Source organism: Manacus vitellinus, unplaced genomic scaffold, assembly GCF_001715985.3.
Source record: "Manacus vitellinus isolate BGI_N305 unplaced genomic scaffold, ASM171598v3 scaffold_11_pilon, whole genome shotgun sequence".
In the NCBI taxonomy this organism is placed as follows: Eukaryota; Metazoa; Chordata; class Aves; order Passeriformes; family Pipridae; genus Manacus; species Manacus vitellinus.
Window position 1 is genome coordinate 2,323,332 of NW_021938895.1, and position 144,179 is coordinate 2,467,510.

Consider the following 144,179-nt stretch of genomic DNA (forward strand, 5'->3'; position numbering starts at 1 on the left):
CCACAGGGACAGATGTTTGCTCTGACATGCATGGTAGCATTTTTTATTGCAAAAAAACCAGTAATGGAGGTTTGTTAATAGGATTCAGATTAGGATTTCATTATGGAAAGGCTGATAGCACTATTGGATTTTTCATTTTCATGTGCTTGCAATAATTTTTGTAGCCTACCACCTAATAAATGTTTACACCACTTTTACTGTAGGACAAACATGCCATGAAAGGTTTGTACAGCAGCACAGGTATGGTCAACACAGAATCCTTCACCATTATTTAAGCAGGGAAGAAGACTGGGAAGTAACCCTGTTAAATTTGCATTTTACAAAACAGCAGGACCCAACCACTGCACATTTGTTCTTCTTCCACATTCAGCTTGTGTTGTTCACACTTGTTACAAGTCTCTGCCCATGATGGGGGGGGGGCAGTTGAAACCAACCCAAACCATTCTATGATTGATTGAAAAGTAAGGCTGCACAACCCTTCATCCTACCACAGGCTTGGCAGTGCTGGGTTGATGGTTGGACCCTTACTGTAGAAGTCCTTACCAACCTAAACAATTTTATGAATCTGATTTTTCTGCCTTTTTTTAATTATTATTTTTCTTGAGACTGCATTTCTTGTAGCAGCATTATTGCAGCTCTTTACCAAGAAAGTCTGGAAGATTTTTTTTGGTAAAAGAAACTGTATTCCCACCATTGGTAACTGATAGCTGGTTTTTCCATATACAGCAGCAAGGGGGGAAATGAGATCTATTATAAAAGAACTTTCACTTAAAATTCCTAAGTTCTGTCATACTTCCAGTTATTCTTAATAAAGGCATAGACTATGCAGAGTCCAATATTTGGGATGCGAGAATTAAGGCCATTCTCCCCCAGTCACTCCCTCCCCTTCAGGTTTGTTTCCCAGAAGTGTTTTTAAATGAAACCAGCACTCCATGCTTGGTAGGACTACAGCAAAGATGTATTTCAACTCCAGCAGTTCCAAACATGAAGAAATAAAGAAAACATTTGACATCTGTACGCTTCACAGGTCAGTAATGAAGCACAACATCATGCATCAGTCTTGGTTTCCAAGCTTAAGTTACAAGCAGTACACAGTGTACTCAAATCCAGTTTCCAATAAACTTGTTTGCACATCATAGAAAGTATCATATACACAAAAACCAAATCCCATGTCCTCCCTACCCAGAAAGATAGTCTGACAAAATGTCACATCAGAGAAAAAATTGCTGTGCTTTCATCATCTGTGCTTTCAATTCCATTAAGCTCACACCCAACTTAAAACAGTGTTTGACACCAGCTGGGCAAATATACTAACAAGGAACTACCCAAAAGGTACCTATATATACTCCAAAGAACAAAGGAAGTGTTTAGCCCTAAACTGAAATACCCAAATGCTACAAGATTCCCTTCTGTTTTTTTTTTTACAAAGTTTTATTTTACCCTCCTCAAAGAAGGGCCTCACAGTGCAATACAGAACAATGACACACACAATTCTCACATCCATGTCCCCAAATTATTTTCAGTATTATTGTTCCCAAAGCCTTTGTTGCAGGAAACTTACTGCTTTTCCCTTGTTGCATATTTGGGCAGGTAAATCTAAGTCCAGGATGACTGAACAACACTGACCAACTCTGGCCCCTCCTTAAAATCAAGATTTACTTTGGCTGATAGAACTACACCTGCCACAATTAAAGTGGGGGGTTAATGAACAACTCTGAGATTACAACTCAGTTATTTTCACATATGCCATGATTACTGCTATGAAATTGCTGCAGTAAGAGGAATTTCTATTAAAGCAGCATGTTCCAAAGTGCATAATTGCAGTAAATACAAGAGAGGGTTATGGCATCTCCAACTGCCACTGTTATTGCCTTATCCAAGCCTGTAGATCTTTCCTTAAACACACACTAAGACATAGCTAATGGCCAGCTCTACTAAGAATCAGCTTTACAGACCTTTTCCTTCAGTGTTTTCTTAAGAAAATGGCAATTTTCTTTTTTTCTTTAAGAAAAAAAGACAGTTCACAGCATAGCAACAGCACTGAGTCAGATAAGTTCACAAGATTTCACATATATCTCCCAAACTGAGAGCTGTCTCCAAACAGATCTGCATGTTTCCTGCCTTCCTAAAGCTACCATTACAGCTAAAGTTTCAGCATATCCCTTAAATTGGATTATTTCACTGCCTTCCCTCTCAAGCATTTGCTGAACCCAGGTGTGGCCTCTGGAAACGTCCACATCTGTCTGCAAGACAGGTTGGGCTTGGTGCTAAGCAAATGTCCCTGCCATTACAGAGGAACCCAACAGATCATCATTAAGTCTGGAATTTAGTCCAGCAAAACGAGTTTTGTACTCCAAACCCTCCCCTTGCAGTACTGACTGTCAGTCACACTGTTTCCTCGGCAGAGCACAACCAAAGCCGAGGTGTTCCCATCCTTGCCCTCTGCTGGGGGCTGTGGACACAGCTATAAATTGCACTTAAAAATACTCAGTTTGCTATTTCTGCATGAATTTTAAAAGTTTCTTTCTCCTTCAGGCATTGTACTCAGCATCAAAGTGATGAGAAATACTATCTCACAGAGGGAGAAGGGGAAAACTCTGACAATGAGACAACTTTTCTCACTTCAGACCATGTTTTTCACACAAACCTTAGTCAGCAGCTTCTCACCTACCATTTAAGTGAGCTCACAGAAAAACCCCACAACTACACTAGCAAGATTTATTGCCACACACAAAAGGATCAGAATAATATGTAGCTTTGTTGACTCAGAATTAATATTTTTCCCTGACAGAGGCTTTCCTCCAGAAGAACAAACTCCAGTCTTACACCTTTTTTTCTAATATTAAAGTGTGCTTGTTCAGTTTTAAGAGCATATATGGCTTAAGATTTATATGGCTGCTCCATAAATTGCAACTCGAATCCTGCTTATCCAATTCTAAGGTCCACCAGGCACAGCAGATAAAGCACAAGACACAAGTCAAACTCGCAGTAACAAAGAGTCTCTGATAACAGATTAAATGAACACCCAGGAACAGAACTCTGAAACCAGCCTGAATATCCATGTTCCTTAACTGATTCATCTCCCTTAGTCTGAAAGAACCTTCTTATCACAGAAATATAGAAGACTCCATTTGGATATACAGGTGTGGTGCTTTTAAGTGTCTTTATCCTGCCAGCTGCATGGAACTTCTAGAAAATTTAGTCCAGTGTACAGGAAACAGAAAACATGAAGACCTAAGTTTACTTAAAATCGTACTTAAAATGGTAAAGACCTGTATTTACCAAAATAATATTTTTTTAGAATTAAGAATCAAGCAGTTTAATACTGATTGCTAAAGGCAACACCACTTAGATTCATATTCTGGGGTTACAATTAACAGAGTAGTTTGAAGAAATATGCCTAATTCTAAATGTAGAGACTTAGCACTCGTGACCTAGCTGAACAATTATGTTGTTTTCCACAGGATTTAACCCACTAAACTGTCTGTAATGGTGACTAAGAGCTTCCTTGGTCAGGGAAGTTAAAAAAAAACAACAAAGAAGTTTAGTCCCATTCAGTGACTTGTTAGAATTGAAGAGACTCAAAAAACCTCTCAAGGAACAAAAAAAAAAAAAAAAAAAAAAAAAAAAAAAAAAGAGGGTGGGAAATGAAATCACCATTTAATAGTCTGTGAAATGCACCTCAGTTGATGTTATTTATCTAAAAATAGCTATAATAAGGTATTTGAGGTCTGTTGTTACTACATGTCTACATATATAAACAGCTTTCCAGGTTTACCTACAATATCTTTGACGCCTGGAAGATGAAGTGGCTGCAGGGTGAAACAGGAACATGCTCTTTCTCTGCATCCCTGGTCTGTACGTGCCCCAGAGTACCAATGGATCAACATCCACCTCCTTTTACTTCAGATATTTATGCTGATCCATCTCTTATTACTTATTTTCTCTGTATAAGCTTATTTCAAGCTTCAGACAGGAAACAATCCCAAGTGTTAATGATCTTGCAGCAGTGGCTGGGCAACTTCAGTGTGTAGGATGTGCATGGAATTTCCTTGGGCAAGGACAAAATGCTTAACAAAAACTGCAGTAAAAACCAGAACAAGCAAGCTGCCCAAGAAGACTCCTATGACTGTGGAACAGGTGTCTGCTCCAAAGGCTCCAGGAACTTCAGCAAGGATGTCTTTCACGGAGTTGAAGGAGCCGTTGTTTGGCAGAGGGTCAATACGAAGCAGATGACACAGCAAGGGGTACAAGTCTGTAGCATTCATGGCTTCTTTGGTGACATTCTTTCTGAAAGCAGGCCCAACTGCCACAAAAATGGGATGCATTTCTGGTATGATGTTGTCATACCCGTGGTTACCAACTTGAAATAAAAGATAGAGAAAGGTCAGTATTCTGAAGCTGCAAAACAAGCAACCCTTTCCTAGAATTAGCAGAATGCAGAAAAGGCACAGCCATCAGTTATTCTTGCAAAGGTTTAGAAGAATTCTTTTGATCCATTTGTCTCCTAGCAAATATGAAGTCTCAGAACTACAAAGAGAAAATGGCTTTAAAAAAACCAACAATGGAGAGTGCTATTTGAAAAAAAAATAAAAAGAGCTAGGAAAAAAAGGTAAGCTCACATGGCAGTAACCACTGTCAATGACACGCTACCTATAGCCAACTTTCCTTGATTTTTCTCAAGGAAAAACTCCAACTTTGCAACTGGCCCAGATCTCTTAGAGAAAAAAAAAAAATATGTAGAGATAGATTGTCCATTTGACTCCAAGTTTGACACTTTGTCCAATTTTGTGCACTATCAACTCAACAACAAGGAAGAGACCTCACTACTGGGTCTCCAGTGCCCCTTCCCAACAGGGGTACTAAAAACCCTGAACATGCAGAACACACAGGCATGAGAAGCTGCTCTCAGCACCTACTGACAAACTTGTTACGTCTTGCAGGTGATGCTCTTCAGAGTCATAACCTGCAGCAAAGTTTAGAAGGTTTTCAATTAAGAAACAAACACAGACCACATGACACCTGTATTTTTCCTCCTATGTAACCAAAAAGTTACAGTTTACTGTCTCCATTCTATCTATAATAAATCTCAAAACCCTGAAGTAAGGAACTTAAAAGTCTTGGGGTTATTATTCCTCCATATCACCTAGAATGCATTTTATCCTCTAAGACAAGCAAAAAACACTGGTATGCAGAAACAAAGACTCTTTGTAGCAATAGAGCGAGGTTACTGTAAGTGTAGCACGCACAAAAGCTGAGGACTTTCAGAAAACGTTTTTGTATTTCCAACCCAACCTTCTCCAGTAAATAAGTAGTACGTGATAAAACAACCCTATTCACCCTCTACTCAACAAATTCAGTTACAACTTTCTTTTTTAATCTCTCAGGAAGTGCTTGTCAGTTTGCTACATCCTGAAAGACCTCAAGTATGAGGCCACTAAAACATGTGACTGATCTTATCTCAGAAAGTCTAATGTTTAAAGAAACACTAAGTGCAGATTCTCCTCCCCTAATAGTAGGGTGCTTCCCATCCCACCAGGGGAAAAAACCAGAAATTCTACACAATTCAGTTTTCCCTCCCAGTCTTAAAGAAAAATAAAAAATGAACATAGGTTGAGACTGGGAGAGAAAGTACCACGTAAGGTTCCTGACTAGAAAGACACAGCAAACCACCATAAAGGCAAGATACTTACCCAGAAAAACATCAGACTTATTATGTACAATTTCCCATCCGTTATCAGCCACTGCTAAAATGGGCTGAATTTTACTGTTGTGTTTGTAATGAAATCTATCTGGAATCTGCTCCTTTTTATATACAGTCATGTTGGGATGAGCGTTGGCCAAAGCTTCATATACTTCATCCAGTTTGCCTTCAAATAAACATAAGAGACAAAAGACAAAAATTAAACATACCAATATGTTTACTGAACTAATCAGTAGTTTAAATATAGCTGAAAGAAGAGGACAAAATGCACTTCCTCAGTCAAGTGAATTTAGTATAATTCATGAAGTTAATTATAGCTGTAGGAGACAATGTGTGCACATATGTTACTGTGAGAAATCCAGAGGATCATTCACGGTAAGATCCCACCTGACACCAGACTTCACAGCCTGTTCCCAAGCAATAAGTGCCCTGCTAATTTTAGAAAAATCCCTCATTTCATAGTTGTCAGAATGTCAGCTTCTCACAGGAATGAGCTAGAAGGCATTCAGTTAAATTCCATGGAAAAGGAATCAACCCCTCCTAGCTCCATGCAAAGCCTGAAAGCAAGAAGATAGCTCCTAAACCTGTTCATGAGGTAATAAGGGCATTCAGGCCATATTCTGTCTGTCCCCCAGTTGGCTGTGATGACAAGTGACACTTTTTATTATTTTTTTTAATTTCAAAGCAGTCTCATTGTTAGCTGCTTTCCTTTAAAAGGGGAAAGAGAGAAGCCACTTTGTTTCTTGGCACTGCTGAATCATCTCGAGCAGGGAACACATGACAAGCACACCAAGGGACAGGCTGGAATGGCAGATGAAGGTGGAACTTTTGGTCTAGAACTGTCAGCCAACTGTATTCAACAACAGCCAACAGCACGAGCTACTCCTCTGTATTCCCAGTGCCTGCTTCTTTCCTTTCCTTAGTCACAGTGAGTGCAAACCCTCAAGCCCTGTACTACCACTGAATAAATAAGCTTTTCCCACCCCCAATTCTTTATTTGCTTATTTCCAGTTTCTGAGCTTGTCTTTCCAGTAAAAGTCACTTAAGAGCCACAACCAGTTGGACAGGCTGGAACATCAGTGCACAGACAGGAGGAACCAGAACACAGAGACAGAAGCACAAAAACAAGTTCAGGAATTGGCACTTGAGCAAATTTCTTCAATCCTTCCCCTCCATTTGAGGAAAGATTCCTGCTGAGGGCTATGCAGTGCATACAGCAGACTTATGTGAAATACCAAATCCCTCAGCTGAGCACTTTGTGCACTCAGCTGCCCCACTGGATTGGGCACAGTGTGTCTGCAGGCCCATCTCAGTGACCATTTACAGCCTACGTGGAGTTTGGAATGTACCTCAGGGAAAAAAGGTTGGGAGGAGGTGCCCAATGTCTCTAAAGAAAACGTGTTCATTTTCCCCCTGAGTTCCTAGAATCCAGTATAGAAATTGTGAAGGAAAACTGGAAATCCATTAATGTATAATGTTTCTTATCTCAAACTGGCATAAAAACTTGAGAAACACAATAGAGGTCAAGATGAGACAGCAAAAATGCAGATATGATAGAGAGAGTTACAGCAACAAGGGACTCCAATCTAGCATTTCTAGGACTATACTAGTAATAATGTTAATATTGTTATGCCACTTTTCTATATGGGATGGCAGGGAGAAGAAGCCCCAAATACAGCAAACTATGATTTTACACTAAATTAATTATTTTAATTATTTATCTCAAATGCAAGGAAAAAAGCCAGCATCAGCAGCTGTGCTACAGGTACCTTCTTTGTGAACGTATTATTACTTCCCCACACACTGTAATACACCAGCATGGTTAAATAATGGCTTTAATCCATCTCTCGGGGAAGAAATATGCAGCCCGTTAAACTAAAAGAAATTGCTGCATTTTTAAGCATTCAAAGTTTTCCCCAATGCCTCACTAAGTTTTACCATTCCCTTGGCTTAAGCAAGACAAATGGAACAACAAACAGGTGAAGAATCAGTGTTTTGTACTTAAGTGTATGTTAGTTCATAGCTTAACTGACAGTGAAACTCATTGTTTTATAGTAAAAATCATAGCTGCTAACACAGAAGGAAGGAATTTTAGCTGTGCTCAAAACTCAATTCTTGTTTACTGGTAATGTAATAAATACCTGAATCTCTGGCCAAAACCAAATCCAAGCTATTTCTGAAATCCACTGAAATGGCTTTTTTACTATTCTGTCCTCTAATTGCTGCCTAGATACTGTTTCTTCTCAGCATTCAGCAGACAGGAGAATCAAGTTACACGTCTTCAAGTTCTCATTTACTGCATCAAGGACGTTTCAGCACCAAAGTTTACGTTTACAGCTTTTTTACTTGCTAATGAGAACGTCCTACTCAACCATGTTGTCCCTATGAGGATGGAGCTCCCAAACTTGGCTTTTTTATCACCACTGAGGGAAACAGCACCCAGCTACAAGCACCCGAGTGTGCTCATGCAGCAATGATCTCAGTTTGGACATACAGCAATTTAGTCTGAAGTATTCCTCAAACTAAAAATGACAAGAGACATTTGTTTGCACATAAAAGTCTGCAACATACCCTCCCTACTGAGACATTTAAATACAGAACACTATCCATTAGTGATGCAAATTTTATAGAATTCTTAAAAAATTCCTTTTCAGAAGGCCACCTTAAAACTCAACTTCCAAATCAGCATTTTTTTGTGTGGACAGGGTTGCTATTTTCCAGGTTAACACATTTGCACCAAATAGTTATAACACTTGATCATCAAAATAAAGAGCAGCACCTCTGCATTAGTGACACTAAACATCAGCTGACACTTCAGCAACCCTTCAATGACTGCAACCAGACTTCAGATTTTGATTCCAACAATATTCTTGCTCATCATCAAAATAAAAACAGTATGAATATAAGTGGATGGCTGTTCAGCATAACAGGGGAAAATAACTAGTGAAAAAACAATAGCTGGCAGCTAATCAGATAGCCAACACAAGCTTTCTTTTTATCAAAGCTCCCCATCTGGTCTCAGTTTAACTCTGTTTGAGTTAGAAATATAATTCTTCCACTATGGCTTCAGCACCTTGATGAAAGGCAAGATATGTAACATTCAGGTGTTATCTATCTAGAACACCATTCAGCCTTGATAATGCCATTATATTATCCTACTTCTCACAAAAACTGAAGGATCTTTGGCAACATTACTCAACAAAAGATAGATTTGCTCCCTTTTCATTTCAGAAAATTAATCCAGGCTTTTGACTGAGCTAGCAAAAAGAATAAAGAAGTGATCCTGCAAGTACTCCTTGTTCAAGGCTGATGTCCTGCTGGCATCAGTGCTGCTACCGCCACTTCAGTTAGGGAATGATGTCTATCAAGTTTGGATACTTAAGTATCTCTTCAGACAATTTTACTGCTGTAGCTCCTACCTTCTTTTGGTAAAATGGCTACTGCGGGAGAATGGTCAATGACTTTATAGAGGTCTCTGTCCACATACTGATCAAGCTCAATGACCCTCTCTGAGGACAACTCTGACATCCCGTGATCACTGGTGATGATGACATTTATCACACCCCACAGCTTCGCCGCCTTCAGCCTGGAGATGAGATATCCCAGTTTGTTGTCGATATCACTAATTACCGGTCCCATAAGTGGGTTGTCTGGGCCCAGAAAATGTCCCATTTCATCAGGCTGTTCCCAGTACAGGAGACCAAAGTTTATGGGTTCTTCTGATGTAAACCACTCAATAAGCTTGGCAACTCTGTCTTCAAAGGGAACGGTTTCATTGTAGGGCATATAATGTGTGGGCAACACTCCGTGTATTTTCACGTCTGTTCCAGGCCACATGGCTGCGCCGGATTTGTGTCCTTTCCTCTGGTTCGTTATCCATATCGGGCTGGCCTCTTCCCAGAACTTGGGGTTATAGGTATTCATTTTGGTCAGAGAGAAGGTTTCATTCAGAACAGGATCGTACATCTCATTAGCGACGATGCCGTGGCTCTCTGCGTAGAGACCAGTCACCAGGGTGTAATGGTTGGGGTACGTTTTTGTTATGAACACATTGGTGACCTGCTTGACATGAACCCCGTTCTCCATGGCATAATGGAAATTGGGAGTTGAGACTTTATAGATGTAATCCCATCGAAATCCATCAAAAGATACCAGCAGCACTCTGGGCTGGAGAGACAGCACACTTTGAAGAAACAGTAATAAAATTCCCAGGACTTTCCAATAACAGCTCATGGCTATTCTGGAAGATATCTTCTGAGGCAACATGGCATCTGCTGAGCAGAGACAGAAGGTTTGTTTGTATTAACATGTTTTGTTAAAGTCATAACTTAGTTTTAAGAATGAGTAGCTAAAATATTCCTTATGTACTTATATCTTATGTATTTTACAAGAGCATGGACTGGCAGGACAAGGGGGAATGGCTTTAAACTGACAGAGGGCAGGGTTAGATCAGATATTAGGAAGAAATTCTTTACTGTGAGAGTGATGATATTCTGGCACAGGTTGCCCAGAGGAGCTGAAGATGCCCCATCCCTGGAATTGTTCTCAGCCAGGCTGGACAGGGCTTGGAGCAACCTGGTCTAATGGACCCTGGTCTAATGGCAACCTGCCCATGGCAGGGTGTTGGAACTAGAGGGCCTTTAAGGCCCCTTCCAACCTAAACCATTCTGTGATTTTAATTCTGTTCATACGACTCAAGGGTATTGACTCCTACCTATGACTGGAATTCCTTAATTAACAGCATGACATAATAGGACACATAATTTCATATTGTATTGGGTTGTGCTCCCCTGCCCCAGTTTCCTTCTGCCCTTCCCAAACACCTTCTTGTTCAAAACTCAGTTATCTTGTCAAAGCAAGATTGCTGTAAGAATCCTCACATGGGACTTCCCTGTCTGTAACTGACCTAAAATTTCATGCTTATATTCCCCACTTCTTGCTCAACAGCATCATTTAACCACAAGACCAGATATTCCTCAATACAATCTTGCACCGATACTCCACACAGTTCCCTTTAGGTTCCCATTATTCAGCAATCCTCTGAGACAAGGCACTACCAAAATTCAGCTGGAAAACAGTGATTTTGCAATGAATAAAATCATCTTTATATTCAGAGTACATAACTATCCTAGTTAATATAAAAAGTTATACTGTAACAAGCATCTGAATACCACTGCAGTGACGGAATAGGATCTGTCATTTTGGTAGAATACAAGATATATTCCATGGGAAGTTTTACCACTCCAATTCCCCAGTTCCTCTGATTCTCCTCAATCTCTCTCTCATATATACATTTACGCTTGAAAACAGCACAAGCACTGCTGACTGCCCAGAGAGGTTGTGGTTTCCCCCATCCCTGGAATTGTTCTCAGCCAGGCTGGACAGGACTTGGAGCAACCTGGTCTAGTGGAAGGTGTCCATTCCCATGGCAAGAGGTTGAAACTAGATGAGCTTTACGGTCCCTTCCAAACCAAAGCATTCTGTGATTCTAGGATTTTAAGAACTGCAGGCAGTCAAATGTTACACCAAGCTTGTGTGCCTCCCAAAATTAAAATCCAGGCCTTGAGTTCTGTTAAGAATACACTGACACTTCAGAGACGTAATTCCCCTTTCAGCAAACAGCACAGACCCAAAGGCTACAGAACCTCCCAGTTTCTCCCGACAGAGGATTTCTTCCAGCTGAACATGAAAGAAGGAAGGGAGAACATGCTTCTGTGTCCATCTGAACCCCATCTGCCAAATTAAATGTAGCTCTTCAATTTCCCTTGGGGAAATACGGATTTAAGTCCTCTCAAGCAAAACCAAGTCTTTACTTCTGAACTTTACACAATTAATGATCTCAATGTGACCTATGATTCTATTATTCTAATTCCTCAATTGCACGCTTTTAATAGATAATAAATGATGGGTGGTTTGTTGTTATTTTTTTTTCCCCTAAGGCCTTCCTATACCTGTCTTCCCTGGATACAATCTAAACCCATCTACTGACGCGGGTCTCTCCAGAACTCCGCAGCACAAAGCCCTGGGGACCCGAGGGGCTCTGGGGGGACAAAGCCACCGGTCTGCCCATGTCAGGAGCTGCCACAGGGACGGACAGACGGACAGACACCGCGGGCCGCGCTCGCGGCCGCCGGAGCTCAGCACTCGCGAATGCCGAGCCCAGGCCGCCGCCCCCCTCGCAGCCCCCCAGAACCTTCGTGTCAGAGCCGGGCTGGAGGACGCCCAGGAACCCCCACCCACCACCAGCACCCCCTCTCCGGGGCCGTTCCCCCATTACCTGCGGCCCGCGGAGCAGCGGGTCAGGCTCCGGCACCGCCCCGGGCGCAGCGGCGCGGCGGCGGCGGCGCCGGGAGTGGCCGCCGGGGCCGTCACTCAGCGCGCGCGGGGCGGTGCCGGGCGTGAGGCGGGTCCGGCCGTGAGGGGGTCACGGAGCCACAGAGTTAATTATCTTGAGAAGGGCTGTGAGATCATCGAGTGCAGCCTGTGACCGAACGCCACCATGTCAGCTAGGCTACGGCACTAACTGTTTCCTTAAACACCGTCCCTGCACCACCTCCTTTGGCAGCCCGTTCCGATGTCCAATCACCCTTTCTGTGAAGAAATTTTTCCTGATCCCCCCCCCGGCACAGTTTGAAGCTGTGTCCTCTTGTTCTGTCGCTTGTTTCCTGGGAGACCGACCCTCACCTGGTTACGCCTTCCTGTCAGGGAGCTGTAGACAGTGACAAGGTGTGTGTGTGTGTCCCCCCCCCCCCCCCGAGCCTCCTCTTCTCCAGGCTGAGCTCCCCCAGCTGCTCCTGACACGGACGTGCACTCCAGACCCTTCCCCAGCTCCGCTGCCCTTCTCTGGACACGCTCCAGCATCTCAATGTCCTTCCTGAAGTGCGGGGCCCAGAACCCGACACAGGATTTGAGGTGCCTCAGCAGTGCCGAGTAACGAGGTAGAATCCCTGCCCTGGCCCTGCTGCCACACTATTGCTGACACAGGCCAGGTGCCACTGGCCTCCTTGGCCACCTGGGCACACGCTGCCTCATGGTCGGCCACTGCCGACCAGCACCCCCAGGGTGTGAGGTGACCTCAGGACAGTGTTTGCCCACCATGATGAGGTGGGAGAGGAGCTCGCTGAAACAGCCCTTCTGCAGGTGTAAAGAGAGGCAGGTTGTACTGGTGTTGCTTCATATTGTAAATTAAATAGAAATTATATAGGAACAGGGCCCAGGCAGGGCTGGCTGGGTTATGAGCATTTTTTCCCTGCCAGATACTTTTTCCCTCATTCTGGTGTTCAGACCCACAGCCATGCCCTGGAATGAAGAGCAAAATGAGTTTATCCCTCTTCATCTCACGATAAATTGAACTGCTGAATGGGATAAAAATCCAAACTGGGTTTCCCATTCCCACCTTTCCTAGTTGAGGATCTGTGCCATGTATGGGTCCACAGCCTATGCCCTGTATGAACACAAACCCCACCCCACTTCACAGCAGTGTACAAAACCAGTATCCTCTTAATGATGCATGGGTACATGCACCTTATTAATCACTTTATAGCTGGCATGCCTATCTGGTAGATATGTATGTATGTGTGTGTATATATACATACAGGTATATGTGATACCTTCCTCCCCCTCACCCTGCTCTTTTAGTTGTTTTTTTAATGTCTTTTTTTTCCTCCTTCATTAGGGTTCTGTTACAGGTGTGAGCCTGAGACTAGAACAAGACTAGAGGTGTACGTTGCTGCTGTGGTTAGTAGGCTGTTGTACAGTTGGAAACTGAGCTGGACCACATGTGTAGCACAAAGTTCATGATCCGATTCCCTGTTGTGACCTGTACCAAAAGCTTTGGAGAAAGCTGTAAAAATAAAAGTAATTAAAGAACTCCACCTGTGTGTATTGAAATCTCAAGTTGGGTGTCCCTCAACAGCAATGTGCTGTACCACAGTGTTACTCTCACTAGCTAGGAAAAATTGTGCTCTCATTTACTGTTGTTTCGGATTTGATTTTGGCTTCTCAGTCAGATCTGGACGTGTGGGGAGCTGCCTCTGCAGTGGCTGGGATCAGTCACTAGAGGGTACAGGTGTACCTGGATTTAAGGAACTGCTCTAAATAGCTGGAAATGATAATATTTTTCTTGGATGCCAGAAATGGCTCAGCTGCTTAACACCATTATAAAATGAAAACAAAGCACAGACAAGGAGTTTGCTAATTCCACCAAAATGTTTAATACCATAGTAGATTTTCATTGAAGTACAGAGCTAATGTGAATATTTGTACAAAATATGTGGTTAAAAATAGTATTGATTTATAATATATACAGATATGTCACATCCGTGTCAGAAGTGCAGACACTCGAATGAAACCATGAGTAATGCTTTTAAATCTACAACAACATACACGAAATATTTCTGCAGCTACCCACATTAGGACAACTTGCCAAACTGACACTTAAGGATCCGTCAGTCGTTACAGATGGCATTTCTTTCAGAAGTTTCTGAACAAGAACTCTGCTCTAAAATGGATTCAAAACATTTACCTTCATTAACCCAACAGTGAAGAGAACACATCTGTGTGACACTAATGTAGACACAACTTCCTCGTACTAGATAAACGATCAGTTACAATAATTTGGCTGATTTTCTGGTGAGAATAATAGAGAAGTTTAATCCTTCTTCCTGGATACTCTTACTGATGTGAGGAAACCCCTGAACCAAATGGGCCCTTAATACAGCTCTCAGTTACGTGGATCTGAATCTTGAAGTCTGTCTTAAGGTTCTGAATAGCTTTATTTTTTGTTTGAGACTGCTCACACTTCCCAGCTTTCCCAGCCTGACTCCAGTAAGAATCTCACTAACAAACAACCCCCATCTAGGCTTTTGCTGCACCAGGACATACTCCTGTATTAAGATGACTCTTGCTGCAGCCTCAGAACCTCTGTGTAGTGACCGAACAAACTGACAGAAGGGGAGAGAGAACTCAGGCTGGTTTGGTTTTTAAAGTTTTCTGAGCATCTCTGCAGTGGAGGCATTCGAGGTTCCTGCCCATCCTACGGGAGTGCTGCTGCTGTTCTGCCTCTAACAGTGCCAGCTTCCCTCCCCTCCAAGCCAAAGCAAATATACTCCACAGTTCAAACAGACCTGTGGGAAAGAGCTTTTACAACATTTCCTCCCTGGTCACTTTACCCCTGAATGTTGCAGTTTACATGTACTTAAAAAAAGAGCACAGCTCATATTAGAAAAACATCTCCTTTTAAGAGGAGGCTGGAATATTGAAAGCTGCTGTGCTCCCCTAGAAGATGGGCTAAACCAGGAAAAGCCATGTTTGGATTTTTTGTGGGTTTGTTTTTTTGTTTTTTTTTGTTTGTTTTGTTTTGTTTTGGGTTTTTTTGTTTTTGTTTTTGTTTTTTGTTTTTTTGTTTTTGTTTTTTTTTTGTTGGTTTTTTTTTTGTTGCTAGCGTAACAAATTATTCAAGAGCTTTGAGTGAGGGCAAGTATAAATGAGGGTCTAGCTGGGACTTCAGTCCATGCCTGGTTTTGATTTTTGGTAAAACAGAACTAAATGTCATTTCTTAGGCAGAGAGGAAGCAAGGAAATGCAAAGGTCTTAAATTCATACTGGTATGTGAGAGAAAGCCTGAAGCAGCTAAAATTTTAGTGGTAAAATGTTTGCCACTAAAGGAGGACCAATAATAAATTCAGTAAAGGTTCTTTAGAGCATCTGAAAGCACTGTAACCATAATCAGCCTGCGATCCTTTGGGACACACAGCTCTCTGCCATTCACAGCTGAAGCTCTGAAGCTCATTTCCCAGTGCTGCATCCAGTGCCAAGTACCATGGAAGAGCCACAACCAGCATGTCAGTAACAGAGCATTTCAGTTGGGTTGGATGGAGAATCTCACTGTAGTAGGGAAAGCTCGTTTGGTGCTCCAAGTGAAGAATAAACCAGGCCTCCTACATTTCACCTCTAAAGTACTCCAGAAGTTCACTATTACTACTTTTTCTAATAAAACACAGTGGTTAAGGCCTGTGTTTTCCAAAGGAATCAAAGAGCTCATAGTTTACATCTCCAGTAAGATTTCTTGAGCAGATCTAATTTTTGTAATCATGAACAATCATCTTTTGAGAAACTAAGTCTTTTATGCCAGGCACACAAAAAAAAATTTTTTTCCAAGTCTAATATAAGAATTTCACAGGACAGTTATCAGCAAACTCATCTCCCAGTTATCAGCAAACTGATCTCCCAGTTTGCAGTCCTTTGCAAGATCCAGTACAAACTGATGCAAGAGACAACAAACAATTAATTTGAATTTTTATAACAACAAATGTTATTAGAACTCTCCCCAGCCTGGCTGGCAGCTGAATGCCATGTTCCTTGTCCAAGCACTCATGCCCACTGCATCACCCATGATTATAAAAGCATGGTGAGAACGACATCAGGTCAGGGACGTGCTTTTGTTCACCAGGGACTGTGCTACAGTTTTTCTTGTGTACATTGAGCCAAATCCACAGCAAACCAGAGCAAGTTCACATGACTCTGAAACTGCAGCAGCTTAAAATGGAACATGGCATATCCTGCCAACTCCTTTTTCTCTAATTTCTACTGAAATGGAGTTTGGCCTATGTCATACATTTAAGCATTTTCAGTTCTACCAGAGGTATACACCACACTACTCAGTTTACTGATATAGTTTAACTCTTTAAATGTTGCTTTTCCAAACGCCAATGCAAGCAGAACACAAAAATACTGTTTGCCATATTTATTATTTTAAACTAAGCTCTGAATTATACAAGTGTAAAAGTGATTAATTAGGCAGTAGCTTTTTAATAGTCCTATAAAATATGACTAAATAGAATATTTCAAAAGTATGTACAATGCAATGGAAACGCTCATGGCATCTGTGGCAGTGCTCAGACAAACCACTGGAATCACATCTTGTGAGGTGGTTCGGTCCATTCCTCAGTACAAACGACAGTCTGTCTTTTTGCAAAAAGCTTTTTCGGTGTTGCTGAATGGGAGGGAGGGGGGCAAAGACCAAAATATAACTAACCCACCCCTCTCACCCAATTTAGGATCAAATAAATGCTACACAGTTTATCCATGGGGAGAATTTTTATACTATAAAGCACTTTACAGTAACTATGTCTGGTGTCTTGTTATAGTAGAGGAAGGGATGATCTTGCCGTGTTTTCTTGCCAAAACCGAAGTGTACTGGAGTGTGTCTGCGTATGTTAGGAATGGGGGTTTGTACTACCTTGTCTTAATTTCAAAAATCAAGGCCACAGAAATTCTTTGTTGTTCTCTTTCAAAAGAGGAGATTCCAAAATACCCCTTTTCCATGCACTGGAAATGTTTTCATGCTTTAACCTGTACTGAGGAAGTAATTAAAATTTCAATTTCGTATCTGCAGAGGTCAGAAAGGACAAGCAGGCAGCAGAAACAGCAACTGTACTCCCCTGATTTCCTTCTTTTAATTTCCAAGGAGCAGCAGGAGCGCGGTCCACCCAAAGGAGGCCTCAGGGCATTGCCGCCAGCTGCTCCCACTGGCTCCTGCTTTGGGAAGGAAATTAAAAGGATGTCAGCTGTGTCACTGTGCCTCAGGAGCTGTAATGTAACATTCTTCCAGGGTTAAGACATAGGAGAATTTACTGACACCTGTGAGAAGTGCAAGTCAGAGCAACTGAGCTCAGAGATGCTACAGAAAAGCAGATTCCCACTGGGAAAGTAGGGGCTTTGCCTCTGATTTACTGAATTAAATAGGACAGTTCCCCTTCCAGATGGTCAGCATTTTTTGAAAGAAGCCTTCCTTCCATGCCAGGCAAAACTAGCCTTTAGCAAAATACCAGTTTCTCTCAAGAGTCCCAAATGCTGTGACTTTGATGATAAGGACATTAATTCATAACACCTGAAACATTTTCCTTCTGATGACCATTATTTTATCATATACAGGTGATATATAACCTTTGACCATAGTTACAACAGCTGCTTTGAATTTTCCGGTTTGCAGTTGTGTTTCTATTTCTGTGCTTTAAGCAATGAGCCGTGTGCCAGTGCCTCCTGGGTAGCACTACACAGCCTTACACAGGCCAGAGTAGTCAGCAAACAGGGCCTCATTCTAAATCTGTCTGAAAATGCACTTTGAGGAAAGAACATTTAAGGTCCAGTGATTTAATTTGCAGTATAGTTTTATATCATTTGAGGCCAAAGTCCTTGTGTTCAGAACCAGGTCTCTTCAAAGTTTGAGAGCATGGATACAAGGACAAGATTCAGCCTCCAACAGTCTTGCCTATAAAAAAACCCAGAGTATCACTTTGATTGGTGATGATCTCTGATCACTTACGTGTTTAAATCTTACTGTCCCTGTTTGTACTGGCCTAAACCCCAAGTACCTCAGCATTCTGTATGTTCTCAAAAAAGCCAGTGGTGTTACTCCTGAAATACCTTGTGCGGCCTATGATGATGTTTTCAACAAGAACATCAGGGTACAGTCTCAGGGCTGTGAGTGACAATTTGTTTACTTGAACGATTCTAAACACATCACTGAAAAAATAATTGAAGTGAAACCTCTAAGGAGTTACTTTAAGAAAACTTTACACAGTCATCATGAGGATATTAAAGCCCCATTTTCTGTTCAGTCTCTGCTGTAGTTAATGTGCTTCTGTGAATGTAACACACACACACCACGATGTCCATAATGCAGTAACAAGTATCACATTATAGATATATGCTAAGTAAAGCACTGCATCTCATCAGGAATATCAGGGGGCTGTGGTGGTCAGAGAATGAACTATATGAGAATGACAAGTTCTCATTCTCAGAACATCCTCACCATGCACATTGGGAATGCCATCTCCTGTCCTCACTGACAGAGCAACACTCTTGTTGTCCTGGAAGTGCCACCGAGGCCAAGACAACAGCAAAGGGAACTTGACCCTGCTGAAGCTTTGTAGCCTTGCTGCTAATTAAGGGCGCGATGGAACCCTCCCTCAGAAACCAGATCATTAGGTTTTATGACAAAAAAATCTTGATTACAGAACCTAAGCTGACTTTTCAGATCCTAGAGTGAACTTCCAAGATATATTTACTTATTTTGACCTGCAAAGGATTTTAAACTGTGGAATCTCGCTGTGCCATTTCAGAGTCACCTTGGGGAGTACAGCTGCAGCTAATTAGCTTAAAAATCCCACTGTACTTTAGACATCTGCAGTATTAATTTCAGTGGAACTACTCATGTGCATAAATTAAGCGCATGCTTAAATATATGCAAAATCTGAGCTCAAATGTCTAGAAAATATGTTCTCAAAATGACAAGTACGCATTAAAAAAATAAATCATCATGGAAGATCTGCCAGACAGGGAATCCAGGATCTGTCTGCTGTCAGCCATGATGCAAACACAGAACAGTTTTTGTAACCCAGTATATATTGCAAGTGAAAGAAACATGCAGGACAGAGTGAAAAAAGGGGATTCAGTTGCATGCAGTCTAATTTCAAGTGTGTAATTATGGTCCTGTTTTCTTTGGCCTAAAAAAAGAGAAGAAAAAAAAAACCAACAAAAGAACTCCAACTAACCTCTCCTCACCTCCACAAACCCAAACTGCGTACAGCTCAAAAAGGGCTTTGAAGCACAGGAAGTGGGAAGGGAAAAGGGCTGAATATTAGAGATGTACACGTAATTACTGACAGCTATTCACCACACCACTAGGAAAGCATTCAGCCTGTATCATTACTGGAACTTACAGCTATGACAGAGAGCAAGGAATCCCATCTTAAATGAGCAGTCAGTCAGCTTCTCTTCCTCAGACTCAGAGAGAAGTACCACTCATACCTTGATGGAAGATAAACCCACAATCCCTGTTGATATTCTGGCTCCCTCCTCCTCAGAGAGAAGGACTGACAGACACCAGACCCTCCAGGAAGCTGCTGCCTCTCCCCTGAGCCCAGAGAGCTCTGTCTCACATCCCTGCCACAATGACAGACCAGTGTTCTCTACAGCTGCTGGTGGAAGAGGGTGGCTTTCTGCTGTTTCTAAAAATATTGCAAAGATAGTGTTCCTTACAGAAAATCCCGGGGGATGAAAAGGCCACCAAGCTGCTCATCATGGCTAGGCTTTGCGAACGAAGATTTGGGACCAAGCTGCTAGTAGATTAAAAACAACACACATACCCCCATTTAAAAAAAAATAAAAGAAAAAGGGAAAAAAACTCTCTGCTGGGAAGTGAGGAGGGCAGAGGAGCAGGCTGTTTGATGAAAGGCAGTAGCAAGTATCCTGGGAGTTTGAATATCAAGCCTGATATCAGCCTAATTTCCACCTTGAACGATCTCTCTGGTAGTGGTGTTTCAGCATGCAAATTATAGCTGTGAAAAGATCCTCAGACTGAAACCCTCCCTTGTTTCTTCAGCCTTGTTTTGCCCTTTCCAGCTAGATCTATTAGTTGGTGTGATATGGTTACATGTACAAAGATCTTTTTCCTAGCCCTTTTGTTACATAGGCTTGATTACTGTGAAGGGGTTTCAATGACCTTAATGTCCCGGTACTCAGAAGGCAATGGCTGCCTTTGAACAGAAAAAAGCAAACAAAAACCAAGAGCTGTGCTGGAGGAGAGAAGTGCTGCTTCGGCTGCCGGAGAGGCTCAGTTAGATACAGGCGGCGGCAGACCAGGGCGTCGAGTTTGAATGATTTTTGGCTTTGGAGAATTCTTTGGGTCCTCGTCTTCTTCCATGTCGCTGTCGCAGACGTGCACTACCACACTGGGAGTGGACTCTGTTCCCGCGTGCAGCTCGTATTTCTCTCCTGGAAGCAGAGAAAAACAAAATATCAAAAGCTGGCAGTCTGGGTAGCAACACAGGCCATGGCACTCCTGGACTGCAGAACAGTCCTGCACCTGGATAGGGTAGATGAGAGTGTGCTGCTCCTAAATACAGGTGAGGGCCAGCAAGGCTGGGCTCTGTCAGCTGTCACTACAGCTCCTGAGGATCCTGCCCCGGGGGTAGTGTGCATTGGTCTGTAAGGCACGATAAAATACAGGCACCCTGGTTGTCTATAATGGTGCTTTGCACCAATATTGGTGCCGACAGCAGTGAAATAAACCCACAAAGTAGGAAGAAGAGAAAGAACACAGAAGTTCATGGTTAAGAAGAGGAACTGGAACTCAACATATCAACCCTTTGGTGTGAAGTCATCACACCTTTTGGGTTGGGGCTGTTCTTTATTGTTGTTGTTGTTTTCCTTCAGTTTAGGGTGGCTAAAGTCCACTGGATTCTGCAACTTGTTGCCCTCAGACAGACTTCAACACTTGATCTAATTTCTCCAGAAATAAAAAAAATACGCATCTCTGCTCCAGATGGATTTTGAGTTTCAAAGCTCTTTAGCTGGGGCTGTAACAAATTCTGTCTCTGCAGATGAGATTAGAGCACAGTTTGTCAATGCTCACTAGCAGGCTAAATGCTTAAACAATACATTACATTTTGTAACTATCTACATTCCTTATTTAAGTCTCCACTCAGTACTCCTGCAAGGAAGATGAACATGGTTTGGGTGATTTCCTGCCAGAGTCCACAAGCAAACAAAGGATCAGTCCTGCATTCAGCCTGCTGGCACTACGTGTGTTTTGGATTGTACAAGGGATACAAGTAGGTATTGGTTATTAAATTGCAAGGAATTAATTTAAGACTTTAAAGAAAAAAAAACATTTCCTGCAAAATGTTCAGAGGTGAGGAAGGTGAGGTGCCAGTACACCCAGCTGACTTCTGTTTGTGGGACAGCGACTCCTAAATGCTGTGGCACAAGCAGAACCCATCAGTGCCAGGTGTTGTACGATGGAAGCAAACGGCAGTTCCTGCCTCAAAGCACTTATAGGTTGGTTGTGGTACGAATTTGGATATTTATTTGTTAGCTACTTTGTGGCAGAGTCATTCATGTGAGGAAGGGGTTGCAGGTTTGGTTCTGAACTAGTACACACAGTTCTGCTACTGTGCTCATGTGCTGTTTGTGCTGGCAAATTCCTGGTCCAAATAAGCCTGGGTGGCTTGAGACTAGAGGACATGATGTATTTTTGCCTAAAAAATAGGAGGCAACTAGTGAATAATAGCTATAAGTCAGGCATCTTGCTGTGAGAAATATTTTACTGCTGTGATACCATTAATGTTGACATTTAACTGCTCTATTTTTGGCAACCTTTCCTCTGAATCCAAATTGAGCAAAGCATTACAGGTCTTGCTGATAGGCTAAAATATAAAAAAGAGAAATAGCTCGGTTGTGCTGCATTGAGAAATTATATGGTTTTTCTTTGCCCATTTTCCCTGCAGGCTTCAGCTAATTTCTCAGCTCTGGGCTGACGTCAATGCTGCCATCCAGCACCGAGGGCTGCATTGGTCACTGTCAGCGACAGGCAGCTCTGCAGTGCCACAAACACGCAGCACCGGGCTTGTCCTCCTACACCAGCACCGCCGAGTAAATCAGATTCACTGCCCTCTTAAAAGGTAATAATCCCGGTTCAAATGCCACATTCTTTTACTGCTCAAATCCTTCCCAGAAGGACTCTTTCTGCTGAAAAAGAACAGTGGAAATAGGTACAGACACGAGAAAAAAATATTCAGATGCCTCTGGCATGCGTAACTGCAGCAGCAATTAATGTCACTTTGCAAACCAAAATGTGATGCACTTGTAAATTAGGTTTTTAAGGCATACAGTTATTTTTGAACATAAATGAGCTGCAGACTCTCTTCTGTACTCAGGATTATTCATGCCTGCAGAACTGTGGCTCAAATGGCACAAAACCTTTTCATGGATGAGCTAGGAACAGGGCAACAGTAACTCTGGGACTTTTGTACAGCTGTATCTTGTTCCAGAATGTAACTATTTTTTGCAAAAATACACTGAAGTGGTAAGTACGAAATAAAAATCCGATAGATACAGCCAGATTAGCCCTTCCCTTCTGCTTTTTCTACAGTTTTTTTTCTTTCCTCTTAAACAACACCTCCAGCATAATAAAAAAAAAGAGTAAAAATTTGCAGCAGTTCAACTACTGAAGCAATGGTTGAGTCACTGCCATTGAGTCATGTTTACAAGATCTACGTTGTCCCAAGCTATGAGTAGCAAGTCGAGTCAGCATAGTTAAAAGTCACCAACTTCTGTAGCTAATACCAGTCCAGCCTTTGTCCAGTGATCTCATCCAGCTGTCTCTGATGTGGCCTCCTTTGTGTTCTCAGGTCCTCCACTGCCCCATGCTCCTACTAGTCCCACTCACCCGAGGAACTCTAAGAGGCTAAGCCAAAGGATTCCTGGGGACAGGGGTCTTTCTCCTTCAGCAATCTTTGGCCTATCTCTATCCTTTAAAAATTAGTTTAAATATTCACATAAGATGAGATAGCAATGGTAACTCACATAAATTTACTCAGAAAAATACCACAAAATTTATCAATTTATCCTGCCTTCAGGATGTAAAGTAGGGAAGAATTAAGCTGTGGCATCTCTACCACACAGATTTGTCACAAAATGTTTCTGACAAACCTCTGAAAAAAGCATTGATGTTCCTCTATTCATTTGCTTCACATAAGAAAAACAATAAGAATTTGAAGTTTCCCCACTCAACAAAAAGCACAGCTACTTTTATGTCACTGGGTGAACCTTTGGTGACCACATGAACCATGAGCAAACCCACAGCCTCAGGTGACACAAGGAAGATGACCACAGGAACAGCACAAAAATGACTTATGGCATTTCAGAATTAAAAATAATGGCATGGGATTTTCTATCCCTTTGTGAATCAATACTGTGACCTTTCATTGATGGTGCAGCTCCTGTCTAATGAGGCTCTTTTGTCCAGCAAGGACAATGCTCATATACCTAATGAATAATGAACAAATGGTAATAATACTGTGTAGCTACCTCATCCCTGATTCAGACTCATGAGCAAAGGTTAATGGGTTCAGAGCTGCCCATTCCACATTAAATGTGGCATTAGCATCATAAAAATACCTTCCACTTATAGTCCCTTCATCCAAGTATGTTACAAATACTTGGGTGCAAATGACATGCAGTCCTTTGTCCAGGTGCATGTTTATGATGGAAGAGCTACAGCCCATCCCACTAAATACCTCTACAACATGGATGTGTCACGTGCAAAATAGAGGAGCTGCTCCCTGGAAGCCCATAACTGATGTTGCTACAGGAGCAGGGCACCCTCCTCTCCTGACCAGAGGAAAAGTTTTCTCCACCCACCAGCTCCCCTGTACCCTGCCCCTGATAAGGGGAGGGAAGGGCAGAAGCAGCCACGGAACAGCAGGGAGAGGAAGGGCAGACCTCCTATCTGTTACCTTTTTTTTTCCCTCCATCCCCTTTTAATCATCTCTGGGAATCATATAAAGTATTAGGATTTCCTTTGAATTAGTGAGAACAAACATGAGACTTTGAAAACACCTGGGGACAGAAAATTTGCTGCACGAGACATGGTTTGAAATCCCTGTGTGTGGCATTTCCTGGGCAGAGTCCTGCTCTCTCCTGTTTTCCCCTTCCCTGAAGAAAGGTGAGCCAAACACAGGGTGGAGCAGGGGCAAAAGCTATGCATGCTCCTCAAGAAGCCCAACTAGAGCATGGCAGGAACAGCTACTTCTGAATTGCTCAGAGACAAAAGTGAAACCCAGACCCAACAGCCAAGTGGCACAGACAGCTGTCAGGTCTCCTTTGTGGCCCAAGAGCCACTACTGTGGACCCAAGATCCACCATCTGTGACACTTCAGAATGGTGCTTTTGTAATGTGAAAAATGTATTTTACATGACCTGGAGTGCAGCTTGAGGTGCAAAGCCTGCTGGAATGCTGATGAGGGGCTGGGAAATGTGGAGAGAACCCAAACTGGTACAGACTTGTCTATATGGACTACTAGAGATAGTGCCCAGCCTGCACAGGTTTTCCAACGGTGCCTGAAGCTGTGGAGGTGAGTGGCAACTGAGAGAGTGCAAAATCACACCGGGGAGTGTATGGAACAGATAAAGTGCTCAGCACCCTGACCTGTATTGTGTGTTGTTATATAGTGCAGAGCTCATCAGTGGAGCAGTGATCTGTGAATCAAAGTCATGGGACAAGGGGAATTTGCGTGGGCAGCAGGCAGAAATTGAGGTTGGCAAGGGGAGCCCAGGGTGGCACCTGGAGAAAGGCATTTTGCAGTGCACAGTTAGAAACTAAGGTAGTACAGGGCAATCTGTTGTGAAGAAATTGGGGTGACATGTTTGAAAGAGGCAATGGGGAAAGGAGGACAGATATGGGCAGGTTGAGGAGTGGATAGGGAGAGGGTAAGACTGCTTTCCAGAAAAGAAAGGGCATATTCTCATGCCAAGAGGATGGTTTGTAGATCACTGTAGTAATAATTGGCAGAGCAAACAGCTGCCTTTCCTTTGAGAGGAACAGCTCTGATGTAGATACAGTTTGGACCTGGAGATTCCCCCTTCCTCCTCCTACAAGCATTTCTCATATGAAATTATTTCTGGTCTTCCTCAGTGGGATGAAACTAAGACCTTATAAAGTGTTATGGAAAAGACATGAGGACCTAGACTACACAACAGCTTGGTAGGTTGCAAGCATTCCTGTACGAAAAGGTTAGGTCCAAGTTGGGCCAGGCAAGGATACAACCTGGACCTACCAGGCAAACAGCCAGCCAACCACCCCAGCTCAGCACAATTCCTCTGAGTCTATACTAGCATTTCAAATCTGGAAGTTCTCTTGACAGTGGGAACATTTTCCATCAAACTGATTAATGACCACACACTTCTTTATTTGCAATATATTGAAAAATTTATAGGCTGGTGGTCAGCACCAAGCACAGTCACAGTTCCTGGCTTTGACTGATCTACAGCATTCCGTTCATGCCTCATTTAAAGCCTAATTTCTGCATCTGCAGAAAGTGAGAATATACATCAATCAACCAGGATCTTAATTAAATATGCCATGATCTTCCCTAAGAGTAAATGCACCCTCACTGATCTCAATTTAAAGTGAAAGGACCAAAAACCAGCTTCCTTTTGAGTACAGCAGGATGAAACCTGTTCCGTTAGATCCCTGAGATGCCAGTCGGTCACTGCTGCAGCAAAAACACCTATCCAAAAACTGAGCTTGGAAAAGGAGGGCACACAGCAAATCTTTTAACTCACCTACATATTCATTATACTCTGGAGCAAATCTCCCAATGTTTTGCAGCCAGGGAGAGTTTTGGTCTCTAATTTTGTGGCTATGATGATTATGGCAGCGTACTGTGACAGGAGGTGACCTGTATTCATGGAATGGGAAAGAAGCGTGTCCAAGTGGTGCATCTTGCATTCCCAGCGAAGTAGGTCAGTAAAATTCACCTTGTGCCGAGGACATACAAAGACACTATTCACTGTTTACAAGCTCACATGAGTTTTCCTGGTCCTTAGATATTTATTTTACCAAATTTAACATAGCAAAGATTCCCTGCAAGTTAAAGACCTGGAAGTCAGGCTCTAACATTCACAGTTCTGTCAACAACTGTGCCAGTGTTTTTCAATAGCCGATAAGCCATAGTTACATTTCTTAATTGTGTTTTTGAATGGAAAAAAAAATCTGCCTTTGCTGCAGCTACCAGTGCTATTTGATTCCCACCAGTATGTCTTACTGCTGCGATACCAAGAAATGAGTGTCAGTGGGATTTGTTTTTCAATGAAATTCTAAACATAGTAAATGTACAAACTGAGAACAGCAACACTATTTTAAACCCGCCGCTGCAGTTAACTAAAATTGATCCCTCTAACGAGCGCTAAAAATAGAAAGAAGAGAGCACACAGCGACTTTTCATATTGCTCCCTTCAGGCTCCTTAAATCCTGGTGAATTTGACCTTCACGCAAAGCTGTCCCAGTGTGTGGGACAATGAGTGATATTTCACATTCCACTGCTCCAGAATAGGAATTGATTTATTACCCAGCTAGCTCAGGAATTCGTTTACATGTTTCCATTTATAACATTGCAGCATCAAAAGGAAGAAAAAAAAGGTTTTTGTTTTTCTTTTATTCAGCAGTTTAGAAGCAAAGTATCAATTCTGGAAATAATAATATGCTGTATAGTACGAAGCATTACACTTCACTGCCTTTTTCTGTGGGCTTTCCTGCTGAAGGGGAATAAACCACAGGAATCTCTGATGCTCTCCTGATATTTATTTTCCCACTGTGAAGGATCCCATGTGAAAAAGATAGGAGATAATCCAGAAAACCTTGTGAATCATGAAACATCTTCCTGCACCCCATGCACTCCAGCTCTGGGTTACTCTGGTGCAGTTGCACAAGAGCCCCAGTGATAAGATGTCTTCAAGTGGAAGTTGCTCTCAGAGTGAGCAAGCAGCATCTCCTGTACTGCTGGGGAGAAAACAATTCTCTCATCCCACAAGAATTTCAAAAATAAACTGCTAAATTTTCATAAGCTCACCCTTCCAATTGTTATTAGATTGAATCTGAAGTGTTTTATTTTGGTATGAACATAATTTAATAAGCTTTTTTTTCCTTGTGGTTTATGAATGTAAATTAGATTAATTTCTAAACAATACTGCTTAGACCTGAAACTGGAACCTTTTCCATTTTGAAATTTTTAAAAGAGGATGCTTTAACAGCTTCGAAAGAAAACCATTTGTAAAGATGACTTAATTAAATCAAAAGTAACCCTCTCCTCTGAAAACTTTTTGTTTTATCAGATTAGCATTTTCTAAGGGAAAGCACTGCTTGAAAATCCCAGCTATCTTCAATTACTGGCATCAGCTGAAGATGGGAAGACAGAAGAAAGGCTGTCTGCCTTACCCATTGGACATCTGTTCTATGTTAACAGAGGCTACAACTTATCCCATTCTACCTGCCTGCAGTTTTCAGCAGAAAATGAGCATTCCTAACAAAGCAATCCTGCTGGGACTGAGGAAGGGTAGTTCTCTCTTGACAAACTTGTTAACGTGAGACATTCTCCACTCCAGTGGAGGTGCTGTAATGCCTAAACATTTGATGAGGTATCTGCATCTTGGAATGCAGTACCAAGCAGATGTCATTTAAGAACTCCTCAAGTTCACGGCAAAACATTTGTCCAGCCTCTGCCTAAACCATCAATTGTCTCATCTAAGCACAAACCCCAGCACAATAAATTCTGTAAGCAAGCTTTGATCTGCTGTTCAACCCAACAGTACTCATGAGCTGCAGGTAACATTCAATTCTGTGCATACATATGGCAAAACTCATTCTGAAGAAAAGAACCAGTTGACATCCATCAACTTAAATCCAAAGCATTAAAGTGACTTATAGACTTTATGCCAACTCCCTCTACAGCTATTATCTATGTTGATATTTCTTGTCTTCTTTTTCTGATGCATTTTCACCCAAGGGCCACAAGCTTACCTGGTCCAAGCTTGGAAACTGCATAAAGGAGGTCGTAGTTGATGACAGGTGTTGCATCATCTATTGGTTGCCACCCTACAGGTGGGGAGGCTGGAGGCGAGATGAGAAACTGTTTTGCAGGCTGTGGTGGTGCCAAATGAAGCTTGTCTCCATCTGTCTCAGAGGTCTGAATCTTTAAAGCACAACAAAAGACATTGTTTTACACAGGGTAGAATCACGGAATGGTTTGGGTTGGAACGGACCTTTAAAGATCATCTCGTCCAACCCTCCTGCAATGAGCAGGCACATCTACAACTAGATCAGTTTGCTCAGAGCCCTGTCCAACCTGACCTTGACTGTTTCCAGGGATGGGACATCCACAACTTCTCTGAGTAATCTGTGCCAGTGTTTCACCACTCTTATTGTAAAAGACCTTCTCCTTACATCTAGTCTAAATCTGCCCTCTTTCAATTCAAAACTACTCCCCCTTATCCTATTGCAATAAAAGGTTTGTCTCCTATTTTCTCACAGGCCACCTTCAAGTACTGAAAGGCCACAATAAGGTCTCCCTGGAGCCTTCTCTTCTCCTGGCTGAATGACCACAGCTCTTTTAGCCTGTCTCCATAGCAGAGGTACTCCAGCTCTGTGATCACCCTGGTGTACCTCCTCCAGACCTGCTCCAACAAGCCCTGGTCCTTCCTGTGCTGAGGACCCCAGATGCAGCACTCCAGTGGGTCTCACGAGGGCAGAGTAGAGGATCACCTCCCTCTTCCTGATGGTCACTGTTCCCTTTATACAGCCCAGGACACAGTTGGCTCTCTGGGCTGCCAGTGAACATTGCCAGGTCATGTCCAGCTTTTCATCCTCACAGGATGGCTGAATGGAATGATTACTCAAACCATACACTTCTAATCCCAAATGCCACCCAGGCAGGGTTTCAACGTCAGTCTCAGCAGAGAAGGCCTGGAGATGAATTTCATCTCAGCCTTACAGATGGTGCCTCTGCAGTAAATGCACAGCGGAGGGCTGTTACGTCAGCAAAGCTACACTCTTTGTGCCTATTGTATACCTTCTCTCAGGATAAGTACAAAGCTTTGGTATCCACAGCTGCTAGTTTAGAGATTTTTGAGGCTGAAAAGATGCTGTCGTGATCTCCTGGTCTAAATGCCTAAATAAAAAAAGATATTACACAAGAAACCAGTAACTCCTGCATCAAGGCCTTATAAGTAACTTCAGAAAAGTTTCCAAATATTTCATTTCTTTAGTTGAAGTGATAAAGGAATCTATCATGTTCCTTAGTAATTTGCAACTGAATGTTCTCATCTTATTTCCATCTTAAATTATCTAGTTTAATTCCTGATCTTTTCTTTTATGTTAAAGAAGCCTCAGCATAAGTGAATTATACTACAGCCATACCTGAGCAAGGTTACAACCACCTCGAGCCCAGAACAATAAACTGCATTTCCATGACAGCAAATGCATCAGGGTGCTGACAATCCTGCCATACTGGAATGGGTTTGCAAAGAGCCAGTCTGGGTCTCTCAACTCCACATTCCCCAGAACTTCTAAGTCTGGAAGTTGTTCTTCAGCCTGGCTCAGGCCATACACTGCCCCAGACACTGTGCTGCTTCCACATCTTCATCCCTGGACACGACTAATAAGCTCTCTTAAGGCTGAGTGTACTGGAGAGCACAGTGCAGATGCCAGAATGGCTCTGCAGGAAATCTGCTTAGATAGGGAGACTAATCACTATTGTGCACATTTTTCTTTTACTTGTTATCCCAAGTTTCCAATTAACCTCTTGATTGTGCAGGGAGAGTGAAATGGTTCTCAGATCTGCTTAACTGCAAGTTTTGAAACCTCTCAGAAAAAAACCCCCAGAGCCAGATCTAGGAGATTAAGGCATATAAAATGGGATTGAGGCGGATTCTCAACACGTAAATCCAACTGTAAGATCTTCTGAACTCATCTCCTGCTGAGGCTCAAAACAGCTCCTATTTTGACCAAGTACTTTGGATGAAAAGCATCACAATTTAACAGCCTCTTGGGTTTGCCTGATACCTTCAAATGAGTCAGCCCTTAATCTCAGACCTCTGAAGGGCCAATCTGGCAGCCCAAAGCATGCTTACATTGCTCAAGCATGTTTACATTGCTCACAGACACTAGTGGGTATCTCACATGCCACAGTGGCCACAGCAATTCATTAAAATGCATTCACAAGAGGTGGTGGTTGGGCTCTCAACCTCTCTCACCTTTCTATATGCTGGCTGGGGCCTGTTACCCACCCAGGCTGTGGAAGGTCTCTGTTCTTTCTCCCTTGTCCAAGGAGAACTGAACCCCCACCTGACACTTCCAGTAGATGGATATAATCACCTATGTCCCCAAGCTGAGTGTGTTGTTCTTCCCCTACCTGCTTCCTTTTACTTGAACTTAATGAATTCTTTCTAGAGAATTCAATATTTTTAATTCATGTATTCAGTAAGGAAAAAAAACCCAAAAGGCAGGAGAAAGCCTGACTGTGGCTCAGGGTTGCAGTCAAATAAGTAATCCAGCTTTTTTTTTTTTAATTATTACTCATTTGGATTCTTTACATTAGCACTTTTTTTACGGTTGGTTTAGAGAGTTACCCACAGACAACACCCACTGTTGTAAATCACCTCTAAGCTATGTAATTCTGTGCATTGAATAAGCAACTTTAGTCCTAAGTGGCCCTTTAAATTTACTGCAGACCCTCAGGGCAGGTACAGTTCAGTCAACATAAGGAGGTTTGAGTAATCTTTCCCAAAAGAGATTGGGCATGGGAGAAACCTTTATTACTTTTATTTGGTGATACTGCATAATATTTCTATAAAAGCTCTTCATTGACAGAAGTAGATTCCAGATTTCATTACCTGTGCAAAATACAACTTTAACTTCTTCCCTCTGAACTGTGTTTCATGCAGCTCTATTCTGGCACGAGCAGCTGATTTGGGACTGCTAAAATTTATCCGCACACGCCTGAAGCTTTTGAACAGCTGGAATGTCACACAGTCATCATAGGCACGGAACAAGCCTTCGAATTTCTCCTGCAAATTAAAAAGAAACAATGCTGAGGATTAATTTTGTGCTCTGTCACATCAGTCTGTGTCAAAGCAGAATCTGAAACTTGACAACCATTTAACCAGGAGGTTTCAGACTGTGGCCTTTGGGGGCAGGTGTCCATAGAGTGATAAAGGCTCTGTGAAAACAAATTGAGGAAAGCACTGGTCTGGTAGTGCTGGACTCTGCAAAAAGTTTGGGGGAAGAAGACTGCAAATTGAGAACCCAGCAGCTATAGAACTTCTCACAGAAGTTGAGCAAAACTGCCACAGTGACACATGAAATGAAGCTGAAAAGGGCACATGACTGAAAACACCAGATAACTATGGGCTCATCTCTACAGAAGCAACCATTGTGCTGAATTACAATGGAGTCAGCAGAAAGGCTGGAACTGAGGGTTACATCCACATCAGCACTGCAGTGTCATTTGGTATTGCATGATATGTTTGTTCTGGATGTTTTGTCATTTAAATACTTAGTGCAGAAACACAGTCATTCCTTGACAGTTCCTGTAGCATCTGGAAAACAAATTGGGTAACTGAAAACAGTGACCTGTCCCAAAGGCAAATTTCAGGCTGTAGAAACACTTTCAAAAGAACATGACAAAAATATGGATATTTCAACATTGTAAAAGAAAGGTCTGAAGTGTACCACATCCATGGACCAGGAGATGAACAGAAATTCAAGGTACGTTGGCAGCCTTGGAGGCTCAGACCCTCTGTGATTTCTCTGTAAGCTGTGAGCATGCAGAGGACTAGTTCCACACCATCAAATAAAAGCAAAATCCTTAAATCAATTCTGGCACTTGCACAGGTCTTTTCATTCACACAAGTACAGATTCATAAAATATTAAGGCCGAAAGGGGGGGTAGTTATCATTTAGTCCAGCCTTTGCATTTACCCAAATTTCAGACTGTCATCCACTGAGTTGCACATCAATTCCAAGCATTTGAATTACTGCAACCAAGATTTGAAGTCTTAGAAGATGGACAATCAGCCAGAGCAAAGCCCTTTCTCTTGAGTGCTTTATCCTGAAAAATCCAGTGTTTGAGATGATTTACAACACCATTTCACTCACTGAGGGCTATTATGTCAGAGGTTTGTATAATTACAACAACCTGATGTGGTTGCCCCATCCCAGGACATGTTCAAGGCCAGGCTGGATGGGGCTTGGAGCAACCTGGTCTAGTGGAAGATGTCCTTGCTCATGGCAGCAGGGTTGAAACTAAATGATCTCTAATGTCCCTTCCAATGCATACCATTCTATGATTCTATGTTTTCTTTGCTATCTCTGCAAGTCAGTATGGTTTTAAAATATGACTTCTTTTCTTCTCATCCAGGAAAACAATTTCTTATCCTTAGAGTGAATAACTGGTAAAGACTGCAGAAGATAAAAAAGAAAATGCAATTTATGTAATCTCATCAATACTTCAGTTCTCATCTGTTGAGCTTACAAGCAAAACAAAAAATTCAGAACTCAGAAAAAATGTATCCTGAAGCACAGTGCAGCTGCATCAGGGAGCACTAATGGCACTGGGGGAGTAACTACTGTCAGCCTGAGATATCTGTTAAAGAGTTAACTGAGAAAACAGACCAGGGCCATGGCAAAGATTGTGACACACCAATGCGCATGTACCAGATCTCCTTTCATTCGCTGCCAACTCTGTGGTCTTCTTCCCCATAACTGATATTCCATTTCTGGCACCCTTTCAAAGGAACCTCCCTGTGGTCTATTAAGCTTTCATGCTTTTCATTTCATTCTGCCTGACCTCGCTCACCTCTTCCTCTCACCGCAGGAGACACTTTGGAGGAATAAAAAAAGAAAAAGGAAAGAAAAAAGAGAGGCGAGAGCTCCGTGGTTTGGCTGAGGGTGACTAAAGGCACACAGCTATCCCCAAAGCAGTGTGATGCTGTTAGGTTTGTACAAACGGGTCTAGTCATACCACCTAATGTACAAATTGTCAACATTTCCCACGTGAGTTACGCCTTTTGTCTGCTTTGCTGACATTTTTGAAAAATTCCATTTTCCTGAGCAGAAGTCTTCATCCAGTGGCATTTGTATAAAGGTCAGCCAAAAGCAGGAGCCATTTCACTCCTGTCCTGCTTGGAAATTTGATGCTACAGCTTTCACAATGACCAGGCTAAATGGGCTGGGGGAAGGGAGAGAAGGGACAGGAGCCCAGCATCCATGTAAAGTAGGACTCACACAGCATTCAGAAACATAGTCCAAATTAAAGTGACTAATTAAAACTCATGTCTCTATGACACCTATGTTACCTATTTCAGACTTCTTCAGTACATTTTGAAAAAGCATCTTGAAGTAAACAAGCTTTAATACATAGGTAGACATGGTTTAGTAGGGGACTTGGCAGTGCTGGGTTAATAGTTGGACTTGATGATCTTAAAGGCTCCTCCAACCTACACAGTTCTATGATTCTATGAGAGATATCAAGGTATTTATATTTATATATCTAGTCCCCTGTAGTAAGCTCTCATTTTCCCTACAAGTCAAAAATGAAATAATTCATTATATTAAAAAAAAAAAAGTTTCACCAACCATGGAAGAAACCATGCATGGACTTGTCTGAACACTTGGAAGTATCTGTTATGAGTGACTATTTATTAGGAAAGAGATCCTACCTGTATGGATGCAGCAGTATTTGCCTGCATCAGCCAGTGCTGTGTACCCACCCTCTTTATAACACAACCCAGACCCCAGGTCTTGGTTGGAGTCATAATGCAAAAGAAGGTAGGACACAATTTCAAACGTGGGTCCAAGAACAGGGAGCACAAGGAATTTTCTGGGCACGTTCCTAGGCAATCCTGAAACTCTTTCTCATTAGGCACTGAAAGGGATAGATGAAGTATCTCTAAAAAAAGCTGATTAAGTGCTGGATGCCACTGCTACACTGGGAGAACTGTAAAGCACTATGGACTTTATTCTGCTTACTTTTCTATTTGATACTGGCACAGCTTTAGAGATCCAGCTTTGATTAACACTCCTAAAAATGCCGTGGGGAGGAAGAAAGTCAAGCCTCTATTTGATATTAATACAGGGCAGTCTATCCACAGTGGGGACAATTCTACTGCACCAACTGAAACTGCAACTCCTATTAAAAAAAGCCATACATCTGGATTTTTCTACGTTTTCAGCTGATAATAATAATGACCTCAGCAGAGGTCATTAATCATCAACTGAATTTAATGGCCCTCAGCTGCATCTCGAGCCATCCCAACTCCTCCCAGCTTCACATTAATTCCCAGGAAACGCCTTATGCCTTAATTGCTATTGCCTGTGACTTCTAATAAGTGCTGAATGTACTTATCTGGATAAAAGTCTTTCAGAGTTGTTCCAATCTATAAGAAAATTTATCATATACATTTTAAAGACCTAAGCAAATTCTCTCCCTTTCAAGTTTTGTGGATAAATTATTCAAGACTCATAATCCTCTCAATTCAGGACTTTTAAAGTGCTTTTAGGATTCAGTACTTTTAAAATGCTTTTAGAAAATAAGTCTTTAAACTTTCAGAGCACTTTGAAAACTTATGGAAAAAAAAAAGGACGTCCAAAGTTAAGCAGCAGTGATGTCACTCTTGAAAAGTCAAAATGCAAAAAGTCATGAGTTAATCATTTATTTCTGGGATTTTGGAGTGTCTTCATCCATCCCAAGTATGTCTCCATGAGGCTCAATTAATGCTCTGGAAAATGTGAGGAGCCTTCATTTGATCAAGTTCTCACTTCTCCCTCGTGAGCTCCACACCCCCTCTTCATCTCATTCCTGTGCCTAACACTGGGCACCTTTCCCCAGTTCTTTCTTTACTGTCACCTTCTGTTAGCTCCCATCATCCTGACTCACCACCTCTAGCAGTGTCTGAAATTTCTGTTTTTTTTTCTAAATTAACAAAATTATCACAAAATAGGACCATACTAATTAAGGCTGCTGATTACCCAAGCTTGATGGTTATCATTTACGACAGCCAACGCCGAGGACAAACGCAAGGAAGAAATGAGGGCTGGAGTGACAGACATGAGCTAAAAGCCTCTGAGGACAAGGGCAAATCTATGCTCTCCTGGACTAAAAACTATTTCTGCCACTAAATGAGAGCTCACCTTGACCAACACCGTGTGAGTTACATGATAACAGTGATCAGTGAATTGCAGCCATAAGGAGGCAAACAAGATACTGGATATATCTGGAAAAGTATTTCCAGTAAAGCAAGGAAAGTATTAACAGCATTATATAGAGCACTATTGCACCTCATTAAAAATGCAGGGTTTGTTGGCTATATCCCAAACAAATTAAGGCAAATGGGAATAGATTCAGATAAAGGTTACAAGGAGCTAGGGGAAGGGGGGGGCTCATCCTGGAGAAAAGGAGGCTCAGGGGGGACCTTATTTCTGTCTACAACTCCCTGAGAAGAGGGTGTAGCCAGGTGGAGGTCAGTCTCTTCTCCCAGATAACAAACAATATCATAAGAGGAAATGGCCTCAAGTTGTGCCAGGAGAGGTTTTATTAGGAAGAATTTATTAATGGAACAGGTTTTCAAGCATTGCAACAGCCTTCCCAGGGAAGTGATGGAATCACCATCCCTAAAAGTGTTCAGAAAACATGTGGATGTGGCACTTGGGGACATGGTTTTGTGATGAACGTGGCAGTGCTGGATTAATGGGTGAACTCTTTTAGAAGTCTTAGTCTTAGAAGTCTTTTCCAACTAACCATTCCATGATTCTATGAATGAACAACTCACTGAATAAGAAATGAAAATGCTTGCCTTATTTAGCAAAACAAAGCAAAGTTTACCAGAACTGTTCCGAGTCAGGACAAAGGACACTGTGTAGAGTAGAAACTAGAAAACTGTTGGCATAAAACACGTGGAAACAGTTGGCATAAATAGGTTCAGGCTAGAAGTTAAAGAAATTTTTAAACATCAGAGTAATGATCCAGAAACAACCTTCCATTGCAGCAGCGGCAGCAAATGATTTTTTTTTAAGATGGAATTTAGTTAGTTCATGCGAGGGACTGTGACAAAGTATCGACAAAACGAGCATTGTAAAACATGACTGCCAGAATTAGCAAGTGAATTGGGTTCTGACCCAGCAAGTTCCTGTGATTTATTTCCAAACATTTCTTTCATGAATAGCTCCACTGGTATTGTGTTCATTCAGGACAAAAGCCAAGGCCTAATTCAAATCAATGGAAGCCTTCCCACAGACATCAGCGAGTTTTGGATTAGAGCCCTAGAATTCAGAACCCAAATTACATTTTATTATTCAGTGTGTTTGCACTCATTATCACCCTTGTTACACATTTGATTTAGGAGATGGCTGTGATTTAAAACTTTAGTCTAATGTTTTTCCTAGAGTTTTGCAAGCAAACAAAGCAAGCACTTTTCCTATTTTGATTTTTCCTGTTCATTTATTAAAAGATACTCCAAGGAACTAACTACAATAGGGAAAGAGACATAATTTACAATTACAAAATATGTTTTTCCTGAAATTAGTTCTGCACTGGATATAAATATTCCTGTAAGACATAAACTCACCTCTCAGAGTTGAATATATTTGTTTCCACATAGCCACACTGGTTGCAACACTGCAGAGTTCTTGTGCAGCACAAGAAGAAAGATGGAATTTGATAGAACACATGGAGGCCAAGCACTGAAGAGTCTCATAACAAAAACAATCTACTAACAGATTCATTCCCTGTTTATAGCAAAGAGGATGGGCACACTGGTTACTTCTAGGGGTATAAAGGAGTCACTAAAGCGACGTACATTTTAAAAAAGAAAACCAAAAAAAAAAGCCTAGAAAATATCAGCTGGAAGCTACTTCACAATTGGGATATGTAAATGTCATATTGAAGGTACTGTAATGACCTAGCCTGGATATTGTGTATGGCTCTGCTCATCCTTGATTAAGGAAGAGCAACAAATGACTGCAAGGATGATCAGAGAAGTTGTGAACCTGTCACAGGAGGTGAAGGTAGATGATCCCCATCCCTGGAAGTGTTCAAGGACAGGGTGGACAGGGACCTGAGCAAACTGGTCTAGTGGAAGTTGTCTCTGCCCATGGCAGGGGATCAGAACAAGATGATCTTTAAGGTCCCATCCAACTCAAACCATTTTATGATTCTATCATCTTGCCTTGGGAAACAGAAACTAAGGTATGATGCGTTTCCTGATACATCCAAGTACAAGGAAATCAGTAAACTATGTCAGGGAAAAGGGATTATCTGAATTAAAGTAACAAACAGCATTGCCATGAAACTAAGACTGACAGCTAAAAGATTTAGGCTTAAGCTGAGGAGGTTATTTAGCACTAGACCCATAACATTTCAAAATGCCATTGGCCCAGAAGTAGAAAAAAGGCTAATTACATTTATGAAAAGGATAGGAAGGAAGGAAAGATTAGAGAAGGGCAGTATGCATTTCTGTGGTGAATGGAGAAAAGAGACAAGAGGAAAAGAAAAAGGGACTCTGATTTGTCTAATCAGAACTTTAAAGACCTGGGTTCATGTCAAGCGCTTGTAACAACTGTTTCATGAGCCACACAAAACAAGAAGCAGCTTGATGCAACTCGTAAGTGAAAATGCCTTAATGGCAGGAACTCCCAGAAGTCACCAGTGTAAACAACAGCTTCATCAATTATCAAATTCTCTCCTTCCAAAAAAGGTGAAACTTATTGGGAAATTCTGGAAGAGTATATGAAAAATCACTATTGATTCTCAGTTAAAATTCCAGGAGTGCTGTAAATAGAGAAAATATTTTAAAATGATGATGATGATGAGTAGTAAAGAGTTTCTATTGTCCTATTGCCTTTAAGAAATGGCAGAAGAATAAAATACAAATTTACCATTCAGAGATCCTCTTAAGGCACAGGTCTCCAGGTCATAGCTTTTTATTTTACCTTTCATTGGAGGTAGCTGTAGCTGTAGCTGAGAGTGTGGGATCTTTCTACTTCCCTACTTACAAGTGGGACAAGGTATTATTTGAATAAAATATTCAGACTGAATACTAGTGTCTGAATGTTGGTTTGCAGGAAGGGAATCCCTCATACAATCCCATAGCTGTAAACTAACAGAAAAATATGTCCTTCCACCTGTCATTTGCCAGGGTACATTTCAGGATGGCAACATTTCTAGATGTGACACATTTTGAAAGGGGGGAAAACCAGGGTATTTTGCCAAGTAATCAGAATTACAAAGTATTCTCCAGTGACCACTGTACTGTCTAAAAGTGTGTTCCTCACATTGGAACTCAGTGAAAAGCTCCGCTTATCTCATCCTTAAGGTAAAGGAGAGCATTAAGACAGGATTAAAAATAACTTGGGTTTATTTTACATTAAACATGGCAATAATTAGCATCTTCCAAAATTGAACAATTGTCTCAGGATATGAACAAACCAACCCAGGTTTGCTACCCTGGTCTGTTCAGTTTGTTGCTCTGTGCTTGGCTTTCTCTTGTTTTCAAGGGATGAAGGTCAGGTAAATTGTGAGCCAAAGATGAAACAAAACAGTAAAGCCAAAATAAATTTTACAATTGGACTTTGAGAGGGGCGGGTTAAAATTTATTAGAACTCTCTCTTTTTGGTTAAATTAAGGCCAATTTGCTTGCACTATTGCAATCATGATAAAGGGGATCCTAGTACCTTTATGCTTTACTACGTAAGGGATGCGCAGTTTGTATTCCAGATGTGACGCTAAATGACTTTGTTGCTCTGCACTTTGCAGGGAACAAACCCTAAAGAGACCCACACTGGGCACAAAACATGTCAGCACACAGTCCTGCTCCATGGTTCACACATCCTGCCACGTTACCCTCACACGCTGGGGCTGTTTGGAGGCATCTGCGTAGAACTTTTAGACCCTGAAGGAAGCGTCAAGGGTTTTGCCTTCACGTTGTGCCAAAATCATTCTGACAGTAGAAATATTTGATGTAACGCTTACTGCTTACAGATTCAGTGTCTTGTTCCAGAGACAGACTTTGAGAAAGTATAACAGATGTTACATAGTGTTGTGAAGACATTTGTAATTTGTTATCCCTCAAAAAGTTGTGATGACAAAAGTAGGTCAGAAGCTGGAAGTTCTCTAGTCCCACCTCACACTGGCACTAAAGCAACAAGAGCCATCCCTCACTAGCAGCCCTCCTGCATTACATGCCCACCAAGGCATGACAGCATTGCAATGGCACAGCAAACTTCCTGGTGAACAAAACAACAGATTTTTCCCTCTTGAAAAATCAGCTGAACCAAATACATTTATGTTCAGCTTCCAAGTCACCAGCACAACAAAAGGTACAGAGATAATATCTGCCCCAAAGCTTAATGGAAATGGCATTCACATTTCGGAAGAGGCTGACAAATGTCAGGGGCACAGAATTTTGCTGTGTTGCCTTTTCTGTTTTTAACCAGCTCACATCCCTATTTACCTCAATGTGACGCACATTCCTCCTGCTTAGCTCCGCTGATCTGGAAACCAAAGGCTCCTTCAAGATGAAATAAATTGTTCCTGTGGCAATGCCAAGGGGGTGATTTAATATAGTTTGGAGACTTCTCAATTCAATTTCACACCCAACGATTGAGCTAAAAGAAAAACCCACACTTTACATTCCTTCTTTATAGGAGCACTGTTATTTTACTGTATCACCAGGCTTAGCTTTTCTGAGCACACTATATCTGAAGTACTCCACTTCCAGATGCTGTATGAGCTCCCTGAAACACTGGAAGTGCTCTTTCAAACAGGCTGGCCAAGTGCACATCCATTAGTTTTGCCCCCAGTGCTAGGGAGTGTTCTGTAGAGACATCATTCTTTGTTCCCTGAGATGTGATTCCTGGCTACCATTTTGTGCAACATCACTCAACAGTTTCCTTTTTTTTTTTCTCTTTTTGCAAAAAAAGTATTTGGTAGTGAAAAAAAGAAAAAGAAGGAATAGGTCTGGGGGGGATTTAATGCAATTTGTTTTCCAAGTAGCAGCCTTACATTTTGGCTTGAGAATGACAAAAGTAAGACACGAAGACAATATTCAGACTGCCCTGAAAAAAACAAAAAAGGCTATTTTTGTTTGCTTTAAGATTTCAAACAATAACTGAGTAGATAATGTATGTAGTGATCTCCAAGGAGCTCATCTCTTTTGGATTTACAAATGTACACAGTACAATACTCGCTATCAATTTTGCCTTGTTGCTGCAAACATTTAAGCCCAACAATTAATTGGTAGCAAAAGGATCAAATTCCTGTGTATATGTTTCTAAGTTCTTATTATCTTAATGTAGCAAACAAAATAAGGAAATAAAACAACCTTAGTTAAGTTTTTACTAAAAGCTGCTACATTTATATGAGTAAGGGTGTTCCAGGAGCAGATCTCTACAGCAAAACAGTTGGTGCTGAGGACTTTCTGATCAGGTGCCATAGACTGAATGCCCATTAGCTTTTGGAGCATATCAGGCACGCTATTAGAGTGCATCTTCTATATTCATTTCATCTGAAAGGCATCCAGTTCATGAACTGCTCTGCCATGTGAGCAAAAAGTACAGTTAATGAAGAGCAACAGGAAAGTTTCCTCATGGAATCCCCAGCTCAAAATGCTAATGGAGATGCAAGCTGGTATCTCTCATAAAAACAGTTAGCTGGTACTCATGGAAAAGGAAAAAAAGCAAATCACTGCAACCAAACTGAAGTGCTAGGGACAGTAATAAATAAGGGATTGGTGGTCAAACTTGTGCAGGAAACTAGGATTGAAGTTATTCACTAGGAGAGGCTACGTGAAAATTATTCATATTCAAAGAATCATAGAACAGCTTGGGTTGGAAGGGATCTTAAAGACCATCTCGTTCCAACTCCCTGTCATGGACAAGGACACCTTCCACCGTCCCAGGTTGCTCCAAGCCCCTTCCAACCTGGCCTTGAACACTTCCAGGGATGGGGGAGCTACAAGTTCCCTGGGCAACTTGTGCCAGGGCCTCACCATTCTCAGATCAAAGAATTTCTTCCTCATATTAACTGTATAAACTTTGGGGCCATAAGGAAAGCTACATAAATATCCACCTTCTTATAACACTGCTCTTCACTATTTTACCAAGCTGTTGAAGTGTCAGGGGACACCTCTGTTGTTGTCAGTGACGCAGTATCAGGACGTCAGTGTGCAAAATGCTAAATGCAAGAATGAAATATCACAAAGGGAACACTAAGAGCTGAGAAACTGTGTTTTATTTATACTGTTGGAGATGCGATGTTGTAAAACAACCATAAAATACATACTATTCATTCCATGACTCTGTCAACCCAGTTAAACTAGAAAAATAAACAAGAACAAGCCATGGGACAGTTTAAACAAATAAAATGCTTGCCTTGCCCATTCCTGATTTACTATTTTGCCTACAGTGATCAACATTTATAGCATTTCAGCTGTTTCTCATCAGTCATGGGGAATGCTTTTCCCTTTCCCTCTCCCCGACACCGCAAACTGCACGAACATGACTAAAAATACAGACTTGTATGGATTTCGAAAGGACACTGTCAATTTTGAAAGTAACTATGAAAAAAAAAAAGGAAGTAGGAGAGTGGAATAGAATCTAATCTCATGCCTCTCCATAAATGTTATTTAACCATGGCAAAACGGTGAAAGGGAACCTACTGACGCACCCACAGACATCCTCTCATCATCCTCTCTTGCCTTCCTCCCTGCCACTGCAGCCCACAGTCAGTGGGCACAACCAGCAGTGTCGTGACCATGCTCTGGTTGTACTGTTTGACTGTTTCTTACTCTTGCCAGTCTGTCTCGACCATCTGTCATTTGCTGTCTTACACTTCATTTGCAAATTACTCAAGCAGGTCTGTTGTCTGTACATCTGAACAGCTCCTAGGAGTTACAGCCTGAGACTGGAGGAAGCCTCTTTGTACAATGAAGATACACCAAGGGCAGGAAAACACTGTCTCCAGTTGAGTCTGTGGCAAACTGTAAATAGCATTTCGGGCTTAATGGTTTACACAAAGGTATCAGAAATAAACATGTAAGGAGGAGGTAAAAAGAGAAGTAGGGAAAAAATCATCATTGGGCTGGAAAAGAGCAAAAACTGAAAGAAACCTTCTGTTTACAAATGTGGCAAACAGAGGGATATTGACATCATGTTGACAAATATCATGCTTGACATGAACCATCAATGTTCACTTGCAGCCCATAAAGGCAACTGTGTCCTGGGATGCACCAAGAGCAGTGAGGGTAGCAGGGTGAGGGAGTGGATTCTGCCCCTCTGCTCTGCTCTAGTGAGATCCTACCCGGAGTGCTGTCTCCTGCTCTGGGGCCCTCAATGTAAAAAGGACATGGACCTGTTAGAGCAGGTCCAGAGGAGGCCATGGAGGTGATCAGAGAGATGGAGCCCCTCTCCTTCTGTAGCTTGTCAGTGAAAATCCACATTCATCATCAACAGTCTGTTCCTCCTAAAGTCAAATGTCAGAACTTCCATAGAATAAAATGTTTATATTTATACATTGCTCTGAAAGAGTTCTAAAAGACTGCAAGTTTCTCAATTCTCCCACATTCACTGATTTGGTGCCCTCAGATGAGCTATAATCTCTTAATGCTGTTGTCACTCTGAAAAGTTTAACTGTGAATTTGATTTTGCAGATCACGGCAGAAAATGGATGGAAAGCATCTGCATAAACAGAGATGAGACACTCTTCCCTCCATGCTGCTTCTATATTGTCACTGGAACCCCCAGCTCAGCATTGTCCTACAAAAAACAGACAATGCTTTCCAGTTTGAACAAATTTTAGTGAAAAAAAATGTGCTGAAAATACTTTTACACTTGGAGAGGCTGTTTTCTCCCCCATCAGAGGTTACAATCTTTAGAGGACACAAGGATCCCAAATTGCACAGATGCTGAAATACCAAAAGAAATGCTATACAATGGTTTACCTGCCTAATGAAAAAGATTTCAACAGCGTATTTTCATTTCCAATATATACCAAAATGCTTAATTGCCTCTAGAACTTTATAGTGTTATAGTACTTAATGAAACCAAGAATTTAGTACACTGCAGAAAACTGGGCTTCTGTAGGCCAGAAGAGAAGGTTTGTGTGGGCTTGGTAAGCAGCTTCCCAGCACCCAAAAAGGGGTTGATGGGATGACAGACCCAGGCTCTGTATCAGGTACAGAAGGGCAGAAAAAGAGGCAATGATTTCCATCTGCCTCAACAGCCACTAGCACCATCCACTTCCAGACAGGACAAGGACAAGGAAATTTCAGTCTTACAGTGATATAATTGTTTTATTAGGCAGATGGAAGAAACCCCAGGGTAAAAAAGCAAATATTCCTGACCGAGCTGCTCCCATGTCATTTTTCAACCAACTGGATAATTTCCAGTTGGCACAGATTTCGTTTAGAAACAAGAATTGGAAAGCAGACTAATCCTATCTTAGAGCTAAAACTAGAACTGCTCTTCATCAAAATCATTTTCATTTCCTGATGTGAAAAATATATCAGTAACAGCATGATATTAAAAAGATGCTGGACTGGCATTATGAAACTGAAGCTGCTCTCCACAGATCCAGAGCAGTGAGTAAGAAGGCACAAGTCCTGTGACTGGCAAGCAGAGTGGTACCAAAAGGAGATTTTCTTCTTTTTATGAACATGTTTTTTTTTAAATAAGTAGGACACATAAAAATTATTAGTATCCCACAGAGTTTCTTGCCCTGTGGCACTGTTTCACACTGCCTGTGTGTCACAGAAAGGTGTCTTGTGAATGCCCTTGTGCCAGTGTGTCATGCTGGAGACAGACATATAGAATCAGATAATATCCAGAGCTGGAAGGGACCTGCAAGGATCATCAAAGTCCAACTCTTGGCCCTGCACAGGACTCCCCAAGAGTCACACCATGTGCCTGAGAGCATTGTCCAAAAACTTCTTGAACTCTGTCAGGCTTGGTGCTGTGACCACTGCCCTGGGGAGCCTGTTCCAGTGCACAATCACCCTCTGGGTGAGGAACCTTTTCCTTGTATTCAACCTAAACCTGCCCTGACACAGTGTAGACTCAAAGAGTCTGACTTTGAGGTCAATGAGATTTTCAAAGCACTAAAGTTTGGTGCAAATAGATTCTAAATGATAGGAGAAGAAGTGGGACTGCCCATTTTGGGGGAATTAGTCAGTCAAAATAATGGGAAGCAATTTTAATAACCTGCTCACTGCTGTGGTTTCATCTTCAAATACCAGAGGCTCTCTCAGACCACTCAGCCTGATGCATGGATTGTACCTGCACCCAGCTGCACATCACTGCACAGCAGAAGCAGCATCAGTTGTAACCTTAAGAATAGAGTTTACACTTTTCAATTTAAATTGAAAACTGTGTACTTAATCAGTGTGGGAGACTAGTATTTAATTAAGAAGGGCAAATTATCAACTAAAAGTAAACACATTCATCCCACAAGTCCCTCAGCTGAGTCCAGTCTCTCTTTAAGGGATACTCAAGTCAGAAACACAACAGAACTGGACTTTCTACATATAAACCTCAAATTTTATGTTAAACATTTAGGGGAGAATAAATCAACAAGGGTACCTTCCTATAGGTGAGTGGTCTCAACAGAAAGAGGGCAGGTTTGGTTGGACATAAGAAGGAAATTCTTTGCTGTGAGGGTGGTGAGGAGGCCCTGGCATGAGTTGCCCAGAGAAGCTGTGGATGCCCCATTCCTGGAACTGTTCAAACCCAGGTTGGAGCAACCTGGTCTGGTGGAAGGTGTCCCTGCCCATGGCAGGGGTTTGGAATGATCTTCAATGTCCCTTCCAACCCAAACCATTAAAATAGAGTAGTTTATTAGGTACCAATCTGCACCCATTGTCAGCCACATACTTCATTTTACACATGAGTGTACATGCCCCTTAAGCATCATTTTACCATACTTACACAATTACTTATTTCCAAAGTAAATTCTCCTTATCCAAGACTGTTCTTTCTGAAACTGCTAATGTCCTTTGCTCTGCTTCTGTTTCACTATAAAATACATAAACTATAAAACTATATAATATAGTTAAAGCTTAAGCAGAAATGTTAGCAAACACGGAGCCAATGACATGAAAAAATACTGTGTACTGTTTTCTAGGATGCAGCATGCATTGAGTGATGCCCTGTTTCATGACTGCCACTGTATGCCAAGCTCTTTCCCCTACCCCCAAAAATATCACTACCTCGGGAGTCAAGATTGTGGGCAGGTAGCTTACATCACTACACTTTTTCAACAGTTTCAGTCTAGTTATCTGCTACAAAAGCATGAAGTAGATACCTAAACATCTTTCCTCTTTATCCATTTATTTTAAAAAATCAGGCAAAAACACATCAACTTCCCAAACCTCTAAAATTTTAAGTACACCAATTATTTATTTCTGCCTAACATAAGCAGTATGCTTATTACTGTTACGGCCCAACATTTGGCTTTACTCTCAGCTGTCTTGATTAATAAGAATTCTTTTTAGTTCAACGATTCTCAGATTCTGGTTCAAGGACTAGCAGTCGCCTGCAGAAAGCTGGCTGGTCACACAGCCCTGGAGTTCCTCTAATATAATCAGCTGTTTCTAAAGATAAAGGTACTACATTTCACACTTCAGCGGTTTTCTTCTTAGGCTCTGGAAACAGGATCGCAACGTGAAATCTCATTTTTAGACCAAAAAAAAAAAAGGTGCATCTGAAAAGTCTGACCAGTTGGCAGAGATAAACAGCACATGTGCGACAGCAAACGTAGTTAAACTGACTTAAACTGTCCAGTGGCCACATTAGCACAGAACCCAAACTAATGAACTGCCACTCAACAGAATCAACATGCTCAAGAACACCACAACAATATCCATGGTTTTTGCTCAGCTTGACAGCAGTTAGAAAGCACCTGTCTCTTGCAAACCACTGTCCAAATACTAAGAGGGACTAGATTTTTATTTCACAAATCCAGGCTCTGTTACAACTTCAAAAAGTGGAATAACCCCTCACACCAATAACGAGCTGTGACAGAAGAGCGTAAATGCTGCCACCCTGGTCTCTTTGCCAAGCTTCTAATGTTCTTGCAGCTTCACCATGTCCTCTCCAGTCACCTGCCTTCCTTTAGAGCACACAGAAAACCAGCTGTGGTGGCCCAGCATCACTGTACCAAAGAGAGAAAATAAGTGACAGGCACTGTCTCCTGTGTGTCCATGAATTACATACAGGGAATTGTATCCTGGGCTGTATAAAAGGAAGAGCCAACAGGTTGAGGGAAGTGATGATCCCCCTCTACTCCTCTCCACTGAGACCCACCTGGAGTCCTGCATCTAGTTCTGGAGTTCTCAGCACAGGACATAAAGAGATAGACCTGTTGGAGCAAGTCCAGAGAAGGCCACAAGGGATCAGAGGGCTGGAGCACCTCTCCTGTGAGGAAAGGCTGAGAGTTGGGGCTGTTCAGCCTGGAGAAGAGAAGGCTATGGAGAAACCCTATTGCAGCCTTTGAATACTTAAGGAGGACATAGAAGAGAGATGGAGAGAGACCTTTTACCAGGGCCTGTAGTGACAGACAAGGGGCAATGGTTTTCAAACTAAAGAGGGCAGGTTTAGATTGGACCTAAGGAAGAAATTTTTTACATTGAGAGTGGTGAGGCCCTGGCACAGGTTGCCCAGAGAAGCTGTGGATGCTCTATCCCTGGAAGTGTTCAAGGCCAGGCTGGATGGGGCTTGGAGCAACCTGGTCTAGTGAGTGGAAGGTGTCCCTGCCCATGGCAAGGGGTTGGAAAGAGATGATATTTGAAGGTCACTTTGAACCCAAACCATGCAGTGATTCTTCATTTGTTTTGATCACAGAAGTACAATACTGCTATTACCCACTGCAATTCACTAGAACTCGAGATACGTGCATCACACAACTGCTTACACATGAGGATTTCTTTATAGAGCTGTGTCTTTGATTTCTTTCCAGGTGTTCTCTTTTGCACTAAATTTCATCCTGTTGCTCAATTAAAGATTGTTCAGAATTTTGACCCTGCCCCACCAGAACACTGTCATCCACATGTTTTTTAAGGTTTTTCTCTGTTGACTACTGTCATTAATCTCAACCTGGTTCCAGGAAGAAACATGTGAGCTTATCTACTTAAATGTCTTCACCATTTGAGAATGAACTGGTTCTGGTTTAGACATCCTGTAAACAACTATGCACCCACCTTGCAGAAATTATATTTAGAATGTAGATTACTTATGGAAATTATTTGAACAGTGTGAAAGTTTCAGTCAAAATATCTACATTCCCCATCTCTTTTATCACACTTATCGTGCTGCCCTGTCAAACAAGGAAGGCATATTGGTTTCACATGATTTGGTCTAGACAATCCAGGCCTAATTACTTACAAAGTACTTACAAACTTATTTCCAAAATTCAAGTCAGATAAAAATAATCTGTAATTATCCATAAAAATAATCTGTAATTTCTCCCTGTCATCCTTTTAAACACAAATGCTATTTCTTTCTTTCCATCTCCCATCCTCAGCGGTCTCTTTATAACCTATGAATTCTCAAAGATAATTTCATATAGTAAAAAATTATTTCAACTACATCCTTAAGCATTCTTAGGTAGATTTTAGCAGGTCCTGTACACTTAAACAAATGTCTTACTGACGTGCTTTTAGCAGTTTTTCTCTGCTCTGGCCACTACTAGGGTTGGGTTTTTTTCTATTAATGTAGCTGATTTATCTTTCAAGCCCTTTATATAACACACATGAAATCAGTCACACCATAACTCCCCCCACATTATGTACCTTGGTGTTAATGGATTTGCACATTGTTTTTTCTCTTAATTTTTATACATCACAAAACTTTCCTTGTTCTTATTACAACCTCTGCTAATTGAAATTTATTTTGTGGTTTTGCACACTTGATTTATGCACGGATGTGTGTATATATATATATATATGAATCTTTAAACTGCTGTAAAGCAAAAGGAGTATCTGATCTAGCTCTAATAGTTTCTTAATGTACATCCCATCTGTCCTTTGCATCAGGATAGGTAATCTCCATTATGCATTCAAAAGTGCCTCCTTAGCTGCTAATTCTCATGTACTTCTTGGTCTCCCAGATAATCTTCTTAGGAAACACTATTTACCAGCTCCATAAGGTTGCTCAAAATGTCTTTTCAAAACAAGTTTTCCTTGTTCATCTGATTTCAGACTTTATTTCAAAAGCTTACTTCAAAATAATTTTCCACGCCAGTACTTGCCATTATTAATTTCTTCTTTAATTGATAAAATCAAAATAGAAAATCAAATTAAATTACCTACCTCCATTTGCAAATGCACACAGAACATTTTCATTATTTGATATATCACATCTTACTGTATCACTTACTTTCAACAGTTTAAAAATTATTATTTATTTCTAATATCATCTACCACACTGAACAAAAACAACATGGGAAAACACACAGTTCCTTCTTGCATTCCAGAAGGATGAAGCAGAAAGAAAGACAAAGAAGGTAGGAATAAGATATATTAAAAAAATAGATTTGATTTTCTTGGTAAGCTTTCCAAAATATTTTCTGTCCCATGCATGCATATCATTTAATTCCTTGTGAGACACTTAACAGCAAAAAATTTTGAGGAGGGTGTTGAAAGAAGAGCAGCAGCAACCCAGAGTAACAGTTCATAAAGGGATTTTGTTACCTGTAGGTGGAAGATGCTTTCAGGAAAGTAGAAAGCTGTCAAGATTAATTTAACTAAGGTTTTAATGATGCTAACACCTGCCTGCTGAAAGCTTTGTCACGAACTCTTCCTTTTTTAGACTATCAATGGGTTTTTTTGGCATCTTGTGTCATCTTCTACCCTTAAATAATTCCACTACAGCATGAGAAGTCAAAGTCATCTGTTCCTACCTTGGTCTTCCATTGATTATTCTTGTTTTCATCAACTCTCCCTCCATCCTGACTTCCCTGCCATTGTCACCCTCCCGCTCAGAAGTCCTGCCACAACCTGCCTTCCCTTCCCCAGCCTCCACAAGGGTTTTCTCCACTCCTGGTCTTTCACCACAGAAGCACTTCTTCACAGTAGCTTCCATCCTCTGACACCCTATGCTCCCCTTCCTCACTTCAGCCACATTTTGCTTAAACAACTTCTTTCCTCCTCCCTCAGGTTAAAACCACAGCTTGGAGGACTTCCACCTCTGACCTGCCCCTTAAAGATATTTGCTTCTCTTAAAGAAATGTTCCTCTTTGAGGGAAAAAAGCCATTTCTCATGGTGGGTGGGTTTTGGTTTTGTTTTTTTGTATCAGCACTAGCAAATAAAATAATAATCCCCCAAACAAAACACAACACACAACACATCACCCCCAACACAACTAACAAGGACCCACAACAAAACAACAGCCACAGAGAAGTGGTGGTTAAAACAATTTTCCCAGTATAGGTGTAATTATTTAGACAATTAAAAACCTTTTATTCTTAGTGGTTTAGTTATTGGTTCTCTCTAAGAAACATGGAAAAGTAGCCAAAACTGAATGAACCTTATCATGGGGCAAGAGAATACATGGCAAAGGATGATGAAACTTGAGGTTGGTAAAGCTTGAATAAGATTTGTACAGCTAATAAAACAATAATCTTTTTATCTCCTCCATAAATGGAATGTCTTTTATTGAGAGGATTAGCAGGGTTTTTTTACCAAAAATTGTTCATCTGCCTCACTCCAGCACATCTGACCTACATGAACAAAAGAACAAGTGAGATTTCTGCAAGGTTACCTCTTCTCTGGCCAAGTCATGAGTATAACACAGCAGAAGTCATGCTGCATGATTCAGCTGTATGAATCACCTCTACCTTTTCATGGCCAGCATATTACTCACTACAGGAGAGATTCTTCTGTGAGTGACAAACTGAGCTGCAGAAATTCCCCTGTACAGCTGCCTCTTGCTACTGCTCTGAGCACAACAGGTTCATTGGGTTTCTCAGCTCAGTGACTATTATTTCAACAGATGGGAGTATCTGGTGCTGCAAAACTGGAGGCTCTTCCATGCTGCAGGATATTGCTCCTGCTAAATATGAAGCCACCCTGCAAGATAAAGTCAGCTTCTCCATCCAGATGCTGCCAAAATCTAATGGAGATTCTGAAAAGTAGCAAGTTTGGGCTAGTTAAAAAATCAAACAAATAACAACAACAACAAAAAAAACCCCAACCAAAGCCAGTTATTAAGTAAGCAAAGCTCCTTGCTCTCTGGAAAACACCAACTGCTCAATAACATTTGAGATTGAACATCTACAGAACCTGATTGTTAAAACCAAGGGCTACTAATTACACCAGCTCTAATACATTCCAATCCAGTTTCCTAATCAGAAAACTTACTTCCTGGTTCCTTAGTTCTCCATCTGCAAGTGAGAATACTTGGAATTTTATCTCTTTATCGATAACATCACTTTGAGGTTTTTCAACAACTCCAGGTGTACAGAACAGACACACTGCCAGGGAGATGCTGCTGCAGCACCCTGCCCTTCCAACTGGTTTCCCATTCTGCAAGGACAATTGGGCTGTTTACTCCATCAGAGCTGCTACAACCAGAGGCTTCTCCTTGATTCAGCAACAACAGAAATTCCACATGGGGACAATTAAACATATCACAAGAACACTGATGTTATGAGAAGGTGCTCTGTGCTTTCAGGAACTGACATGAACAAAGCAAAAATGAACCTGAATTCTAGATGCAAAACAGATTGGAGCCAAACTCAATGGCTGCACATGCATTTTAGAAGCAATGGCAATGAGGGAAAAAAAGGAGAGAAGTTTACTACTTGGTCAAAAAAAATTAAATGAGCAATACTCTATATTGCAGTTAGTGCAGAGAGCAGCTAAGTTGTCGTGCCTCACACTGGCATCAACTGAGGCTCATCTGTATGACCTACAACAAACACAGGAGTCAAGACTCAACAAAAGAAGTCAATAAATACAGTTACTTCAAGGAGGGTTGGACAGCACAGTCTCAGAAATCTCCCAAGGGGGAAATTTTAATTCTGTTGGCAATTCCAAGGAGAAGGTGCTTATTGACACTTAGTCATATTAATGGGGGAAATTTTCACGAAAAGCTCTTGCACACAAAGCTGGTACCACTGTAAATGTGGAGATGGAAAACACACACTCTTCCAGCAACTGAGCACTGACTGGAAGCTTTGCTTGGCCAGTTTCTGGACCTTGGCAGCCTGTGTGTTAGCCAAGTGTTTGATAAACTGTGGTAGTCTTCTTCTTTGCCAAGGAAGAATTCTCTGCTCAAGACCACACTGTCACAGTTGTCTGCACGCCAGCACACGATTAGATAACATCTTCCAAAGCAAACGGGTTGTTCAGCACATGAAAGATCAGAACTGAGTAGATTATTTAAGGCTTTTGGTAGAATCACCCCTAGAAAATATTAAGGGAAGAACTGTCCAATCATAAAGCATATACATTAGTCTATGAACAAAAAAAACATTAAAGATACAAGGTTGGTGCAGACCTCTGCCTCAAAACCTGCAACTTCACTCAGTATCAAAGCTTAGTCATGCTAAGCAGCAGCAAACAGCATCAGTAAAATTTGAGACAAAAAAAGTGCACATGTACAGCACCTTCAGAGGAGAATGAGACTAGATCATTATAGACCTGAAAACATGTCCTAGATTTTATTTTTTTTTTGAGAAAAACAAAGAATTTGGATACTTCACCTCTCTAGGTTCTTCTGGGAATTCCAGCCAAAGTAATTATTCAATGACAAATCAGTATCACACTTACATCAGTATTACAAGTGCCTCAATCTTTACCTGTACTGATTAATTCTTCAAATCTGCTGAAGAAAATCATCATCTCTTCATTGCTCCTCACATAGGCTGGGCTATTTATCAGCATAATTACAAGGTCCATCTTACTGTATTACCTGCCTTGGATTAATGCTGCACCTTCTACCAACACATTCTAGTTGTTATTTATTTTCATTTGGAAAATTGCTCATTGTCTAGTTATCCTTATGAAGGGGAAATACCTTCATGTGACTTCCAACAGAAAGGATGATCAGAGAGAATACAAAACTCCTGTTCCCTGTTAGCATTAAAAGGGTGAAGAAGGAGAAACAGAAAGCTTGTCCATATTCCAGCTGCATAAGAACCTGCAGCTGCCACTGAGCTCTGGTGAAACAGCAGCATTCCCTTCTGAGTCAAGGGAAAAGCAAACACAAGTAATTGAACGTAACCCCAAAGGGCACATAATGACCTTAGGTGCCTTACTACTGTTTCACTTATTTAGAAACTTCTTAAAGAGTTTAGTTGCCTTCACATGGGGCTGTTAGAAGGACAAAGGCAAAGCCTAACCTATGTCTGTAACACAGGTTATCAGCAGCACCTCAGTGAGCCCCAGGTTTGCTGGCTCAGAGTCTCTCAGGGCTGACACTGAAGCCCACAGTAGGGTCACTGTGCTGGAAACAGCACTATGGCATCTGGGAAGCTCCTCTTTAATGCTTACTCCAGACGAAGACAGACAGTAAGCAGAAATCAAAAGACACCTATGTCTTTTTCTCCAGCAGAACTATTGGATCCTGCAGATTTCACAGACACAATCTTATCTGCAAACAGAAATAACTGCCAACTACAGAAAATGCCAACAGAAGTTATAAAGCAGACCTTTCTAGCCATCAGGGTATTTTTGGTAGTCATGCTGTTGTTTGGTTCCCTCCTTATAGCCTGTCTGTGGAGTCTTATGACTGTGCAACAGTCTCTTCCCACAAACCAAGCTCATGTGGCTAAGGAGAAGAATTTAAACAAAGAAACCCAGCAACTCTCCCAGCAAGTCAAGCTTTCTGCCACTGGACAGCTGGCAGCATCTAGAGGGGCAGCTACACTCCTTTTCCTCCAGCTTTCTTCACTTGACTCTAATCTTAGAACAGTTAAACTTTAAACCTCAGAACATCTTTGTAAATGAGCCACTTGTACAAGCAGAGAATTGAAGTGGAAAGCAAAAACCACAAGCATCTAGTGTGCTTTTACTCTCTAGACCTCAGAAGTTTAGTCTACTAAACCCCTCAAAGGCAACTGCAGGGCAGTGACTGACCTCCAACCCATCCATCCCAAACAATTCCTATTAGCAGGGTGCTCGCTGGAGCTGAGTAATGAGTTTACAGATTGACAGAGATCCTGCTCCAATGGGATTAATGCTCCAAAGCAATACAGTCAAAACAGTGAAACTATTTCTACTATTTCCTTTTGCTGCCTGGCTCATGTCCACGTCGTTTTTTCCTGCATTAAGATAATGGCCCCATCCACATTACTTTACATTACAGTCTTCAGATAAAAATGTGATCATTAGTGCCAAGTTGTCCCAGTCCTACCTTGCTTCTGAGGAGAACAGTGCATGTGAGCATGACTGAAGAGGGAATATGTAGAATTAATCATATAAGAACATGTTGCTTAGGGTAAGAAGCATGAGTTTAAATTCTCTGCCACTGTGTCAGTGATGTCTGGAATTCTCTATTAAAAAGAAACAAGATATTCATTAACTAATTGCTTATATAACAAAGATCATTACATAAAATTATCATCTAGAGGCACTGAAAGAAGAATTTTAATTATCCAGGTGAACTTCAAAGCAGAACTGTACTTCATGATTTCTGTGGTCACCTTCTCAACTTCACCAGTTCCTGATCTACAGGCACTGTACAGTCAGTAACATGTTGATTAGCCTGACCCAATTTTGGATTAGAAAAGACAATTCAAAGCAGCAGCTGATCAAAACTGAGAGGCTGGTTGGACGGGTTCATGGATGATAAACCAACAGTGCCAGTGCTGTGAGCCAGCTCCCATTTCCAGGGCAGCCATACAAACCTTTGTTTGTTGAAAGGATGAGACTCTCCAAATGCTGCAACTAAAAAGCTTTGCCTTCAGTACTAAGCAATTGCTCCCCTGTTCCAGAGGCCAAATGGAAAAAAGAGTGTTTCCAAGCCTGACTGCCAGATGCTAAGAGCACAGTGCCTACCACAAGGTCGCCTCCATAGGTGGAAAAGCAGCAATAAGCTGGAGAGCTCCAAGCCCCATGCCGAGTGTCAGCTTTGTGTAAGAACTGCCCAGCACTGAAGGGTCAGTGCTCTTGAGAACTGGCAACTTCAAGGAGTCCCCCTTGCCACCTGCAGCAAGAGCTGCTGCTCCAGAGCCTGAACACACTGAGCTGTGCCACTGCAGGCCTGGCACCCCCTTCCATCTCCCAGGAGCGGCCAAACCACACACCACAAGTGGCAAAGAGATGGCTCCCTGCAGCCAACATCCTTCTCCCAGGCTTCACGGGAGAATCGTGGCTCCCTGCAGTCAGCATCCTTCTTCCAAGCCTCATGGGAGAACAATGTCTCACTGCAGACAGTATCCTTCTCCCAAGCCTCATGTCAGTTCTGAACCTGAACAGAATTAAAGTGATATATGCTGTAAGCATATCCTAAACCCTAAACACAGTCCTTGCTGATATCAGAGAACTACTTCTACAGGACTAAGAGTTCATTTGAGCAAATCTCCCCAAGCACCACATGTATCGTAAAATCTTTAACATCTGTTCCACCACTGAAGGAACGTTCCCTTCACACAGCCAGAAGGTTCCCTACTAAAAAACTTCCCCCTACATGAAAAGCTTTATTGGAGAAGAAAATGGAAGGGACAATAGCCTAGACTTCAGCTGTCAATGCTATTTGTGCCTTCCTGCTGACCTGCACAAGGGCTGGACAGAGGGGTGGATACTCATGGGAGAACAGGGCAGGGGAGAAGGCAGGATTTCTGTGCTTTCTTTTGCTCTTTTAACTTCAACTTCCATCCCCATCGCTTCTCAGAAACAGCCTCTTCCCATTTTAACCCTAAAGCTTGATGTTCCCCATCCTATCAAAGTCACAGAAACATTTTTATGCTGACTGGACCATACTGTCACAACAAAAAACCCGACCTTGAAGTGAACCCCTCTTGCAGACACACAAAAAAAAAATCCTCTTTTTCCCCTGCAGGTCTCCTGGGAGTGATCTGAGAGCAGTAGGTCTCTCCACCTTTAAACTATCAGTAGCACTGAAACTTTCACAGGGAGGATGCCCACACTGCTGGCTGCTGTGTGGAGAGCCTGGGGATGAGCACAGAGCTGGCCAGGCTTAGGCAGCAGTTTGGTGACAACTGGGTGAAAATGAGCCTGCAGTGAGCTCTGGGTCACTCAGGACACACTGCTGGCAGCATCTAAGCCAGGCAACTTCAAAGTAGACTTAGCATTTCTGAGCTGCAGTGCAGTCTGCAGTGCAGTCCCCACTGTAAATATACCCAAAGTCTTTTCAATCAACATTTTAATTCAGACATAAGGAAAAAAAAAACCAAACACAAACCCCAGTAGTTTTAATCAGAGCAAGCAAGGTACAGGAAGTCCAAGTAATATGAAAGGGATTGCAATTCCTGCAACTGCAATGTTTCTGTAACCCTTCTGTTCTCTTTTATCTCATGTTTCTGGCCCACACTTTCCAGATGCTGCAGCTTAAATAAGGCTAATCAAAGTCTTGCCTAAGTCAATGGAATGCTTTCTGCTGATTTATGGAAGCCAAAATTTTGCTTTTTCATTGCTACTGAAATATGAATAAGATACAAGAAGCTCACTACAACTTTAATTTCTTTGCATAGTCTTACACTGAACGTGCACCATATAATAAAAGACAGTTGATCCAGATATGAGTTCATACCAATGCAAGTGTAAATCCTATATGTTAAAAAATATGTTCTTAAGCTAAAAAAAAAAAAAAGAAGAAAAAAGGAATAAGCAGATGAACATTTTACTACTTCAAAATAATACAGGAAACATGTCCCAGTGCAGGCAAAACTGCTCATCTGAATCATTCCTCTGAATTACTCACTATTTCATCTCTAAATCCAGTATGAAACTGCTAGGGAAAAGCTTCTTAAATTAAGAAGAATCTCTTGCTGCCAACCACAAAAGCATTTGTACAAACTATACATGATCTCACCTGGTAACAAACTAACAGGGAAATAAAAATCATCATAACCTCTTGCAAACCAAAGTAGTTTTATTTCCAGATATTTCCACTGGCTTCAATGTTTGATTCAGAATCAAACAGAACAGAGATTCAAAGTTTGACCTTCAATTTGTAAATCCTTTTTACCCTGTTCCATTCTTTCAATACTAAGAACAATCAGATTAGAAACTAATTTTCTCTGTACCTTTGTCCTTTAAATAAACTACTGAATAACACTGTATTACGCCTGTGAGCTCTTTCAGATGATCTGTGAAAAGCATACTTAAAATTCCTCTTTCAAACTTAATTTGCAGTGATTTTCTTGCAGTAATATGAGAATAAATGAAAAAGATAATTGATTTCAAAAGTAAGCAATTACACACAATGACTTTTCTACAGCAGTTGTCTAATTAAGAGACTACGAGCCCAACCTTAGATTTAAGCACTGTTTATCAAGTAATCATATGATATGCAAGATGCACAACTTTTTGTGTTCTGTTACATTGCAGATGCACCAAAACACTTGCTACAAACTTTTAACCCTTTGCAAAAATTTATACCTGCACTCATGATTTGAATCTGAAGGAAAGAAACAGCTACTGTTGAACTGCGTAAAAATATCTGAAGGTTATCAGCATTGATAAATAACATTTATGGCAAGACTGATCTAAAAAGTGACACTGGACTAAAAATAACTTGACAAAATTAACAATGAAAGATTTTTTATGAATATGAAACATGCATGTGCACAGATGTCAGTTATATAACCCATTTCTTATATCATTAAAGAGTAAACACCAGCCTATTCTTTCAGTTTATCAAAACACAGTAAAAAGCAGGCACAATTCCTCTCCCATATTTCTCTCTCCTAATTAACAGATTTTTTTTTTAACTGCAAGTCTTTTACTACTGCAGCAGAATCTCATCTGCCTCCTTATTCTGAATGGCTACATTCAAGTGCCTATTGCTCCCAAAGGCTTTTCTAAGAAGCATCTGTAACAAAAGAACTGAAGGCTCATACCTTAACCTCTTGGTTGGCAAAAATCTCCACATCAACCCCACAGGCAACCAGAGTGGAAACATCACAGTCCATGCTACGGGCTGGCATCCCCCGCCTTTGAACACAGAGTTAGGCAAGCTCAGAGTAACAAACGGTTGGAAGGAAAAAAATAAATAAATAAAATAAAAAAATCTTCAGTTCAGTACTGCAATTGAACAGTCCAAAATTCTGTCTCAATGACTGCAAGCTTCCGGCACGAGCTCTTTGCACTAAAGTGAGTTGCTCCTTGCCTTTCCCCCGTACACCCACCAACTGAGCAGGCACAGCATAGTAACAGCGCTATTCCATCTCTCATGGCAATGACATCACCACAAAGACTGACATAAGCTAAATCTATTTTTTCAACCCTTTTATCTCTAGGCAGCACGGTGGATCAAATTGAACATGATTATGTGCTAAATCTGAACTCGGACTAAATCAATTCAAGCAGCGTTCACTGTCAACTGAGTCATAGCTGTTGTTTCAGCTGAGTGCTTATGTTGGCAAAAAAAAAAGATCGCCTGACACTGAAAGCTCCGCTCTGAGTGTAAATTAACCCAGCATTTAAAGCCACCAAGCTCAAGGTAGCATTCGTTACTTTATTGTACTTTAAAATCTACAGCAGGACACTAATGAAAAAAAAAAACCACAAACAAATCAACAAAACCCTCAGCATTCTGGTTTTAATAGTTTTAAGTATTCTTTTTTAATAAGGCACGCTCCATAACCCCACACACGGGATTAGAGAACATCTAGTCCTATCATCAGGAGTGATCAACACACTGCAAATTTGATCCCAGCGCTTCGACATACACGTTGCACTGTGACTCATCCCCAGGAAGATCAGAGGCATGTCGGTGTGTGATTTGGAAGTCAATACCCCTTCAAAGAACAGAACATGAAAATTTCCTTGAAATTAGGGCTCCACACTAGGCAGCCTCTATACCATCCATCCTTGGGGTTAACCCTTCACAAATATAACAGTGTTCAACTGAAAGAAACAGATACAAGTAAATTGAAGAGGCTTCACACCTGCTGACTCAGGTGTTTATTCTTTGCAAGTTTATTTTTTTAATTATAGAAATAAAATATCTACAAATTTGGGACTTCTAAAGTGATCTTTATCCCAGATTGGCACCATTATTTCTCCTCTACCGTTTCGCTCTTGTGATCCATAATTACCCGTAATTTTTGTAGGCCTAGAATTGACATATATGGATAAATCAGATTAACAGGCAGAATTAAAACATGTAACTATTGATATGAACCTAGGAACAGCTGATAGCTCAGTCTAAGAGACTGCTCTGTTTAACTCCACTTCATTGACAGATATACTTATAACATCTATATTTGATGTTAGGAAGAAATTCTTTACAGTGAGGGTGGTGAGACACTGGCACAGGTTGCCAAGAAAAGCTGGCAACACCTCCATCCCTGGAAGTGTTCAAGGCCAGGCTGGGTGAGGCTTGGAGCAACCTATTGTAGTCCTGCCCACGGCAGGGGTTTGGAACAAGATGGTCTTTAAGGTCCCTTCCAACCAAACCACTCTGATTCTGGTGTTGCAGCTTGTACCCCGTTCTGTGATGCTGCACATAGTTTGCTACTGACACTTAAATCAGGTTGTCTAAAACTCCCTCAGCCACATATATTGAGCCATAGTCAGTTCAGGTTGCAAACTGACATACCCTTGATGAAATTCAAAATGAAGACACACAGGGAAAATACATGAAGTTTTTTGCACCAAAACTGTGCATTCAGAGATCTAAAAGCAGACGTGGCTCCAGACAAGCCTCCAGCCAACCCAGCTTCTTGCCTTACTCTTCTGCCAGCACTGTAAATTTGTTAAGTGCTGGGAATTCCAGATTAGCTGATGACAGGCCACCCTCTGACCAGTTACACACTCTTTATCCCTGCCAGCAGGTGGTGAGGTTAGATGCTGATACAGAAAAGCCGAGATGTCTTATCAGAACATTGTTTTCTAAGTTCTATTAAATCATTTTCCCACTTTTTAACTTACATTTATAGTAATCTCCTCAGCAGTAATCACAAACTAAGATCCAAACCCAGGTCAGAAACATATCCCAGCACTAAAGATTTTACAGACCCAGACTACACTAACCAACAGAAATGGCAGCACAAGGCAGTAAACGAATCCAAATTGTGTATTATTATCAATTGCTTTGTACACTGGTTACTTAATCACTGTCAAGATTTCTCATAAACCATAGGAAACCACCTTTTATAAAGAATCTGAAGTTAATATTTTTATGCATGTTTAGAGGGACTTTTATTCATATATTCAAATATAATATATATGTGATAACAGAGGAAAAAGCCATAAAGACGCCTGAGTGAAGGTCTACGCAGACAGCAATGGAAAAATCACGGCATCAGAAAACTGAGAATGTAGTAAGTAGTTATCAAAGAGCTGGGAGGAAGCACTGAAAGCAAAGATGAGTCATATGCATCTGAGCCTACTGAAAGTTTTAGCAGTAATGGACCAACAGGACAAAAACGTAACAAACATTTTAAAAAGGAAAAGATCAGGAATTAGACAATGGTGGTCACTAAGGTCTGCAAAGGCATCGACAGTGAAAGTGATATCCAGCCTGAGAGTGGTTCCACATTGATGGAAAAAAGATCTGACAATATAGAGCTACACTGGATAGTTCCATAACACTTTCTTCCCTTTTTTTTTCACTTTTAAAACAGTCACCTATAAATTTCAATAGCCTTAATTTTCTTACAAAAACTGGTACCTGATGTGCAAACTGACCTGTTCCATTTCATGATTATTCCTGTACTTCTACTATTCATCTCCTTTCAAAAGAGAATCATCACAATTTTTCCACTCCATATGAGTAAGGAAACCTTACTGAGATAACAATTACTGTCATTTTTTGCTTCTTCTTGCCTATTCCAAAGCATAACCTAATTCTTCCCCTTAAAAACCACTCTAGCTCACTAGGGTATTTTAGTGGGTTCTTTACAAAGATAACCTAGTTGTTTTTGCTTCTCAAAAACAAAGATTACCTAACAGAAGAACTCTACAAAGCTTTTGAGTACTTCAACTTACATCTTTCAATATATGTCATATTCTATTTGTTACTGCTCACTTCTCATTTGAAATCAAGACATAGTCCTATGTGAATTTTTTTTCAGGGCATTCTACAACTGCTTATAGCCTCATCTAATGTTAATAATAAAAATATTGGACAATTAAAAATTAATTAATATTGACTTATTTCTACAGTTCAGGAGACTTGTTTTTCAAACAAATTTTAAAAAAAGTATCTCAATTTCTTAAAAAAAAATTCATAACTCTGGCTCTAGATGGGTCTGGCCAAATTCAGTTCACTAAACTCCCAAGAAAAAATGAAGCCATATTTCATGCATATTTAAAAGTATCAGATTTAATAAACAGAAATTGATACAGACACACGTACACTTCAGCATATTACTGATACTCATGGAGTAGGTTCTCCAGATCACAAACTTCTACTAATCACAGCTTTTGCACTAACATGAGTCCAAGGAAAGCCTTGTTGGCAGGTGCTAAGCCAAGGATTTGTAGATCATGTATACACCAAAAAGCTTCAGCTGACAGCTAAAGGCTAGGCAATATATATAACTAATAAATACTGACCAGCACAAACAGATTTTTTTTCCCAAGTAAAACAGTTGGTGCTGAGGACCTGACATCAACACTCTACCTATTTCAAGAGGGATTCTTTCAGGCTGCCTCTAGTAAGCCCTGCAGACTGGAAGCCAGCAGCAGCACAGTAGAAGCAGCCCTGGAGGCAGCCTTTGGTGTAGGTTCATCTGAAGGAACAACATGCAGAGTGCTCTGTGACGTGAGCCAAAGCACCAGAGGTGGAACACCTTTCTAAAGAAAATAACTTGAACCAGAATGCAAATGTGAGTGCATCCAAAAGTATACAATGCCACTGCCATCCCCTAGCAATTTTACAGTGGGTTTAAGACCACAATCACTAATTCTGAGAATGGAAAGTAGAGAGTTTTGAACAGTCACTCAGAAGTTTCACAATCAATTTCAGGTTTTGTGCATAGTAACAATTGTGCAGAGAATTAAATGGGCACTGCTCACTATGTGTGATTATTTGGGGGGGGGGTGAATTTAGGAGCAATTGAGACCCACTTGTATAACTAGGCTAAACACAGAAATACCAAGTTTTCACAGTTACAGGTATAGGTATCAACAGGTTCTAGAACTCAAGAGTAATATTCCAGTTGGTATTGTTTCTTCACAAGCCCCAAAGTAACCCCATAGCATCACCAGACTGATGATTAACACTTGATGATCATATCTTATACTTGGATCAGCCTTTAAAAAGACAGAAAACTTCCCCAGTCAGAAGGAAAATAAGCCATGTTGTTCCAGACAGGGACAATCTTGTGTTCTGGATTTGTACAGAGCCTGAGATAACACAGTCCTAGTCTACAACCTGGAGTTGTTTTTCTGCTGTACTTATGGCTGTGTCTCAGCTCAATACATTTAAGTAGAACCACGGACTTAAGACTTTTCAAGCTCAACTGTCAAGTCATCAAAACAACTTTTGCAAAATCCCAACCTTCATTTTGCAAACAAACTACTACTGATTAAGCCTTAGGGAAACTTCACTGGCTCTGGACCTCACAGTAACATCAGCCACGTTGCGAACAAAACCAGCAGCTAAATTAAGAAGCAAGCATGATTTTTTTTTTTTGCTCACTGGATGAAGCTTGTGCTCATTATTACTAGTACTAGAGGGGTTATTTCTGTAGCAGCTCTTCTTGCAGGTGCAAACCACATCAAGTGAATGTACAAATCCAGAAAAATAAAAAGTAATCCCACACCAATGACCCTGCAAGGCCTGAATGGAACACTGCAAATAGATTCACATTATGGCTGATTCAAATGTTTTTAATGATGTGCATCTTTATTGATCTCATTCAGCCTGCTACACAAGTCAACAGTATTTAAACCATGCTCCTACCTGTTGCTAAGAACTTATTTTTACAAATACAATGTACAAATTTACAAATAATATACAAAATTTACAAATATAATTTACAATTAAAAATAATTTTAATGGAATTATAAACACTTTAAAACTGTATAAAAATTTAGTGACATAAGAGACAGGCCTGAAAAAAAGTCCAGGGAAAAAAGCCCAGAAAAAAATGACAGTTATTCCAGTTTCTCTGTCTGCAGCAGAAGATAAGAAAGGCCAACCAGACACATTCTTCAGGAGCAAAGTTAGCTCCTTCAAAGAGGTGTTTCACAAAGACTTAAAAGAAAATGGAATGCTGAAGACTGGGTAGGGTTCAGCTCAGCCATAGAAGGAAAATGAACAAGCATTTTTTTTCTTATGACAGTGAGCACTGGCTCTTGCTACAGTAGATTACCCCCAAAAGGATGGAAGTACCAGATAAATCCAGCCAGAGGAACACATCTGGGCCAAGAACTGGGATCTGAGGACAGGAGTTTTGCTCATCTCTATCTGTGGTGCAACTTACACTCTGCACATATTAAAGGTTGAAAAGTTGGCACTTAAAATACATTACCTGATGCTATAAGCCAGCATCTCCATGCTAGATGAATTCACTGCTACCTGGAAATAATATTCCCACTCTCAATTCCCAAACAGAATGGCCATCAAACTGTTTGGCAATATATCTTTTAGACAGCAAATTTAACTGGCATTTGCAGTAAATAATGAATGGTGAACTAGCCAACAGCTACAAAACCACTGATTTTTCCAAGATGAGTTTGATCCCTAAACCAAAGTTTCTACAAATCCCAAATTGGCATCAATTGTGGAAAAAAAAAAGGGCTTTAATTAACCCCTTCTCATAACAAATAATCAGTCCTATGGTTTGAAAACTTTTAAAGACACAGAATTTTGTCCAGACTAGAAAAGAAAGCTGAAGTTTAATTAAATTTAGAATAATCCTAGAATCAATAAATTCCTCATGCATGCAGAGACTTTAGAGCTTGGAAAATGCCTTGTCTGGCCTTGATTTTTGGAAAAGTAACTTTTCTGTAAGTGATACTTTGCTTTTCTGTGGGCAACAATTTCTGTTAGTCACACTTACAGATCTCAGAACCTGAGCGTCTAAGAAAACAAAACAAATCATTAACAGTATGAAGGATTTCTCCTTCCTCAATAAAGAGAATATCAAGCAACTCAAGGACCCACACATGCAGTGAGAATACTTCAGTGACTGCATAAACAACTGTGTCATTTAGCCCACATCACTTTGCTGTCTCATTTAGCTACATACAAGTTTCAACCGTGAGTCAGAATTGCTCAGTTATTTTAACCGTATCATTCATAGTCCTTTGCTTCCAAGTATATGTGGGGAGGTGTGGGGGGGTGGAAATCCATAGGTGTGTCTTCTGTCTACTCAAAATGGTTACAAATCTGTGCCAGATCCACACACACAAAAAAAGAACTGTTATGGTTCCAGACTACAAAGCCCTCTCTCTTGTAAAATGAACTGCTGCAGTTCAGAAGTCAGGATGCCCTTCATTCATTTGGTGAACTGATGGCCACCTACAGAATACACAACACACACACGAATCCCTGATAAGAGAGGAGGATCATAACCCTGCGGTGTAAGCTAAATTTATTTGCAGCCTATCTGCACAGTATCATTGATAAATCGCACAGGTTTCAGTTTTAAATTAAGAGAACTAAACATCCCGGTATATACACTGCCAGTATAAGCAACAGAACTGGGAATTAATTCCATTGCTCCAGCATGGATCGTTAGTGCAATGATGCTATTGGGTAACCAAGCCACATGCACGGGCTTGACAAACGTGATCAAGGACTTCTGGAAGACCCTTCCCTTCTGAACCACCAGCCAGAGGGCTCCAGGAGGTTCTTCGAGATTTTTAAATTAGCATTTAGTACTTGGGCAACTGTTCAATACACTCCTTGTTCAGTACATTCTATGGACTCTCAAAGAGGCATTTTGCTGACCAGGCACTTGCTGTGCAGTTTAGGAAGGGCTGAATTGCTCTCTAACCTCCAAATGCCAGCAAGGTTTCCAGCAACTACGACAGAAGCATGTAGTGCATATGGATATATGTATGAACTGGCATTTAAATTTAATTTCATTTAATTGATCCCGAACTGAATCCTACATATTAAGTTACCATTGTGCCTCAATTTCTTCAACAGCTAGACAGGATTGGTGATACCTGCTAGTAAACACATGATAATGTTAATAAGCACATGTAAAACAGATTTTCCCAGGTAAATTTCTAATAGATAGATTTTTATGCTGTCTCTGATTTTGTAAAAGTGATAATGACCAAAGACTAAAAAGAGGTGAAGCACTCACATATGTTTCCTCTTGCAGAACTTGAAAACAGAATTAAACCCAGGTCATACATGGATTCTGTAAGGGACACACACACACAGGATGCCAGGCCAGTGCTCCGAGCTCTGCAGGAAACTCCAAAATTTCAGGCACCTTCTCAGTTCCCAGTGGGAAGATGGAGGTGCTCAGAGGCTGGCACAGGAACAAGACACCGAAGTAATGGATTCAATCCTTCACTAACTACCTTTGTGACCTTAGATGAAGAGCATGCAGGAACACACATTCAGAAGGGCTCAGAGCCTTTGTGTTTTATTTGGATTTTAAGTATAAGCTAGGCAGGACAAGTACCCTCCATTACTAGTTGTAATTTAATGGATGATGCCAGCTGGAATAGGTCTGTAATACTCCTGTCTAAAACTGTGATTTGCAGTTACCCACGAACTCTGTTAACAGTTTCAAAATGTATTTTTAAATCATTTCCATTTACCCTTACTTGTCTCAGACTAGCAAAGGTATTTAACATGCCTGTATGTTTTCCTTGTCATTTCAGACACCTCATCAGAGCAAAAATGCCCTTGAAAGGAGAGCCTGGAATACCAATGCTCACTGCTGAGAGAGACCAACCTTATCTCTCAACTGCAGCTCTGCACAGGACACGCAGGTGAGAGATTTAATGGCTGTGCTGAGAGAAAACAGTGTTTACTGCCAAGCCAGCAAAAGCAGTCCAGTTCAAAGGGGGAAAAAAAAAAAAAGGAAAAAAGTCCCCCGTCAAACAGCATGCAGTCAGACAGCAAATAATGAAGCAATGAATAATAGATTTCTTACATAATTGCTGTTTTATCCTGATGTTATAGGGTGGCTATTTATTTTGCTGCAACACTTTAAACCAGACAGTCTCTTCTCCTGTTAATTTCCTGATCCAACTGCAGACAAAAAAACCTAACTGTTGATACTTAAAATTTGCCATATACAAATATTAATTCTTGTCTTCATTACAGACAGATGACTCTGGCTTCCATTTTTTTATTTACATTCAAAAGACAGCTGGAAATTAGATAATATGTAACCAGAACTCAGATATAAAGCTTCTCCAGGGGCTCTAAAGTAAAATGAAAAATCTGCTAAGGAAGTTTTTTGTTCCCCCTAGAGCATGAGCAGAAAAAAAACCAAAAGAAATCTGATTAATTATAAGATACTAGTGAACTTGTAATGTATTTATAAAGTGGATTTATCCTATTTCCTCCCTAGAGACTGATTTCATGATTTCACAAACAGAAGAAAAGACCATGATGAGCCATTTAAGAGCTTGTACCTTGTGAAGATACAAGAGATCAGATTCAGTTTCTCCTTTTGCTCTCCCTAAAACCTAGATTTATTTTCCCACCTAGAACTTAAGAAATAGTCTTCCATCAATCCATACTAGGAAAGGACCAGAACTAAGTCCATTCCTATATTTTGCATTCTCAGTTTACTTAATATTTCCATATTTTTTATGAAGTGATACAGCTCTAAAGAGACATTAACAAAAATAAAAGAAGAAAAAACTTAGAGCTAGTTCCCATACAGGCATCTCATGCCTTAAGTATCCATAGTGTGGTCTCAGAAGGTGAGTATTTAATACAGTTCTAAACCATTTAGTCATTCCATATGTTGGTTCACTCTCTAGTAAATGCATTGTCAATATTAAATTGACAGTAATTAAATAGCAGATACATTAAAATACAAGTGAGTGACAGAAAATTGATCTTATTTCAAAGCAACTGATCTATATTTAAACAATCAACTTTCTTCTGAAACATGGAGCTGTGAACAATGAACCCCAAGGCGTGCTATTCCAAACCATGGCCTTTTCCAGTAGAATAACATTTCCATACAAAAATTGCAACTCATTCTAATTTTGATAGTCTTCAGAGAAAAAAAAAAAAAAAGTAGTATTTCTGAAGTAAGTCAGCCAGATCCATGGGAAGTCTTGTCTGCACTTGATATTCTGGCCAAGTTAGAATCACTAGACCTCGGTAAATGCTAACAAAAATTCCACGAAGTCATAACTTAAATCTCACAACAACTGCCTTTGATTTCTGCTTGTCCAAACATACAGAGGCCTGTTAAACTCATGTGGAGTTGTTCCCATAGTTCAGACCTTCTGCAATTTTCTCCAAGCTAGATCTAAACATCCAAATGAAAGCATCTTTAACAAAAACTGCAGTTAAAATTATCTGATAGGGCAATATGATTCTACCTGCTACTGAATTCTACATTTCTGATCTTGACCACTTGTGCCCCAGTTAATGCCATTCTGAATTTTGCTCACAGCCTTATCACAGCTTACTTTACCTCCTCATCAAGTAATGCATATTTAGTTATGTTTATATTTCTTCACAAGTAAGATCATAAAATTATCCGAGAATATTTATTGATGACTTAACTTTAATTTTCTAATTATTTTTGTCATCCGTTACCATGATTTCAAGGTAATATTCTATCCTAGTTATATGAACCAATTCATAGAATGGTTATGAATATAGTTTTAATTAAAGTTTATCACACAGCTATAGACCACTTAATTGTCTCTTTAGTCACTTAAATTAGAACAATGTAAATAAGCTACAAATGGAGAATGCCAGCACTGAAGCACTCAAAAAATTTAAACCATTAACAGTGAATCCAACAGCCTCACTTTTCATAGAAAGCAGAGTATCCCAGTTAAGGGGAAAAAAATGTCTTACTAAAAACCTCCCACTCCTCTCCACCCTGTACCCTTTGATGTAAGGTGCTCCATACCAATGTTTACCATAAAACAGGAACTTGAGATTGTATTACTTTGCAGGTCATTATTTGTTTCAACACTTTCCTCTGTAAAGAAACCTTTTCCTTTGCAACATAAAGAGCAAGAAGGGTTTACTGTAGAAGGGTGGTTTTCCTCACTATTGAAAAGATAGAGAGATACAAGTATTAATTTGTAATTTAATATGAATTTCTAAAATAGTATCTATACATTTTAGTCATGGTTTTTTACAGTCAAAACTTCATTATCATCCTTCAACAAAAGATGGACAAGCAAAATCCTACTTCGGTTCACTCAAGATATCACCAATTACATTATAATTTCCTCAGGCCACAGAGATAAATTTAGGCTCAAATATTACAACACAAAGCAAGAGGCACCTTGGGTGTACCACCTGCTCTCAAAGGATCACTTGGAACTGCTTTGTTTTATTACATGGCACTGGTTCCATCAACTTGAACAAGAAGAAATTCATGCTCCAAAATGTGTGTAACAGGGAATTTCACAATTCCTTAAATTAGCACTTAAAAGACTGATAAAAGACTGTTCTAACATTGGATGATATCAAATGATAGCAACCACTTCTCATGGACAGGATACAGTCTGCAGCTAATACTGTAATTTAGAGTGGGAAGGAATCTAAGTGTGTGTGTGTTTCTAGGACACAAGGAAGTAATTGAGCACAATCATGAGCCAAGAGACATTCCTTGAAGATAACTAAATAAATTAGAACTTGAACAAAAAATAATTTCTTATCTTTTGGACAGAGCAACTGAAAGAGTTATATATTTCCTGTTCTGTCTATGTGCTTGCAGCATCTTCAAATATTATTGCAATGTCTAATTGCTATTTACAAAGTGTTTTACATACACCAATGAACACAGACAAATTTCTGAAAGGACATGTACCAGCCCACATACAGTGAGCAGATTTTAAAAAGAATCAATTCTCCAATGAAACAATTCCTGTGTCAAGTTGCAGATTGTTTCAGGGCAGTCTGCCCCATGTTAGGCTGTCCTAAGAGAAGGCACTGAAGTCTTCAAGGCATCACATTCACTGTAGTGATGGACATGATATAAAAAATTTGCATCTAAAAGATTAAGAGAGCACAGAAAGACACCTCCATCAGTCTGCCAAGGCTAGGAGCCAAGGAAGCACCATGGTCATGGACCAGGGGCATGGCACAGTCACAAGGGCTTAAACTGGGCTTAAACTGGGCTTAACCTGAGTCTACTTTGGCAGCAGTATAAACCAACTAAAAGACATTAATTCATAAAGGCACATATTCTGGTGTCCATAAAGACAGTCCCAACTTGCTGCCTTGCTCCTGTAAAGACACAAAAGAACAGGTGGATGGCAGACAGGTTTCTATATTAACATCTACTTATTTGTGGAGCAGAAACTGCAAAATAGATGTTCAAAAGCTACTAAATATACAGAATCACAGAAGGGACCTTTAAAGGTCATCTAGTCCAACAGCCCTGCAATGAGCAGGGACATCTTCCAATCTTTGAGCAGGTTGCTCAAAGTCTCATCCAATCTGGCCTTGAATATTTCCAGGGATGGGGGAAACATTTCATGGTATTTTGAAAGCACACAGAAAACAAAAGCTTTTCCTGAAGACAGAGTAGTTACCAAGTACAAAATCATTTCACAGAGAATCTTCAAGGCATTGAGAGGTTTTTTAAATGCCAATTTAAGATCTGGGAAAAGTGTTTAAATTTTAATGGTCCCTCTCTTTTGACTTTTCCTCTAATGCCCTTGAACCATTCCCCAGTTACAACAACTGATGCATTTCAATTTGCTAAATAAACTCTTCAGTTTATGAAAATAAACACAAAATTATTTTTAGTGGTTTATTTATTACCATACCAATTTCTGGAAGTAAAGTCTTTATGCAAGCTTAATGCACGAAATCAAAAGAAGTTCCTTTGCCCCTAAAATACAGAAGAGATTACAGGTTAGAAACTATTCTAGCACTACTTCTAGAGCCAAAGCTGAGCAAAGAAATAATACTTTTAAAGCAAAATTTAAAAAGGCAGAAAGAGAATCCAGAGATATCTTTTCCATTGTTTATAAATCGGTATCCTCAGTGATTTTAAAATCCACAGGATAGGTGCATGCTGCAACCAACAGAATAATTTTTTTAATATGTAATAACTCTCTGACCACAACTTTTATTCTGTGTTATACTGATGGAGAATTCACTTGTACAGAATTTGCTTTGTCTGGAATTGAACTATTGCTTCCTTTGTTGAACAGGAATTTAGAGGTGCTGGTATTTTCAACACAAATTTGTTAACTAACAGAACACCGCAGGAGAACTTACATAAATAAAGATTACTTGAAGTCTGTGGACTTTTAAATTCAGAGTAAGAACAAACAGATCTCATACAGAGATTTCAGTCTTCAAAACGGCAGATAACAGAGAACCAAACCCAAGCTCTCCTTTCTTTCCACTATCTCAGACCTCCATTTATCAGTGTGCAGAATCTGCTGCAATCTGGGAAGCTACTGAAAATGGATAAATCAGAAAAAGGGACTCTTGTTTACCCTCTACATCCTTGTTTTGCAGAATAATTTTCTAACCATTTTATCTTGTCTCTTACATTCCTTTTGAGATCTCATTATTTGAGTTCTTTCTTGTTTTGGTGCATTGTTTATAATTTCTAATAAAAAATATCCGAAACTTTCACCTCAAATCAAAGGCAGGGGGTTGGACAACCTCAAATTTCATCATTCTGGAGTTGTGTCACCAAGTCATAAAACCTCATGACTGGACAAGAATAAGCTTTTTTCAATAAAGGTAGAAGAGCAGTAGGCAAGCACAAGCCTGCACAAATTCATGAGATGTTAGGAAAGGGTTTTGAAAGAGATCATTGCAACCCATACACTTGAATGCTAAAAAAAAAGGCAGCAAAATTTAAAGTTGGTCTCTTTTAGAAGAGAATCTTTAATAGATTTTGTCTAACATGGTTTATTTCAGCTAAATGAATGGGGGGATCATTTCACAGAGCAAATAGCTTAGTGCAGAGAAGGCAGGATTGGTGTGGGAACTGCTCAGTGCAGAAGAGAACATCCCTGCAGTGCCAGCAGCGGAAGTACCACACCGGGGGAAGGATATTAATATGCTTCTATTGAAATTCATTATTAGGAGCAATTTTATCTGGCATACTAATGACAACCCACACACAACCCACGATAACCCATTGAACAGATCAGCACTCACAAAACCTCCAGTAGCTTAAAGCCTTCGAAGTACAGAAAGATCAAGATTGGGACCACGAGTTGGCCAAGACCAGCAACACGGGCTGTTTTGCAAACCAGCATCTGGAAAAAGCCACTGCAATCCTGGGGTTCAGCAGCAACACTTCCAGGTAAAGAAAGACAAATGATTATGTCACTTCCCAATGCCTCAGCTCAATGCTGAGCACAACTGAAGGAGAGATAGATAAAAGATGACGGTGGCATAGGAAATGAATACACTCTTGTCATCAAAGAATGAGCTCCAAGATGTCTGTGGGAATGCTAACAGGACAGGATGATTGGCATTGCTGTTGGAAAGAAAAAGACAGGAGTAATTTGAAAGATTTTTACATGTGGGAGGGAATAAATGCAGAGCAAAGTAGGCGATAAATTTGAAATGGAACTGTAAAATAGCGGCATGAACACGTAAGAGTGATCGCGTTGGAGAGAGGAAAAAAGAAGCCTGAGCACACTCCTATTTCACACCATTTTGCATCTTCCAATTCATCAGAATCACGGGCACAACGATTCATGAGGAAGATGCTTGACAGCAGTGCTGAATAATGAAATAGTCAGGGAGAAAGTGTGGGAGTCATGATACTCAAGTGCATGGTCAGCTCAGCTCAGAGGCTGTTTTGGCCAATACATTCCTGCTGCCATAGAGTCAGGGAAAGAGCAGTTTTTAAAGTTGAAACTTGCTGAGCATAAATAAACTTCAATTGATTGTCTGGGTCTGCCACCTGGAATCAGGGCAAAGATATTGCGACATATTCAGCAAAAAAGAACAAAAAAGACGTCAGAAAAAGAAAAGGAGTTTGGTTTCAGTGGTTCAAGTTTTTACATTGTCAGCAAAGCACATGTAAGTGTCCATTAAACCAGGCCAGCTGGTTTTATGGAGCCAGATGGGGATTGGGAAGCTGAATCAACTCCAGCTTTTGTGCTGATGACTCAAGTCAGGGGAAAAAAAGGAATGATCCAAGGCAACTTAAAGAGGGGTCCTACGAAAAGAGATACTGAGGCACAGATAACAGTGGGTTATGTCTGATCAGCAAACTGGGAATACAGTCACAAATCCAGATCTAACAGGAGCTTGTTAATAACCCAAAGTAGTAACATAGTGGAAGCTATTTTATTTCCACAGAGTCTGATTTTAATTTGGGTAAAAACTTGAAAAAGTGGCAGTGAAAGAGATGCCCAAATATGTGTAATAGAATTATTCTAATGACTGCTAAATGAGTACAAACGATTGATTCCTTTAAGTCAAGTGGTCTGCAATGATAAATTCAAGTGTGGACAAACAGGAACCAGAAGTCTGATACCAGCACATCAACACTCCTGAATCTAACAAGAAAATTCTACTTCATACGGAGCTTTCTTAGGAATGCTTTATATGATCAGTCTGAAGTTGTGACTTTTTTTATGAGGGGAGGAAGATGAGTAAGAATCAGAGAATAGCTGCAACTGGAGGGCAAGTCTGGAGATCATTTAGTCCAACCCCCTGCTCTGCACAGTGCCAAAAGAGAGCAGGTTACTCAGGGTCATACCCAGTCAGGTTTGGAGCATTTTCAAAGACTGAGAGTCCACAGTCTCTCCAGGGAAACTGTGCTAACACTCCACCACCCTACATTAAAAAAAATCTGTTATTATAAAAATGTTTTAATATTTAAAAGTAATTTCCTTTTTTTTTCAATATGTGCCCATTGTATTTCTTTTCACTGAACAACACTGAGAAGAGCCTTGCTTCAGCTTCTTCACTCCTCCCCATCAGATGCTTATACATACTGATAAAGTCCCCCTGAGCCTTCTCTTCTCCAGACTGAACTCTTGAGCCTCACCCTGTTGCCACCACCCTACTGAATACTGCCCAGAATGTCCTTGGCCTCTTGGCCACCAGGATGCACTGTTGGCTCATGTTCGACTTGGTGTCCACCTGGACTTCAGAGCTGTTTCTTTCCAGCCAGTCTATCCCCAGCACAGCCTGGTGTACTGCATATTGTTCTCCAGGGGCAGGCCTCAGCATTTCCCTTTGCTGAATTTGTTGGCCCATTTCTCCAGCCTGTTGAGGTCCCTCTGAATGGACACCCCATGTGGCCTATCAGCCACGCCTCATGGTTTTGTGTTGTCTTCAAACTTGCTGAGGGACACTTGCTCCCATCATCCCAGTCATTAATGAAGATGATGCACAGTATTGGCCCAAGCATCAGCCCCAGGGGTGCACCACCAGTGACTGACCCCCTGCTGGACTTTGTGCTGCTCCTCACAACCCTTTCAGCTCAGCAGCTGAGCTGCTTTTCAAACCTCTTCACTATCTACTCATCCATGTCATTAGTTTGTGCATGAGGATGTTACAGGGGACAGTGTCAAAATACTTAAAGTTATGATAAACAATATCTAATTCTCTCCCCTCATCCACTGAGATCATCATCTTCACCACAGACCATCATCAGGTTGCACATATTTAAGATTTTACACTATAATTTAAGGAATGAACCAAACCCATTATTTAACTTTTTTTTTTCACTCTTCCATTAGTTTCATTTATGCCCCCTCTGGTTTTTACTCTCTCTCTCCATGTCTGAAAGTCAGCTAAGCACACCCTAGCACAACATATCTGCAGAAGGCTACTCAGTAGCTTCATAACACAGACATACAAAGATCAGAATATAATCCATAGTAGTGGGATAGTCACTTGTGTATCAAAATTCTATTTTTCTTTTAAAATGTTTGAGAGAGTTTACAAGACTAAAGTTCATGCTAATATGGCCCCAGGAATTCTTTACTATTCTGTTTTAAGTCTCCCCAGGTAGGTAAGAAAAATCTCGACTTCAACAAAACTCACATAAACAACAGTATTTTACAGGTGCAACTGTATTTGCATTTAGTACAGATCAGGATTGTGCTTTTGAAGCAAACCTCCTGACAACCCTCACCTATCACACTTTGTTCTACACCAGTGATTAGGCTGAGCATGCAAGTTGGATTTCTTTGGACAAAATTGAAGTGGAAGAGGCATTCCAGGCATGTTCAGTCCAAAGGACTTAAACTAGGTTAAAAAGTAATCTGAAATACCAAACCCACACACAAACACAACTGTTTCCCTCTACAGACCCACCCGGGCTTCGCTGTCCTGTTCTCTAATGCTGATACAGCCCATGAACACTTGCAAGATCTCAGTCCAGAGACAGCTTCCTTTAGCACAGGTTGTCAGGAAGTAAGAACTTTAGCACATGGTACTTGGCCACCACGTGGAAAAAAAAAGAAATTTAATCAACAACGCAAGAAAGATTAGGATGGTGTTGGAATGCTGGCAACTATTTTCCATCTCTTCTCAGTCATGCAGGAAGGAATGCAAAGAATGAGAACTTATCTGTAGTAAGAACAATGCACAGAAGGATGAGGAAGCAGGGCAAATAAAAGCATGATTTTATGAGACCTGTAATGAAACATGCTCCATCTATGGCAGCTTATACACAAGGAAGCTCTACATTTGCCAATTAGACAACAAAAAGGCTGATACCAGACACAGAGAATCAGTTTTCTTCAGCAGATGTCAGTGTTTGGATGTAAAGATTAAATGCTTTACAAAGCCAATACTAAGAGAACCACAGCACAAAGAAATAACTTTGCTGAATGATCTTCAAAAGTCAAAGAGTAGAAGAATAACCATGTACCTGAACCCACATTACTTTCCAAGATACAGCAATAAAGTGCCATGTAAGTGTATGTCTCATAGGCCAGTAGAATAATCTACCTTGGAAAGGACTTCTGGAAGTCATCTAGTGTAACCTCCTACTCAGGGAGAGCCTTCAAGTTAAATCAGATTACTCAGGGCCCTGTTCAGTCAAGTTCCAAAATATCTCCAAGGATGGAGGTTTTTCAGCCTCCTTCAGCAGCTTGATTCAGTGCTTACACACTGTGAAAACTGTTTTTCCTTGTAAATTGTGATGTGGGAAATTCTGACTAGATTAATTTAAACCATGAAATGGTGCACCTGCAAGGAGAGTCTGGCTGTCTCCCCTCTACACCTGTGGTAGAGGACAACAATCAGGTTCCTCCTGAGTTTTACTCTTTTTCTCATGCTGAACAAACCCAGCCTCTCCACATGTTATGTGCTCCTTTCCAGTGTCTGCAGTTTGTCTACATCTTTTTTTGCACACAGAAGGCCAAACTAGGACACACTATCCCAGATGCTGCTTCGCAAGTAAATAAAATAAATCACCTCCTCCAGCCTGCTGGCTCTGCTCCTGCTGACGTAGCACAGGTCACAGTTATCTGTGACTGAAGACTAGAATCTGAACATTTTAAAATACAGAAGCCTCACAGTGAGAAAATAGAAACGAAAAACAGTTGGAAGCAAATTTACCCCTGCCTGCTGCATCCTCCGAGATAGAAGGGTTACCCTGCGGGTGACTTTCCATCCAGCAACAAAGTGGCTTCCTGCACTGCAGGAAACTCAACATGCTCTCTGGTTCCCTGGGAAGTCCCTTTCCAGTATCTCTGCAGCTTGTGCTTCTGATCCCACCTCTCCCCAAAACTCTGTTGCACCGCAGGTTTCTTCCTCTTCAACTTTTTCTCCTGCTAAGTCCCATTCTGGAAGCCTGCTTTTCCTAGGGCTCAGTTGCTTCCAAGGAAGAAACAACATCTCTCTGGCTGTCCAGTAGCTCACAGAAGGCAAACAGTTTTCTCTGTAAGTCAGTCCCAGACATTAAAAAAAAACAAAACAAACGCACATACAAGAAGTAATACGGTAATACCGAGCATTCAAATATAATGCAAATATCACCTGTTTCATAAGCACTTTAAAGAGCTTTGAGTAAGACCGACTTATCTAAATCCTGACCCAGTGATCTCATTTGTGAGCTGAGGAAGTACGAGCTGTATGAACAGGCTGTTTAAATGGGTTGAGAACTTGCTGAACTGACAGGCTGAAACGCTAATTATGAAGTGCTCAACATCTCCTTGACAACAAATAAGCAGCAGAATATCACAAGGGTCAGTATCAGGGCAGAGACTGCTCAGTATCTTCCCAAGCACTCTTAGACAACAAGACAGCTGCAAATTTGCTGTAAATGTAAATGATAGTAAAATAGTAAATAAGGGGTAAAGAATTCAGTTGCAGAATATTTTTTTCAGTTTCATGGAGGTTTTCAAGAGCTGATGAAAAAAGTGTCAGAGCTGACCTCAACTAGTGTTGGCAAAAGTCCTGAATTTTGAGCTAGAAGCTGGACCAGATGGCCTCCAGAGATCCCTTCCAACCAACATCTCTGCGATCCTGTGAAGAGACAATGCAGGCACTTAATTGCTCATGACAGCAATGATAATTTGGGGAACACTGCTGGGGAGGACAAAGCATATGTTGGTCCAGTATGTGGATGCACTAAATAAAACACTTGCCATTCTGCTCAGGCACATGGGCACTTATTACCACTCTCAGGCTCAAAACAGACTTTATTGCTCTCAGACCTTCTCATTACAAGTTTTTATTTATTATTTGCACGAGGAAAAACAGGGAGCTCTGCTTGCTTGTAGACTCAGAAAAACCCTTGAAGGAGAGAGAAGTCAAATTCAAAGTCAAATAATACAATATATTTGCCAAGAGCTTAGAGAAGAGTCCCTTGCTTTTGTTTGACAATTTTCTTGTCGACTCCTCCTTGACTGGCACTTAAATATCACTGTAAGTACATTCAAATACCTCACTGCATTTCCCCAAACTTTGAATTACAATGTAATTCTTCACAGGGACTTCTAAACATGCAAAGCCACCTTTTTACCTAGTTGGCCTATAGGCTCTTCCAGTATTGCCAACAGAAATAAGATGTATACAGGACTGAATTCCAGCTATAGCAAATAATTTTGCAAATAAAATATAATTTTATTACTTAAAGTAATCAGAATTATTTTCCTGAAGTATGCACACACACAATGTGCATATGTACAAGCAACACAGAAAAAATAGGCAAAATAAAACAAACTGAAAGGAAGGTTTATGATCTGCCTTTACATACTCAGAAAAAAGTAACACAGAAAAAAGTAATTGTCACATTCAGTTCATGGAAATATATTAAGCTAATTTTTTTTCTACTCACATTAAAACCATTGTTGAATACTACCTTAGAGCAGGAAGTTCATAATTAAATGGTCTGGCTTAGGATTCACTGAAGAGTCAAAGTTGTATAACTATGAAATTATATCAGCAAGATCATTAAGGTATTACAGAGGGACATGAGTCATATCTACCCAAAAAACTGTTCCTGGCACTGGTAGCATTATATTAATCATTTTATTTGTGTTTATTCCTCTAGGGTGTAGTACATTGTATTAGGTGCTGTACTAACAAGCATCACAGTCCTAACATGCTTAAGATAATCAATAACCACATCAAAGAGATCAGTCCTTCTGTTTGCAAGGCTTGAAAATTATGCTTTTTTTTCTTTATGTTTTATGCATTTAAAACTATTGATGTATTCAAATATTTCAGGAAGCATTCTCTCCAGTCCATTCATTTCTTTAACTATCTTTATGCATTAGGTAGTGACTGTACCCATTAGGAACCAATTAGCTCTGTTAAGTATTTCTGTGCATATCTGGAGGACATCCTTCCTCCCCACTAGAGATAAGAATACCAAAGATTTCTCCCCATCCCCTAAGCAGCCAAGTGGAGAAGACAAGTGATATATTCTTAAATTAGAAGATACAAAGCTAAAACGAGAGTATTTTATCAAGTTATTTTTAACAAAAACCATCTCCTTAACAAGGCTGGGATAGGAACAGCACAAGTACTCAACCTTCTCATTTTGCTCAAAACACACTGTAAATGTATTTAAATAATTTACTACTACATATTTTAGCTGATTCCATTCATCTAAGCCAGGCTGAAACTTTATCCATCTTATCCATTACCTTGCTTTCAAATAATCCTATATACTTCAGTAGGGCTTTGACGAATAAGACAATAAATATGCATAAACATGGATCAGACTTCAATCATCTTAATGCAACAGTACTTCTCCTCCTTTACCAAAAAGGAAAAAAAAAATCAGTCAGGGCTCCGTGTAACAGCCAGGCATGTCAAGTGCCTTAAATCATTCTCAAGATAAATTTGCTCTCTACAACTCCCTGAAAGGCGTCTGTAATTCAGGTGGGGGTCAGGCTCTTCTCCCAGGTAACAAGTGACAGCACGAGAGGAAACAGCCTCAAGTTGCACCAGAGAAGCTTCAGATTAGATACTAGGGAAAATTTCTTCACTGAAAGAGTTGCCAGGCCCTGAAATAGGTTGCCCAGGGAAGTGGCGGAATCACCATCCCTGGAAGTGTTCAAAAGGGCACGTGGATGTGGCACATGGAGACACGGTTTAGTGGTGGAGTTGGCAGTGCTGGATTAATGCTTGGACTTGATGATCTCAGAGGTCTTTTCCAACCCTAATGATTCTGTGATTCTATTTATCCTAACAACATCCCACCTACAGTAGGTGGGATAGTAATGGAGTCCTGGTCAGGAGAGAAAGATAAACCTGTGAACACAATTTGGGTCCCAAGTCCCAAATAGACCCATAATCATTTGGTTATGCTTCCCCTCCACAGCATGGAGAGCAAAGCTGCTCCAAGGATGAGAATTAGCTGGAAGCTGAGGTGACCACAGTGCAGCAGAGCCCTCACAGGTCACAGAATATGCTGAGTTGGGAGGAACCTACCAGGATCACCAAGTCCAATTCCAGGCTTATCTGCAGCATCTCAGCAGCCTGGGCTGTTCAGGGCACTGGTCACAGCAACCACTGACAGCCCTGGCCACAGAAAGCCATGGAAACAAGTCCAGATCTATCGAGGGATTCAGGAGGAGAAAGAGATGGGATCAGAGCCAAAACTAGAAAGCAATGCAAGTCCAAAGCTACACTGTGTGTCCAAGGATCTACATAAGCAGGCCAGGAATGAAGGCCCATCCTGAGCTTAAATGAAGCTCCTGGACCACTGTACAGAAGTGGGAGTGGTCACGGTGACTGCAGCCTGCTGGTGCACTTGGAGCCCCAACACAATCATGTGATAAAATTATTTCAAGGAAACTATTCATCTTATCTCATGAAACGGCTGTTGGGAATGATTGCAGGGACCATGCACACCCTCCAAGCACACCTGGAAGTTGTTAGGGAAAGTACTATTTTTCTTCAGCCAAAAGCGTGTTATGGACCACTGTAACAATTCAGCTGAAAACATTATCTCATGTTATAGTGGTGGAGCCCTTGCCAGAACATGATTTGATTTACAGCAGCCTAAGACTATGGCATTAGATGTCACACTGTCATGCTTATTAGGATTGAACTCCTTCTCAGTAGATGCTCACCAACATTCAGCTGAGTGACCCAAAACAATGAATTGATTTTAAGTTTTAAAGAAAACTATGACAAGCAAGACAAAACAGAAGTTGCCTTTAAAACCAATTTAATAAGTATGCTGTTAACTACTCTAAGTTTTCCCTAAACTGCTCTCCTCCAGTTTGTCCCTTCTCTCAGCTTTGTTACTAAATCAGGTGTAGCCACCTTACCTGCTAGTGCTGCTGGTCACAAAAGACAACAGAGCCTATTTTAGCAGGTTTGCAAGCAAGCACAATGATGATATTATTTCAGTCTGATTTCCTAGCTATATACAGGATACCATAGATGAAATATAACATGTGGAATGAGGAAGGACTTCAGAACTGCTGAAGATAAAGTGCAGAGCTAGAAGCTGAGTGCAGATTCTGAGCCACGATACACAGCAAAAATTCAGATCTAGGTCTACTTTAAACTGCAAAAGATAATAATAATTCCTCGGTGGAACTATTTTGCAGGGCTGAAACGAAACTGAAATACATTTAGAGTGAGCACTGTTGTTCATACTGCACAAACCCAGGAAGGATTAAAACCTGTATTTTGTATTTCATATTCGAGTGGCAGGGTATTTAAAACTACATTCCTTTCTTTCTTCCCACAGTGAAGAGCTGTGTGGTGCACGGAGGAGTCAGCAGATGGCACCCATGGCCCTCGGTACAACCAGAGCACACACAGCCTGATGGCCTTCAATTCACACAGTGGATTATTCCCACAAAGTGTGGAATTTTTTCCTGTACCAGACAGGATTTTCCTTTATGCAGCGTAAATAGTAGAAGTGTGTATAAATAAGGTTTATCTTCACTCTCAAGGTGACTTGCTGCATGATTATCAGGTGCAAGGAAAAGATCAGAAAGAACTGGAACAGTGTTTTTCACTTCCGTAATTTTTATCCCAAATTCAATAATATTGGTGGTTTTACTCCAGTTTTGAGAAGTGATGCTTCTGTGTGAGAATGCCATTTTCAAATACTCCCTTTCATCTCACCAAACACATACCTAAGGTATGACCTCAAAAGACAAAAAAAAAAAAAGGAGAGAAAAAGAAACAACCAACATACAGTGACTCAGGTGTACCATAAAGCTCAAAAACACAAAAGGCATTAATAAGAATCTAAATTTTCCTTAAAAATCAATATCACAATACTGACAGAACTCATGTTTTATAGGTCTGGGGTTAATAGCAGTGCACATACTACAAGAACATATCTAAAGTATAGGTGAAGGTCCTTCAAAAACAAAATAAGGTAAGGAAGGCTAATGTAGAAGTAGAAGAAAAAGCAAGGCAGGTACCAAACATTTCAAGGAGATCAGCCTATCCAGAAACTGTATACTGCATATTTGCAGCACATGAAACACATGAAATCCTAAAGAAGCTGCTGTCTTCATATGACTTTTAAGCTTATGAAGAATTTTATGAGAATCCAGTGCCTGTTAATGTTCAAACTCCATCACTCCTTCTCACCTTCAGTTACACCACCAGGAAGTAGTTGGTTTTTACATGAAACTAATTCTCATACCAAGTGCAGATCTGTGCAGCATTTTTTTTTCTGTCCTGTTAGTCAGAGAAAAAACAGGCTGGAAAAATACAAGGTTGTGCTGCGAATGGAAGATACGAGTTTGAGAAAAATCTCATCTTCAGTAAAGATACTGATAAGGCTTACATCTATCTCTTTCTGTTTCCAGACTGACAAATAACAGATAAGGATTTAATTCCTAGACCTGAAGTAAACACATGAAACGCAGAGGCATAGTTTGGACAAACTATTTTAAGCAGTTGCTTTTAGTTGTCACTACAGAACGTCAATCAGATCATATATTTTAGATCAACAGAAGGACTATGGTGCAGCAGGGCTTTGAATAGATAATCAGAACTATGCTTCAGTAAGTGACAGCTCCACAAAATTTTTCCAGAATCTAAATACATGCACAGGGCACACTGCATCTGCTATATGTAGGTCATAAACCAGCAGGGAGTCAGAAAAACTTCCATTCAGAACTGTAAGGGTGATAGATGAAGACAATCAGTAATGAATAAAACAATTTATTCGGGAAAGACTTATAAAAGGTACAAGCTTTATTATTTAAACCATTTGAAACTGGAATATAAAAAAGGAAGACAGATTTTCTTCCTAAGAAACACTCCTGTACCACTTGTGCTGTGTGTTTCTGCCTTCTAACTTCGAGAGACAAACAGCAGCAATTAGAAACAGCTGCATCACAGAGCACACAGCAGGTATAATGGACACTACAGGTAAAAAAGACATGAAAGGAAGATTTGTAGTTACAGATACAAAAGACAAAGGGATTTACAGAAGGACACAGGAAGGAAGGACAGAATAACACCACTCAGCGACATATTTCTGCAGCTCCTGGTGTTAGTAGCAGAATTTAAAGGAATTTGGAACCTGTTGTGACCAAAACCTTCAAGCTGTATGGTAAGAAGCAGCTGCATGTTTATTTAGAGGAACAGGATCACCAGCACATAAGAACTGAATGGGTCTAGAAGTTACTTATTTAAGCATATATCAACCTGAATTGTCTCTTTGCTTGTTAAAGTGGAGAATCCATCCAAAAACTTTACAAAGGCAAAAAAGCGAAAGCAAGCAGTGCCAAAAGAAAGTAAACTTGCTAATGTATATTAAAAGTGTTTGATATTGCATAGGAGGCAGTCTCTGGGCCAGGGCCTGTGCTGTGTCAGTGCTCCCACTCCATACATGGCCCTGCACCAGGAACTGAAGAAAAAACAAGTAAAAATTACTCCAGTTCCCAAACTGGCAGAAAGCTGATTTAGACAGGCCTGTGACTCAGACACAACCTCAGCCATGTGAAATACCCATTCCCTTCACTTCAACACTTGAGTGAACTGACTGTATTTTCAGTCAGGGATACCACAAACTCCAGCTGTTTAACAAAACAAACAAACAAACAAAGCCAAAAAGCTTTCAAGAAGAAATATCTTGAGAAACAGAAAAATAATCAGCATTCAAAAGAGTAATGAAGAATAAAAACAGAAGAGACATTGACTTCATGGTGGCTTTTGCAAGTCAGCCCCATAGCACACACCAGTCCGTTATCGAGGGCTTAACGCAGGGGCCAACCAGTCAGTGGCTGGTACCTTATTTCCTCAGCATCTTCTGAAGTTCCCAGTTTTGTTCTTCCCTTCTAGGCCAGCCACACACTGGAAACACAGGGATGAAGCTATCAGATTTCTCCCCAACGCTAGTTTCAGTAACATGAATTGCAAAATTTCTAAATGATTGCATGCTGCAGTCTTACAGTATCTTTAAATTCACTGCAAGGCCAGTTTAATATAACAAATGCTAACCTGAGTGCACCTGGTTGCAGTGTAAGAGATGCTTTCATTACTCTCTTGCCAGAGATACTATAAATTCTTTTTCCCATTCTACTGTCATCTTAACTTCCAGTTCATTAGTCCCCATCACATGGAAGGTTTCCCTTATCCCTCTGACACATACACATTACATCTAAAATATCTGCAAAGCCTCTGTTTCTCTACTAAGTTTCAAAGCCCAGTTCAAAAGTCATGTAACAAGCAGGGTAGAGTGTCCAGGAAATGCAATTGAATTAGAAGAAAAGAACATAAAAGTAATAACATTAAAGCAAGACAATTAAAAAAAGTACAAAATACATTGTTTTTAAAACCATTCACACATTCATAGTACACAGGAAACTGAGAACCTGAACAAAATCCTCACTGATGGAATGGTACAGTTTATCAGCAGATCTGTTGCCCAAGAATTGGATCTGAGAACAGTTGTGAAGAAATCCCTGTGCTACTGCAACAAATCCCAACACTTCCATCAGCTGGGAAAAAAAGGATTTATCTGGCACAGAAGAAAACATGTTTTCAAATACACAGAAGTAACTGATAATTCATTTTACCTTGATTCAACTCTGATCTCTCAACTTTGTACTCAAATCTATTGCAGATTTTGTCTTACTCAATGCTACAATCTTAAAGCTGCCATCTCTCCCTTCTCCACTCTGTATTACCTCAAATCACCTTCCCATTCCCCCTATTTTCTAAGACAATATTCCTCTTCAAGTGTTACTTTTTACACACCTCTATAAAGCATTAATTTATTAATTATGTTAAACCAGTGCAGTATTCTTAACATATATTTCATATGAAAGATTTAGGAAATTTCCTTAAATAACTGCTAATTAGAGTCATAAATTTATTGTTTTGAATATGATTAAGCCAGAATGTCCCTTCTGTAAACGCAGTGTCTTCATGCACTGCTAATGAAGGGTGACCTTCATTTAGAAGCCTTTTCCTTGGGCCAGAAAACTGATATCAGAACTTGTGGATGGATTAGGACCTCTGATGGTATTAAAATAAAGAACAGCTGCTGTCCTAACCACATTAGAATGGCTTTACTGCACTTTTTGATTACTATCAGCTAGGAAAACAGTATTTTTGTTGACTTCAGAGTGACAGTTTGCTGGAGGAAGAAGGGCAAAACTGTGTTTGATTATTAGCAGATATTTGCTGATAAGAACTACTTAGTGGGACCATCCAAAGACTTTTCTATAAATTACATAAAGGTAGCTTTTCCCTTTGAGAGCTGTGGCTCTTGCTTGTGTCAGCAGATACCAGGAGGGTTGACTTCTTGCTTTAATATGCAATGTGCCAGCATCAGTTTGGACTAGATGGAAGGCAGTTCCTGTAGAGTTCATGACTGTGGTTTATTCCAAGTGTGACCTGGTGTCTTATAGTCTTGGCTTTACATCACTTTACAAAAACATTTTGAGATTGCCAGACAAGAGAAAAAAGGGAAAAAACAAACAAACAAAAACCAAACAGAAGTAATGCTAATCAAGAATAGCAAGTTTCACCAGTTACAATAAATCTTCCCATCTCAGAACAGAGCATATCCTGCTATCCTCCTGGAAGAGAAAGGCTCAGTATTCTATGTACACGCAGTCAAACTCTCCAGTATTTTCAAGCAGGATGATCAGAAGGAAAAAACAACCACCACCAAAACCTCTCTGCCAGCAGAAGTCCCCAGTTGACCTCCCAGTTCCATCTAACACTGGTGGAGTTCAGAGGAAAGCCACACTGGCCTCAGTATTCCAGGCCAGATCTAACTTCCTCAAAGATCAAAAGGCATTTGAGTCCAGGAATTTAGTTGAACCTATTACAGGAGACAGACAACTGCAAAGTGGAATCTTAATCTAAATCTGTACAGTGTTTAGGGATATCTTAATCAGACCTACCCACAGTTTATCCTACAGTGTCCATTGTGCCAGAGGAAGAAGTGATTCAGAGACTTACACGCAAGACCTTCCAATTCCCAGTGGCTCCCAGAGCCTGTTTTCTCATGCCATAACAGAAAGCCCTCATAAACCTTGGCATGGATTTACTAACACCTTTGTTAAAATGTCTCACTATTCAAAACTCTGTATTTTAGTAGAACTGATAAGAAAATTATATTCCTGTATTAAAAAAAAATAAAAATACTCTGAATGGTCCTTTCCCAGGAAAGATTTCCCACCCACCCTGGTTTGAGATAACGCATTCCCTCTAGACTGCAAAGTAGAACACAGCCACAGAAAGCCAACACTAGAAGAATTTTTCCATAGCTGCTCTTAAGGAAAAAATACGTTTCCAAATTTAAAAAGCAGACAGTAACTGCTGCCTTGTGTGTTCTGGAAAGAACATTAATCAGTTTATTTTTGTAATTTACAAACAACTAGTACAGTTAAATGCTTTGAAGCACTACTTTGAATTTCAGCTGCAAGGAATACAGGCCTACCTTTAACACAGTTGGCCTTTTGCCAGGCACGTTCTTCCACCAAAACAAGGGCATTTGTGCTACCAAGCACCCTGAGCATGGATGGGAAAATAACCTCAAGTACTGTATAAATTAGAAGACAGCATCCACATTACAGGCAGTGGCCTTTCAGGCCCAGAAATACTCATTACTTTTTGGTTGGTTGAGGGGGTTTTGCTGTTTAGAAAGAAAATGACAACAAAAAAAAAGACCAACACATTTTCAGAGCAGGAATTGAACACTGATTTAATTGAGGAATATTCGGAGTTTGGTAGTTCCTGGATGCCAGCAGGATAACTGTGGCCAGCTGTACCTTCTACTTGCATGGGATGGCTTATGCATCTTTCCAGAAAGACAGCAGAAATGCTGAAGCCTTTCAGTAACAGCCAGGACCACCCAAAAGAGAAGCTGGAAGGAATGCCTAAACTAGACTAACGACTCCTTACAGCTCCTTTAGAAATTCAGCAGATTACCTCAGAGAAAATTGCCATCAGACCCTATATACATTCATAAATGCAAGTTGTCTTGTTAACAGCTACGAGAGCAACCTTTAATAAACTCCTCATAAATATGCATTAAAATTCTGAATATGCAAACTGCACCAATCAAAATTAGTTCATTTTCTTCCTCCAAACCAGAATGAATACTCAATAGATCCCAAATGTCAATGAAGGTTAATTTCCCTACTGCCCTTTCTCCAGCAAAACCTCAGCACCTCACTCCGTGGTTTGAGGCCTATGGAGCTCCAGACACTCAGATGCTTTAGGGATCTTCCTGCCAGTCACGTTAAGATAGTTCATATCCTACAGTATGTTCAACTTTATGAAGTTACTGCTTTTCTTATCTGAGCTCCTCAACGTAACTCACACCTGACCTGTGAGTAAAACACAGGAACAACAGCCCCACCCACAGAAGAGCTGCTACATTACATCCCATTCCAGGTGCCAATACAGAGCTGACTGACAAGGTCTAGTAGCTGTACCATGGGAAATAAAGTAAAGGAGGTTTATGAATGACAAATATAGAGTCAGAGAATGGTTTGGATTGGAAGGGACCTCAAAGATCATCTAGTTCCAACTGCCATGGGCAGGGACACCTTCCACTATCCTAGGTTGCTGAGAGCCCCATCCAACCTGGCCTTGAACACTTCCAGGGATGGGGCATCCACAGCTTCTCTGGGTAACCTGTGCCAGGGCCTCACCACCCTTACAGTAAAGAATTTCTTCTTATTATCTAATCTCGATCTACCCTTATTCAGTTTAAGGCCATTTTAATGCTAAATATCAACAGCTCTTTTCAGTTGTAGAGAGAATTTATATAATGAGGCCGAAAAGTCAGGATTATCACTCCAGCAATCAGATGGGGTATCAAATGCTGAGCATGGAAGGTCACAGCTGCTTTCAAACAAAATACTGCATTGCATTTAGATGGTTTGTAGGAAAAGTATTTGAAATTTGTTACAGAAAAAAAATAATGCAATGGAAAAAGAACTTTACACTGCGTACTTCTTAGAGCAAGATCAGCCTCCTGTAGCTTTATTTTAGTGCTTCCATGATCATACAAAAAAAGCACTACTTAGCTGTCTGCAAACCACCACCCAGGGAAGAGCGCGAAATAGGATTCCCAGAGGGCAGATATGATTCATGAAGGACACTGCTCCTGCAGCTTTTCTTTGCAAGCTCTCTGTATTTTCATTTTATTAGATGCATAGACAGCATATAGTAAAGAAACACTTCCATTTTCCCAGAATGCCAGGGAATAACATTCATCCCATTTATAAAGCAGGACAAAGCAAAACAGGTAGAGATTCCACAGCACGAGGCACAGTCTGCTGCAAGTGGCAGTTTCTGATAATGTTATCATATCAACCACCAACAACCTTAAAAGGTAGAAAAACTGAAAGTAAAACAAAGCAACAGCAAGTGTACCAGGAAGGCAGAATGAAGATTGCATTCCTTTCTAGGCTTGGAGCGTGACTTCATCTTTGCTAGGGTGACCTTCCACTGAGTCCAGGCTTGAACACTAATATTAGACCAAAAAGAAGTGTGCCACCCTTTAAATATAATGATTACTCAACACCTAGAGGCTTCAGTGATGTAATATGACCAGAGAGATTCTGACTTCACAATCTAGATGCTTAAAACTGAAGTCAAAAGGAACAGATCTTCCCCTGCAGACACAAAGCCTGTCTAGAGCCTCCCAGAGCATCTTCTTGAATTAGCCTGTAGGAAAAGGGAACCAAAGAAACATTTCACACATGGCAGCAGACACACTGGCTCCACTTTGTTTAAAAGGAGCACTGAACAGACACTTCTCAATTATCTGCTTCAGAGTCAAAGCATCAGCAGAAAGTTTCAGTTCCAGGATTAGCATATAAAAGTTAAAGACAACACAGCAGACCACTGAGCAGTCCAGTGCCTTTTACTGCACCTTAAAAATAAAAATAGCTGCATGAAGATGTCCTTTGTTGAAAAAGCTGAATGCAAGTATAAAGGAAAAAAGCCTTTCCATGCAAAGCTACAAAGCTCTCTTAAAGCATCACCCTTGGACAAATATTCCAGCACTCACCTGAGGTAGCCTTAAATATTTTTCAAGGTCCAAGTTAAATAACACATCTTTAAAAAAAAAGTTAAAGGAAGCCTAACAAGGCTTCTGCAGTAAGAGCAACCAGTCATCCAATATATGTAAATAAAGTTGTAATGTGAAAGAATCCCTCATGAAAATAGTAACTGTTTTCATAGTAAAGTCCTTCTATTAAAGTAGGATTATCTTTTCCATTGATTTGTTAGTTTGACTTTTCTCCTTCCTTCCCCCCCCTGCCTCCATTAAGCTCACAGTTCAGGAAATGCATTTTTAATCACCTCCATTCCCAGTCTTGCCTTCACACACTGACTCTCTTCATCAGAAGAATTAGGATACACTTCAGCAAATGTTCAATGAATCAGACTGGTGGAGGTTGGAAAGGACCTCTGGAGATCAATACATCCCCCTGGCTCAAGCAGGGAGATTTAGACTCCACATGCCTTAGGACTATGTCCAGACAGCTTTGGAATATCTCCGTGCAGAGACAGACAGACTGCACCACCTCCCTGGGCACCCTCTGCCAGTGCTCAGTGACTGTCATGGCAAAAAAGTGTTTCCTGATATTCAGCAGGAACAGAACCTTCTGTCTTTTAGCTGATGCCCGTGGCCTCTGGTCCTGGCACCTGACACCACTGAAAAGAGCCTGAATCAGCCTTCTTTGCACCCTGTCTTCAGGTCATCGTACACACTGGTAAGATCCACCTGAGTTTTCCTGTCTCCAGCTCAGCAGGCACAGCTTTCTTGGCCTTTCTTCACAGCAGACAGGTCCAGTCCCTTCCTCTCAGTGGCCTCTCCCCAGTAAGTCCATGTCTTCCTTGGACTGGGAAATCCAGAACTGGACACGTGTTTATCACTGTATTTTTTTCACGCAGAAATAATAGTAATACCTCCTATTGGGTTAAATTACATTGGCAAGAAAAGGCACTTAATGGACTTTGGCTATCATTGCCTAGGCAGCTTCACCATGACTAAAATGTTCAGAAACTGATGAATCATTCTTTATTCGAAATAAAACTATCAAGCTTAACTGGTGCTCCTTCCAATTTGAGCCAAAAGAATGGGATAAAAACGGAGCATACAGCCTGTAAACAGCTTTAGGAAACACATCCTTCCTCACGTAAGCATATTCTAATAATGACAGCTTTGCTTAAGCACCTCCCGAGGCGCTACAGCATCTAAAGAAACTATCTTAAGAGACAAAGATGCTTCACTTTGACAGTGTGTTTACCAGTCTCAGCCTGAAGGAAGCTCGAGTCGCAGAAGAGAAAGGATGGCTTTACAAAACAGTGATATATGCACAACAAAAGCACAACAAAAGGTTTACTACGAAGAAAGTTTAAGGGCTATGGGTAGCAATTAACTGCTGAAACACACCCTTAGGAGTTATTAAGAGTCATGCCCTTTGGCTCACCAACACAATTGCTTTATCAGGAAAGCTAAAAGGAGCTGCACCTCCCATTCAGTCACACTATCAGCCAAAAATAAGTCTCAGTTTTGCCCTATCTTGCCCACGTAAGCAGTCCCCTCAGTTTTTCCAAGAGATGCGACAAATCCCAGGGTTTAGAAGTGTTTTTATTTTTAGTTTCTTTACAATAAGACTTCCATGACCCAACCAAGTCAGTCCTGTATACTCCCAAACCCAAAGTTATCTGCCCCTACCACTAACAGATTTATGCCAAAACAAATGATCAGAACACAGGCCAGTGAGGGGGACGAATTCGATCCCAGATTTGCAACAGATTATCCAGTTAGATAATCTCCTCCACACCTTTGCTGGTTTTTAGAAACTAAAAATCCCCATATTTTCTCACACACTGTAAAGAAGGTACAATTTCATTTTCTGTAGAAAGGAGTAGGCTGTCCATGGTGGGAGTGGAGATAAGCAAAGCCACCTCCCCTCAGTAGTAGAAGGCTGTTATGGTAGTGAAGCTGCTAAGCCATCCTGCACAAATCCTTAAATGCCCACGTTATCAACCCACTTATCTGGGGCACCCTCCTACCTAAGTACAAATTTCTTTCCAAAAACACAGGCCTGGAAGGTAGGGAAACATTTTTTGACCATATGTTGTTACTGTAACACAATCAGATACATGTAGGTAGTATTAATCTATATTCCCCCTTTCTTCAGTGTTTAAGGGCAGTGAGTTCTGAGCAGCTTCCTTGGAGCCTGATGGCATTCATATCCACATCCCAGGTCCCACAACTCTTCAGACTCACTCTGGTGAGACCTCAGGGTGCCAGCCAGGATTAAAAACAAACATGGCCTGACCCAGTGTCTTTGCCTGCACTTCAGCTGCAAGAATTCCTCATCTTCAGAAAACGGTGGTCAAAACTCAGGTTCCCTGCAGGTGCCATCATTGCTTTTGACAGGCAGCACAGAATCCCTTCTAAGAGGGATTGCAGAGCCACAATACTGGTGAAAGGGTATTTCTGACACAGGACTCGGTAAGAACAGGCAAAGTAAATCTGATTATCCACAGTACAGGTGTGCTGGCAGCCAAGTGTTCCCTCTGGGTTGCAGGAAGTCCTTACTCCGGCACAAACTGGAATTTACTCTATATCTGATAAAAAGGAGTTACATGCCTTCAAATTAAAACAAAAAATATTTAAGCCCTTTGCTTTTAAAACCTATATTTATTCAGTATATTGCTTAGATATTTGTGTTAGAAGTTTGGACTTGATGGTTCAGGCTTCTTAAACACTTCAGGTAATGTAATTTAAAAAACTGAGTGTAAATTCTCTACATTAAGACTGTTGCATGTTAAAGCCACTCAGAACTTTATATATTTGAATATTATTTATGTAGGAAGTTCATACACCAAATCAACCATTTTCAAAGACAGGTTTCTCCAGCTTTATTTAATAGCTAAGTTGTAACTTTCAAACCAATTAGACTTTTGCTGTCTTCTGAAAAGTGCAGGCCAGGAGTAAAATTCAAAGATACCTTACAAAAAACTTTACTTTCTGTAGAATGAATAACACGATGAAATGACTGTAGATGTAACCATTACTGTAGTATATAATTTTAACAAGTTTAGTGTACCTTTACATATACTTTGGATCAAATATAATTGAAGATATGGTTGTTAGCAGCATTTATTATGATGGTGTGAGATTTTAAAGTTTAGCTTAGTAACTTTACAATATTTTATATTGAATTCACGTGTGCTCTTATCTTGCAGCAACAGTTATTAATAGAAAGGATTATGGGTATTAATCAACTGGGAACACAAGTACATGTTCTACAGGAATAATAAAACCATAATCAACTCCCCAGGTTGTTGAATTTAATGAGAAATCTGAAGGTAATCCCATCTCCATAAATATAGACTTACAGGAGTAACTACTTACCTGCAAACAGAGCTGTTCAATCCATGGCATCCACAGTTTACAGACCTGCACGTGGCTTAGAATATCCACCTCCACAAACCAGCTGCTATTCTTAAGACACATCCTTAAGTCCTGCAAGTCTTTAGGGATTGCTATCCCACATACTTACATAATCACCCATTCCATTTCCTAACTAAGCCATCAGCGAAATGCCAGAATGCAGCTCTCAAAAGGGAAAGCTCAGGAGCAAGTGGGGATAGAATCTCTGCAGGATGAAGAGAGATTCTCTAGTTCTAGGCAGGCTTCTGTCCTTTAAAAGTGGACTTTCAGATCCCTTCAACTCGTTAACAGCTGGTTAGAAAATTCTGCAAAATGGCAGAACATAAATTCAAGATGCTTATTAGCAAGAAGTCTTACATACAATAGGGCACTATTTTCCAAAATTGTAATTTAGAGTGTGGGATTTATATATATATAAATATGAATATTTTGCTTAGTGCTGTGGTATGAACCTTTACATTCTTTTAATCTATATTACTCAGCCATACACAAGACATCATTATGGAAGACAAAGATGCATAAAAAAAATTAAACCCAAACAATTCCACTTGTACAACCTCTACAGACACCACTTTTGGTACCTTTAACAGGAAGCCTGTATCCTTAGAAGTTTTGTTTTATTTCTCTTTCATCTGGCAATTTCACCACTAAAGAGCTTGTCCATCCTGGCAAGCTCTGGTCCCAGTGAATTTGTAGTTTTATCTGGATATGTCAGACAGTTCCAGCCAAAACCCACTGTACCACTGCCAGCTTGTTTCTGAATTGAAAATTCATAACAGGATACTCATGCAGTCTCAGATGTGTCCATAACAATTAGCCCAGACTCATTTCATCAGACAACAAAGCCCCAAGCTATTAGTTTTATATTCCTGAAGTCTCAGTCAGGAAGAACACTAGACTAAGAAACAGGAACTGAATGCTTCCTACACAAATTCGTTTTTTTTTTAATTATTATTTTAAGAGCACGTTGTTCTCAACATTCTGTTTGAGATTAGTTGCAAAGTTAAAAATATTTCCATAAAGTTTCTCTTTTTTATCTGGAAAATCTAAAATGAATGATAGTGAGAACACAGTATTACAGATAACTCAAAATACTTCAGACCTTATCTGTCTCTCAACAACTGTGTGAGAGGAGGTTGTAGTGAGGTGAGTGCTGGTCTCTTTTCCAAATTAGCAATTGATAAGACATGAGGAAATGGTCTCAAGGCATGCCAGGGGAGGTTTAGATTGGATATTAGGAAAAATTTCTTCACTGAAAGGGTCACCAGGCATTGGAACAGGCTGTCCAGGGAAGAGGTTGAGTCACCATCCCTGAGGGTATTTAAAAGATGTGTGGATGTGGCATTTGGGGACATGGTTAAGTGGTGGACTTGGCAATGCTGGGAGAATGGTTGGACTCAATGATCTTAGAGCTCTTTTCCAACCCAAACAATTTTCTGATTCTATGATAAATACAGAAAGGCAGCCTCCCATCACAGTGGTACGTGATCAGCAAGGGGAGCAACCATCACATGTTTAACTCTGCCATCACCACCATCACTGCAGCTGCAGCTGCCATGAACACATGAACCTGCATTGCAATATTCTGCAAATCTGAACAAAAGAAAAACATTTTTGTTGACCTCAGCTGACAAAAAGGCTTTTAAGCTCTTGAAACAAACATCATGGCAGAGTGGCGTTGTCACCATAGAAAGAAGTCATATTTGTGATCGAGTTTCTTCGCACAAGACCCATTAAACTGTTTCCCTGACTGCAATAAACAAATATAAAGCATAGGTTTCTCTTGCACAGAAAACATGGAAACTGGCACAGTACCTTACTGTCCTCGTCTTCAAACACGGACTGGTGAACATTGCAGGCGAAGAGAGAATTTGGGAGATCGTTGAAATCAATTATTTCATGAAAATCTTCCTCTGCAAAACATCTCTTCAAGCTGTTGTCTCCGTTTATAGAGTAGAGTAAGAACTGTCCTCCATCCTCCGGGATGCAGCCATAGTGACCCAGGCCTCGCATTCCAAAGAAGTAGGAGTCTCCCCTCATCCCTGGCAGCATGGAGAAGTGACACACAGTTACACTACATTTTCAAACATTCCACATCCACAAGTTAACGCAGAGATTCTTAGTTTGGGGGCTTCATTTGTAAAAAGTAAATTTCACGCTATTTTAAGGCAACAAGTGACCTCTGACACAGGTCATTGAAGACCAATCTCACCAAAGGACTTGGCTTTAGCTTCATTTTTTAGCACAGGAAAGACCTGAACATATCAGCACAAGCTGCTGGACACAATAAGAAGCGAGACTTTACCTTCAAAGGAAATACTATGTTGTATTTGGGTTTAGGAGTGCCATGTTTGTTACTGGTAAGGCAGGCTGGTGCTTTTGAGCTTGCAGCCAGCTTTGGAAGTGTAATGCACTGAGCAAGAAGAAAATGAAAATAACTTTGAAAATTATACCAGGCATCAACTCACAGGAGAAAAAAAAAAAGACCCTGTTGGAAAACAGCTTGAAAACAGAATCATTGAAACGCAATATAACTAAGACACATCTCTATTAAAAAGAATAAAGCCAATTTTTTCTACAGTTTCAATACAGAACATACCTTGTTTTTCCATGCTCATTAGCCCATGCCCATCTTAATCAGATTAGGAAGCAAATAAAGTTAAGGGGTGCACAGACTTAAGATGATTCTCAGCACTTTCAGAAAAGTCTTGCTGACTTTTGGAACCTTTACCCCAAATGCATCAGAATAGAAAGGTAATTTTAAGACACACAGAAGTAACATACCAGCCAAGGGGAATAAGTCAAGGTCCAATTAATTATCAGTATGTTAATTAGTATTAAATCAGGTATTTAGCAGTCCTTAGTACCTGTGTATTTGACATCAAATTCCACTACAGAGCTCCATTTAACTGACTAGAAGCTTACTGGATAATAATTAATTCCCTTATATTTGTTTCTTTCAATAACAATATGCAATCATTAGCTGCCTTTTTTTTTGTCATAACACAAGGAGTTAGTTACATAAAGGCAGAGTGCTCATCTGTTTCAGATTTGCCCTTGCTCTCTTGCATACTTGCTATTCTCTATAAATAGCTGTAAATATTAACTCAAACACACTATATAGAACTAGTGTCCAAAATTAAACCCTATGGGCTTATTACATTTAATCTCAGCAAAGTAAAGCTAAATTATGGAGCTAATTTGCTATCCCTGTGTCTTTCATATAACCCCTGCTCTGCTGCTGCTCTGAAATTATATTTGGCTGATGACAGAGCACATCATTCCATAACATAAGGTTATGGAAATATCAGTAATTGTTATTGCTGAAGTCTCGGAGCTAATGACAGAAGTTCTCAGGAAACCAAGTTGAAGTCATGCTTAAAAGTATCAGTTTGGAGCAGAGTCCACACTTACCACGCTCCCAAATCACATGAGAGACAGATTTATTAGCCAGTATTAGTCAGAATCACTAAGGCTGGAAGGGGGATGCAGAAGTCATCCAGCCCAAGCCACAAGGTCACACCAGGGTAATTCAGGACTCGTCCAGAGGTCTCTGCTGGACAGCAACACCACTCATAGTGCACACAGTGATGTGCAGAGAGCTGTTAGGTCACAGGATCTTAGCTGTCCTCCTTCTCCAGGTAGTAAAGTATATTACACAGCTAAAACCAGAATTGTTTTCTAGTTCTGGACTCTATGCATGTAAATTATGAAGGAGGGGGTTAAACCAAACAAGGATGCAGGGCTATGAGGAAGCAGGTGTAGTATGAAAGCCTCAGGACTCTTTTTACTGTGTTAACCTGAGGACAGGTTTTGCAGCTATCAAATACATGCTATTTTTTTTCATCATGTCAGTCCGATATTAGCACAACTATCTCCAACTAATCTCAGTCAAGGAACTTAATTCTAACTGAAAAAAAACAAGCCCAAACAAATGACAGAGGAAATGGTTCAGTATGACACAACATTGCCTCTGGTATTTAAACCAACTCTCTTAAGCCTGGTACTACTGTACATTTCAGGGTAAACATATCCAGGCAAGTACTATAAAGAAATCCTCACAGCAGCCAGAAATTTCACTTCAGAATGTAATACTTTCTCTACCAAAAAGCAGTAACAGATCATCTCCTTCAAGAATAACCATCTCTAAGTGTGTTTGTCATGACGTCTAGCCTGTGTCATTAGGTTTATGAAAATAAACCTCAAACCCAGTGTGTTACAAAACATAATTTTCATGGCAGAGCAGGCTTCTGTCAGTCTGTATGAAGCATTTCATTCACAACAGGCAAACGACTTGCAGTCGGGGAAGGTACTGACTGATAGTCACACAGGCTGACACTCAAAACTTGTAGGAATTTGGATTCTGAACATTAAAGCTAACTTCATGGCAGCTAACAAGTTTCATACCTCCTTTCCCAATGCACAACAAAGCTATTAGGGTGTGCAGAGAAGAAAACAATCTCAGTCTATTAACAGACGTCAGAAAAGTCTATAGGTTTCCTCACTAAAGAGTTGTTTATTTTTCCCTCCTGGAAGAGCCATATTTTTCCTCTCCTGGAAAGTACTAGATAGGAAACTTTTCAAGCTAGGAAGTCAGCAAAACTACTATGACAACCAACAAAACAGAACAGGATTTTAAGTTACAACCATGAAGCTCAGGTTTTTAACCAGTAACAAAATTAGCATATATTACAGCAGCCAAGATTAGAAGTTAGTAAATACTTACATCACGTCAGCAGTTTTGCTCAGCTAGAGCTCTTGAACAGGAAAAGCCTGTTTCTTTTTTCAGCCAATTATTGAGACAGATTTGTCTGGTAGGGCTTTGGTATTGGACAAGTCTTTTTAAGAAAGTCACTGTCACACATCTTTTAACCATCTCTTTTCCACCTTGTAGGTAGGTGTGTATACCTGCACGTGCCTTTTCTACACTTCAGATACACCCAGTGTGTTCCCTCCACTAGCAAGTCAACTTATATAATAATCAACTGATTATTATATCCTGTGCCCAATTTATGATGGGACCTGCACAGTTAAGGACATCTGTATGAAATAACAATTGTTTCAGAAAGTTTACTTTGTCTTATACAAGGGCCATGTACTGCACAATATTAAGCCCAGCACCACTAGTGAGGGAAATCTCACTAATAAAATACATTTATGTTCCCCAAGAGAAATAAACTGCCTATGAGCCTGAGCTCAACCATAATCAGAGGGGACAAACATACCTGAATCAACAACATGTGTTGTCACACTTTAAACCCTAGGGCTGTAAATTCAGACTCTGACTGGACAAACTAGCACTTCTGCCAAAAGATGCAACATCATCTGTCACACACCTTGGGCTGCTCACTTCCAAGCCAAGTGACTTCCAAGTCACTTCCCTATGCTGGGAAAGGCCCAATGCTGCCTTTTCTAGTGGAGAAAGCATCTTCTGCTCAGATTCATGGCACAACCACACAGACTGATTCAGTCACAAGAAAAGACCAGGTCTAGGGAAAAAAAGTTTGGGTTTAAGTCCACTAGGTAGGTCTATTTGGTAGGTAACTGACCTGAGTCACTCCATGACTGCATAAATATTTGTAGCAACCAGAAAAATCAGGGCCAAGTTTGGGAATGGGCAGACAACAGCAAAGGTCAGGATTGCACTTTTCAGCACAAATCTACTTAAAGCATTCACGAAATTATAATCCCAGTTTCCACAGCTCTGCATGAACTTCATAAATCACCATATCAGAAGTTATCCTCAGCCAGTCATGAGCCAGAAATCTTACCTTTTTCCACATTATAAGTAATATTACATATTAATAATGTCATACACACAAAATTTTATATATATGTGTGTGTAAAAATCATAACTATGTATGCTTTATTATGTCTGTTAATCACCTTAAGGTTCAGGTGTTCTGTTGGGAGTAGTGTTTCGTGGCTTCTTTGAAGTTACTTAGCCACTCCAGGCAGTCCTCTGGCAAAAAAATATTTTCTTTCCAATTATTCTACTAATTTAGAACAAAAGAATTTACACTTCAAATCCCTTAAAACAATTAATCCTAAATCATGTACAATCCATCAACTGGATTTCCATATAAAATAAACCCAATTAAAACTAATCTTTTATGTAACTGTAATACAATCACTGGATCACATTTCTGTTTATATTAAAGCTCCTTTCCACAGCTTCTGACAAAATAAGTTAACTTCCCTCACTATTAAAAAAATTTTGTATTAAAAAAAAATACATCCACATAAGAGTAAACCATACTTATTTTATTTTTAAAATGCAGTGAGTTCAAATTCAATTGTGCATTTGCTTCTCCATTCCCAAATCAGGAAATTTTTCAAATACTTAAGATATCAGAAGCTGTCACACAGAATTTCAAACAGAAGAGGCAACATCATGAAAAAATAATGCAGTAACAACAAGGCATCATCCAGCACCAATATTGATGTTAAATTATCCAAGATCTGAACTGGGATCACACCAGCAAACTCTGTAGCAGGATCCCTTAAGAAGTCTGAGATACTGAGACATAATCAAGCCTGAGCCCATGTTCATGTAACCTCCAGCTAATGCTGATCACTTGCCACATCCATTTATTCCCTTTACTTAAAGTTCACCCAAATGTTATCTGTGTTATTTCTGAATTTGGTGTAAGGTTTTGACCCTGAAGTTTCAAGTCAGAAAATACATCACACAGAACAGAGAACCCCCAAGAGTGCAGCAAGAGTGCAGCCCCTTCCCCTCCAGACCCTACACATCACTTTACACTGATGTAAGTTATTTCAAATTTCTCCTCCTATGGCCCAGGTGTTCAAGGGTTCCTTATTTGGGATAGCTCAAAACGTGAGGCAAACACCCTTACCACTGGAACAGATCAGGTCGTGTCAGTTCAACACTGTAGATACTGTGTCCAAATGATCTGTAGAGATTCCAAGTGGGAGCTCTGTGCTCATGCTGTTACCTCACTATTTTTAGACACAGCACACCTCTAATTAAAATTAGCAGAGACCAGCAGAAAATTATATTCATTGGCAAACAGCAATAGCTCACTGAAGTTTCTATTTGAAAAATTACACTTATTTAGTGTAAAACTGAAAGGGCATAGATGTACCTCTTCCCATGAAGTTAGATCCCTGCAGAGCCAAACTCTTCAGAAAAAAATTATCTTCATTCAACAAAATGAGTACATGAAGTGTTTGAATGGACCAGTGCCTTATATACCACATACAGATTTATCCACTGTTTTCATGGAAACTAATACGGCATTTCCTTGGTGAACATTTTCCTGTCTTAAGAGTTTTTAAAAAGAGTCCCCGAGGGACATCAAGAAACAGGCACATATCTCTTGAAATCACTAGGAAACTTTACTTTTTTTTTATTAAACACTGCTTGCCATGACAAACAACATGACTAAAAATAGAATAAAGCAAACAAAATATTACAAATAGAAGCTTTAAATATAATCGCTATAAACTACAAGTATTATTGAGTCCTGAGTGCAAACCTGGAAACCGTAACCTGCAGGAATTAAGAAAATGCTGGGGAAAAAAAACCCAAAGCAAGTTGCAGTTGCTCTTCTAGAAGAGTCCAGGAAAAGCATAGGGATTCCATCTTGGTTCCTACTGCAAAAAAAACCCCAACCCCCAAAAAGCCAGTTTTACCATAATTCAAAGGTGGGGGGGAGTGGGAGAAGAGGGAAATCAAACCCAGTGAGTAAGATTTTACTGAAACAATCAGGCTTTACTTGAAATATTCACTGACTTCACAACAGCAGTCACCAGTTTCAGTAGTGTCAGCCTAGGGATGCAACTCCTGCTGAAGTCAACTGGACCCACGCTGAAGACTTTGTAAGGAGAAATGAGTGTAACAGGGAAGGTCACACAGTAACCTACTGAAATTCCATTCCACTCTGCACAATGAGTGCTGGAGATGAGCATTATTTTTAATGGTGCTAATTCTTTACTGTGGAAAGCTCCAACAGACTTAAATGGAAGCTTTTTGCTTAATTAGAAAGAGCAGAACAGGACCTCACATGACAATATTAATGAACCTTTGCAGTTTCAAAAGCAATATGGACTAAAGTCACCCCCTCCCCTTCCCTCCTCAGCCTTCACCCCTGGTCTCCCACCTGGGCAATGATTATCCCCCTTCCAGGAATCAAAATCACCAGTACAGGTGTCCACTCACATTTTAGCTCCAATTTGGCTGGCACCACACAAAAACAGTCACTGTCAATCTCCACTTTTCCTCTTACAAAAGTGGCAGATATGAGGAAGAGGCTTTTAATTTTTTTTTTTTCTAAATGCTAACTGGTGCAAATCCCAAATGTTCTAATCCTTTCCATTGACATTCTAGCCGTATTAAATTTAGCTGAGACTTTGTAACTATTTTTGGAAGCTTTTAACATCCAAAGGGACTATTCAGTTTTATTCCTCTAAAGCAGGACTGGCCAGCTCAAGCAGCCCAAGATGTGCACAATGCACCAAAGGTTCAGCTGTGCCTCCCACGCCAGGGATGTATCCTGTGACCAGCAAAGGGACTCAGTTGGCATTGGCTTGCTGAGCATCTGCATCTCCAACCCTGGAGAAAACAAGCCAGGAGATGCTGGTGAGCCCAACTAAGCCAAGACTCCAGTCACATTCCACAACTGGAATACTTTGGAGCAACCAATGCCAGGTGTGAAGATTTCATGTGCTGCTCTTACCGTCAAGAAGCTGAGCTCCGATCAATCGGGTACCACAGTTACCATGGCAACATTAAGGTATTCAAAGAACAAAAAAAAAAAGCCTCCCCAAACACAAAGAAACCAGAACAAGCTTCCTGATTACCTTCACTTGGCCTCTATGCTAATCTATTTAAAGCAAGCCTGTTTTATAAGGGGTATTAGAGCTTCGCTGGCCTTCAGCCAGAGCTGTCACCTCACACAGGGGTCAGTGGAACACTCGTTTAACAGCTTGTAACCTGAAATTCATAACCATACCCCAATTCTTACCAAAACCTACTTTCTCTTTCCCTGTTAGAAGGGGGGAAAAAAGCTAAAAACCACCTATGTCAGAACCACCTGCAACAGGAGCTGTTCACAGTGCTTTAACTCCTAGAAAAGACTCAAGGCACCATGATGACTTGGAATAAAATTCCAAAGTTTCCTCTAAAAGGATTTCCTGCTGGCACACACGAGTAATTTATAACCTAAAAAAGCCATTAAGGACACCAGTGCAATGACAAACATTTTCAACACAAACAATGACAGACCAAGCCACTGAATCTGAATGCACGCTACAATATTTGGAAGAGGACAGAAACTAGATCACCTAGCTGACAACTTCTCAGAACTTTAAGGAGGATGGAACAGTTTCTGCTGTTAAAGGCACCAGTTACTAGTCAATAGAGCCAATCATCTACAGAAGATCTTCTGTCCTTGCTTACTGTTATGTGTTTGCAGTTTTAGTCATTGTTTTATATTCTGACAGTATTCAGACTTTCATCTGTTCAGAAATGACCTGTAACCATATAATTTAGTTTTACTGCAAGAATAAATGCAGTAGTTTCTTCACAGTAATTATGTATTTTCATAAAAAAGAATTTTCCTTTTCTACAAAGGAGACAATCTAACTAGCTAAACAAAGAGCAAACCATTTGTAAGGACAAAACTTGAAAGCCTAAGACAGAAGCTGATATAAAGCACAATCCCTGCTTAAACTACGATTCTCATTTCTATGATTTCTCTCAGCTGCATAAACCTATCATACATTTTCCTTTTAAGAAACTTCATTAAACTTCAAACTCAAGCAGTAAAGGACCACAGTATTTTAAAGAGTAGCAAAATAATCTAGGAGAGGGGAGGAAAAAAACCTGAACAAACCAGTAACTTTGGAGAGCTACCTGTTATATAAGCATCAAATGACACTGGTGTGGGATCACTGAATGGTTTGGGTTGGAAGGGACTTTAAAGATCATCCAGTTCCAACTCTGCCATGGGCAGGGACCCCTTCACCTAGACCAGGTTGTTTAGAGCCCCGTCCAACCTGGTCGTGAGGACTTCCAGGGCTGGGGCATCCACCACTTCTCTGGGCAACTTCTGCCAGCGCCTCACCTCCCTCACAGCAAAGAATTTACTCCTAATATCTAATTTAAATCAACCCTCTTTCACTCGAAAGCCATTCCCCCCTGGATGCCGCAGCCAAGTTCAACGCCGCCCGTGCAGAGTCTCCCGCAGGGATTCGGGCTCCCAGCGCACTCCAGCTCGAAGCTCCCGAGTACCTGGTCCGGGTTCGCACCGCTGCAAACCCCCTTCCCATCGCTCCCACTGCCTCCTCACCCCGCTCCTCCGCATCCGGCGGGGCACGCACCGCCCGAAGGTGGGGGGCGACCGCGGGCAGCGCGGGCTCGCGCGCATCGGCCGAGAGCCGCGGGAGGTGGAGGACCCCGAGGTGAGTGCGGCCGCGGGGCGGTTGCATAACGCGGGTCGGCGGGGCAGCGCTGCGGCCGCTGGAGAAGGAGGGGAGCCCCGCGGCCGGCGGCCCTGCCCTCACCTGCGGCCCTCCTCACTGCCCTGCCTCACCTGCGGCTCGCCTCGCTCCGCGCTGTCGCTGCCGCTGTCACAGCAACCGCGCCCGCTGCCGGCGACAGCGCGGCGCCCGCCCGGGACAGGGGCAGGACGGGCAGGAGGAGCCGCCAATGGGAATGCGAGGAGCGCCTTGGCCCCGCCTCCTTCGTGCCTTTGGCCACGCCCCTCGGGTCCCACGCCTCCGCGACGGGTCTGGGGGAAAGGAGGCGGCGGTGAGGGGACAGGGGATGTACAGGGAGAAGTGAACTGGGATAAGGGACAGGGGATGTACAGGGAGAAGTGAGCCGGGACAGGGGACAGGGGATGTGCAGGGAGAAGTGAGCCGGGACAGGGGACAGGGGATGTACAGGGAGAAGTGAGCCGGGACAGGGGACAGGGGATGTGTAGGGACCTGTGAGCTGGGACAGGGGACAGGGGATGTACAGGGACAAGTGAGCCGGGACAGGGGATGTACAGGGACAAGTGAGCCGGGACAGGGGACAGGGGGTGTGTAGGGACCTGTGAGCCGGGACAGGGGATGTGCAGGGACCTGTGAGCCGGGATAGGGGACAGGGGGTGTGCAGGGAGAAGTGAGCCGGGACAGGGGATGTGCAGGGACAAGTGAGCCGGGACACGGGACAGGGGGTGTGTAGGGAGAAGTGAACTGGGATAAGGGACAGGGGATGTGCAGGGACAAGTGAACTGGGATAAGGGACAGGGGATGTGCAGGGACAAGTGAACTGGGATAAGGGACAGGGGATGTGCAGGGACAAATGAACTGGGATAGGGAACAGGGGATGTGCAGGGACAAGTGAACTGGGAGAGGGGACAGGGAGAGGGGACAGGGGCAGGCTGCAGGGGATGTGCGGGAACAGATGAACCGAGACAGGGGACAGGTGAGTGAGGACAGGGAATAGGTGAGCGGGACAAGGGACAGGTGAGTTGGAACAGGGGCTGTGTGGGGATAGGGGAGAGGGAACTGGGAACAGATGACAGGTGAGAGGGGACCCCCCCAGGACAGGGGCCGTACGGGGACAGGAAAGAGAGGACAGGGGAGCCAGCATAGGGACTGTGCAGGGACAGGTGAGGCGGGACAGGGAACAGGTGAGCGGGGACAAGGGATGTGCAGGGACAGGTGAGTGAGGACAGGGGATGTGCAGGTGAACAGAGCAGAGTCTGGTAGGAACCCGGCAGCGATTTGTGTCCTTGTGGCAAAGCTTCCCTCCTTCAGGGTGTCAGCCCCCCCACACTGAGGGTGAGATGGGGTGGGATGGGGTGAAGTCAGGGGGGACAGAGTAGGGAGATGTGGGGGGGGATGGGATGGAATAGGATCAAGGAGGGGTGGGGTGGAATGAGGGTGAAGATAGCAGAGAGGTGGGATGGAATGGGAGCAAGGAGGGGTGACATGGGATGGGAGGGGTGGAATGGGATGCAGAGAGAAGTGGGGCAGGCACAGTGCCAGTATACCTCGCCATGGTTTTAGTGACAAATCCTCAAATGCCCCCTGGGATGATGTTGTAGGGGGGCTGATTGCTCTGGGGGATGGAGCTTCCCAGAACATTCCCATCTCTGACCACTGACACACGAACTATCCTTTGCAGTGAGCTCCATCTGGAATGGATTCAGTTGTTGCTCATCTCTTCTTCAGGCTAACAGGTGATTAAGGTTGCACATTGATTAAGATCTCCACATTGCAAACGAGGCCAGAAGGTACATTTGTAGGACTCTTAAGGAATGTCACGTTTACAGTGAAAAAAAAGCTGATGCTGGTCATGATTTTAAAAAGAAGAGAAAGCCCTCAGATGCCCCCAAGGCACACTTTATTAAAGGAAGGGCTATTTTCTCTCTTCCAGCTGTACATCCGAGGCTGCTCAGTGTCAGAGGCTAATGCTGATTTTCTGTGGTCTCTTTGCTTTGGAATGTAATACAGAGTGATTTAATCAATAGGGTGATACAGAAACTTAAAGAGGTTTCTGTAAAGATGGCTTTGAAAATCTATAGGGTGCAATGGAGAACTAGAAGACTCCCATATAATTATTAAATACCCAATAAAAGTCTATATAAGGAATAATTCTCCATTAGTTAAAAATATATAAAAAGATGTGTGCCATTTATAGCAGCACTTTCCAATAATAGCAGAAAAAAATGGTGTAATGTTTAAAATCAATAGCATATCCCGCCTTGTCTGTGCAAATAGCAAAGAGCAATGCATTGGAGATCGTTCTACTTGCAACAGAACAGTTTCTTCCTGGTCTCTTAATGAAGGACTGACTTATGTCTCAATGCATGTCTGGTTTAGACCCCTTTCAGGCTTTCTGCTTTAGTTCTACTTTTGTTTTTAAATAGTAATAGGTAACTTATTATTATTTTTATTGGTTTGTCCTTATGTCTAAAGTATCAATCCCTGACCATGATCTCACTGCTTTAGGCACTGTGCAGAAGAGAAAGCAAGCTATGGAACCAAAGAGGTAACAATACAAATTAATTAGGCTTTAAATCAAACTATACACTTGTTGGTTTTTGTTTTAAGAATTAAGCCTGGTAGGATATCTTACATTGTCTCCATTTACATGTATTCCCTTAGCATGATGTGTTATTTTAATATTCTGAGTAGGAAGAGCATCCACTGTGCTTTATCTGTCCTGCATTTTATGTTATACAATTTCCTTGTGTCTTCTTATCCCCATCCTCTTAACTGTGTCATGTGCACAGCAGCTTCCCCCAATTTTCATTAATTTTCATATTGGGAAGTGTATTTTCATTATGATTAAGTTGCCCTAGCATATGTTTTCCTTGCAGTAAAACAGGAATCTCTGCAGTTATGAAAGCAAGCTAATCCGTGTTCAGGAAAAATCAGGAATATCAAAGTCAGCACTTTGGATTTATATGCATCCAGACATTATCGCTAAAATAAAGGTGAAAAAAACCCTGAATTCCACTGTTTGCAGAAAAGTGTCCTTCAAACTAGATAATTATGAGAATGTCAACAATAGCAGGGTTTTAAGCATTAAAGATTTCTTTTAGGAAAGGTCACAAAATAATATATTATTTAGACACAGAAAAATGGTGTTGCCAAAATAAGAGATTAAGAGCAACTGAGACAATGTCCTTCTTGGAGTCTCACCCTTTAGCCCCGTGGGCCCCAGAGCTATTTGGGCCATGCACCCTGTGCTTCCTAAAGGCTGTGAGCATCTTCCCTCAACCCAAGTAATTGTAGAGTGCCAAAACCTGGAGGAAGCTGAAATTCTGGAAAGGATACCAAAGGAGGTGATTAAACAGCTGCTACTTGCAGGCTCTGCAAGCAGTGCTGCAGACCTGCTCCCACAGGACTGAGTGGGAGTTTGTTACTGATATCCGAGAGCACAGGCTTAGCCCATCTCCTTCAAATCCTGAGCTGCTCATTATCTTCAGTCTGCACCTGCTTCCTATCTCCAGATTTAATCTGTAAGCAGAAGTGGCCTCTCGAGTGTGCTGAAGCAGCCATGGTGAATTTCAACACAACTGAAGCAGTCTAACCAAAAGATTTCACCCCCTGTCATATTGCTCTGATTTCTAACCATCAAAATACAACCCCCCTGCTTCAGTCCTGCAGCCTTTGCAGAAGCTTGGGTGACAAAGTTTCTTCTTTTCAGATTAAACAAGTAAGTAGTGCCTCAAAATCTGTATCTGTACATGCTCAAAAAGTGAATACTTCATCTTTTACATTTCTGCTCACTGGGATAATCCCACATTCTTTGGCCAGATATGGATTATGATTTTTTGCAAATGGCTCAGTCTGGAGATTAGAGTGGATAAAGCAAGTAAAATTAATGTTGACTCTGTCAGCATTATCATACCCTTGACTGTTTCTGTTACTTTTTTAGAATATAAAAAACACAGTTGGATCCATCTAGCTCTGTGTTTTGTCTCCAGCAGCTAAGACTGCATGCTTAGTAAAACAGTGTAAAAATAGACCCTGTATTCTTTTCCTATTTACCTTGTAATTTTTCAGCAACTAGTGAGACAGGGATTTCTGGAACTCAAGGTTGTGTCCAAGCTACTCCACTTAGTAACTACCAGTGGTCCTGTTCTCTAGAAGTTTAAGCCCCATTTGTGGTTTTTCTTTCCACAATGTGCTGTGACAGGATAATTCTTCACTGTTTAAAACCAATTTCAAGTCTTATTCCTGAATAAGTGTTGCTTATTCCTGAATAAGAGGCTGTAAATTTATTATTTTGACCTTCTCACCATCATTATAAGATGAGGGGATATGGCCTTAAACTGAGGGAGGGCAGGTTTAGATTAGATATTAGAAAGTGATTCTTTACTGTGAGGGTGGTGAGGCCCTGGCACAGCTTGCCCAGAGAAGCTGTGGCTGTCCTGTCCCTGGAAGTGTTCAAGGTCAGACTGGATGGGGCTTGTAGCAACCTAGGATAGTGGAAGGTGTCCCTATCCATGGCAGGGGGGTTGGAACTGGATGATCTTTAAGGTCCCTTCCAACCCAAACCATTCTATGATTCTAAGAGTATTTTCCAGATTTGAACTGGATTGCCCTTCAGATGTCTCTCTTTCAAGCTCATGTCGTTTTCTCTGTTTTCAGTGGGAAACTTTATTACCATTCTCTCTAGCCTTTCTAATTTTACAAGAAAACACTACTTTCTTTAAAACTTTAATTCTACTAAAATGACTTGAATTTTGCTGGATCTGAAGTAGGCAAGAGCTGCCTGGCCAGGGGACTTTGAAGAACTCTGAGCATCTGAGTGACAGAGTCCTATGACTTTGGTGGTCTCCTTGTCATCTCAGGGAGGAGCTACTAATTCTTAACATTCAGTTCATCTTTTTGACCACTTCTTAGCCCCATACTGACATTTTAAGAGCACTTTCCACTTCAGCCTCCAGATCTCCTGCAGCAGAAGTGGTAGCTGGAAAGAGTGCCTATGTATGTATGGCTGGGGTTATTTTTTCCCCTGTACATTACTTTGCACTTATCACTGCTGAATTTCATCTGCCAATTTATCACCCAGTCACTCAATGCAGTGAGACAACATTGCCTTGACACCTCTTCAGTGCCATCCTGTGTGTGTACAGCAACTACAAAGCAGCTTAGCTACATCATGCTACAGAAAAAAAAATGTGCAAAGCAAACACCATCTCTCTGTTTTGTTGTGGTTTTTTATCTACAGAGCATTTTGCATGGTTCTGGGCACAAGAATAATAATGGCACAAATGAAAAACTGATGCAGAAAAGGAGAATATCCTTCACTTGTAAAATGTCAGTGCCTGTAGTGCCCTTGCATGTGATACTCCACGAGCAAGGTTGATTGTGGAGCAGAGCTGTTTCCTTTGGGGGTTTGGAGATGCAGAGAAGAACATGGTTCGGCTGTGCACAGGGCTGCTTCTCCAAATCTAGTATGTTGGGGTCAGGCAAGTATAATTAAGTACCTAAAGGGGGTTTCCAGAACTTGGAAGGGCTACAAGAGAACTGGAGAGGGACTTTTCATGAGGGCATGGAGTGATAGGACGAGGGACAATGGCCTTAAGCTGAAGGAGGGCAGGTTTAGATTAGATATTGGGAAGAAATCCTTTACTGTGAGGGTGGTGAGGCTCTAGCACAGGTTGCCCAGAGAAGCTGTGGATGCCACATCCCTGAAAGTGTTCAAGGCCAAACTGGATGGGGCTTTGAAAAAGCTGTTCTAGTGGAAAGTGTCCCTGTCTGTGTCAAGGGGGTTGGAACAAGATGATTTTTAGGGTCCCTTCCAACTCAAACCATGCTATGATTCTACAAGAACCTGTGGCACTGTTCTGGTAACCAGTGGAAGAACCCCTGCATTTGGCTCTCTTGCTCCCTAAACTCTGTCTCTGGTATATCCCTGTTGTTTCTGAGCATCTTCAGGGGCAGACAGAGGTCAGACAAGAGGCTTGTGTCTTTTAAGGCAATGAGAACAGGAACAAAGAGTCTTCTCATTTTCCATCCACTTCTGAGAGTGAGAGTTACCTGAAGAAAGGTCTTTTGGATTTGACATTGCAAAATTCCCTGTCTAACGTGAAGTCGCACAAATCGGAACTTTATTATCTTACAGCCAACCCTGAGTTTTGAAGACAACAAAAATGACACGTCCCCATTTTGGGTTAAGGAATATTTTTAACCAAGGGATGTTTTTTCAGCCTAGATGCATAATAGATCAAGGGGGAAAACGGGTTTCATTGACTTTTAAAACAGTCTCCATTTCAAGACAGAACGCAACCTTTTTGTTCTGTAACAAACAACATCCTTAAAGCACAAGTACAGTTCTCTCAGATATGAAATATTATGGCCAGGTATGAATTCTCCCATTTGAGTGAGGCTGCTGAGAGATGAGAAGATTTTCAGTTTCTTCCTTGTTTCTTTAAAATTTTGTGTTTTCCTCTTGATGTCCTTTTCCCAGTTATCTTCTCTCTGCAGAGTCCTGGACTGTTTATTCCATAACTGGTTCACTCAGGCCAAGGCCTGTACAAGCTACTGTGCAAATTCAAAAGCAGTCTTGGAGGTGTAGCCACAATTCAAGAGTGTGACTGATGATATCAGCTCAAATTGCTCAAGAATAAACTGTGGTTTGCTGCCATGTGTTAACAACTGGAAGCACTTGGTCTCTCGGATTTACCCAGTCACAATACAGGAAGCTAAACATCTGGCTCTTCAAATTATCATAATGTTATAGAGGGAATGACAAAGATGCCAGACAAATAAAATCCAGGATATGAGCACAGTTTAGCCACAACACAAGTTCAGTCTCTAAACATCCTGTCTTCTGATGCACTGATTTCTGTTTTTCAGACTTTAATTCACCGCGAAGGAAACTTAATGTATTTGAGGAAGTGGTAAGCATCATGATAGTTTTCAGTAAGTAATTCTTACCACCTATCCTGCTATTTCTTACATTTGTGATGAGAATTATTAGAAGTGACTTGCCCATTGTGACCCAAATGGAAATAAAAAAATGCAATGAGCCATAGCTATGTGACCTCCAGCCAAACGCTTCAAACTCATGTACCTAAATATAGACACCTAAATAAATGGCCTGGTTTTCAGAAGCACTGTGTAACTCTCAGAGTTGTAGGTGCTCTGAAAAAATCAAGATGCTTATTTAGGTATCTAAATACAGACTGAGCTTATGAATGTATTAATTAATTTGCTTCAGAATGTAAACAACTAAGAAAACAAAACTACTAGAAATTCTATTTTTATATGTGCTAATTAGAAGACCACAGAGTGCAATTCACTGCAAGACACAATTTACTCCTATAAAGCAAATAGTGTGGTAATTATTGTTTATTAATTGTTGAGAAATAGAATTTTGGAGCCCTCGTTCTGAAGCAGAGCTAGACAGGTTTGATGGAGAAGTCCACTGTAGTAGATTTCTTTGCCTTTTATTAATCTTTATCCACAATTACAGAGATTGACACAGAAAGGCTTTCCAAAATGTCATTTTAAGGAGCTTCATTTATATTGAGAGATCATAAAAAAATGATTTATGTGTTTCAATCTCTTCAAGTGTGATCCATAATCTTGAGGCTTTTTACATTTTTCTTTGTTGCTGAAATTTTCATTCATTATTCTGACACTTTTAGGTGACTATTGAAGGCATAATGGGAGTATCATGGAAAGCAGAGGGCTGTGAATGATGAGTTATTAGTCAGCACATGGCACCACATACACATTCAGTTAATAGAAAATAAGCAGCTCAAGCAGATAAGTAACAATTGAGACTGTATTTTTGAGCCTGAATTATACCTAGAAGTAAAAATTTACTTCTTCAGCACTTCTATTAAGATATGTTTTGCTTACACACTTTATCTGGGTTTATGCTTATTTTATTATTTTTATATATCATAGCCCCGATCTTCTAGAAACCACATCAGTGATTGACAGGTGGCCCCTGGATGGTGCCAGTGCCCTTGTTCTGCCAGCCCTTGTGCAAGGTGAACACTGGAGATGGCAAAATGTAGACGGGCCTGGTGACACAGATATTTTTGGGCAGTCACAGCTCCCACAGCACTGAATTACTGTGGCAGAGCAACCTCTGAAGAGTGTCCTTCTTCCACATCAGCCAGAGGGAAGACTCTACCCCTTCCTCCTGCTCTCTCAGCAGGGTGATAGGACTCCTAAAGAAGTAGCTAGGTCCATCCAGGCATTTTGGCCTACCCAGGGACTGATCTACCAGGCTTAGCCTTGCAGCGCTGCACTCCAGCTTTAAGCTTTTTAGATATTTGGTTATCTGAAAATTCTGAACAAAAATGTAAGCTGAGCTGGGAAGGGAGGGAAAAGGGCATTAGTGAAGTTCCCAAGGAGGACAGGAACAGTAAATGGAAGTGGGAAGGGAAAGGGAAAGGGAAGATGAAACATGGCCTTCAGTCTAGATTGTGCCCTTGGGCTGCCACCTTGGGAAGAAACCACTGTGCCATGAATTCATTATGTAAATCTGTCTGCAGAAGGAGCCTATGCTAGAGATGTCCTGTTCAGACAGGCAGCCCACCAAGACATCCAGTGGCACAGCACAATCCCAGGCTCTGAGATACTCAGAGTCCAGAAGGCGGGACAGCCCGAACTCCCACGTTTTGCCCAGCTTCCACCTTCCACCCCTGCACAAAGATGGCAAAGATGTCTCCATGTGGAGGGATAAATGTACCTTGTCAGGTGCAAATCCATGCTGGCAGGTGTGGCAGCTCAGGGCAGATATCTTTTAGTGATTGCAACAATCACTTGTGGCTTGTGGGTCTGTAGAGAACTCATTTCCTACGCACCCATGCATGTGCAAATTGTGCATGTCCACAAAACCTCTGAACCAGGCTGCAAGGCCGGAGTCTGTAAGAAAAATTCAGTTGAATATGTTCCTTAACACCCAAAGGACAGACTATTGCTGATTTGGGCCTTTTTATTATTTTAAGGAAAAACCAGATCATTGCGACGAAACCGGCTTTTAACAGAGGGGTGCTTGGTTTCAGTTTGTGGTAAGCAAAGAAAACAAAGACCAGTTGCCAGGTTTTCAGATAGTAAAACATTCTTTGGTTTATTTTTTCAGAAAAAGGAACTTCAAACCTCAGCTTTAATGCCTGAAAACACCCTTGTAATCATCCTTTTTTATCTGTGTATTATTCCAGTTCTATAAACAAGCTTAAAATAGTAAATGATAATACCAAGATTTGGACAGAAGAGCATCAAAGGCAGTATCTTCAGCTGTAATGAATTACTTAAAAAGCAGAACTCTAAGTATCTTGCACTGCTTGTCTATTAATTTTAACCTGGGAATCACACTTGGGGAGCCATGTTGTGATACTGGAAGGCCCTTGATTTTCTTCTGGTATCAAGCAAACAGGACACACATGATGCTTTTTCTGAGCAATGATGGTTTTCAAAATAAAGGCCAGATAAGAGGCCAGTGCCTTGAAATTGCCTCTGGATCTGTGTCAACAGTAACAAAGACCAACACTATGAACCCAGTGAAACTTTTGTGTTTAATTTGAAAGAGTTAAGTGTACAACTGAGACCTTTGACATGAGAAAGTGTGACAGAGCCCCATCTTTAGCTTGGATCACTCTTTACCAGTGCAAGACTCCACAGCTAGAAGAGTTTGGGCATGTAGCGTTGAGAGACTACACCCCACAGAGCATCACTTGGCTCTTAATTTGGGTCAGATCTTCACAGAAATCACTGGTTATTGTCTCTGAGCAAGGACCCAGGAAAAAGGGAATGCCAAGTCTTTCCATTCCCTAATTACGCTTTGTAAAGAAAATGATCCTCCTTAGATTTAGGCTTCTCTGCCCAGCTGTGATTACTTGATCTGAGTATTACACCCTCAGAAAAGAGATGTTTTCTGCCTTTGTAGACTACCTAAAAGTTGCTTTATCGAACCAGAATGCCCGTATAGAGAATTTAGGTCTTCAGACTTTCCTGATTTATGTTTTGTAGATTCCTGAAAAGTAATCAGGATGCCTTTCTCTCCTCTCTCCACCCCAGGAATGCACACACCCCAGATCAAAAGCTTCTGTTCCAGGGAAAAAAAGGCAATTTTGTAGTCAGGACTATTAATTTAGAAATGTAATTTCAGTGCTTGGTAAAACAATTCAATTTCCTGATCTGCATTTTTACCTCATTTCCGGTGGGAACCTGCTCATTTTCACTTCAGTTCACTGCAAAAAGGCACAGCAAGCTGCAAAGGCCCATCCATTATTGAACTTGGGTGTCCTCAGGCTGTGCTCAAGTCACTTCTGAGCATTCCCTTTCTTAAGCTCACCAGATGGACTCCAAAGCTGGGCAGGCTTAGCAACATTTCCATCAACTTTCTGATTCAGCTCTGATCTCTCTCAAATTTATCAGCAGCCATTTGGAATCACAGCCAGGGCAGTTACAGTGCTATCAATGGGGATGTGGTATCTCCTCTCCAGCACTGAAGTTTTTGTTTTCATATCCAAAGTCCATGTTTTCCCCTTCAGGCATAGTATCCCACTGGGCCTTGGGCCCAATTGTTTGCTCATTTGCCATCACTCCTTCCTCACTTGCCTTTTTCAAAGCTGCACGCTTAGAAAGATAATGTATGAAGTTTCTAAAGCAGTAAAAGCCTGGTGCAGCTTAGGGAAGTCAGAGTATGGGTGTAGTTCCTACTCACAGGTGGTTGCTACTCAACATTCTAGGTTATGGTCCTCTGCAGGGGTTGGTTTTATGAAAGGACATTGTATTTTTACTCAACAACAAACCTTCCCATAGTCTTTAAATTCCAAGCCTTGCATTAAAAACAAAGTATTTCTAAAGACTGGAGGGTACAGCTTGTTCATCATCCTCTTAAAATGTATGAATTAAGAGATTTAAAATATTTCCCCTGAATACTTTGACTGTAACTCCACAAGTAATGTAATTTACAAGGAGCACATCTCAGGAAAGCACATATCTTATCCAATCCTTCCAGACACCCATTGCTACCCATAACCAGGCTTGAGTGCTCTGATGAGTGGGAGCAATACTTACAACTTTTAAGCCATAGAGGCTTTGCAGCAGTGGGTAATTGTCATTATTACCCCAGTGTATAGGTGAGGAAACTGAGGGATGAAGTGACTCACCCAAAGAGCCCAGTGAGTCAACAGGAGAGTTGGGAATAGAGGGCAGAATTCCCTGCCTTATGCATTGGAGTCCTCAGATAATATCATTTTATAAATGCTCTATCTTTGTAAAGACTTCAGGGCTATAATTATCCTCCCAGGACTCTCATGGAAACAAGATATTTATAACTCCATTAAGCCTTTCCTGGTAATTTTGTGATCAAAGTGAAGAAAACAAATAACGCCGTGGCAATCAGCTGCATGTCCAATGTCATTCAGAATGGCCACATGATGAAAGACTCGCCTTGGTTGTTGCAATTAAGTGCTCGCTATCTTTCAAATGCCTTTCTTGTGTCTAATTCCCCTTCCACCACGTACTGGCTGAGAGGAAATATTTTTCTGCCATATGATGAGCCACACATTTAGAATATACCAAATAACGGGGAAAGATGCTTGCTGTCAACAAAGCCCACTGGTTTGTGCTATAAATGCTTCCTAAAATCTTTTAATGTTTGCCACTTTCACCTAAAATGAGCAAAACCACCTCAGTGTTTCCACTAACCCCCATATGGCTTTGAAATTACAGCACAGATGCCAAGACTAACTGTAAACAACAGGTTAGGGACTGAGGCATTTGGAGCCTGGCTCAGCAAAGCACTTAAGCCTGTGCTTAAATTAAAATCCATTCTTATTCTGCAAATCCATTTTAAGTGTTTGTTTAAAGCAAAACACATGCTTAGGTCGAGTTTTGCTTGGCACGGTGCTTAAGCCCAGCACAGAGTGAGGGCCTTAGAATTAATTTCTTTTGGGCAGGAAGTAATTATTTTTAGCTCACCTCTCAGTGGCCACAGCCCTATCTTTTAGTCCCCAGACATCTATTTTGAGGAGGTATACGTTCTAAGCCTAAACTTCTGGGTTCTGTGGCAATCAGTGGCAAAGAAAAGAGAAAGAGACCTCTTGAAATACTTGACTGCTCAGTACAGATGAAAGGGGCCTTTGGGGAGGCTCATTAGGGGGAAGACATGAAAGAAGTTGTGATTATTCTGGGAGGTGGTTGCTGATATGGCACGTCATCTTTTCCCTGCACTGACTGGAGAAAATTCACTCGCAGTAGGTGAGCAATTTTAACTCAAAATGTTTTCATGAGTTTTATATTTCCAAGGGAAATTTATGATTTCAGGGCAAATATTTATACTTTCTTCAAAAGTGTCAAAAAAGGTTTGACTGCAATGTGATAGTTTCCCTTTTTTTCCTTGTTTTTTTTTTTCCCCCTGAAACTCTTCATTAAAATACAATAAAATTCAAAAATTGTTAAAGGAAATTTTAATTAACAGAGTTTTATTGCTCATTTCTCATAATTCTAGATTTCCTCTCTCTTTAAGACAACTCCTACCATTGTTTCACTGGCTTAGATGTTGGAATTATTTATCAGGTAGATCCGGCCTATGGCATATCTGGAGGAGAAACAATTGCATTTTCTAAGATGTTTTTTGACGGATGTCCCACTGCATTCCCTTTAACATCCATGCTTCGTACAGAAGGTAGAAATAAAAACATAAGTCAAAATACAGTATTATTTTTCCTCTGTGGGCTTAAAAATCTCCTGCTTCATACACTTTTGGTACTGGCATGGATAAAACCTGTTTCTGACTCCTGCTACTGATACGTAGAACAGCTTTCTAACAGTAGAGAGGGTAAGAGGACAGATCCCCTATGGAATTTTGGTACTGCTGTATTTAAAAGCAGATTGGATGAACACTTGAAGAAGAATAATTTAGATACTGTTAATCCACTCCTGCATAGGGTATCGTGATGACCTTTTAATTCTCATTTAACCCTGTCCCATGGGAAAGTCTCTCCCTCCCCCAGAAGCTTCTGAATTATTTCCAGGCAGAAGACCTCATTTAGCTCTATCACTTGACCACTACATTACTTTACTAATCCATCTCCCTTGTTTTTTCCACCTAGGAAAGTACAGTGAGTGCCTGGAGCTGTCATCCACCACGGGGCACTGATGGGATCCCAGAGCCAAGCCCGCTTTTCTGCTTGTTTGGTATTTCTCTGCCACGAACAGGTATTTCTTTCCTGTCAAATGCCTACATTTCTAATAAAAATAAATCATGCCTTTCAGGACAGATATTTTCATGTCTGATTCTCAGCTGCTTAGGGAGTTGCTAAATCCTGTATCCTCACAGAAGTGAGGCTGCTGCAGCTCTGGGCCCAGCCTGTAGTGAGGCTGCACACGGATTCCCAGCAGGCACATACACAAACACACGTGTAAAACATGTGTATGCAATGATGGCCCCACTGGCCAACTCAGACAGAAACACTCAGCACTCACAGAAGCACCAATGGCCTCATCCTGCTCCCTGCTCTGGCACATCGAGGTAAAGGTCTGTGCAAAAGGAGTGCAAAATATATAGAAAAATCATCACAGAATCACAGAATGGTTTAGATTGGAAGGGACCTCAAAGATCATCTCATTCCAAACCCTTGCCATAGACAGGGATACCTTCTAACCAATTCGATGTTGATCTTCTTTTTGGGACCTTTTACTTTTAAAGTCAAGTTTGCCATTATAGAATTTTGCTTTTTTGATTTACCTCTCATGGCGAAAAAAAAAATCCCACATCACACAGACAAAACCAAACAAAACAACACAAACAAAAAAATCCACACACCAAAAAAAACCCAAAAAACCCCAAAACAAAACAAACCACAAAAAACCTCACCAACTTCCAAACCCCAAAATCAATTCAACAGAAAAATAAAAAGCAATGCGCATTTGGGAAAAAAAAAACTTTGCAAAACTGGAAAATACATAAAACCATAGAATCACAGAATGGTTTGGGTTGGAAATGACCTTAAAAAGATTATCTGATTTCAACCCCCGTGCCATGAGCAGGAACACCTTCCACTAAACCAGGTTGCTCAAAGCCCTGTCCCACCTGGCCTTACAGATATTGCAGTGATTGCCAAATTTTAAAATTAAAATATACACTTCCAAGTAATACCATGCATGAAAACCAAGGGAATAGATTTCAGTTTTGGAAGAGACACTGAAACAGCAGTTAAGAGTGCAACTCTTGCAGAGTTGACTATAATGAGCTAAATTAGAAGTTGGATGAATCATTTTCCAACCATATAAATCACTGAAGTTGTTCTATCCATAATGAAGGTAAGCCAACCACATAATGAATTATACAATGTGTTATTTTCCTATGCTTGTTATTCCCATAGTTTTACTGTTGTTGGAAGTCTATTTGTGTGGGATTTTTTTTTTTGCAAATACTTTCAAAATGATGAATAATCTTTACTTAAAAGACTAAAAATACATGCCAGCTATTATTGTATATGAAATCTGACAGCAGTGAAAGTGTTATCTGAGCTTACTTGACAGCTCCATCAAACAACTTTTACTAGGTATTCTTTATAGGATTGAATATTCTTAGATTTGTGCAATTTGTTCTATAAGTCATGTGAAAGGGAAAGCAAAAGTGTTCTAGATATTAGACAACCAGTCTTTTCTTGCAATCACTTTTTATTGGGAGCTGAACGTCCCAGTCAAACTTTCATCGTATATTCATGCAAGGACCGATCCTGAATCCTGTGGAACAGGTAATGCTCAGCAGAAATTTTAGGGGCTCCGATGGAACAAGACCCCAAGTGCTTGCTATTTTTCCATTACAAATGCATTTTATTTGCAAAAATTTGGCACCTGTTGCAGGCAGAGCAGGCCAGATCTTCACCTACCCACAGAGGCAGTGGCACAGGAGTCATGATACTTCATCAGGCTGTGGATCTGATCCGGTGGTCTCTGCTCAGACTGTCCTGGATATTGTGCACACCAGGGAAATGTACAGTGTTACCAGTCTGATTTCTTAACATGAGGCACCACTTTGGCCTTGGTTTGAAGCAACCTGCACATTCTAGCTGGTTCTAGCACAGCTTCCACACAGGATTTCCAAACACTGCAGCTTTTTGTCCTGAATGTTTGGTTGGCAAGCTTAGCATATCAGATTTGCAAAATCTGTGAATAACTGCCCCCCAAAGTATGAATGCAGCAGGAGAGCTTGGATTTTAAGCACTAGGACGTGGGCAACCAGGTGCAGAGCACAGGTACGACTGTTCTGGTATGGCAGAGCACAGTTCAGCATTGAATATGTGAATACTGAGTATGTGCAGAATTGAAAGTTGAAATTAAGAACTCTTCAGGCAGAGAACTTATCAGAAGGTGTAGGATAGGGAAGCAGCTCAGTGGTTCATCCATCGGGGGGGGAGTGGCAAAGGAAGGTTAGTGCTGGGCAGCTTTTATTCCCGGCATTTATACTGGACCCGGAATGGTGCCATGGGTTGCTGTGTCCCCACCAAGTGTAAAGGGCTCTACAGAGAGAAGAAAATCAGCAGGAACATTTAAGTTAGTTCAGTTATTGGACTTATTATCTTGCTTTAGTATTAAGATATAAACATATTCTTGGACCTTTGGTCTTAGAGAACCAAAACCAAATACCAAGAGTATTTCTTGGCTTTGCCAAAGCCATTGAGGAAAGCCTTCATGATTAGTTTTTATTCCAGTCACTCTGCCAACATGACACATGAGCTCTTAAGAAATTTTCACAATTTTGAATATTTCAAAATATTAAAATAGTAAAGTGGAGACTGTGCCATTCTCCTTTAATGGTAAAACCTCTGTGTCACAGTTACTCCTTCAGTCTTACCCTAATGATTTACCTTCCACCACTGAAAATGGAGTGGAAGAGCACTATAAGTGCTGCATCTTTCATATTTTTAGAGTATTAATGTTCCAGTTCCATATTCACTGGTTTTCTAAGTTCAAACAAAGACTGAACTATGCATTACATGTTTTATAACACTCCTCTCCAAATTTCATTTCATTATACATAACCACAGTTGACCATGGCTGTTCAGCTGAGCCTGATGACTGGAGGATATAAAGATGGGGAATGCTATATGATTGCATGGAACTCTTACCTCCCTTGGTACTGCATCCAACGCCACAAATTCATACTTGTACAGGAACAGAACAACGAACAACTGGATTTCCATGATCGCAAACCACCTGCAAGAAAAGGGAGGAAAACATCTGCTGTCCAGCCTGAATATAACACACGTGTTATCATCATCAGGTAACAAACAGGGTGTCTGACACATTTTACACTCCATGCTTTAGTTCTGCTTGAAAGTTTATCTTCCATAGGGAAATCTGCTGTAGCTTTGTTCAGCTTTGTTCCTCAGCAAAGGACATGAATGTAGTGGCTGCCCCTTCTTTCTGGTGAACCATTAGACCAACAGTATCCTTCTGACACCCTATTTTAAACCAGACCCTTATCATTATGGATTTTTCCACTGTATAAACATTTATGTTCTCCTAACGCTTGCTGACTTGAAATAACTTCCTAGGAGTGAGAAGGCAGTCAAACACAGAAAAGGCCATATGACTAATCGTGCTATATAAAGTTATATAATACAGCTGGGAGCCTGATGACATCAGGGAGCAGTGACAGTGGGAGTTATTATTTAATGTATCAGCATTAGGATGCAGTAGGAGACCCAAGGGCATGATTTCTTTTTTCTATAACACTCTCAGAAAGGTCCTTCTTAGTCAGGCCGGAGAATATTTCAGATAACTGCAGGTGAACTCCTCCAGGCTACTGCTTTTTAAGGTTGATACATACAAAAGCTTTCTGCATTAAGCAGCATACACCTATGCCCGGTTGTGGGATTACTCACTTGCAGAATTTAGACATAAGTCTTAAATATCCAGTTAAAATAGTAATACTACCTTCCTCTTCTACAGTTTATTTTCTGTTATCTGAGAGATGCTGGGAAACCTGGATGAAACATCTACTGGGGAATTCACAGGGGAGGAGGCCACGTGACTGCGCATGGCGTCAGCCTGGAGTTGGCCTGGGAGGTGTGAAGAAGCTAAGAAGCCCCAGGAGACCCAGGCTAACTCCTGCAGAACCATCAGGATCTGCACATGAAGCTGCCCTGGGCTCTGGAGTGGGAGGATGCTTGTTTGTTTTAGCCCAGCTTCAGACCCAAATTATCTCTGTGATGTCACACTGGAACTACCTTGTGACAGGGAGCTTTTGGTGACCTTGAGCTCTGGGGAAAGCAGTGCAGGGGTCTTTCAGTGGATATTAGCCCAGATCAGGTGGGATGTACTAGCCCAAACTCCACGCCTGCAGCACTGTACAATGGTGAGATCCTTCCAGTCACAGTCCTGTTTGCACAGTGGAGCCCTGGACCCCTGGTGCTTGAGGTCCTGCCTCTGAGCACCCTCACTGGTCTTGCAGGGGTGAACCACGATGCACCCAAATGCATCTGGATTTCCCAGAAGGTGGAAAGGCTGCGTGGACAGAGTCCTTCAAACACCAGCACAGCCGGAGGTGGACTGTGCAGCCCTGACACCTCTGTACCCTCTGCAGCCTGTCCCGTGGATATAACCAGCAACTGACCACAGCACTTCCCACCACCAGATCCCAAAGTGCTTTTCCCAACAGGCTGCTGTGGTTACTCTGCTCTGCACGCAGAGATGCTAAGATACAAGGATAATAAGCAACACATGTGTCTGAGGGTGGTCAGAAGGACAATCCAGGAGTGAAATGCCAGACTGCAGCATTCCAGCATGTCCTCTTCCATGGCTTGTTGTACTGAGCAGAAACCATGAGCTTTCCTGCAGCAAAATGCTAAAGCCCCTTAGTTCCCACCTGTCTTTCATGTTCACGACTGAGTCCTAGAGCAGTTTTCCTGTAAAAACACTGAGTCACTGATGCCTTCCCACATTCCCATTTAATTTAGTGACAAAGGGGCTGGACCATGATGTGCTTTCTGAAATCTTGCCCCCAGGGCACTGCTACATATTTGGGTGGTGCTGGAACCCAGGATCCCAGCTGTGGATGAAGATGCTGCAGTAAATGGAGCCCGAGAAGGAAATCACAGCTGGTTGCACTGGTTTTACAATGTCAGCACAAGACAGGAGACAACAGACAGAGCCATGCAAGATAAGCACAGTCACACAGGCAATAATCACCTGGTTAGACCAAAGTAGTCAAACTGACATCACATTTTTCTTTTAGGTAAAAAAAGATGGTACAGAAATGGCTTTGTGGGAGCCCTTCCCATGTCAGTTTGCTAGAATATTTGACAAGTAAGTTATTTACTAGCTTTCAGTTTCATTAACTTTTCATTTCATGTTGAACTTTTGCAATGGAGAAATTAAATGTTTCATGCATTTAATTTATAAATCTCAATAGTGGATTAAAGGAAAATGCATCTTAAAGTTGAAATATCATTCTTTCATTCAGTCACATCAAGGAAATCTGCAGCCTAGAATCTAGATACAACCGTTGATTTAATTTTCTTTTTTTCAAGACCACCTCATTATTCCTTTACAATTATTGCTGAAAAACGAAGTTGTATGTTACCATGTGAACTGCCAAATGGTTTTAAAAAGGTTTTTTGTCTGTCAGCAAGAAAAATATTCTCCATCTGTTGTCTATGTAGAAATGTTATCATTTTCTTCCTAACCACAAACTTATTTTAAAGATGTTATCGGAGTCCAGAGAACAGCCTGAACAAATAGGTCAGGATATACAAACAAGCAGCTTTCAGAAACACTGCTTTGCAGCTTTCCCTGTACCTGCAGATTCTTCTTGTGAATTTTGCTGTCACCCTTACTGGAATGAGGCTGTGCTCATATTTAGCTCAGGAATATGGTACAAGCCACAGAGGTACAGCAGTGAGTGAGCACCTTCCTCTGGTAAGCCTAAACAGTAAATGCAGTTTTATTCATTTTGCTCATTTTAATGCCTTCACAAAGTTTATCTGACACTGATGTCCAGCCTGCTACAGGGAGCAGATTCCAGAATGCAGATCCTCCGCAACTCTCTCCAGATTCCTTGCTCCACATGGGACTCAAGATAAAATGACTAGTTTTAAGGATTCTTGATTACTTGTTTCTTAGAGGAGACCAGGTTTTGAAGGCAGAGGATTGAGCATAGAGATGTTTGAACACAGAAACAAGGAGCAGCTGGCTCCCTGGGACTTGTTCCAGAAAGAGGGACAGCAGAGAAAACAGCAGAAGGAATGCAGGAAGCATCAAGGCTGGCATTGCTGGAGGAGTGAAGTGAGACAGGATCTGCAATTTAAGCCATTATACAATTGTGTGGGCCTTAATGCAAAGACAAGATTCGAACACAGAGGGGCCAGTTAAAATATTTCAAGCTCAGCAAAGATGTCAATGGCATTGTAGAGGATGGAATGAGAATCTCAGACTAGAAAAATGTTCTTTAGGTTTGTTTAGAACTGGTTTATGGCAGCTTAAATACCTCTGTCTGTAAACTGGCAAGTTTGAAAGTGGGACAACTCCCCCTTGATGAAAAGATACCTCAGCAGAGGCAGAGCTGGGCTGACTTTCCTTCCAGGGGGTGGAGGGGCAATAGCCCTTGATACACTAGTCTGAGATTCTGCTTTTACAATGTGACTTAACCTGTCTTTTCCAGGAGTGAAACCACTTTCAAGTCAGTTTAAACAAGGTCCAGATGATGCCAAATATTAGGAGACTGACAAAGAGCAAAGCAAACACTTTATCTCCAAGTGTAAGAGGAGCCCAGTTCAAGAGAGTTGTTCTCTGCAGGATTTGGGAATAAATAAACCCCAGCTGTTTCACTGACCTTCCTGGACACTGATGCTTCCCTCCTCCAAATGCCACAAAGCTGTCCAAGAAAGCATTCTTCTCTAAATTTGCCTCTTTCCAACGATCCTGTGGGAAGAAACTTTTTTTTCCAAATCAGCCTTATATAAATAAAGCTTAACTTTATTTCTCCAGGCTAAAAATGACCTTGGACAGCTAATCCTCAATACAAAGTTGCACTAATGCCATTTTTTTGCATTCAACCTGTTAAAGTCTGGATTCAAAAGTCAGCACCGACTCGGGGAGAGAAATGAGGGTCCCATCTGAAACATATTTAGGTGCCTCAAAATGCTGGTGAGGTTTTCAAAATCATCCCTAAAGCATTCTTCCTATACCTTCCCATTTGCCTATAAAAAATGCAACCTTGTCCTTTTAAATATATACAAATGCCAAGCAAATGTTCAACCAGTACTGAGGGAAGCCTCAGCCACAAAATTTTGTCATGACACACAAGTGGCTCATGCATATCTTGCACAAAAAACATTTCTAAGATGCTGTGTACAGACAAATGCAAGGTCCATGAGCTGTATCTGGTGTAAGCCAGTGTGTGAGAAAATGAACTATTTGGAAGAAAAACAGCTCTGTCTGTACCTACAGGGATCCTTGTCCATCCTGAGCTGCTTTGAGAGAAAAAGAACAACAGAAGGGACAAGGCTGAAGTTTTGGTGGGTGACACTGAGAGAAGCAAATCCCTTGACTGCTGAGTGACAAACCAGCCTCCACAAACTCAGCACAACTCTGCCAAGTAACACCCTGTCAAGGTTCTGGTGGTGAACTACTCTGATGAAGCTGTCCCAGAGAAGATGCAATTTTGTCTTTCTTTGGTTTAGGTTTTTTGTTTTGTTTTTTTTTCACCTAGGGCTGTTTAGAGCTTTCTGAAGAGGAAACCTGTTAGTATCAAAATTCAATAAAAGAAAGAAAAACAATCTAAGGGACAAGGAAGGAGGTGACACATTTGGAATGACAATGTCATTCAGATGCTGAGGAGCGCTCATCTATTCCTCAGGAAAAAAAAAGTGTGAGTTTCTAAAAAACAAGCTAGTTTTCTTTTTAGGAATAAAGTTACTAAAGAAATAAGCTGCTGCATCAGGGTTTCGGCTTCAGATTTCCAACAGGCAGGAATTGTTATGAGAGATTTCAAACTGGGAAGAGTTTGCTAGAAAGGAAGTTTTGTTTAAATTACTCCTTGATGTATTTCTATAAAAAAGACAAACTGTTCTATATCAGATGGTGCTAAAAAGAGCAGTTACAAGCCTGCCCACACAGCCACCTGCAGTGGAATAATAATCAAGAAACTAGATTAACTACTAAATTAGCAGAGCTAATACCTACCAGAAATCATCTGACAGGGAGAGGAGAGTGCTTGGAATCATAGAATTAGTTTGATTGGAAAAGACCTTTAACATCATTGAGTCCAGCCATTAACCCAGCACTGCCAAGGCCACACTAAACCATGTCCCCAAATATCACATCTACACATCTTTTAATCCCTCCAGGGATGGTGACTCCATTACTTCCATGAGCAGTTTGTTCTGGTGCCTGACAACCCTTTCAGTGAAGAAATTTTTCCTAATATCCAATATAAACCTGCCCTGGCATGCCTTGAGGCCATCTCCTCTTATCCTGTGAGCTGTTACTTGGGAGAAGAGACCAATCCCCACCTGGCTACAACCTCCTGTCAGGGAGTCACAGAGAGTGATGAGGTCAAGATCACAGTGATATGAAGGAGTACCATATCACCTGGAACATGTCACTGAATTTTCAGCCTTGCTTATTCTTACAGGCTCCTCCTTTGTGGGCCCATCTTTTCTGTGTACAAGGCCATTCTCTCAATGGGGACTACTCAACTTTGGGCAAATTTGTCCGTGTGCTTTTGTTGTGAAATAAGGGAAGAGGAGAAAAGACAGCAAAATACACACACCAAGAAGTGACAACTTACAGGTTTGAACATTTCTGGGTCTGGAAAATATTTTGGATTCCGGTGCAACCAATAGGGCGACAACATCAGCATGTCACCTGCAGGGATGGTGAAATTCTGAAAAGAAGGAAAAACTCTAAGAAAGGAGAAAATCACAAATCAACTCCCAAAATGGTCCCTCCTTGGTACTTCTCTTCCATCATAGAAAGTCCTAAGAGAGAACAAGTGGAGGTGATAAATCCTTGATGGCCATATTACATGTTTGAAGTTTCTTCTTGCTATTGCTGTTTTCTTCCATAAAATCTAAACAGTGGAGACCATGAAAAGACTGTTTGTGTTCTAATTTGTTTTTTTCAGGTATCAAAAGACAAGAAGCATTATTTCTTCTTTTCTGATTCTTGATGTAGCATGTGAGCTGTTCGGTTTTTTTCTAAGTCTTTTGTTGAACATTTCCTTCAATGTAAAGAAATTCATAGAAGGTCTTATATGACAACAGACATTAGTACTTTCTTAAGTGTCAGGACCACTGCTTCCTTAAGAGAATGGGTTTTTCCCAAACATTTCTTTGCCAGATTCCTGAATGCTGACACCTCCCTTCTGAATGTCAGTGAGGAGGACAAACAGAAAATGAGTTTTATCAGTTACTAAATTGTGGTCCTTTCTACTACATTTGTTGTGTCTGATTACTATTTTACATACCATCAGCACAGTATCTCCATCTCAATTCAATTCAATCTAAAATCAACTAAAAATTGAAGGTAAGACTGTGAGCAAGAGAAGCAAAGCCACTCATAAATTAATGATGGTGAATAACTCCATTAAAAAGAATATATTTGTAAGATTGGAAAATATCTCTGGTACTTTGATTTTATCCAGATCTATTGGGAGAACCCTTTCCAGACAAATCATACAGCATCCTGTGGGGAAAAAAGCCCACAACCAAATCTCACCTTAATTTTAATTGGGTTTATTACTTTCTTGGTGATTGCACCTGGAGACCTCAGCCGTATGGCTTCCAAAGTGCACCATTTAATAAAAGGGAGCTTCTTCAGATCCTCTTCAGAGACTTCCAGTTTATCTTTACCTGTCGTGGCATGAGAAAGAAGACTCAGTGTGAAAAATGAGATTTCATAATTGTTTTGATAGAGGCTGACATATCTTGCTTTAGAACTGTTGTTAAAATACTTCAAGACATATTTTACATCCAAAATTTTTCTTTATATTTCAAAGTTTTAAGAAAAGCCATTGAAGAGAATGTAGTAACTCTGAAGTGCTGTATTAGATATGGTGTTGGCCAAGAGAAGCCAAAGAGAGGTCATTTTGGAAGGCAAGAGTCTCTGGACTTTTTCAGTGCTTTGGTAGGACACTGCATAGAAGTTGCAGGGGTTGTAGGCACCAAGACAAGAAGCCATGGCTGAGCTCCTGGGCTGTGTTAACAAAAGCAAATGAAACAGGGCCAGAAGAAAGGCTTAAGCACTGCTTTGTGATTTTCTTTATTGGCTAATTATTGACATCTTTCTTGATATGGTTTTGACCCATTTCAACAAAGAGCCTTCCATGAAACTCCAAGCATGGTTCAGGGCACTGCATATGGGAATCACTGCTCCCAGTAGGTAACTGCTTTTTGAGGGAAAGAGATTAGCCATGGGAGGTGAATCATGCTGGATAAATTGGCCTCTGATGACAGAAAACAGTTCCTGGCCTGCTTTTTTCCACAGAGTAGCTGGAACTGGTGAACATCACACCACGAAAAGCAGCTGAACTGAAAAACCTCATCTATCATAGGTACATGGAAAAATCACAACACTGGTTAATACAAATCTAAGTTTAAATTATAGGAATGAGGAAACATATACAGTTCTTTCCCTACCTTCTTTTGATAACATCAAAAGTATTCTTGCTTAAAAATACTTCTTGAGCATATGCTGAGTAAAGAACTGAGAGCTGGACTCTACATTATCAGTAGTACTCTTAGCAGCAACACTCATTGTTCCCAGCCACTGACCAAGTGTGCTGTGTGCTGGGCTGACACAGAATAAATCATTTCTAACCTCCAGGACATGATCAGATTTATTACCTGCTTTCCCAAAAACAGAAGCCAGGTCTTCCATGACTTTCTTGTAAATGGAAGGATGAGACAGTATGAAAGCAATGGTCCAAAATGCAACCTAAACAGAGATGGAAACCCTTGAATTTAGGAATACAGAACAGAATGACAGCATCTTTGTAGCAAATCATGGAGGCAGGTGAAAAAATTTTAACTTTTTTTTTTTTTGTGTGTGTGCCTGTTGTAGTTGGGATGCACAGGGAGCTGTGCTTTCTGGGTAAATCCATATCTAAGGGCTCAGCTCCTGGGAGATTACGTCTAGTCATCTGCTGTGTACTTATCTTTAGTGAACATTATATAGCTTTGGCCTTGAGCTTTGTAGGCACAGAATCCTTTATTTTCAAATAACTAGATGTTAAAATGAACTACGAAATCATTGTGTGTGATTAGTTTCAGCTTCATGAATGGAAATAAAATTCCTACTAATATTAGCAGAAATGAGGTTAAATAATTTGCAGGGCATTGTCATAGTAAGTCACACTAAAACAGGCAGGAAAAGTTTTAATTAACAGCAAAACAGGGAGTAGTATATCCCCTTTAGAAATAATTTGGTAACTGATTATGCAATGAAGTTGAAAATCAAGAAATTTAGGAAAGGAGAAAATCCTCTTAAGTAGGATGAAACCAGTAGGACTGGCAGCAGTGCCAGGAGTCTCTCTCCTCTTGCTGAGCTAGCGGGAGATGCAGCCTGCACACAGATCTGGTCATGGGCCATCTGTGCTGGTGAGGGATGAGAACTCTTACTGTTATTTCCCAAATAGCCCGATGTGGATGCAGGTCCTCCTTCTGCAAAACAAACCTGGTAGCTCAGTTTTCTTGTACAGCACTTGGACATTGTGGCTTCACTCCACGGGCTAAGGAGGGATAACTGAATTGTTTCAGATAAAAGGGTTTAAAGTGCTTGTAAAAAAATGCCCTTGGAAGGTGAAAGTCCTTTTTTTCCATCATTCCATTCCCCAGAACAGTGGTTGTGCCTATTCTGAGAAACAGCAAAATATCTGTATGTCTATTTACAGCTGAATATTACAGGAGTAAGTGTTGTGGAAGGAATGTCAGTTATCCTGATAACAGACAGCAGGCTATGCCTCCCACTTATACCAACACATGAATCCACAGAAACTTCACTGAAATGGATGAATTTCCCTTAGGCTAAATTTCAGTGATATCCAATCTACAAAAAACATAGATATATCCATTAGGGGTACATATAAAAATAACTCACTATCATGTTTTTCTACATCACATCTGTAATGGACGTAACTGTGCTGGAAAGGGCTTAGTAGTCATGGTAAATAAAGGATGGTTTTGCTGCTATGGATTTTTCATCTGAGAAATTCCTATAAATGTCTTTGGTTAGCCTAAGCTGTGTTAGATATATTGGTTTGTTAGCATACTTATATCAGGATCATTAATCCAGCAAATCCTTTTCTAACATGGACAAAATTTAACAGAAGTAGAATCAAACTATTGCTTTTCTCCCACTGGCATTTTTACAGCAGATCCCCCAAAATGAAAGAGACAAATTCACTCAAGGATTTACACATGGATGAAGTTATTCTATATTATCCTTTTGATATTCTTTACAATTGGTAACACCAGGATATCTAAAATAGAGTCTTTACTATAACACAGCCACAGTGCTTCAAAACAGAGTTAAATGCTCTTCACAGCTTAAGACTGTGATCTTAATAGCTATGAGACTTATGTTCCTGAAATGTTATGATAGGGGACAACATAATTTAGGAAAAATACAAGAAGAGCTTTTCTTGTCATTGCTTCTGTGACATTGCAGCCTGGGTATATTTGTAGTGATACATGTGGGCGTGATAATCCCTTCTTTGGAATCCATGCAGTGTGTGTGTGACCTCTGCTTCAAAGTCTTTGCTTCCCAAATACAGGCTTTTGAACAGGATAGAGAGAAGATGTTTCTGTAGCCGATGTACTCACGGGGACAGCATTTGCTTGGGCAGCCCAGAGCATGAGGAGACCATAATTGGGAGCTAAATGTTTTCCTTGCAAGTTGTCCAGAAGATGTTGCAGTAGTGTCTGTTATAAATAAAAGATAATGGCTATTTCCAAAATATTAAAAGTGTTTAGGGTAGGGCTTACTAGAATTCAAGGATTAGTTTATCAAAGAGAAGTAATATTAGTCATGGTTTTTTTGCAACCACAAAGTAGAGATGACAGCTGTTAAGAGAAAGTGAGACTCACACATAGGCAGAGAGCAAGAAGCACTCTGCACCACATGAATCCCTACTGAATACTTGCACTGGTCTCAATTTCCTTAACGTTTTTAGGGAATTGGGCACCCTCAATCCCTATTGTTGCTTATACATGGAAGAATTCTATTCTAACTCCTGTTCTACTCCTCTAAAGAACCTGAAAACAGGAATGAACCAGTTGAATGAATGCAAATGAAGAAAATGTTCTCTCTGTTCATGCTTGTTATGAAGAGATGGTCTGATATATCAGTAAACTCCCTGGTTTCAGGCACTTTGTTGGTGACCTAAGCAGTGACCTCAGTGGGTGGATATTCTTTGAAACTATAGCAACTGTGTAATGTTCTAGGATCAGCTTTTGTTTATAGGATTTCCTTAAATACAAGGCAACCATGCATTCAAGACAAAGCTTCCTGTCTACTTTTCAGAAGCAAAAAGGCTGACTTTGAATAAAAAATTGCTGATTTTTTTTCCAGATTCCCACCCAATCTAAGACACCAAGTTTGTGCCTCCCACTTTGTGCACCTTCTTAGGTCCCACCATTCCCTCTCCACCCTTCTCTTTCTTTCCATTAATCTGGTTTATTTTACGAAAGAAAATGCGGTATGTAAAGCTTTTAAAGTCTAAATAAAACTTGTTTTGTTTAATGACCTGTTCTACAACCATTTGGTAGATCAAAATTCCCAGGCCAGTCTGCCGTCACGTTTGTCAGCCGTATCGACAGAATTCCTGCCAGAGCTCAGGAGAATAACCAGGGGAACAACTTATCACAGCTTTGACACAATCAATATTTAGGGTACTTGGCTTCCAATCCAGTAATCTGCTATTTTCTACTAGTCTGGCTGTTGGACGACCTACTCAGTCTACACCAGGGTTTAAAAATAGTACATGTAAGGTTTTGAGATTTCACAGCATGGTGCCCTCAGAGAAACAACTGAAGGGTCTTTCTAGCACCTCTTTCAACTGCTCACTGCAGTGTGATACTGGAGGCTGGCAATGGATCATAGCTCTGAACCCTTGGCTTAAAATTCCCCAGAGGAAGACGTTAATCCTCAGAATTGTTGGAAATAAACTAAATGGAGGAGTAGAAATCAAAGTTGTGGATCTGGATCTGTCCTACTGCAGGTGACAGCAATACTAGACAATGAAGGCATAGCTATAAAAGTTGACATATTTGATTTATTTCTTCCAGTACTGAAATAATTCCTGTCCTCCATTGCTTCAGTGAGAATATACAACAAAGTCATCTTATTTCCTAGCCTGGGATGTTTACCTTGGATGTGGTGTCTGAAGGGTTGGTCCTTTCAGCATCCAACACTACTTTCTCAAATAATTTTAGAAGCCACTTTTTGGATTTAGACCAGTTCCTGTAAAGAAAAGCAACAAACAAGAAGCACTTAAGTGAGGCAGCACAAATCAGTATTTCCTTTTCCATGAGAAGGACTCCCTGTTTGTTTTCCAAAAGCCCCTGGGCAGCAGTCAGTTGATGGATAGCCAAGTGTCAGTCTGACTGATTGATGTGATGACTGACATGAAGAACAGCACGTCCAAGACCTTCACCTTGGCCAGACCTCATCCTAGAGCCAGGACCTGTGGCTCCAAGACTCCTGCATTTTCCTACCTTTTCACCACAGGTTTTCATTGTGGCTTTGGACAGATTGCTTAGGCCAATCTTTTCAAGTATGATCCTCCTGAAGAAAATCAAAGCCACATTTTTAGAGTACCCTCAATTCTTTCTGAATGCTATTTTGGGGTGTTTAAGGCAATATCATGGCCCTGGGAGCACCGACAGGCTCTACAAGCACTTCCCTCCCTCAGAAATTGTGTCTCTCTACCCAAGGTCAACTCTGCAACAGTGCAGCCACATAATCTGAGATTGGTCTGCTGGGAGAACAACGAAGGTATGGAAAAGATCAGAGGGACACCACATTGGAGACCCCCTGAGCTTGGGACTCACATTTAGGGTCAAGCCTTTGCCCTTTGCCCTGTTCTGCTGCTCCCTGACAGGTCCAAGCTGGACCCTGCCTACCTAAGCAAGGTTGTTACCTCAGGAAGCACTCAGGCATCTGAGAAGCGTATTCAAAGTCCTCATCGTACTTCTGAAAATGTTCTTCAAACTCCTTGATTTTGCTCTGACTTGTCGGGCAGATGCCTTTCCCAAACAAGGTGTTCACCACTGCTGGATACATGACATGCCTGCAAGGACAAGATCCCCAAGACTTAGGGGCCATAGGAAGCCATGGCAGCAGTTTTAGGTCAGGATGCAGCGTGTTAAATTGCCAGCACTTGTGGGACTCAAGCATCATACCGGTATGGAACGGCTGGCACAAGGCTCACACTACACTCACACCCTTTTTTAAGATTTTAAGCAGAGACTTGGAGATACATAAACCTCAGGCTGGTCCTCTGCATGTGGCTGAACTTCATCAGTTATCATTTGGTCACCTGAGCAGTGGCAGGAAAGCTCTGGGCCCCAAGGTCCCTTCTCCCCATTAACAACCCCTCTCATTTCAGGTCAGCCTATGTGAATCTTCCAGGCATTGCACAAACCCTTCTGGACCAGACACCCCAAAACTTCGTTCCTCTGTCTGCAGCTTTGCTGGACAACGTTCCTTTGTTTTCGTCTCACTCCTTCCCTGCTCGTTCCTCCGTTTTCCTGCAAACTTTGAGCTCCGTTCTCCTGTACGGTCTTTGCAAGGTTCCAGCCTCTGCTAAACCGGGAATAGCACTCACTGTCCTGCTTTTCTAAAGATCATAAGGAAGCTGGGGCCATCTGGTGGCTCTGTGGATTTAGTTTTGAGGCAGCTAAATAACAGCTATCCTGAGCATTACATTCCAATTCTTTTACTCTACCCTGTAAGAACAGTTCCCCTCCCACACCCTCCAGATTTACTGTGGATGACTTTTATGGATTCTGTATTTTATCATCTAGCAAATAACTTCGGTTTTTAAATTTTAAACAAATAACAGCTGATGTGAATGCCAGGACAGCCATGGAAGTGGAAAGAACACATCATGGATGCAGTAGGATGGAATGCTCCATGTATAATTTGTAGGCTCATGGCACTGCTGACTCTTATGGACCACAGTCTGTGCTGGTGCCAGTACAGCACAGAACAACAGGTCCCTGTCCACAGAAACTTGATCCCAGGTTAAAAGACCACAGATGGATTCAAAAGGGGAATAACAGGAAGATGTGAGCCAACATTAGCACACCAGGCAGTGGTATGGGTCACCACCAATTCAGTGATGCCCATTTTTTCACAAGAAGCAGATGTGAATTTGATCTCAGAAGACAGGTGGGGAAACATCATGGGATGTGAGGGTTTGCACCCCATTATTGAGACAAGTGGGATAATGGGAGGGTTTCAAAGCCCCTTTCCCCCATATTTTTCCCCAGTTAATCCATATTGCAGCAATTGCAGTGACAGGGGCTAAGTGTTTTAGCTGCAGTAAAAGCTGTGTTATGCAGAAAAAGTCAGCAAAAGACAATGTGGTGTTAGAAACAGGCCTAAGCCAAAGGCAATATTTGCCCTATCCCTTGGAAGTGTTCAAGGCCAGGTTGGATGGGGCTTTGAGAAACCTGGTCTAGTGGAATGTGTCCTTGCCCTTGGTAGGAGGTTGGAATGAGATGACCTTTAAGGTCCTTTCCAACTCAAACTATTCTATGATTCTATGAATATTCAACTTCTAGTACTGATGGACAAGATATAGATGTTGTCCCAGATGACCAGGAAAAAGGAGAAGTTAAGAGCTCTGTTGTTGTCACATGAAACTGTCAGTAAAGGGATTTTTTTTTACATGAAAAATGAAGTTCTGGCAGCAAAGTCAGTTGCAGAGGATTAGTTAAGTTTTGGCCTAGGCTTGGCCCAAACATGAAAAGTTTTCAACCTGCTGAAGATCAAGCATTTTGTCTGTTCTTAAGTTCTTTATAAACATGTGAAGTTTTTATCCCATCTTCTGGAAAACAGGGTTTGTTGGAAGATTCCGTGTTTTCTTTTTCTTTCAAACAGGTAATTCAGATGCTTCTCCTAGCTGGGAAAAAACACCTTTAGATGAAACCCTGCCTGCTCTGTGAGCCACCTGAAACAGCGAATCTGTGATGAGCATCCTGACAAAACTTTTGTAACACTTGAGAGCCTGAGCTCCACCTGCTTTACAGTGACATCTCTGCTCCCCTGTAGGACACCCCTGCATTGGAGATGTGCTGCAAAACTCCCTTACCTTAGCAGGTCATTGAGGTCGCCTGTGCCCTCCATGCCCAGCTGAGCCATGTGCTCATGGAGCTCCTCACACAAAGTGCCCGTGAACATGTGCAGATTGGAAGGACTCATTTTCCCCTTCATCATGCTGTACAGGTTACCGTGATTCTGATAAAATGCTTCTGCAGGGACAGAAACTAAATACAAAAAGAAACAGAAACGTTTTGGAAAGTAGACAAAGTAGATTTTCACTGAAAGACAGAGTGAAAATTTTTACACTTAAGTTTTGACTGTAATTTAAGTGCCTTAACCCTCATTTTCCTAGAGTGAAATACTCTGTAAGCTTCTTTCTAAAAAAGCTTCTTACAGTAAAGATTTTGGTGAGCCCTCTGCTTCTACCAGTCTGTAACATCTCCCTGCCTCATGAAGCTTCAGTGTCAGAATCAACAATCCAGAGACTTCCCCCCAGTGGAATATAGAGAGATGTGCATGCACATCCACAGAACTGAATGAAAAATAAATTATCCCAAGAAAAAAGTTTGTGTCACCTTTCTACAGTGGCACATCCTCTCAGGAGAGGCTGAGAGAGCTGGGACTGTTCAGCCTGGAGAGGAGAAGGCTCAGGGGTGTCTTGTCACTGTGGATAAATATCTGGTGGTAGAAGAAAGGTGAAGCCAGGCTCTTCTCAGGGCAGGAGGCAATAGGCACAAATGGCAACAAAGAAGACTCCACTGAGACACAGGGAAGTTTTTATTGTGAGGATGATCAAACACAGGAATAGGTTGCCCAAACAGGTTGAGGAGTCTCCAGCCCTGGAGATATTCAAAACCCAACTAGACACAGCCCTGAGCAATCTGCTGTCACTGATGTTGCTCTGAGCAGGGACTTGGACTAGGCAATCTCCAACAGTGCCTTCCAGCCACAAAGATTCTGTGATTTAATCTCTCTGACAATTTGCTTCTCTCTTATTTCACAGTCCAAAATTGCCAAACTACTCAAAGAATTCCTGTCTGTGCTATTCTGTGAGGATATAAGCACATGAGCTGATAGAGCATGCCACTCTGGATGGGATATATACCTCACCCATTTTTAATGCCTGTTGTACCACAGGGTAACAACTAATTACTGCTACAAGCTGATTTTCAAATGAAGTGATAGGACTACACTCACTCCAAACACAGTACACACAGGAGGAGTGTGCAGCCACAGAAAAGGACCTGATCTCAAACTTGGGTTGCTTGATGATGAAAGTAATAACAGTCCTTGGATCAGAAACCTCTGCTTCCTTGTGACTGAATCCAAATCACTTTGCAGGTTTACAGTGCTGGATCCACATGGAGAAATTGAGTTTCACCTTCATTTCACAACATGGTCATGGGTTAAAATAAGCATTTAAGGTGTGATCAAAGAGCCAGTGGACTTCTGGTTTGCTTTAATGTTCCTGGGTAACTAGATTTGATTTCCTTTAAAAAAGAGCCAGGTCTCAGTTACCTGCATTCTTGACAGCTTGTTGTACTGCCTGTTCAAAGTTTAAGTCTTCAGATTTAAAAAATGCTTCGGTTCCTTCTTCCTCAGTCACAAAAGTAAATCGTTTTCCCAGAGTGAATATTGTGAACACGGGTCCATACTGGAACAAACAAAGATTTCATATTACTGCACTGTTAACTCAGTACTGCTGAGAGGTCAGGAGGGAGGAGCTCGTCCTTTCTGCTCTCTGTACACCTTGGCTCAAGACTGCACAAAGAGGAACACAAATCAGACCAAAACTTGTAGACTTAGGGACCAGAAGGGAATGTGATCTGTGGCTGCCTGACCTTTTGCAGAGTAGAAGGGATTCCTTCTCTGAGAGTAACACTTTATACTTGAATTACATTACATTTCAAACAATACAACCTACCTGGATTTAGAGAATCCAAGGGATGGACTATCTACTGCATCCCTTGGCTGACATAGCAAAGTACCCACAGTGTGAAAATCCATAATTGTACCTATTTCGGTCTACAAATTTTTAGGAAAAAATCCCCATTCCTACATCTTTTTATTCCTCTTCTCTCCCCTCCCCTTCTCTCTCCTCCCCTCCCCTCCTCTCCCCTCCCTCGCTCTTTTCTTCCTTTCCTTTCCTTTCCTTTCCTTTCCTTTCCTTTCCTTTCCTTTCCTTTCCTTTCCTTTCCTTTCCTTTCCTTTCCTTTCCTTTTTCCTTTCCTTTTTCCTTTCCTTTTTCCTTTCCTTTTTCCTTTCCTTTTTCCTTTCCTTTCCTTTCCTTTCCTTTCCTTTCCTTTCCTTTCCTTTCCTTTCCTTTCCTTTCCTTTCCTTTCCTTTCCTTTCCTTTCCTTTTCCTTTCCTTTCCTTTCCTTTCCTTTCCTTTCCTTTCCTTTCCTTTCCTTTCCTTTCCTTTCCTTTCCTTTCCTTTCCTTTCCTTTCTTTTCTTACCAATGATTTCTTTCTTTTACAGATGTTGAAAGATTAATATCAAAATAGCTAACAAGCTTTGAGCAGAACAGATTGACTTACATTCAGGAAAGGTTTTTGATGCCATAAATCATTCTTTCATCTTCATCTTTCATCTTTCATCTTCCCTTAATCTAATATCCTCGAGCCCTCTCAAAACTTTCAGCAATTCACTTCTGAATTCCTACATTATGAAAATGGTCACTGACACTTGGAAATACTCTAAACTAGAAAACAGATGTGCAGTAGCTACTATCTGTGAGATGTAGGCATAAAAAAATCATTCCATCTTGCTCACATGGTTTATGCCATTGACTGTAACCATTTCTTTTGCTGTCTGTGTCTGTATTTAAAGTCTGCTTCATCAAAAGGTCTTTGAAGCCAAGAAAATATTCCTCTTGACATCAGTTGAATTTTGATTGTGTCCTTCAACTGTAAATTATTAAAGAAAGAATGACTGTTCAGACCCTCTGGGTGATAATAAATAAAATATTGTTTTAATAATAAGTGTTCAAGGCCAGGTTGGATGGGGCTCTGAGCAACCTGGTCTAGCGGAAGGTGTCCCTGCCCATGGCACGGGGGTTGAAACAAGATGAGCTTTAATGACCCTTCCAACCTAGACCATTCTATGACTCTATGATTCTATAATAGCTAAATTTCTAAGATTGCTATTTTATGTCCAGGTCCTCATTATTGGGCTGGCTAAAAATTAGTTAATTCGTACTCTGCTTGTTTTAAAATAATATTTTTAAATTTTATATTAACATTACAATGTATTTAAACTAATTTTAAAATAAAATCAATTTTGAACTAATAGCAACTAGACTCTGATTACTACAGAGACAGAGAAAGCAAAATAAAAACCCTCTCAAGATTTACTGCTTTCACTCATGAAAGCTCTGTTTTTTCCAAAGACCGGGAGACACTGCAGTGCCATGGTGAGAGGAAGATCTCCACCAGCAAAGTGGGGAGCTTCATCCTTTGAACTCCTCATTAAGCAGCTCTCCCTGTATTTTATGTTGCACAGTGACCCTGGTTACCCATCCCAGACCACCTGCAAAACTGCTTTAACTAGCCAGGCAGCTTTAGGAGGAAGAGGTGGTATCTTTTATTAGATGAGAGATTAAATATTTTATTTGAGCAGGGGAACTTGCTTTTCTTAGTCCCAGTAATGACACAAGGGGGAAACCAGACAATTCTTCTAGCCCACGGGTTCTTCTGTAGGAGGAAAATAGAAGCAGCAAACTTCAAGAAAAGTGCAGGCTGGAAGTAGTGGAAGTCTGCTGTGCTACTCCAGGGCTTGAGAGAGAAAGCAGTGAAGGATAGACAGAAAAGGAATTAAGAAAGAAAGAAATTAAGATATTAAGAAAGAAATGAGTGTCACTTTGACAGGCTGAAGGATTTATCCAGAGGAGGAATTTTCTAACTGCAAGAGTCTCCCCTGAAGGTTATGACCCTATGGAGCTGAAGAGGTTTCTCACTGCCTAGAGCCTGTTTCTGCACCACCTTTTTCAAGGGCAGCTTGCTCGTGCTAAGGACACTTAATTGTTCTGGCAATATTAAGGAGCCTGGAATTATTGCTGGTGTATTTTGCAACCCCTGCAATGCCTGTTAATGACCCCTTTGGCAGCAGCACGTGTTTTGTTTGGCTGTATTCTGCTAGAGTGCCTACTCCTTTAAAAGGGAGCAGGCAGGAAAAGGCTTATTTTTCCTGGCCTCAGCACAGCCTGCCAGCGTGGGAGGTGGGAAGGGAGGGAGACTCTGCAGTGCCTGGAGTGTTTAAGGAGAGGAAGGGGAGAACAAAAAAGCAGCCCTCCTCAGGGACAGGGGGACTGTCAGATGCTGCTGCTGCAGCCAACCTTGTAGGGGGGGTGTGGATGGAGACATCCCTCTTGGCCCAGGGGCACCTCAGGGAGAGGTCACAAGGATGCTGAGTTGCTGGACTAAAAACAAAGTCAAAGGAAAGGCCCTATTGCAAACACAAAAACAAAGGGGAGAGATGTAAGAATGCCTTTTCCTTCTTCTTTGCCTTATCTAGAGTTTTCTCCCATGGAAAATGTTTCTTGTTCTAGTTTCTGTCCCAACAAAACCTGGGGTTTACAAAGTCCTTCAGGTGGTTTTGGTGTGCTCAGATATGTCAGCAGCTGACATAGCACCACCAGCAGCCTATAGGGTCTCCAGGCAAACAAACACCTAAATTAACAAACCCAGAGCTTCCAAGTGTGCATTTGTACATCAATACAAACATGTAAATGCTTTGCTCATTCAGTCTGTGAATGAGCTCCCAAAAAGGACACTTCTGCCAGGTTTGTTTTAAAATTTCACCCAGGAGATTTTGCTACAAGCTTCTTGGGAAAAAAAAAAAGGCAATTAAAGGAAGCTTAAGTCATGGTGAAACAGCTGTCCCCAAAAGGGACTGCACAGGAAAGGTCAGATTGGCAGGCTGCTTTAATTTGGCTGCCACCAGGATGTGTTTGCAACAGAACAGGGCAGGGAGATTCTCTAACAGCCTCATATCAGAAAAGTAAAAGAATGTTATGACTGGATTATATAAGTGAGGCTTGATCAGTTTATTTAAAGGATTATATGGTCTCTGAAATAGGAGGAGAATGGGCTGGAATGAGTTTTCTTCCAGTCCTACATTTCTGCCTTATGATGAATGAACAAATAAATGATCATGGTGTGCATAGATGAAAGATACAGGAAATACAGAGTAATATAAGGTTAAAACTGGCCTATTAAGCACAAGGAAGCCAAGGAACTCCAGATCATACACATGATCTTACCCCATGGTGAACCCAGTGTGCTGTAATACAAGATTGACGGCACCTGATGTTCTCAAAAATTATACTTAAACCTCTGATTTCATTTAACACCATGACTTTATAAAAATAACGACTGGAAAGAAGCACTTACAAACATGAAATCTAACAGTTGAAAATGAAAAAGCAAATTTTAAACATCCAATATTTATGTATGCATTGGGGCTTTTTTGTTTGCTTGGTTTTCATTTTTATTTTTTTTTTTTAATTTCAGGATGTTACAGTGGTTTCATTTTTAGCCAGTTTTTGCAAGTAGTGGGCTGTGTGATCCTTCAGTATGGAACACTCGAGGCCTGACTACATTGCAGTAGCAGGTGATATCATCCCTGAATGAAAGTGGGAAACTGTTTTTTTATATCAGTTATTATTAGCTACCTAGAAATTAGGCATCTAACCTAAATTAACCATTTGGTCTTTATCCAACAGACAGAGAAAGAAAGTTATGTCCAGGGGGTAAATCTTCACACTTGTGTTTGGTAAGATTTTTAGGATGGAAAACATTGCCCTTCCAAGCATGTCTGTGTCTCTCTTGAATGCTGAGGGACACCAGCTGGTACTCAAAAATCTCACCTAACTTTAGGCATGCAAATAATTAGTTTCCTGGTCCCCGTGCTTGGCACAGAGCTTTCCACATTATCTGAAACCAAGATTAACATGCAGCCAGACTGCAAAAGCAAAACAGCAGAGGTCCAAGCAGGATAGTCACAGCACAGAGACTGTGTCTGGATCAGGTCCACAACTGAGTGATGTTAGTGGTACGAAGCTGATTCTTCACCAGCTAAATGCTCCTGATGTTATAAAATGTGATAGGAAAGGAGAAAACAATGCAGAAGCTTTGCATTGCCTTTCCCCTTGAAGGCAGCCACCTTGAGCACACACCCACGAGCAGGAATGCCGCCACAGACATTACCTTGTTCCTAGCTTGCTCTATAAACTCCAGAGGAGCTTTCCCGAACTGAAACGCGGCTCCAAACCAAGGGATCCAGCTCCTGATGCAAGGAGGGCAGCTCGGGTTTCTCAGCTGAAACAAAACGGCCTTGACAATAAGGAGTCCCAGGATTGCTGCCAAGAGGAGAGTGAGATCCATTTTGCCTGCTCGCTGCCTGCCCCGGCAGCTGCTCAGTCCACTGCGGCACCGGCGTGGCCGCGCTGGCCCGGGCTCCGGGTTAATGAATAGGCCTCTCTGATCAGCCCTGCCAGCTGAGCACTGCCATGGAGACAAGATGTCAAAGCACCAAACAGCCCAGCGGACAAGCCCTTGTTCTGGGAAAGGCAGAGCCAATTGTGCTCTGTTCTGGGATGAGGACCAACTTCTACAGCTTGCAAAACTGAGATGTTGCTGTGGCAAGTCCTTGGACTTTGTGCCTGTTGCTGGGAGGCTGCTCAGGCAGCCAGGGCCATGGCCAGGGACACTGGCAAAGCAATGCAGAGCTTTCTTCAGTTAAAAAAATTACTTCTTTTGGCAATATTGAGATTACAAAGCAGAAAGGTTGTGATTCACAGACCTTTAGCTTTCAGCAAGTCAGATGGCAAGAAACTGTTGCAGGCATCATCTGAAGGAGAAACCTTATGAAAGGTATTCCTCACCTGCCTGAGATCATCTCAATAAAGACTAGATGTGTGTCCAGTGTCTGAGAAGCAAGAGGTTGAACTGACAACTCAAAGCCTGCTGGTCAGCTGTGTTATACCACTGCAATGTCAGAAGACAAGGGTACAGAGGTCAAATTAGTTTCTTTGCATGTGTGGAAGTGGCACACCAAAATTACATATAGAATTTATTAAGTATAAAACATTCCCCCTAGGAGGTGGTCTCACAGCCTTCCCCCACACACCCTCAGCAAAAAGAGAACATAAAACCAGGAGGAGTCGCTGATAGACCAGATGAGTGTGCTGCCATTTTCAGGCTGAAAAAATGGGCAAACAGGGACTTATCTTAAAACCACAGAATACCAGGTCGGAAGGAAGCTCAAGGATCATGTGGTCTAACTTTTCAGGGAAAAAAAGTGACTTCATGAAGTGCAGCAAAGGGGAATGCCAAGTTCTGTCCCTGGGTGGGAACAACCCCATGTACCTGGAAGGCATGTGCCTGGAAAGGAACTTTGCAGATCTCGTGTCCTGGTGGACACCATGTTGAACACAAGTCAGAAATGTGCCTTTGCACTCAACAGCACCCTAGGCTGCATTAGGAAGAGTGTTGCCAGCAGATTGAGGGAGGTGATCCTCCGCTCAGTGCTGGAGAGATCGACTAGGAGTGCTGGGTCCAGTTCTAACCTTCCCAGTGTGAGAAGACTGGAGTGAGCCCAGTGAAGTGCCAAGAAGTTCATAAAGGGGCTGGAGCATCTGTCATTTGATGAGAGGCTGAGAGAGCTGGGACAGCTCAGTCTGGAATAGAGAAGGCTCAGAGGGATCTTACCAGTGTGTATGGACACCCGAAGGCAGGGTGCCAAGAGGATGGAGCCAGGATCTTTGTAGTGGTGCCCAGGGAAAGGCCAAGAGACAGTGGTCATAAACAAATAGAGAAAAGTCCACTTAATTTTTTTTTTTAATTGTGATGGTGGTCAGGCACTGCAACAGGTTGCCTAGAGCGGCTGGGGAGTCCTGGGAGACGTTCAAACCCCAGCTGAACACAGTCCTTAGAGCCTGCTCGAGGTGACCCTGCTTTAAGCAGGGCTTAGGACTAGCCAGACTTCAGGTCCCTTCCAGCCTCAACCGTTTGATTTTTGGGGGGGTGGGGTGGGGGTGGTTTGTCTTCTTTTGCTCTGGCTCTTTGTCCAAATCTCTTGTTCTTCTCAGTCCCAGGACCTGATCCTCCTTGCTATGCCCAGACTCCTTGCTTCAACAAGCCCTGCTCACCTTTTCTAGCCTTTCATCTGTTTGCTCCACATTCAAGCAACCAGATGTACATCAGATCACAAGAGCTGTGAAAACCAGATCTATGTCCTTCATTAAACAGTCATGTTGAAATACCTTGGGATGTTACCTGTCAGTCATAGCTGCACAAAAACAAGCCCAAATATACCAACTGTGTCAAATAGGATGCTGATGTCCATTTCACAAACTGTCTGGAACAAACAGCTAAATCCCTGTTAACTGTGGTATTACTACACTTCTGTGTTTAGCTATCACAGCTCTTTGTATGTTTATTTCCTGGGTTTAGTTTATGTATTAAATTCTTTTTTTTTTTCCTACAAATGGTTATGTAGTGACAAGAGAGCTAAAGACCTTGGAATATTGAAGTATATTTTCATTAATTGACTGAGTAGTGAGTTTAAAGTGATCTATGTATACAGGTAATACAAGCCCTCAGCCCTATGTGAAGACATAAATTAAAGGCTTTTGTTTTTGTTTTGGCCTTCTTGTTGGTTTGTTTTTGTTTAGGTTCTGCTTCTAGGGCAAGATGTGGTGAAGGACATGAGATGCAACTGCAAGGCACTATTGTGAGGAGGATACAACCAGTATGACATTGCAATAGTCACTACCAAGCTTTCCTCAGACTAGGCCCTAGTCCTGGGCAGGTATTGGTTAGTGGCCTTTCCAAGTAAACTAACACCTGCAGAAGCAGCTGAGAGGACTGGGCAGTCTGGCTGCCTTTCTCCATCACAGAGAGAACAGCCCTACCAGGCCCTGCTGCTCTGTTTCCCATCCCATCTGAAGTCCACACTCCCTCCCTGCATATGTAGCCTTTGATCAAACTGGCTTTGGAAAGAAACCAAAAAATGCGGTCTCAAAAAATGAAGTAAATGAATAGGAAGGGTTCTCTCTGCTGGTGCTGTCTCCCTTGGGATTTGGGGTGTATGAACTCCAGCTATGAACTTTCATGAGCACTGGCCTTTCTCTGCTCCGCACGTCACAGAGCTGTCCATGCAAGCATCCATCTCTAGTCAGCCTCATTTCAAATATCCTGTGAGAAGAGAAAATTCTTCTTTGTTGCCATCCGTAAATCAGTCTTATTTAAAAAAGAACCTATTTCTTCAGAATAAAAATTACCATGGAAAGCTGCTCTTTCCATCTGCAATGCTATGGGGTTTATTTTAAGGAGAGATCTAGTTGTTGTTTTCCACTCCCTTAAACATGGTTATGGAGAAAACAGAATGAGATTGTACCCAGAGGTGCACAGCTAAGGGATGATGGTGAAATCCTCATCCTGGGAGGTTTTCAGGTGACCAAACAAAACCTTGGGCAACCTGATGTACCTCTGAAGCTCTCCCTGCTCTGAGTAGAGGATTGTACGATGACTGTAGGTGGCCTCTAGAGGTCCTCTCCAGCCTATATTATGAATCGATGATATGCAGGCTGATATGTAGTGGCCAAGCCCAGAGAACAGTTTTGGAAGGAGGCACAAAGTGCCACAGCAGATTTCACGAACTGTCAGGAAAAAGGCTCTGAACCACTTGTACCTTCCCTGCAGCCAGGCGTGTTTGCATTCTTCCCATTTTTAACCAGGGTTTTGTCAGTAGCTTGCTTTATCACTGCATGAATTCTAACGAATTTTAACCCAAAGAAGGATGCAGTTTAATACCGATTACTGGTGAGTGACGACATAAAGTCATTGGACATCAGCTGAGTATTTCACCTGCAATGCTCACTTCATTTGTCTGAATCCTTGCAGTGGGGACCACACACCAAAATGTCAGGCAGTCAGACAAGTGTGTGGGGAGGTGGTCTGGCATAATTTTCTGTGACCTAAAAAATCCCCAAATCCTCAGCATGAGGATTACTGACTAATGGCTAATGATTAACTTAGGGATTCAGCTGAGCCTTAGTGATAAATGAAACGCCTCTCTCGAACAGCACATACCTTTTTTTTTTAATGATGAGGACCTAAATATGTCTACATTAATTTAAGAGAAATTAGGACCTGCACACAATTAACAGGGCTTCAGCATTCAGCCAGGAAAAGCTTTAAACTTTTCACTTACGGGGCTCTGGGCAGTGATCAGCTTCCGTCATCCCGAACTGCACTGCTTCGTGCCTAATCCGCAGGAGACACAGATTGCTAAAAGCACTCCATCACCCCAGCTCGGCACATAGCTGCTGCTAATGCAGTTCTTATTGAACCAGATCTGTATCACTTCATCCCTTACGGATGCCTGTGCAGCTGTTTGACGTGGGAATGCAGTCTGGGGCTCCCGAGGTGCTGCTGTCAACGACAGCACCTTGTAAAGCAAACACCCCCCACACATGTGCTCGTAATCTCGAGCTCTCGTTAATGATTACACTTTTTAATACAGATGATAATGGACAATACTGTGTGACTGTACCTGCACTATCGGTTTCCTGGCGCAGGGCAGCGTCAGGGACAGACTACATTTCCCAGGAGCCTGTTGAGCAGGATTCTCTTGTGTCACTGCAGAAGGACCTTCCAGCTCTGCAGGAGCCACTCGGGCTGCTGCAGTTCCTGGTGCTGGCGCTGGAGAAACATGACCTTCAGCAATTTATCTCCTAAACGACCCAGAACTGAGCTGTGCTAGGGTCTGCTCTCGCTCCAGACAGACCCTGGGTGGCTGGTGAGCCTCGGTTCATGTGAGATGCTAGATGTCACCTGCAGAAGAAGAGAAGAGCTTACCTCTTCCACAGAGGTGGCCCCGAGCCAGCAAATTTGCTCTGTCAGCCTGTGCAGCGGCTGTGGCAGAACTAGGTACAACTCATCCTGATTTTCCGAGAGGGAAGGGGGTCAAAATGTACTTACGGGGGGCAGGGAAAACGTCAATCCCCGGTTGCCTCATTTCTCAGTGTTCTGCTCCAGCAAATCTGTGCATTTCACTGTGCTCACCGTGACTTTTCTGTAATCTAAGCCTTGCAAGTGCTTTATGTCACCTGAGTGTGGCTGGAGGGCAGGTTTTTCAGGATGAAATCTTTGCCAAAGGACTGCAGTCATTAACACAGAACAGTTGTGACTGGTTTAAGCTTTGCTGTTGCTGGGTTTCCAGGAAAAGACTAGAGGCAGGGAGATCTGTTGCCTAAGTTACTAGCAAGGGCTGATTCCTTTAGGAATTTGCTTTTCATAGTTAATGGAAGTTAATCAAACAAAAATTGACTCTTATATGACTGGTTACAGTGGAGATGGCTTTAAAAATGGAGTTGAAAACTATTTGGTGAAACGTGGGATAGAAGCACTGTGGCATCTGCATAGCACTGCTTTGTGATCAAGTAGCTTATTTGGAATATTTTTCAGCATGCTTTATTTCTACAAGCTCTTACAGGCAAATCTGTTACGTTGCTGTAAATGATTTGTAACTTCTCAATTTTCTCTAATCTTTAAACATGAATACCAAACCTAATGCACAAACAGACCGTAAACCTGCTGAGGCTTTGAGCATTGACTGCATTCCCCCAGCACCTGAGTCCTGCTCTGGAAGGACCCTGGTGTGTTGCTCAGGAGTCACACCAAAGACAACCCCTGCTCCTGGGTAATCGCCACCTGAGACAGCCTGGGAAGGTCCCTCATCCAGAGAGGAACTCCCAGCCTGTAACTGAAATGAGGTGCAGCAACCATGTATCCATACTGTTTCAGGAGCAGCCCTGGGAAGCTGAAATAAAGTTGGACCTACTTCTCTGGCCAGCAGTTATTTCAGGGAGGGAAACAACAGGCTAGATACGATTTTAGTCTCTGAATCAGAAAAGCAGCATGTTTTAGGGTGGTTTGTAGGACAGCTTTGTAGATAGGTTTGTAGGTGAGCCTGCATGTGTATCTGCATTACAATGGCCAGTGTGGGGTTGTTCCTGACCTTATCGTGCTGCCTCTATGCTGGGCAGAATTGGAGAGGCCCCATGAACGATTGAGAGATTTGACTGGTCTTTATTCAGGGGGACTAACAGGAACAGGATTTTTAATCATGAGTCTCTCGGAAAGTACACATACTGCATAACACATCTGCAAAATGAAATGCGGGAGAAAGACTTGGTGTTTGACAGGAATGTAATCTGGTTACTCGTGCCCAGAGCTGCTTTTAACAGATCTCGATGTGAATCTTCTCCCCTCCATGAATCTCCTGCACCCATTAGGTACGGCACCTGATGCCTGTGGTCCCTGGCAGGGAGTTCTGGTGCAGATGTTCCCAGCGTGGGAGGTCTCCCCACAGCCACACTCGTATTCACATGTGTTCCCTGTCCTTTCTCCTCAGTGACATTTCCCCTGGATCTCACGAAAACTCGGCTGCAGATCCAAGGTGAGGCTGCTGTCCGTCGGGATGGAGCTGCAGCTGGCCAGGCAGCCCCGTACCGTGGGATGCTGCGCACGGCAGCAGGAATCGTGCAGGAGGAGGGATTAGGGAAGCTCTGGCAAGGAGCCACCCCAGCCATCTACCGCCACATAGGTGATTATCTGCTTGTGATGGGACAAGGGTGGGTCCTGCCTTCTGTGGCCAACAGCCTTTTGAAGTGAGCTTGACATATCTCTTTGTATTTTAGATGTATCTGTGATATATCTTCAGTCTAGCCTGCAATCCCACTTTGAAATATATAGGGGATTTTGGATCAATATTGTTTCTTCCTTCTCTCCTTATGCCTTATTCTGGCTTC

General features: G+C 41.3%; 4 protein-coding genes across 10 annotated transcripts in view; 1 reads left to right on the plus strand and 3 right to left on the minus strand.

Annotated features, from left to right (window-relative positions):
• Positions 1-936: 936 nt before the first annotated feature.
• Positions 937-12,043, minus strand: ENPP5 (ectonucleotide pyrophosphatase/phosphodiesterase family member 5). 2 transcript variants are annotated; one of them, XM_018088751.2, is made up of 4 exons: positions 11,982-12,043; positions 9,124-9,975; positions 5,694-5,870; positions 937-4,363 (listed from the first exon to the last, which is right to left on the minus strand). In XM_018088751.2, exons 2-4 carry the CDS (start codon positions 9,968-9,970, stop codon positions 3,993-3,995), a joined length of 1,395 nt encoding a protein of 464 aa, XP_017944240.1. In that variant the 5' UTR covers positions 9,971-9,975; positions 11,982-12,043; the 3' UTR covers positions 937-3,992. The 2 variants fall into 2 exon arrangements, with proteins under 2 accessions (XP_017944240.1, XP_017944241.1); XM_018088752.2 differs by having other exon boundaries at positions 9,124-9,978; positions 11,982-12,036.
• Positions 12,044-15,139: 3,096 nt separating this feature from the next.
• On the minus strand, positions 15,140-96,599 carry RCAN2 (regulator of calcineurin 2). Of its 2 annotated transcripts, XM_018088756.3 has the most exons (5): positions 96,517-96,599; positions 92,446-92,672; positions 30,937-31,110; positions 28,067-28,238; positions 15,140-20,481 (listed from the first exon to the last, which is right to left on the minus strand). In XM_018088756.3, exons 2-5 carry the CDS (start codon positions 92,668-92,670, stop codon positions 20,321-20,323), a joined length of 732 nt encoding a protein of 243 aa, XP_017944245.1. In that variant the 5' UTR covers positions 92,671-92,672; positions 96,517-96,599; the 3' UTR covers positions 15,140-20,320. The 2 variants fall into 2 exon arrangements, with proteins under 2 accessions (XP_017944245.1, XP_017944246.1); XM_018088757.3 differs by lacking the exons at positions 92,446-92,672; positions 96,517-96,599 and adding an exon at positions 57,115-57,581.
• Positions 96,600-114,999: 18,400 nt separating this feature from the next.
• Positions 115,000-138,033, minus strand: LOC103755576 (24-hydroxycholesterol 7-alpha-hydroxylase). Of its 2 annotated transcripts, XM_018088759.2 has the most exons (12): positions 137,569-138,019; positions 132,880-133,015; positions 131,411-131,585; positions 129,233-129,382; positions 128,460-128,553; positions 126,915-127,013; positions 124,938-125,028; positions 123,811-123,944; positions 122,882-122,977; positions 120,923-121,011; positions 117,216-117,303; positions 115,000-116,606 (listed from the first exon to the last, which is right to left on the minus strand). In XM_018088759.2, the coding sequence occupies exons 1-12, from the start codon at positions 137,743-137,745 to the stop codon at positions 116,535-116,537; spliced, it is 1,401 nt and encodes a 466-aa protein (XP_017944248.2). In that variant the 5' UTR covers positions 137,746-138,019; the 3' UTR covers positions 115,000-116,534. The 2 variants fall into 2 exon arrangements, with proteins under 2 accessions (XP_017944248.2, XP_017944249.2); XM_018088760.2 differs by lacking the exon at positions 120,923-121,011 and having other exon boundaries at positions 137,569-138,033.
• Positions 138,034-141,960: 3,927 nt separating this feature from the next.
• The window catches only part of SLC25A27 (solute carrier family 25 member 27), a 9,808-nt gene continuing 7,589 nt past the window's right edge, over positions 141,961-144,179 (plus strand). For 2 of the 4 annotated variants that reach the window (XM_018088761.3, XM_018088762.3), the window contains exons 1-2: positions 141,965-142,296; positions 143,783-143,974. In XM_018088761.3, coding sequence (XP_017944250.2) covers positions 142,194-142,296; positions 143,783-143,974 — 295 coding nt within the window. In that variant the 5' untranslated portion in view covers positions 141,965-142,193. Of the gene's footprint in view, positions 142,297-143,782; positions 143,975-144,179 lie in introns of all 4 variants that reach the window. The other 2 variants (XM_018088763.3, XM_018088764.3) reach the window with 2 other exon arrangements.

Coding starts and splice junctions, on each gene's coding strand:
- ENPP5 (XM_018088751.2), bottom strand. CDS start 9,970: ATGTTGCCTCAGAAGATATCTTCCAGAATAGCCATGAGCTGTTATTGG. Junction 5,871..9,123: donor AGCCATTTTACCAAAAGAAG/GTAGGAGCTACA, acceptor GTTTATTTGAAG/GCAAACTGGATGAAGTATAT. Junction 4,364..5,693: donor TAAGTCTGATGTTTTTCTGG/GTAAGTATCTTG, acceptor TTTTATTTCAAG/TTGGTAACCACGGGTATGAC.
- RCAN2 (XM_018088756.3), bottom strand. CDS start 92,670: ATGAGGGGAGACTCCTACTTCTTTGGAATGCGAGGCCTGGGTCACTAT. Junction 31,111..92,445: donor TTGAAGACGAGGACAGTAAG/GTACTGTGCCAG, acceptor TTTAATTTGCAG/GAGAAATTCGAAGGCTTGTT. Junction 20,482..28,066: donor AGTTTCCAAGCTTGGACCAG/GTAAGCTTGTGG, acceptor CTCTGCTTCCAG/GAGAGAAATACGAGCTGCAC.
- LOC103755576 (XM_018088759.2), bottom strand. CDS start 137,745: ATGGATCTCACTCTCCTCTTGGCAGCAATCCTGGGACTCCTTATTGTC. Junction 127,014..128,459: donor CTTCAGACACCACATCCAAG/GTAAACATCCCA, acceptor TATTTATAACAG/ACACTACTGCAACATCTTCT. Junction 123,945..124,937: donor TTCTGTTTTTGGGAAAGCAG/GTAATAAATCTG, acceptor ATGCCACGACAG/GTAAAGATAAACTGGAAGTC.